General features: G+C 36.2%; 6 protein-coding genes and 1 non-coding gene across 12 annotated transcripts; 3 read left to right on the top strand and 4 right to left on the bottom strand.

Moving 5' to 3' along the window:
* Window positions 1-17451: 17451 nt before the first annotated feature.
* Window positions 17452-27069, top strand: LOC107766928 (mitochondrial fission 1 protein A). The gene is made up of 5 exons (XM_075237383.1): window positions 17452-17656; window positions 25785-25923; window positions 26204-26325; window positions 26573-26636; window positions 26732-27069. Exons 1-5 carry the CDS (start codon window positions 17564-17566, stop codon window positions 26824-26826), a joined length of 513 nt encoding a protein of 170 aa, XP_075093484.1. The 5' UTR covers window positions 17452-17563; the 3' UTR covers window positions 26827-27069.
* A 1269-nt stretch (window positions 27070-28338) lies between these two features.
* On the top strand, window positions 28339-28411 carry TRNAR-ACG (transfer RNA arginine (anticodon ACG)). The gene has a single exon. It is a non-coding gene; the product is annotated as a tRNA-Arg (tRNA).
* Window positions 28412-30633: 2222 nt separating this feature from the next.
* Window positions 30634-36121, bottom strand: LOC107766929 (putative magnesium transporter NIPA7). Its single transcript, XM_016585829.2, has 9 exons — window positions 35810-36121; window positions 35623-35679; window positions 35056-35146; window positions 34813-34973; window positions 34600-34727; window positions 34306-34443; window positions 32087-32179; window positions 31377-31497; window positions 30634-31272 (listed from the first exon to the last, which is right to left on the bottom strand). The coding sequence occupies exons 1-9, from the start codon at window positions 35937-35939 to the stop codon at window positions 31136-31138; spliced, it is 1056 nt and encodes a 351-aa protein (XP_016441315.1). The 5' UTR covers window positions 35940-36121; the 3' UTR covers window positions 30634-31135.
* Window positions 36122-37942: 1821 nt separating this feature from the next.
* On the bottom strand, window positions 37943-42315 carry LOC107766930 (uncharacterized). Its single transcript, XM_016585830.2, has 6 exons — window positions 42152-42315; window positions 40337-40390; window positions 40180-40249; window positions 39364-39404; window positions 38289-38348; window positions 37943-38136 (listed from the first exon to the last, which is right to left on the bottom strand). The coding sequence occupies exons 1-6, from the start codon at window positions 42215-42217 to the stop codon at window positions 38086-38088; spliced, it is 342 nt and encodes a 113-aa protein (XP_016441316.1). The 5' UTR covers window positions 42218-42315; the 3' UTR covers window positions 37943-38085.
* A 9796-nt stretch (window positions 42316-52111) lies between these two features.
* On the bottom strand, window positions 52112-58268 carry LOC107766932 (hydroxymethylglutaryl-CoA lyase, mitochondrial-like). 3 transcript variants are annotated; one of them, XM_016585832.2, is made up of 9 exons: window positions 57980-58268; window positions 56152-56336; window positions 55347-55545; window positions 54937-55116; window positions 54684-54764; window positions 54431-54594; window positions 53757-53893; window positions 53313-53428; window positions 52112-52586 (listed from the first exon to the last, which is right to left on the bottom strand). In XM_016585832.2, the coding sequence occupies exons 2-9, from the start codon at window positions 56316-56318 to the stop codon at window positions 52338-52340; spliced, it is 1293 nt and encodes a 430-aa protein (XP_016441318.1). In that variant the 5' UTR covers window positions 56319-56336; window positions 57980-58268; the 3' UTR covers window positions 52112-52337. The 3 variants fall into 3 exon arrangements, with proteins under 3 accessions (XP_016441318.1, XP_016441317.1, XP_075093481.1); XM_016585831.2 differs by having other exon boundaries at window positions 57853-57991; XM_075237380.1 differs by having other exon boundaries at window positions 55440-55545; window positions 57853-57991.
* An 18844-nt stretch (window positions 58269-77112) lies between these two features.
* Window positions 77113-80678, top strand: LOC107766933 (uncharacterized). The gene is made up of 7 exons (XM_075237382.1): window positions 77113-77269; window positions 77367-77434; window positions 78492-78611; window positions 79203-79276; window positions 79354-79411; window positions 79487-79900; window positions 80223-80678. Exons 1-6 carry the CDS (start codon window positions 77199-77201, stop codon window positions 79672-79674), a joined length of 579 nt encoding a protein of 192 aa, XP_075093483.1. The 5' UTR covers window positions 77113-77198; the 3' UTR covers window positions 79675-79900; window positions 80223-80678.
* A 1049-nt stretch (window positions 80679-81727) lies between these two features.
* Window positions 81728-89015, bottom strand: LOC107766934 (GDP-mannose transporter GONST1). Of its 4 annotated transcripts, none has more exons than XM_016585837.2 (10): window positions 88757-89015; window positions 87315-87482; window positions 86046-86274; window positions 85823-85962; window positions 84985-85114; window positions 84035-84133; window positions 83054-83208; window positions 82523-82639; window positions 82324-82421; window positions 81728-81892 (listed from the first exon to the last, which is right to left on the bottom strand). In XM_016585837.2, exons 1-10 carry the CDS (start codon window positions 88765-88767, stop codon window positions 81834-81836), a joined length of 1206 nt encoding a protein of 401 aa, XP_016441323.2. In that variant the 5' UTR covers window positions 88768-89015; the 3' UTR covers window positions 81728-81833. The 4 variants fall into 4 exon arrangements, with proteins under 4 accessions (XP_016441323.2, XP_016441324.1, XP_016441322.2 ...); XM_016585838.2 differs by having other exon boundaries at window positions 88713-88812; XM_016585836.2 differs by lacking the exon at window positions 88757-89015 and adding an exon at window positions 88269-88708.
* Between the last annotated feature and the right edge of the window lie 24742 nt (window positions 89016-113757).

Below are 113757 nucleotides of genomic sequence, written 5' to 3'. Positions count from 1 at the left end.
AGTTTTTCAAATATTAGAACCAAATCAAACCAATTAAGTCAGTTTTTTCTCGATTCGGTTTATGACAGGTTTTCGGTTTTTTCTTAAATATAAGACACACTACCAAACACACATTTCGGCGACCACATTTTCAACGTAACACTATCAAATCAATTGCACTTTGAGAAATCTATTATTTACCAAGATATATTGATGATAATTGAATCAAATAGTGATGAATAATTTAAGGACTCAATTAAAAATATATTATTTTTAACATGAAATAGATTTTTACATTTAACAAAAGAAAACTACCAATTAAACTAGAATGTAAAGGTAAAGAATTGTACTAAAAGTGCAAATGATTAATATTTACTATAAGATTTTTAAAACTTTGTATAAAAGTATATATATATAGGTGTAATACTAAACTTAAAATAGTTACTCCTATATTCGGTTTGGTTCGGTTTTTTAATTAAAACCAAAACCAAACCAAAAAGTATCGATTTTTTTGGTCGGTTTGGTTCGGGTTTTCGGATTTTTATGAACACTACCGGTAGGGGTGTTCATGGTTCGTTTTGGATCGGTTTTTCCCTATAAAAAAAACCAAACCAAGTAAGTCGGTTTTTTAAATATTAGAACCAAACCAAATCAATTAAGTCGGTTTTTTCTACATTCGGTTTATGTCGGGTTTTGTCAGTTTTTCGAGTTTTCGGTTATTTGTCGGTTTTTTCTTAAATATAAGATATACGCTACCAAACACACTTCCGGGGACCACATTTTCAACGTAACACTATCAAATCAATTGCTCGTTAAAAAATCTATTATTTACCAAGATATATTGATGATAATTGAATCAAATAGTGATGAATAATTTAATGACTCAATTAAAAATATATTATTTTTAACATGAAATGGATTCTTACACTTAACAAAAGAAAACTACCAATCAAACTAGAATGTAAAGGTAAAGAACTATACTAAAAGTGCAAACTATTAACATTTACCATTAAATTTTTGAAACTTTGTATAAAAATATACATATATATAGGTGTAATAATAAATTTGAATTTGAAATAGCTACTCCTATAGTCGATTTTTCGGGTTTTTTTTCTAATTAAGACCAAAACCAAATCAAATTTGATCGGTTTTTAAAATTCAAAACCAAAACCAAACTTATTCGATACCTATAAATTGACACTTATTATTAATAAAGCTTATTGGGGTTTTTTGGTCAGTTTGGTTTGGTTTGGTTATATAACCAAGAAACAATTAAATTTATTTTTAAAAAATTACTCTCATATATGTATCCCTAAAAAGTCTTTTATTCCTCACATTAACTATGCTGCAATATTTAATTAAGGGTAGTTTAGTCATACTAACTACTTTTATCTAGAATTTAATATTTTCTTACGAGATGCGTCCAAAGTAAATTGATCACTTATTGTGAACTGGATGGAGTAATTATTAATGTATCTAGTACACAAAAAATTATATTAATGATTTTTTTAAAATAAGAATTATATGAGACTCTCTTTGGGTTCACATGGTAAATGCAAATCATACATTCATTGTATTCAGAAATTAAATACTTCAATTTTGTCACTATTCTCTTCTCTTGATTTGTCATATTGTAGGTGTCTGAAATATAAGGCAAAAGAAAGGAAATTGACTTAGCAACAACTAAAGGAAACCCATAGTTTGAAAATATGTTATTGGATTATTGTCATCGGATTATTTAATTAATTAGGTAACATTTTACCTAATTAACGATTTACAATAATTCAATAAGCTTTATTAATAATAATTTTATTCTTAGGTGTAAAAGCCACCTTAGGGCTTAGAGACCTTCGTTTTAAAATTTTCACACTTGCGGTCTCCTCACTCTTCAGACTTTAGGTAAGTTTTAGTTAGCGTTTGGCTTTAGATTCCCAAATTTATTTTGAAAATTCTGATTTAGGTCAAGTTTAGTTTGAAGATGAAATGTGTTTGGACATCAGTTTTCAAAACATGTTTCCCAAATTTATTTTAAAAAAACATGAAACATGACTTATACCCACAAGTTCTAAAAACTATCACAAATACCCAATAGTACCATTATCAATAACTTTCATAATATTATCGGAAATCATAGTCCTGAACATAAATAAATTTGGTACAAAATTATTATAATAATAATGAACTACATGATACACTATCAGATGACCGAGAAGACGAAGTAATATTGTTACAAAATAATAAATGGTGGGCTCTTTTATAAAATACAAAAGTTTGGGGCAATTTTTAAAAAACGTAATAGTGATATTTTGGCCCAAAAACTGCCATTGAGCTGGTTTTGAGATTTGGGATTTCGCCAAAATATAGGCAAAATCTATGGTCCAACATGTGTCTGCCAAATAAAACCCAAATTTATTTTGGCAAAATTTATGACCAAACGGGTCCTTAATATCAGTGCTAAAAGAATATTACATGTCTATACTCCCTCTGTTTCATATTATTTATCGTATTTTTCTTTACACGCTTATTAAGAAATATTAAATTAAAAATAAATAAACTATTTTACTCTTACGTATGTCTTAAGATAAAATCTCTATTCATTGAATATATATTCTATTTATGTATTATATTTATCTTTAAGAACAATTATTACTAATGATAAAAAAGGGGAAAAAATTGTTTTAAACTTTTAAAATGATAATTAATTTGAGATAATTATTTCTAGTAATCACGAACTAATAATATGAGATATAGGAGGTAGTATTTGTTAAAAACCAACTACATACAGAACTATTAAGTAATGCCATCCAGCAACCTCTATAGTTGATCGATTAAGACATTACTTATATCCATCTTCTAAACTCATAAAGCTCCTGATTAAAAAAATTATTAATCATCTTGTCATCTCCTTGATCACTAAGGCATTACTTCATCTTATCAGGTAAATCAATAAGTGAATTGTTATGATCAAATCGATTAACTGATATCCAATAACTGATATTTTATTAGTTCAATTATTAATTTGGCATATTTATAAACCAGATGACTGATATTGTTGAATCGCTGAATCGATAACATTTAAAAGCAAACCGAATCGACTAATTGATAGTAGACTATAATTATGTATTTTAGTCGTTTATTACTCTCTAATTTACTACACTTTAATTGAGTTTGAGATTTAATCGCTAGTGTTTTGCACTAAATGTGTGTTTTATGCCTTGTAGGAGTGATTTCGATCTATGTAGATATTATTGGATGAATTCAAGCTATTCTGGAGCTTTGAAGTCTGATTAAAAGCTCAGGGATTAAGTTGGGATCGTGTTCGGGGATCAACAGATGATAGTGCACTTTAAGGACGAAACGAAAAATCGAGCAGGCATACTGCGTATTGTCCAGTAAAATGCACATAATTTTTCGCTTATAAATTCGTTTGGGCTTCACAATATATCATTGGAAAGCTATTTAAAAGGGCTACAATTTTCATGTTTTAAACTTTTTTCAAATTCCCACAGTCGCGGCACGTGGGGCGGCGCGGCTGCCTATTTTGCTCCTGCCTCGAAATTGCAAGGTTCCTGATAAAGTCCAATACCACCCCGCATGGCGTGTCACCTCATGCGGTGCGCCTGTGCACTTTTTACAGAGTAACAATCCTATTTCGCGTAGGAGAAGGTAATTTCGGTTTGGCCTGACCCTACATGGTATAAATACATATAAAACTTTATTTTGAGGGACTTTTGACATACTTTAGACCTAGGGGACACACGGAGCATTCGGGAGAAAGGCTATATTAGATTTCTTCATCGCTTCTTAGTATTTTCAATTATTCAACATTAATGACTTTGTCTGATACTATCATGAGTGGCTAAAACCCATAGTTCTGGGGTTGTGGTTTAGCCATGAGTATTGTTGTTTGAAGTTGACTTAACCTTGATTATAATTCACTAATTGTCACGACCCCAAACCGGCCCGGTCGTGATGGCGCCTCTCGTGAAAACAAGGCCAGCCGACACAACACTCACCTTAACTCTTTAGGCATTAAGAGTCATTTTTAGGTCTTTAAATTAAACAATGTTTCATAATAGAATCCTGGAATAACAGTGCGGAATAAAATATCAGCCCGGCATCGGAGTGTCACTAGTCATGAACAACTATCAAGGTCTGAATACAACAAAAGTCTAAAAATGTACTAAATACAGTAACAACAATGAGGGGAAGGAAGCGGTGCTGTGAACATCATGCAGCCACCTTGTTAACTCTGATGACTCCGCGGCTGAGCTATCAACACCCGCTACCGGGTTCCGATATACCTGAATCTACACACGAGGTGCAGGGAGTAATGTGAGTACTCCAACCCAGTAAGTAATAAGAGTAAATAAAGGCTGAGCAGTAGGAAACAATGAATCCACATTTACGCTGGGTTCAATAAACACAACAGGCTTTCAAATCATAATACGAGTCAATCTTCCCTTTTAAAATCCAACTTTTAGTAAAAATCATCTTTGAAATACCTTCCAACAGTTTCAGTAGGGGTTCAATACCATTTAAAATAATAATAGATATTAAAGTCATAATCGGCCCCTCGGGAAAAGCATAGTTCGTAAAACAACCCCTCGGGCAAAACAGTAATCACAAACACTTCATAACTTGAAAATCTCAGTGGAAATAACCAATGTCAAATCAGTGGTTAATTTTTGAACATCTCATAAACCCCAGTTTAAATAAAAGTTATTTTAAAATATTTGTGCAACTTTCCGACAGAGACTCAATATAAAGATGAGTGAAAACAGTCAATAAATCAACATATTCGATAGAAACTCATTTTAAGAGGAGTGAAATCAATAAGTCCATAAACAAGCCTCTCAGGCAAAATACCACTCATATGCATGTATATATTTATCGCCCCTCGGGATAGCCTCTCTGTCACTCGTGACTCAACTCTTACCAATCAGTACTCGCACTCGGCATTCACGCTTAATTGGTACCATATAGTAACCGCTGCGGCGTGTAGCCCGATCCGTATATCTCTCACAATAACTGAAATCAAAGTAACTGATGCGGCATGCAGCCCGATCCATGCATCGTTGTGGCGCACAACCCGATCTATATAAATAATCGACTGCGCTCACTGGGGGTGTGCAGACTCCGGAGGGGCTCCTATAGCCCAAGCGCTATATTGTTGTGGCGCGCAGCCCGATCCATATAAGTATCGATGCGGCGTGCAACCCGATCCATAATATATACATATAATATATATATACATTGCTGCAGCGTGCAGCCCGATTCATAGATATATAATCCTCACAACTAGGCACTCGGCCTCTCTCAGTCATTAACCTCACCATCAGACTCTCAGTCTATCTCAGTCATCGATCTCACAATTAGACCCTCGGTCTATCTCAGTAAAATAGGGAACTCAGCCCAAAGCAATTTCCACATGTTAAGAATATAGTGATAAAGCCAGATTTGAGCAGTAAACAGGTAAAACATGACTGAGAATATGCTTTCAAACACATAGAGTGAGGAAAGATAGTAAAAATGCCCCTAAGGATCTCAACAAGTCGGCACATGGCCCCAAACATGGCATACAACCCAAAAATATAATAATGTCAAACAATTAACTATCAAATACGCATTAAAATATTCGTTCGCGATGGATTAGGTAACAATCCCCAGCGGTGCTCTAGCCCACGCTCGTCATCCAGCGTGCAAGTCACCTCAAAGTAACACAACGACGTATAATCCGGGGTTTCAAACCCTCAGGACAATATTTACAATCATTACTTACCTCGATCCGGTCCAAAATCTAGCCCGCGATGGCTCGCCCGCACGAATCAACCTCCGGATGCTCCAAATCTAGCCACAATCAGTACATAATCATTAAAATATGCTAAGGGAGCGAAGCCCACTCGAAAATATCCAATTTAACATCAAAATCCTGAAATTTCTCAAACCCGACCCCCGGGACCACGCTTCGGAATTCGACGAAACTCACAAAATCCGATAATCCATTCAACCACGAGTCCAACCATACCAAAATTACTAAATTCCGATAACAATTCAGCCTCCAAATCTTCAAATCTTATTTTCAAATCCCTAGGTCCAAATCCCCAATTTACACCTCAAAAACATGTAATCTAGTCGGATTATTCGATGATAATTCAATATTATGGAGTAGAAATGATCACAAGTGACTTACCTCAAGATTTCCCATGATTTCTTGCTAAAAAATCGCCCCAAGCCGTGTTCTTTCACCAAAAAAAAGATCAAAATGAGCAGAAAAACGCAACAACTTTAATAAACCTATTCTGGTCGCTAAAAGAGCCATTCCCGTCGCTAAAAGTGACAAATCTAGTCGCTAAAGGTGCGCACTAGATCCTGATGCACCAGCAATGTTTAATTTCACTAAAAAGGCTCTAACTCGATCATACGAACTCAGAATTCGATGATTCTTGTTCCTATGAGTCACAAATAATGATACGAACGTAGTCCTTCAATTGAAACTCAATTCAGAGCTCGTTTGCTCAGTGCGATATCCATTTCGCTCGTTAAACAATTAACTCATGATTTGCGTCAAAAACCCAATCGCGATTTGATGAAATTAGACCAAACTTTCCAAACCACTCCTATAATTCATTATTGAAATTTTGGAAGTCTCGAAATCAAATTTCGATCTTTAGAACTAAAAACGGACCTTTAGATCATTACATGCTTATGCTCAAAACGGCAAAAATCTTCCAAAAACTCTTCCAAAACTTATCCTCGCCTCATGGGACCCCGACCAAACTTGCCAACATAATTCATAACATCATTAAAACCTGTTCCAATCATCAAAATACCTCAAACAACATCAGAATACCCAAAACTCATCGAATCCAAGCCTAAGTTTCCAAAAACTTCCGAAATACACTTTCGATCAAAAACCCAACCAAACGATGTCCGAATAACCTAAAATTTTGCACACACATCACAAATGACATAACGAAGCTACAGTAACTCTCGGAATTCCATTCCGACCCTCGGATCAAAATCTCACCTATCAACCGGAATTCGCCAAAATACTAACTTTGCCAATTCGAGCCAAATCCTTCCACGGACTTTCAAAATGCATCCCGATCGCGCTCCTAATTCATAAATCATCTAACGGAGCTAACCAAATCATAAAAATTCCGATCCGAGATCATATAGAAGCAAGTCAACTCTTGGTCAAACCTTTCAAATTTAAAGCTTTCATCTAAGACTGTTCTTTCAAATTCCTTCTGATTTTCCTGAAAACCAAAACCATCGATCTACATCAGTCATAATATATCATACGAGGCAAGTCATGCCCGAGAACTGGCGATCAAAGTACAAAAGCTCAAAACGACCGATCGGGTCGTTACACTAATATATGGTTGTTTCTTCACTCTGTGATTAATTGTTTAATTGTCTGACCATTAGTTAGGTTCTATTTACTATCTATGCTCTGTTTGGGAAAGACATGTTTAGATTAGAGAAGAACTGAAGAGAGCGTGATCTTAACTCGGGGGGGGGGGTGGGGGGGAGGGGAGGGGGATTTGTGGTTAGGATAGGAATATACGTAGTCACCGTACTTATTTAAACATCATAGTCTTAATGGTACTTAATAGATTGATTTCATAGGAGTATGTACGTTAATCTATTTTGAATAGGCGAGTAGTACTTTGGAAGAAGGCTACGAGAGCAATTGTTCGAGTAATTAGCAACCATGAGTGAATTGTATGAAAGGGAGAGTTAACTAGGACAAAATAGGATTGGTGAATCGATAACTACCCTGGAATATTTATTTTTATTGAATACACAACAATCATTTTACTGCTTGATAATTTAGTTGTAACTTAGAACTAGTATACTTACCCGCGTGATGCGTGAATCAGTTAAATAAAAAAAGTGGAGAGAGATATTGGAAACAGATGTATATTGCAGACTAAATTTGTCGACTGTATTAAAAAGAATTAAACCAAAAAGAAAAAGATGAATTTAATTGAATTGTCTGTCTAAAATTTTTTTGCTAGGGACCACCAATCCCCAAGATATGTTTCAACATTACTTTTTATTAAGATCTATAACATATTCCAAATTTGTTATTTAACATTCTTGCATTTAATATAGATCTTTTACGCCATCGACTTCATTGTGCAAAACATGATTTTAATAAACAATTCAGAATTGCATAAATTCAAATAACTCTATCTCTAACTCTTTCGGAACACAGAAACTTTTTAACATCATTAGAATGTACACAAATAATATGCAAGAGCTTTGAAAGTACACATAGGAAGTAATATCATCCAAATCACACATGAAATATGACTCAAATGTGCACAATCTATTATTTTATAAGGCATACATATATAAGATATTAAAAGTGAAAACTCATCCAAAAGAAAAAAAAATATTTTGGATTACCCTTGTAAAGGAACACTAATCATGACATAATAGAAAAAAAACACGATTGATGTAAGAAATCCTATCTATTTGAAACATAGTCACAAATGTATTTATGAATGAACACTAATAAAGGCAATAATAATAAAAATATGATTGATGTAAGAGAAGGTATCTATGATAATAAGTTATTTCTAAAAATGAGATTGCATAAACGCACAGTAAAATACTATACAATAAGTTAATTGCGAATAATTCAAAAACACTAACTAAATCAAGGAACCAAAGAAACAACTTCCATAATATTTGATACTATATACTGGGATTTCGACTTAACAATAAAAAAACATATAACTATATATCCATCTGTTGAATATCAATACCTAGCCATCTCACGTGACTGTACAATTACTTCAAATTGTCAATGAGGAATGATGGTTGAAGTATAAGTTAATTCAAATTTTCACCTTTATTATAGTCTATAGCAATTGTTAAAGTAAATTTGTACAAGACACTCATATCACTTGTATCACTAATCAATACATCATTAACAAAAACATAATCGATGTAAGAGAACTTATCTACGATAGTAAATTATTTTTAAAATGAGCTTGCATCAACACATCAAACTAAGTGAAATATAGTACAATAAATTTATAATGAATAATTCAAAAACATGTACTAAATTTAGGAAACAAATATAAAACTTTCATAATATTTGATACAATATACTGGAAGTTCCCTTAAAACTAACAAAGCATACAACTATACACCTAGCCATTTTACATGACTGTACAATTACTTCAACTGACAATGAGGAAGGATGGTTAAAGTATAAGTTAATTTAATTTTTCACCTTTGTTATAGTCTATAGCAATTGTTATCAAATTTGCATCAAATATTTGTATCATAGAAGAAGAACAACAATAATGCTTACCATATCCATTAGTATTCCAAATAACAGCCATTACAAAGGCTTTGAACCATTTTTTTAGTCAATGACATTTCGATGTCTTAAATGTATGACATTTCAACTTAAATTATATTCAAAAAATACATAACTACTTAGTAGTAAGGTGGGCTGAGGAAAACAAATCTGGAAAAAATAGTATTGATTAGCATAACAAAATCACAAGAAAAGCTCAAAAGGAACCATTTGTGAGCACGTGATTTTTGCCCTATATGAATTACTCCCACAAATTCAAGAAAAATAAATTTTCTCATTATTTACAATTTCGTAGATTTTTGTAGCATTTTGTTAATTGTTGACATTTGTTTGTGCATGTTTAATTTTGCTTGATTCATGAAAATACAAAATACATTGCATTTGCATTTAGGACTTAATTTTACATTTTGAATTAATTAGTAAATTAATTTGTTTGACAAAAATAGAGAAAAATCACAAAAATAACTCATTTTGCATTTTTAACTTTTAATTTTGAATTTTATAGCTTTTCTTCTAATTTATGACTTAATTAATTATTGAAAATATTGTGTTGAGTAATTAGCTTAATTTGATAAATTAATTTAGTTTAAGAGTTAAATTAGGATTTAAGTTAATTTGAGAAGAAAAGAAAGAAAAGAAAACAATTGAAAATTGAAAAAGAAGAAGAAAGGAAATTAAAATAAAAAAAGGCTGCCTTGATTTTGGGCTAATATGCCTAAGCCCAATCCCATTTCCCCTCCCAAAACCCTTGAATCCGCCCAGGCCCAAGTCGTTCCCCATTAACCCGTCTCGATCTGGCCCAAAACCCGCCCCATTACCCGGTCCTCATCCCTCACCTCCCAAACGACGTCGTTTAGTGCAAATGTGATCCTAACCATCGAGGTTAATTGATCTAACGGTTGGGAAGTTGGGGGTCGTTTGATATAAGATTGTCTGAACCCTGTACCCCCCCCCCCCCCCCCCCGTCTCATTTCCCAGACCCCATCGTCCCCAACCGAAACCCTAGCGATGCCGCTCTAATTTTCACCGCTTGTCGCCGACGGCGTTGTTCCCAAACCGCCCCAAACTAACACCCTACAACCCCCATGATCCCCTCATACCAAATCCACAACTATTTTTCTTCAAATCTGCCCGGAGCTCCGCGAATCTTAAATCCGAGTTCAAACCCTAAAAAAGTTCAAAGTCATTTTTCATCGAGCCTGATAGCATGCACGATCGGGGAGCACTATTCTTTAAAACTCTGAGGTTTGGACTCGGTGAAACTGATGTCGTTCAGTTGTTCTTGACAAAGAACAAGGGATCGACATAAGTTCGGCTAAGTTTTTTGTCCCCGTCCAGTTTCGAGGTTCAATTTGGTGAGTCTCTTTCCCTCTCCGGTTTCCTTTCTGTCATCCTCATCTTTCCCTTTCTTAAAACTAGTTTTCTTATAATAATTTGGTCGAAAATCAATTCATCTTCTGAGTTCAAGTTTGTTCTTCCGTTCGTTATTTTTCTCTTTTCTCTCCTTTTCTTCGTGAATTCCATTTTTTGACATTTTTAGTTTGTTAAACATGTTAAGTTTCTGGTTCGTTAAATCACTTAATTAGGTCTTAATTTAGTCAATTTCTTATTAATTAGCTCATTCATCTTTGTCTTTGCTTGATTGTATCTTAAAGAAGGGGTTTCGGATTTTCTTGTAGGGAAATTTTGGTCAGTCTTTCGAGTTTGGAATCCCTGATGGATTTTAATTGGACTCCGAAAATCAGAAAGCCCAAGTGGGGATTTAATTTGGGTTTGCAGACCCCTACCAATTTGAGTCGGGTCAGTGTGACCTATACTTGGGTTAAAGGGGTAGTTTTCAGAGGTTTAAAGGGTATTTTGGGGAATCTTATGCAAATAACTGCCTAAGGAAGCTTCTAAGAAGCTGGGGTAGGGATTAATCTGCAATTCTGAATTTTACACTAAGGAGGTCTAAGCAAAAAGGAGAATTTCAAAAGGGGTAAGGTGCAAAAAACTGAATATTTTAGGCTGCCCTAATGCCTTGCCTTTAAAGGCACCTCTAACTTGGCATTCAAGGCAGAGGGGAAGGAAATAAAAAACCTGAAAGCTGAGACGGTTGGAATTTTTTTTAGGTTAAAAAATTCCTGCATTCCATGGTGGAAGAACTATCAAATTTTGCTCATTTGGATTTCTGACCCCTCTTGTGCTAGTTAAAATTCTCCAAAATTCCATAGTTATAATCTGATTTGAGAAATGAATTGAGGATGGTTTGAAGATTAAGTTCTGGTTTACTGCTTTCTACTTTTCTATTGGTTGTTTGCTGGGTTTAGTGTTGCTGGTTGTCTTTCTGTTGCTGGGCTCTATTCTGTTGTTGGCTACTGATTCTTCATCTCTTTGTTTTTCTCTTTCGATATCCAGATACACACTCTTGAGTCTCAGTGTTTGTGAAGTTGATTTGAAGAATGAAATGAAAGACATAATTTAAAACTTAGCATTCGTTTGTTCTGTTAATTCAATAGTGTTATTTTGATTTCGTTTTCTTGACTTGATGTGTTATATTGGTTAATTGAGTTCTAGCTTGAACAAGTGAGCTTTTACTATTGTGTTTAATTTAGGACTATCATGAAACTGGAAGAATGATTTGTTTGGTCGAATCATGTAGTATAGATTCTGCATATTAAACCCTGTAATTGCATGAGATATTTTTTACTATGTAATTTCATTCACATTGTTGTCAAGTATTACTGGTTTTGGATGCTGCCACACTCATGAAATTGGGGTGACTGAAGGTTTCTCTTAAGTGTAGGGCACGCAGAATCCTATTAGTAGAAAGGGAAATGGTTCAGGTTGTTTAAAAGGGGTAAAAACATGCATTGATTTATTTTGGATGGCATGTTGAATACGTTTAAACTTAGAATTGAATCTCAAAATGCTTGGTTAGACTATTTAGGATTCAATTAGTTTTAAAATGCAAAAGCAAAATGTCGATCCAGTAGCATGTTTCGTATTTTCTGATTGGGTTTGCATTCTAAGTGGTCGAGTATCATTGTTTGGGTTTTAACGTTGGGCCTAGTGCTGGCCTAAGTGTTAAAAGCCCCACTTCAGGCGCATATGCCATGCCATGAGCCCTTTGGCTTCTATCAAATTTGGGCTCATTTGAGCCTAAGCCTGAATGTGTTTGTAAATAGATTGTTTTACCCTTCGAATTTGTTTCGTTTCATGCAAATGCAGTTGTTTCACTCATTTAGGCTTTGGCGTAAGTGCAAATTTCAGGTGATATGCAAATTTCAGGTAATTGATTATTCGATACAGCTCCTCTGTTAATTTCTACGTAGTTGCAAACAATCAATTAGGGTCCCTTCATTTCTTTTTAATTAACTAGTTTGTCTTAAAATGAATTTGAGGTGAACCATATTAGACGAGTTATAATTTATGGCCATCACGTGCTAATTTAGAAACCTTTGGTTAGAACAAATCGAGGTGTGCCGTACCGAACAAAAACCTTAAATTGCATGGCTCTCGTTTAATTAATATTTTAAATCCTTAGAACTCATGGCGTGCCATTTAGCAAATTTTTCATGGCCCTCGCAAACTTAAAAATGCGTAGTTGCTTTAGGCGCGCTATTTTAAAAATTTACCTTTCTAAACTCGGGTGTGCATTTCATGTGACCTATATCCAAATCCTTATAACGTTGGATAAAATGTATTTCGGATTGCGGGTGCATTTCATGTGGCGCGATCCAAAGACATATTTTACACGACGTTAAATCTTCTTTAAATAAATAAAAGCGGTTTTAAAGTTAAAAATGCACATAGGTTTTAAAAGAGTTTTAAAATCAGATAATTATGCCAATTATAGCAGTGGAGCGACCATGCTAGAACCACAGAATTCGGGAATGGCTAACACCTTCTCCCGGATTAACAGAATTCCTTACCCGAATTTCTGATTTGCGGACTATAATACAGAGTCAATCTTTTCCTCGATTCGGGATTTGAACCGGACTTGGGACACCATAAAATTATCCCAAGTGACGACTCTGAATTTTTAATAAAATGATCCCGTTTCGATTGTCACTTTGAGTTGGAAAAAACTCCCTTATATACCATTCCGGGGGTGTAGTAAAAAAGGAGGTGTGACACCATTATTTGCACCATAGGTTTTTTCCCATTTCACGTTTGGTCAAATCACACGTAACTTATGATAACTCCACTAAAATATAACAAAGAAATTTGAAAGTTTTAACTTTAAAAAAACTTAAAGTTCTTTTTCTTTCCAATCTTTTAAGCTTAATAGGTATAAGTATTTAACTTTATAACCTCATTACCTATATGGAGAGACTGTACAACACAGAAAGTTTGATATCCTCAAATTTTACTAATAAGTTATAATAATATGCAATTAGTATTTATGAACTATTCATATTATAGAAATAAAGTTAAGTCAAATAAATACCTTGTAATAGTAGTAGCTCATTTAAATCTGGTAGAAGAAGATCTGTATGCACATTTGAAGTTGCCAAACCACATCGCAAATCTTGTTCTTGCATTGAATTTGGATATTGTGCCTGAGACTGAGACGATGAAATGTGTCAACAACTCTTTATGGGTGTACTACGTAATCGAGTAGGATTTTGCCGATTTATTATGTCTGTTAATGGTTGTTTCGTTTTTTCTTTTTCAAAAAGCATTCCTTCTGATAGTAGTAGGATCAACAAATTCTGTAAACCATAAAACAGAAGAATTAGCTAATTGTTATAAGATGAAAAACTTAGGAAAATATCAAACCAATAAAGGATATCGTGTCAGAATGTGTTTTATTTATAAATTTATTCCTATGTTTACGGACCAAAGTGTGTTTGAATTATCAAAAAAGAAGGTTTTACTTCATTGATCCTAAATTTATTCAAGAAAATTTAAGAACAATAAAAAATAGTTCCTACAGAGTAATATATACAATATAATCAACTAATATAAACTATGTTTAAAGCCAACACCACTTTTAAAGGTAAAAATATAAGTAATGAAGGGCTTATTTGTTTTGTGAGTTTTCTCTAATTGCAACAGACTAAAGGATGTAGAAAAGCGACTAATACATACGATAGACGTACACAACTAATTTTGTCAAAAGAACTTTAAAAAATGCTATTAAATTCAATAACTTCACAAGAAGGATGAGATGGTCAAACAGAGCAGAGATGATAACAAATTATATAGCCTCGTGCCAGCATGAAAAGATCACCCTCTGAATTCTATAGGAAGCTACGGACGATAATGACATGAATTTAAAACTCTATAAATAAATTTCTGAATGTTCACTTTTTTTTAATCCAAGAAGAGCTTGAACGTGAAAATAATTTAGAGAAACAATTTTTGTCAAGTCCATGATAGTTCTTGTTAGGAGCTCTAACATAATTCAAGTTAAAATTCTTTCTATTGATTTAAACATCAAATTGCAGAACCCTGTATATTATTAATTTATTTTAAAGTAAAGTATATGAGGAATCGACAAAGATAATTTGGACTTCAAGCAATTAATTTATATGTATTTGTTTTGTCTTAATCGTGTATTACTTTTATTAAGATTTATAAATTTTGTCCAAATTTAATTTTTGACATTCTCGCATATAATATAGATCTTTTACGTCATCGCTTCATAATGAAATACATGATTTCAATGAACAATCTAGAACCGTGTAAACTCAAATAAATCTAATTTCACTATTTTTTCCAACATAGATAATCATTAGAATGTACACATATAATATGCAAGAGCTTTAAACAATTAAAGAAAATTAAGGACATCACCAACATTTTTGGGCAAGTTATTTCTGGTCAATTAGAAAAAGCGAATGAGGTAAAAAGAAGGAAAAACTAATTTAAGCAAAACAAAAGAACATGAGACAACTGTATTGGAACAAAGGTACATAATTTTCTCTTCATCATTAGAGTGTACACAGATAATATGCTACAATTTGAATAGTTAAAGAAACTTAAGGAGTTGATCGATAGTTTAGGGCAAAATAAAAAGCTAGGGAGAAAGACGAATCAAGTTAGAAGAAGGAGAATCTAATTAACGACAAAGAAAGAAAGAGTACAACTGTATTGTAACAAAAGGACCGCATAAAATTATATTTTTCTATTTTCATATGTCACAATCAGTTTTTAGTGTTCGTAACTTTAAGTACAATATTATATGATTTTATATAAAAATTTGTAAATAGTGATGTTAACAGTTCATACTTTTGTTATCCGAGGAATATTTAGGCCATTTTTGGTTCCGTATGCATATTCTATTTTTCTTGCGAGTTTCCTCTGTTATTCAATGTCAAAGTGCCGTAGAAATAAATTTTGGTGTGAGAAGTTGTAGAGTCCTTTGGAAAAGCAAAGCCGAATTTAGTGGGGCTAGTTGCCAACCCTCGGTGTGATGAAGCTGATGTACAACAACTCTATTTTCTGGTGATCTCATCTGATTCTTTCAACGATTTCTGAAGCAACCACAAGACTTGAAAACAATACTAATTTCTAAGAGAAAGTATCGACAAACCTAAAAGCATGAGAGCCTTGGACGCATATCACACAAATTAACAGCCGTTGACATTGGCAAGTTAGTCGGAATATGCTACCTATCCAAATTTGAACAGTTACATATGGTTACAGATCGTGGGTAGGTTTGCATAGCGTAAGTTTAAATAAAATCTAAAATATAGGGTAAGTGAGATATAAACGTGTGTATTCACGTTCACATGTAACATCAGTTAGTACTTGTTGAAAATAAAATAACCTGAAACTTTTAGTTCACGAAAATGGAATACCGATTTTTGCTGGAGATTTTCTCAAAATATAGGTCTAAAAAATGTGCCCCTCCTAAACGTGCACATAAGCTTTAGGATGCTTTTGATATTTTGCTTCTTAAAAAATAAAAATAACTGATATTATGAGATTTTTTGTCCAAATTATTTTTTAATTCCTATTTTATTGGAGCTATGTTCTAAAGTGCCAAATGACTTATTGTGATGATGTCACTTGTCAAAAAATAGTGGCTTTTGCCTCTCCTTTTATTAATAGATAGATTATAGTTTAGTATAGTTAACTCTTGAACTCGAATTGGCTCAACTAAATAACAATCTTGGTGAACTTAGTAGGTAGTTGATACAAGTCTCTGTGAGTTCGACACTCGACTTATCATTTTATTATTTGTACGACCACATATATTTGCGTGTGCATTAGGGAGCAACCCTAATACCCACCCACCAACAACCATTTTGAGGTCCACTTAAAGACCAAAGTGAAAATTTGAGGATCATTTGGGAACAAACTAAAAATCGAAAACCAGCATGGCATACATTTATACTCCATTCTTTCCAAATTTATTGTCATATTTTGTTTCTCGAAATTTAAACTATGTGAGCTTTGATCAATATTTTAAAAATGTAACTTTTTAATGAGTTGACACGAGAAGAATCGTAGTTTGTAGTACTTTTTGTATAAATTTTAAATTTTTAAATTTAAAATATTAAATTGATCCATAAAATATTATTTAAATTGACTATTGAAAAGGAAACCATGACAACTAAAAAGGAACGAAGTGACTATTTAAGAACAATGGAAAGTTTAGACTCTAAGGGGTCGTTTGGTAGGAGGTATTAGAAAAAATAATACAAGCATTAGCTCTATGCATTACTAATACCTTGTTTGGTACATTTTTTTAACCTGTGTATAACTACATCATACTTGGTATTATCCTATGTATAATTAATGCATAGAAAATATGGCATTAGTAATACCAAGGACATTAATGCTTGTATTAGTATGGTTAAAGACAAGATTGTACTTAAAAGTCCTTTAAAGCTAGAGAATATCGAGGACATTTTTGTAAACAACTATTTTTCTTTAAAATTATGCAATGCATTTATAATTTTAATACACCACACCAAACAATAGATAAAAAATAATATATGACATAACTAATGCTTGCATTACTAAGTACTAACCCATGCATTAATAATACATGTATTACTAATACGCCTTATTCTGCATTATTCTTATACACCCTACCAAACGACCCCTAAGTGCAATTGTTAAAACTCTATGGGCGCAGACGCTAATTTTCAACCATCAAAGTGAGTCAAAAAGCAAATCACTTTATACTCCCAAGTTTGTATTTCTTTACTTCAAAAAAGTCCCTCTTTGCTTACCCACACTCTCCTTAAACCCCCACTACGTACAATACCAGCAGCATAACGTACAAGCTAGAGAAACATGGAAGCGAAGATTGGAAAATTCATCGAATCGGTCGGAAATTTCTTCAGCGGCGGAGATCAGATTCCTTGGTGCGATTCCGATATTGTCACTGTAAGTACCATATTTATCAATAATTTTGCAATTTGATTTATAAAGCTTTAGTGAGTTTATCAGTAAATTGCAATTTTATCTATACATATGTTTTTTTATTTGAAATTTTGTATATTTGGTGTTTATCCTACAATCTCTAGGTATTCGTGCAGACATAGTGAAAGATTGAGCATAGCGATACCTATTAGTTGAGAATATGTTTGAGATGTTTGCACTTTTACTGTAGGTCCTTGCTATTAAGGAAATGATTTAGCCTTTCATAGATTTATAAGTTCGGAAATATAGAGAATTTATAATAATTTTTATGTCTAGTTACATAATATTGGGATGAGATGAGTTTAAATGGTGTAACATGGTCGGTGAGGATTCATATAGTTGACTCTAAATTTGGTTGGGACTGAGGCGTAGTTGTAGTTTGTTTGTTTGTTTGTTTGTTTGTCGTATCTTTATTTTGAAGTTGAGAAGGAAAGAGCTAACTCAGATGGGTTGTGCGGCAAATTATGGAGTAACCTGTTTAGGTGCACGCTGAGGGATTACTTTAGCTAAAGGTCGGGTGTGTGTGCGTGTGGTTTTTTTGGGGGTGGGTTGGGGTGGGGTGGGTGGGAGTGGGGGGAATAAAAATGTTTAGGGATGGTTTGAGCAAAGAAATGTGGATAAAGAGGAGATTTCAAAATTATAAGTTTTCGTTTAAGATTTTGCAAGGCACGTTTTCAAGTGGTTTTCAAATCAATCCAAAATAAGAGCTCAAAATGAACTTTGCTTTTTATGTTTTTTATTTTTTCCGAGCAGTATGAATATGTTTGCAATGGGTTTGATTTATATAGAGCAACAGCCTGGAGAACATTCACATTATAAGTGCAATATAATTGGCCTTAGCAAGTGATTTACCAATTTTAGCTTCCCCAGTCCTTCTTTGTTTTACTTTCAATAGTTGTCTCTCGAGGTCTTGATTCATTTCCAGAAGGTAACATAAATAAGTAGCTTTAAGCAAGAAAGAAATATATGTTAGAGAAACACAACCACCCGAGAGATGAAATATTCCATGAGTCAGGGCTAAAATGAGTAAGCTGTCGTGGCAACTTTACTACAAACTATTTATATGATGTATATCAGACTGGTGCTGCTTACTTCGTTGAAAGACAATACCATTTTTAACTAGGGAAAATGCACAAGTACCCCCCTAACCTATACCCGTAATCCCAACTACACACTTTTTCTTTGCGGGAATCCTATTACCCCCTAAACTTATTTTAAATGGAATTATTTGCACCCTTAACGCTGCCGTGACAGAGTGTGTATTTCACTCTCCTTAAGCAAGAAAAAATGATTTTCGGATTATTTTTTATTCTTTTTTACCATTTTTTTCTTACTTTTTTTTTTCCTTTTCCTTTTCCTTTTTCTTTGTCTTTTTTCTTTTACTTTTTTTTTCGTTTCTTCTCTAATTCCGACGGATATTCATTCACCGTCGATTTTGTCTAACCGTTTTTCTTCCATTTTTTCTTTTCATACACAAATTAAACTCTCAAAAAGATCTATTCATAAGCAAAGCAAAATACACTCAGATTTGGGGAAAAAAATTCATCATCGGAAAACCTTCCCACGCCGGAAAAAAATGATGTATTGAAATTTTAATTGAAAAAAGTTTTCTCAGCTTATATTCGTTTTTATTTCTTTTGCTCTTCCTCCCATACATAAATTACACTTTCAAGAAAAATTTATATATATATATATATATATAAAAAAAACACTTAGATCGGGATAAAAATCTGTCGCCGGAAAAAATGGTGTTTGTGAAATTCCGACGACCACCATTTTATACCGCCGGTGACCAAAACAAAAAGAAAGAGAATGAAATAACCAAAAAAAATGAGAATAATAAGAAATAAGAAAAAAGGATAAGAAAAGAAAAAAAGAATAAAAAAAGTACTAAAAATACATGTGGGGGCGCGTGTAGCTCACCACTTGCCAAGAGTTTGGTTGTTAGCGTTAAGGGTGCAAATAATTCCATTTAAAATAAGTTTAGGGGGGTAATAGGATTCCCGCAAAGAAAAAGTGTGTAGTTGGAAATCCGAATATAGGTCAGGGGGTACTTATGCATTTTCCCTTTTTAACTACTATTGGAGTTCAGATATGAGATATGACTCTCAAGTAATTTCTGAACTCAAATCAGAGGCACTTAAAGCATATCTGATGCCCACAAACCATTCCACTCGAGACAACAGAACAAAAAAGTTTAGGTCGGTCTGCTCACTTGGCTCTTTGGATTCTGGATGATCGTGTGTCAATTTTGGGTGTTTTCATTGAATAATCATTACACATTCGAAGCAGAAATTCGTTGTGGGTGTGCCAACCATCTCTAGGAGTTCATGGTGTTGATAATTACAACAGGGACTAAAGGGGAGAGTATAGTTGAAGGATAGCAGAATATTTCTTTTGCTGTTCTTAATAATTTAGCTCCAATCTACTCATCTCTATGATTGATTGGAGTCTTATGTCAGTACATTACAATTCAACTGTTGCGCCTCAATGTATTTCGAGAAGAACCAGGTAGTTCTTGGTTCGAATGGTATTTCATCCCTAACCACAACCCATCCCCTAATTCTTCAACATCAGTGGGTTCGAACCTCCACTTAGTTTCACCCAAGCTTCATTCTTGTCATAGATAGATCACCTAGTTTCGGGTACATAAACCGTGACAATTACTCTATAAAGACACGCTTTCGCTATGGCTCCGGTAGATTCCCTTAACCAAGCTACTGCCAACGAAATTGCAGAGGGATCCATTGTGAAAAAAGCTGATACATCAAAGATTTTCTGGTACTGACATTGCCACTTGCCTCAACAAAGATGCAGAGTGACCCTTCATTGCTTAGTGCAGCGCAATCCTATCATTAATTAGTAATCTGATAAAAAAAGATAATGTGGATAAAAATGGTTGGGGATGGTTTGAGCAAAGAAATGTGGATAACGAGGAGATTTCAAAATTATAAGTTTTGGTTTATGATTTTGGAAGGCACGTTTTCAAGTGGTTTTCAAATCAATCCAAAATAAGAGCTCAAAATGAACTTTGCTTTTTATGTTTTTTATTTTTTCCGAGCAGTATGAATATGTTTGCAATGGGTTTGATTTATATAGAGCAACAGCCTGGAGAACATTCACATTATAAGTGCAATATAATTGGCCTTAGCAAGTGATTTACCAATTTTAGCTTCCCCAGTCCTTCTTTGTTTTACTTTCAATAGTTGTCTCTCGAGGTCTTGATTCATTTCCAGAAGGTAACATAAATAAGTAGCTTTAAGCAAGAAAGAAATATATGTTAGAGAAACACAACCACCCGAGAGATGAAATATTCCATGAGTCAGGGCTAAAATGAGTAAGCTGTCGTGGCAACTTTACTACAAACTATTTATATGATGTATATCAGACTGGTGCTGCTTACTTCGTTGAAAGACAATACCATTTTTAACTAGGGAAAATGCACAAGTACCCCCCTAACCTATACCCGTAATCCCAACTACACACTTTTTCTTTGCGGGAATCCTATTACCCCCTAAACTTATTTTAAATGGAATTATTTGCACCCTTAACGCTGCCGTGGCAGAGTGTATTTCACTCTCCTTATGATTTTCGAATTATTTTTTATTCTTTTTTACCATTTTTTTCTTACTTTTTTTTTTTCCTTTTCCTTTTCCTTTTTCTTTGTCTTTTTTCTTTTACTTTTTTTTTTCGTTTCTTCTCTAATTCCGGCAGATATTCATTCACCGTCGACTTTGTCTAACCATTTTTCTTCCATTTTTTCTTTTCACACACAAATTAAACTCTCAAAAAGATCTATTCATAAGCAAAGCAAAATACACTCAGATTTGGAGAAAAAAATTCATCATCGGAAAACCTTCCTACGCCGGAAAAAAAAGGATGTATTGAAATTTTAATTGAAAAAAGTTTTCTCAGCTTATATTTGTTTTTATTTCTTTTGCTCTTCCTCCCATACATAAATTACACTTTCAAGAAAAATTTATATATATGTAAAACAAAACACACTTAGATCGGGATAAAAATCTGTCGCCAGAAAAAAAAATTCGCCGGAAAAAATGGTGTTTGTGAAATTCCGACGACCGCCATTTTGTGCCGCCGGTGACCAAAACAAAAAGAAAGAGAATGAAATAACCAAAAAAATGAGAATAATAAGAAATAAGAAAAAAGGATAAGAAAAGGAAAAAAGAATAAAAAAAGTACTAAAAATACATGTGGGGGCGCGTGTAGCTCACCACTTGCCAAGAGTTTGGTTGTCAGCGTTAAGGGTGCAAATAATTCCATTTAAAATAAGTTTAGGGGGGTAATAGGATTCCCACAAAGAAAAAGTGTGTAGTTGGAAATTCGGGTATAGGTCAGGGGGTACTTATGCATTTTCCCTTTTTAACTACTATTGGAGTTCAGATATGAGATATGACTCTCAAGTAATTTCTGAACTCAAATCAGAGGCACTTAAAGCATATCTGATGCCCACAAACCATTCCACTCAAGACAACAGAACAAAAAAGTTTAGGTCGGTCTGCTCACTTGGCTCTCTGGATTCTGGATGATCGTGTGTCAATTTTGGGTGTTTTCATTGAATAATCATTACACATTCGAAGCAGAAATTCGTTGTGGGGGTGCCAACCATCTCTAGGAGTTCATGGTGTTGATAATTACAACAGGGACTAAAGGGGAGAGTATAGTTGAAGGATAGCAGAGTTGATAGCATCTTACGCAATCATTTGCCAACAATTATTTGGAAGGTGTTGGTTAGCGCTTCTTCCAGAAAGTTTGAAAACTCTCTGTCTATCTTGTTGAAAGAGACGTGCTTGGTTTAAGAGAATAATGTGAGTTTATAATTGATCTGCATTTGCATGTGCATTTACCGTCTTGTCACGACCCGGATTTTCCACCTCTCGGGAATCGTGATGGCGCCTACTAATGAGAGCTAGGCAAGCCAATCATTAACTACTTACTTCATTATCAAATTACTTCCTTTTAACAAATATAAGTCGATAACATGAAAACAACGAACTTTAAATAACTAAGCGGAAGATAACAATTAAATGTCTGAAATCTGCATCTATTACAAATTTAACCACCCAAAACCTGGTGTCACAGTATCACAGACGGTCTAACATTTACTACATACAAAGTCTGAAGAAATAATAATACACTGTTTCTGAATGTAAGGAAAATGAAACAGGAAAGTAGGGATAGAGGGAGACGTCAGGGCCTGCGGACGCCTGCAGGTCTACCTTGGATCTCCGCGTGGACTGAAGGTGGCCGCCACGCTATGGTCCAAAAGCTGCTCTGGGATCTGTACATAGTGCAGAGTGTAGTATCAGCACAACCGACCCCATGTGCTGGTAAATGTCTAGCCTAACCTCGGCGAAGTAGTGACGAGGCTAGGACCAGACTACCAAATAAACCTGTGCAGTTCAAATATATATATACAGCGGAAAAGAAATACAGAAATAACTCGTCAAAGTGGGAGGGGGGAACATGCTGTAGGGGAGATAACAGTTCCGAATAGAAAGACATCAAGTAAGGAAAGAAATAACATAACTCGAACATCAACAAAGAATCAGAAATCAACGATTGCACGACACCACCCCTCGTGCTTTTACTCTCGTCCTTACCAAAGCAATTATATAATAAAAGTGGGCACGGCATCACCCTTCGTGCTTTTACTCTCGTCCTGACCAAAACAATCATATAATCAAGATGTGCACGGCATCACCCTTCGTGCTTTTGCTCTCTTTCCTCACCATATAATCAATAAAATCGGCACGGAATGGTACATCGTGCGGCACGACATCACCCTTCGTACTTTACACTCTTTCCTCACAATAACAAACAATGCACGGCATCACCCTTCGTGCTTTACACTCTTTCCTCACAATAACAAACAATGCACGGCATCACCTTCGTGCTTTAACACTCTTCCTCACCCGAACAACAATCACAAACAAGGGGGGGGGGGGGCAAGGGAATAAACAAGATCATAATAGGAATTCCGGCAAGAGAACAACAATTAAACAATTAAATTCCGGCAAGGGAACAACATCAATAATATCAACATCCCGACAAGGGAGATAACCAATAAAGCAACAATATCCCGGCAAAGAAACAATTTAATAACTCTTTCTCTTTCTTTCACTTTTACTTCGCAACTCACTTTACCACTTGAGCCAATGCTCCAAAGGGTTCAATCAACTCATTTACTTTCGCAATTCGTAATATAGCTTGAGCCAATGCTCCTCGATGTTCAAAGTTCACAATTCCTTCCACAAACTTTTCACAACAAATAGAAATCACCTCTAAAGCATGGATAATACAACGAAGTCATGAAAATCACAATATAAGACTCACGAGCATACTTGACACCAACGTATAGATACTCGTCACTATGCCTATACGCCGTACTCAATAAGAAGCATATAGCAAATAGGACACAACTCCTTCCCTCAAGCTAAGGTTAGACCAAACACTTATCTCGATGCCTCGAACACAATTCACGATTCAATTATAGCTTTACCCCTTGATTCCACCACCAATTCGCTCGAATTTAGCCACAAGTTACTTAATTACATCAATAAATGCTAGATGAATCAACTCCGATGCATGAAAGTGAGTTTTCTAAAGTTTTACCCAAAAGTCAAAAATCGCCCCCGGTCCCACATGGTCAAAACCCGAGGTTCGAACCAAAACCCGATTACCCATTCCCCCACAAACCCAAATATATAATTTGTTTTGAAATCGGATCTCAAATCGAGGTCCAAATCCCCAATTTTTTAAAAAACCGAGGCTCTACCCAAAACACCCAATTTCCCCATGAAAATCATTGATTTTAAGTTGAAATCATGTTAAAAGATGTTAATGATCGAAGAAAACTAGTTAAAAACGACTTACAATTGATTTGGAAGAAAAGTTCTTGGAAAATCGCCCAAAGGAGTTTGTGTTTTGAAAAAATGTGAAAAATGGGTTTAAAATCGTCTAAGTATAAAGTTGCAGGTCGCAGGTATGGGAATTGCGAACAGTTGCGAACCCCGACCTCTGCCAAGTTGGGAAATGCGAAACAGGGTTCGCATTTGCGAACCCTTCAGGAAAACTGAACCTTTGCATTTGCGAACAGAATGTCGCATTTGCGACTTGGGAATTGCGAAGAATGGGTCGCATTTGCGACCCAAGACTGGACAGGTATTTTCGCATTCGCGAAGGAATACTCGCATTTGCGAGCAAGGCAGGCCTGGGATGTTTTTCGCATTTGCGATCCAACCTTCGCATTTGCTAGCCATGCGAAGCCTGCAGGCCTGATCATACCAGCAAAATTTCTGTAACTTCCTAAGTCAAAAAATCCACCCCGTGGCCTATCCAAAACTCACCCGAACCCTCGGGGCTCCAAACCAAATACACACACAACCTCAAACATATCCTACAGACTTATTCATGTACTCAAATCACCAAAATAACCACAATAACAACAAATTAAACCTCAAATTCAAAGAATTTTCTCAAACTTCTTAAAACATCATTTTTTTTGTAATTTAGGTTCGAATCACGTCAAATGACATCCGTTTCTCACCAAATTTCACAGGATCGTCTCAAGTCATATATAAGACCTGTATCGGGCGCCGAAACCAAAATACGGGCCCGATACCATCATGTTCTAATCAAATTTCATTTCGAAAACCTTTAAACAATTTCAAAAAATAATTTTCTTTAACAATTCATTTCTCGGGCTTGGGACCTCGGAATTCGATTCCGGGCATACGCCCAAGTCCCATATTTTCCTACGGACCCTCCGGGACCGTCAAAACACGGGTCCGGGTTCGTTTACCCAAAACGTTGACCGAAGTCAAATTAACTCCTTTTATAGTCAAAATTTATCATTTTTCGCAGATTTTCACATTTAGGCTTTCTGGCTACGCGCCCGGACTATGCACGTAAATCGAGGTGATGCTAAATGAGGTTTTTATGGCCTCGGAACGTAGAATTTTATTTTAAAACAAATGATGACCTTTTGGGTCATCACACGTCTAGACCAGATCAAGGTAATATTGAGAATATCTGAGTCTCTCACGATGGCAAATCTGTGTACACTGTACAGGGTTGTGAACGTGAAGTTGCTGAGGCGGAAAAAGGTTCGTCTGATGAACTCAAAAGTGAATGCATCATGCGTCTGTCATGGGCTCTTGTTCACTCAAAACGGCCAGAAGATGTACAACGTGGAATCGCAATGCTTGAAGGTGAGATCTTTGGAATCCATGCCCCCTTTTCATTCCCCGACTCTGGCATGTTCTTGCTTGGGGATTTTGGAATTTCATGAAGATAAATGCTTTTGACTTATAATTTGTCTTTTCCTTAACTCTTTAACATTTTAGCTTTTTACTCCTCTCCCTCCTCCTACCTTCTCCTCTTGCCTTGGAATTTATTGCTGAAAGTCTTCTTTTAACTAGTTTCCTTCCTTGGTGATATAGTTCTAATCTGGCTATTTGGAAGAGCTCTGACTTATTTTGTCATTTGCAGCTTCTCTGGGTGGCAATAACAGTCCCCTGCAAATGAGGGAAAAGATTTATCTACTGGCCGTTGGCTACTACAGAAGTGGGGACTATGCAAGAAGCAGGCAGCTTGTTGAGCGTTGTTTGGAGGTTTGATCTTTGTTTTCAATCTTTGCTGGGATATTATCTCGTTGACATTAAAAACTTGAGATTTTTATTTCCAGGCTATGAAGTTTTCTCTATAAGTATGTTTTGGACAATGAAGTTTTTGGCAGCTTGATTTATGAAATTCAGGAATTGCATACTTGAACTAAGCTTGAACTAGTTCTATTAGTCTTTCAGTTCTTTCAACGTCTGTTTTTCAACAGTCTTACTTTGTAGCTGTTTGAATCTGTAGATTGCACCGGATTGGAGACAGGCTTTGACACTCAAACAAACTATTGAAGACAAAATCACAAAAGGTAGCAAACGGAATATGTCTTTAAGTTATTTATCAGAACCTGTTTCTGGTTAAAGAAAGAGTTTAGGGGTTACTCATTTTGCTTTGTCCTAGCAGATGGAGTTATTGGCATCGGCATTGCTGCTACCGCTGTTACTGCAGTTGGTATCCTGGCTGGTGGAATTGTAGCTGCTTTGTCCCGCAAGAAATGACCCATCGGTAACCACTAACGTGCATAACGGACTCCCCCGCTCTGGTCTATGTATACATATGAGGTTTTGAAACTTCTCTTTCTTTATAGAAACACTGACAGCTGCAACTGAAGCAAGGATGTAGGTAGTTTTGTTTGATGGTCTAGTTTATTTGTAATAATGATGACTTGTCTATGTTCGTCTAAATTCTAGCAGAAATGATCTATGTTGCTATTTCTATACAACAAGAGTTGGTTTCCTTTCTCCCTCTGATATTCTGGTTTCTTTGTGTTTTCAAATCGTGAAGGTTTCGCCGAACTCTTAACTTGTTCATAACTGGCTAGGACATGCTATTTACATACAGTAGCGGATTCAGAAATTTAGACGCCATGGATTCCAGGTTTAGAGAATGAGAGTCTCAAATGTATATCTAACTCTATCTACATTTGTTTTTTACACACATATGTAAGGACTTCAAAGGACTGGGTTTCTTGAGTTAATAAACGCATGGTTGGATCTGCCATTTTCTACATAGAGAAAAGTATCATTATTTCTTGTACAATGGAATATTGTACAAGAACAATATATCTTCACCTCTATATTCTCTCTTTCGAAGGGAGCCTTGGTGTAACCAGTAAAGTTGTTGCCATGTAACCAGGAGGTCATGGGTTCGAGCAGTGGAAATAGCCTCTTGCAGAAATGTAGGGTAAGGTTGTGGACGATAGACCCTTGTGGTCCGGCTCTTCCCCAGGCTCTGTGCATAGCAGGAGCTTAGTGCACCGGGTTGCCTTCCGTACTCTCTCTTTTTAACTCATTTTTCGTCCCTGCGTTCGTTGGTCTACTTCTCCTTCACCTTAATAACTTAATCAACTTTCTCTTTTCTAATCAAATGTACATTTGAAAACCTTTTTTGGTTCTCCAAATTCTTAGAAAAATTCACACTTTAGCAGAAATTCATGAAAATTTACAGTTCTGCCTCCAGCATTACAACAACCCTGTTAAACACTGAAATTTTAACATAATTCTCATTCCAGAAGTCATTGAAAGAATTGTGTTATTTTGCTATAATTTCTGGTAGTTGCTATGTTGCTTTTGAAGTGTATTACTAGTCCATTCTGTCCCTTTAAATGAATAAGGAGCAAAATAAAACGTAGTGATACAATTGGTAGCAAATTAGAAAAAAGTCGAAAGACTAAGTAAAATCAAGAAATGTTGCTTACGTTAGGGAGAACATTGTAAAACAAAAGGATGCAAGTTAAAACATGATACGTATAAGGTGCAAAACGTTCGTTTCTATCTTTTTTGAGGGAAAAACGAGAAGGGATCAGTAGGGACCGCTTCCATGATAGACTTTGAAACTTTGCTTTCGTTTTTGATGTGCGATCTCGGATATCATGACTTGCCTTCAAACGTGTTTTACCTTCAAAGGAGAGTAATTGATTTGCGGATAGCAAGGCCAGTGAAGATTAAACTTATTGGGAATGTCATGTCTCGTGTATAAATTATAATTAAGTCAAGTAACAAAACGTACAAGACTCTGTGGCCCAATGGATAAGGCGCTGGTCTACGAAACCAGAGATTCTGGGTTCGATCCCCAGCAGAGTCGTTAGGTCTTTTTCCTTTTTTTTTTAAAACTCTTTCCGTTGCCTGCTTTTAATATTTTCCCTCTTGTTTGGAAATGCCATAAATAAATAAATTTTGCATGAAGATTTTTGTTGTGAGTTTCATGAAGATTTTACAAAAATTAATTAATTCAGAAAAATCATGGTTAACTGCGCAAAGTGAAATAATTGAAGACAAAAATGTGGTTTTGTTTGCCAAAATATAAACATGACAGTTGACCTGAGCCAGACCAATTGAGCCAAAATCAGATCATGTAATAGTTTTAAATTAATAGAGCAAATTTTAATCTTGTAACAGATTTTAAAGCAACTAATTAATAGTAATTCTTTAACACAGGAAAACCATTTCACTCGACAAATCTCTATGCAAGAGGAATGCATCCTATTAACCTCTGCAATATGTGATACCTATATTCACACATCTATTTCATACAACTATGTGAATTTTGGTGATCCAACCAATTTGTCCAGTAGAAGGAAAAATGTTTCTGTGCAAGTCTTCAAAGATATCCCGTTAAATACAACTTATTTATACAATATGTCTTTTGTATCTGATTTATACATAGTAAAAATAAATTTCATACAATTAATTATATATTATACAATTTATCTACAACTTTCACACATTATTTCTACCCAGTTAAATACAACTATAATAACATACAACTTAAATACAAATTTTATACAAAATTTATACAATATGTCTTTTGTATATTTGGTATTTGATTTATACATATTAAAAATAAATTTCATACAACTAATTATATATATACAATTTTTCTACAACTTATCTACAATTTTCATACATTATTTCTACTCAATATCATACAACTTAAATATAATTTTTATACAATGTTGCTCAACTTTCATACAATAGTTAAATAAATAAAAGAAAAATATATAAACAACAGAATAGAATTTTTCTACAATTTCATAAATATAATGTATATCATGTCTTCTTCTTCTTCTTCGAGTTTCAATCTGAAATTCAGCCAAAACCAAGTCTAATCTTCACCAAAACCCCTCAAAATTGAGATAAAAACTCCAAACCATATTCCAAATTGTTTGCAACAACACCCAATCCAAACAAATAATGATTTTTGAAAACCCAAATTCGAATTCAAAGTTTCAAAGCTTTTTAATGGCTGTCAATGGTGGAATTGCTGCTCTCTTTTCCTTTGCTTTACATTACTGAAATTAGGGATTGAGAGATAGAGAGAGACGTAGAGACAATTCCCAATTCTTTGCAACAACATCCAATTCAAACAAATAATGTTTTTGAAAATCCAAATTCGAATTCAAAGCTTCAAAGCTTTTTAATGGTTGTCAATGGTGGAATTGTTGCTCTCTTGTGCAAGATACGTGGGGGAGAGGGGGGTGGGATGTGGAGAGAGAAACGAAGGGGGGAGGGTAGTGGAAGATACGTTAGAGTGATTTTAGGACACTAATTATTATCATTAATTCCCTTAAAATGTACATAAATGGTAATTGAGTATATAAAATGTAATTATAGTAAAACTTGAGTAGGGAGGGTAATATAATTTGATATAGTGTATAAGAATGTAAAAATTTCTTTAATAAAAATGATCTTAACCTTTTTTGAGTGGTTGGGAAAAAGTAAGATAAAAAATTAGAATTTAAATAGAGATCAAGATGATAAATGAAAGTCAAGGCTGAGTTACTGAATAGTGCTAAAAGATGAGAATCTATTAGTCAAAGAGGTAAAGAATCTCTACCTCTTATTAGTCTATGGATTTTAAACTTATATACACTGATAGCGTAAACAACAACATACCCAATATAATCCTATAAGTGGGAATTGGGAGAGTAGAGCATACGCAGACCTTATAACTACTTGGTGAGGTAAAAAGACTATTTCCGATAGATCCTCGGTTCAAGACAAGGCGAAAAAGGAAGAAAAAGGAAGAAGAAGAGGAGGAGGAGGAAGAAAGAAAGAAAAAGACAAAGGACAAAAAGGAAAAAGGGAAGAAAAGGAGAAGCCGGAAAAAGAAAAAGTAGCATCAACTAGTAACAACAGGGAAATAAGATAAACAAAGCGAACGAAATAACAGGCAAATGATAGAGATCAAAGAATATGAAAATACAAGAGTTCTACTGATACTACAGGTAATGAAAGGGGAACTCTCGATTACCTACTAGTCTTCTACCCTAATACGCTTATAGTGTAAAGTAAGTGAAAAATTGCTTGAAAAGAAAGGCAGTGTTATTGAAGTCAATCAAACATCATCTGATCTCAAGTTCATTAAAGAATGAAACATAAACAAAGACTCTACCCAATACTTCAAAACAAATGCTATACATACCAGATAAATTCCAGCAAAAATAGGGACAGAGAAAAGAGCAAGAGCAAAAAAGAATTAAATCACTCCTAATATTCAACCTTTCATCATTCAGCTATGCTATTATAGATATTTCGCAATTCGCGGCGACTACAACTGTGATGCTTAAGGATGTACACTAAACCAATATTTGAAACTGCTATAACTATAAACAAATTCTTTAGTTTTCGTTCTGCAACGAAAGCACAGCGAAAGCTTCCATGTGATGATCTCTTTCTTTAAGATCCTGCAAAATCCTTACCTTGCTGCTAATAAATCAGATGCAATAGAAGAGGAAATTGACGTGATGCAGCTTTCGACGTTTGCTATGGGTTGCATGCTTCACCTTCTAAAAGAATATCAGTCATATTAAACCTGAAGTTCCTGTCTTCTAGAATCAACTTCCTCAGAAGACGATCCACCTTCTTCTTCATGCTTAAGTGATTCCCCATTTGTATTATATAGTCGGGTTGATAATGTCGGGGATAAAGGTGTGTAACTAGTACCTGCATTTTGATATTACTTTTAGAGCTAGAGCATTTATGGTAACAAGTATTTGGGAAGAATATCAGTTGTTTCATAAAAAAATATAGTATAAAGAATAATGAACCTCGGAAAGATGAACTTCTCTCCATATCTTTGGTAACATGCAACAAGATGGTTCCGGAGAGCACAACGATAAAACCACATATTCCTGATATAATGCTCCCAACATTCTGGCCATCCCAGTCCTACATAATTTAGTGTAAATAGGTCGATAAGTATGACATCAAAGTTTCGGACAACTAATCATGTTCCACATTGTCAATGTGCAGAAATGTTTTTGACAACCCTAACATCATAGAATTTTTTGGCAGTTGATATTTCCAAGTCATGTATAATATTGGATTGAGATGAGCTTATATGGAGCGATATGGTCAATTATGATTCAAAAGAAAGTTGATTGGGATTGAGGCATAATCGTTGTAGTTGTTGGTGTTATTTCCAACCAGGGGCGGAGTTACCTTAGCAAAGGGTGGTCAGTTGAACACCTTTTGCTACGACAACAACCCGGTATAATCCCACTAGTGGGGACCTTTTGCTAGAACATTGTAAACTGTGTATATAAAAAAAAATTACATAATATATTTATTCTTGAACGCCATTACCGAAATTTCTAGCTTCGTTCCAAGGTCATGCTATTTTGTGACTGTCCGTGATTCTAAGACATACTCTTTGGGATAAATTCCCAAGAAGCAGATTAACTCTAATTGTACTCATCATTCTCCAGTAACAAGCTCAAAGCAAAGCAACAAAAGAGAAAAAGCTAGATGCTAATACCTTAAACATGATAACACTGGCAACAATTGTCAGTGTTGTGAACATAACATAGTATATAGGAGATACAACGGCAGTGTTGAAGGTATCAAGGGCCTGAAACATGGAAAGCAAAAAAAAAAGATGTTAAAGCAGAGATATATCACTGTACCCTAGAAACCAGGAATCAGAACTAATAAAAGGAAGATGCTATCACACCATTTAAGATTGATACCATAAAAAAGTTCAAGAATAACTGCTATATTTTCAGGAAAAGGCTGCATAAAGTACCAACAAAGAAAAATGAAGCAACCTCTGAAGATTGACAAAGAAAAAAAAAATGTTTAATATGACTTCTACAACGAGAACGGCCTTCATAAAACCAATAGCATCTGCATGCTAATTCAAGACTCTTCAATTAGCATGTCAAGAGAAGGAAAAAGAAAAATCTCTAATCTGACCTGCTAAACTTGCAAAAATTCATAAACTACAAATATTATCCACGACCTAGAGTCCTAGACATATAGGAAATAAAAAATATTCCAGTCAGCAGTTTAGTGATTCTGAAGTTAACATTTTAGATACACTTTAAAGTTAAGGCTATTAAGAAACGAAAAACTCTTGATACTTCCACAAACATGCACTCCTTACACCCCCCAGCATTTCAGTAACTCGTATAAAAGCTTTTTAAACTACTGCAATATATGCCGTAGAGAAGGAAATTAGACGTTTTAGAGTCTTTATCTAGAAACTATTTTTTTCAAGAGATATATGATACCGCTTTTTCAACCTTCCTCAAATTCTTCTGTCACTTCTTCATTGCTTCATTGTTAATATACTTTGTCAATATCACTTAATATACTATTATTCTAGAAAATCAACTACAACGACTGAATGAAAATTATCAAACTAGACACATAAAGTTACTGTCATGATGAAATGATTTCATTTTAATGAAAATCAACCCATCAAGCAGTTTCAGATTTTTGCACCTTTCATAAAGTTTTTGAGTTGCAATGAAATGGTTTTGGCATTGTTTGAGGGAAATTCTAAAGTTGACAATATTGGTATTTGAAAGTAAGGAATAAGAAAAAGCTCAAAATTATGATTTTTCCGGATCAAAATTACAATATTTTTCTATTCAATAATCTGAAAGCATAAACTTCATGACAAAGCCTATCTCTCATGACTTGCAATATACAGAATTAGAGGCTGTCGTGTACTTCTCTGATGCAATAAATAGTCCACTGATAAATGACAGCACAATAACCGAGAGCTTTTGAAGGATATAATACGGCTGTGTAAAGATTAGAGCATGTCTTCTAATTTATAATGTTTAGAGCACCCGTGAGGTTCCTGTTAGTATAAAAGAATCATATTTTCGTGTAGTTCTCTACTATTTGATATACTTCTTGTATATGGTGTTTCCCCCACAACATCAACAAGCTATTACTTTATTGATAAAAGGAAAAGCACAACAAAGGGAGAAAAAAAGGCAAAAGAAATGAACGGATTAGAAATATCGTCTATCTTTCCTTGGGCATAATATCTGACAGTAAGCCTTGAATTATTAGCAAAGAAGCAGCAAAGGATTTGCATTAACTAAAAAATATCACCCAGATAGAAACGAATGCACAAGATGTTCAAAAGAAAAGCAAGACGATACTAATATACAAGGAAATGAAGCGTCAAATCAGGATAAAGCGAAGGCCATGATTTTCCTTCGTCATCATCTACATGAAGGGTTAAAAGCTGAATATTTAACCGTAAAATCTGGCAAACAGAAATATTCTCAAGAGACTAAAAAATCTAATACCAGGTAAATGTAGATATGATAATTTGTACCAAAACTTGATGAACCAGGCTTCACGCACATATCATATAGAAAGACAGATATTTCTTACTTTTATTATTATTTTCATTAGTTAAATAGCAGTAAGAGAAGTACTAACAGGGTAATTTGCTAAAAATGTTTACCTAAATCTATGTAGTATCATAGTTTCTACTCTGTCTCCTAGTTCTTACTGTTATAAATGAATAAACAGGAGTACAAAGGAATATGTCAAGGAAGAGAGGGCAAAACAAGGAAACAGGGAATTCTAAGAAAGAGAACAAGGCGAGCAGAAAAAATTCAGGGCACACTTAGAATCTCGAAAGATGAATTAGCAGTTTAATTTGAAGATCAAGTTTGCGGACAAAAAATGAGTTACATCACAAAAATAGTTAAAATAGTAGCTGCTCACCTTATTGAGATAGTTCATTTGTGTAACGACACAAACTGCCACAACAAACATAAAAAACCAGGTTTCCGGATACATCAACTGGTTCTTTCCCTCAACAGTTAACTTTAGTGAAGTACCAAGGGCTTTAACACTCATAACCTGCATATTCAACAGAATAGAGGACATAAATTCTAGTGCACCTATGCAAACAATTACGGAGATTTTAGTTATTCACTTGACACAAATAAGATTTTACAGAAATTGCGCATTTAGAAGATAAACCAAAAGGCAAGAGCATCCAATTTAAAGTTTTACCGAGAGAGAACCCATCAATGAGCATATTCCAGTGAAAACAAGGACATTTGAGTGTCCACATTGAGGAGCAAAGTAGAAGACAAGAATAAAAACCAAGACAAGGACTGATCCCACGTAAAGCAGAAATGCTGGAAAGAAAAAGGAAATGAAGTTAGAAAAGTCTAGATGGTCGCAAAGGAACTAGACGATTTGGTCAAGATAGAAGCATCTCACCTTTCTGAGTTGCCATGTACCATATTTCTTTGACAGAAGAGATAGCATGCTCTTGTGGTGCGTGGATAACTATCACGATAGAACCAGCAATGCACATCACACAACCCAAAATTCCAAGAGGATGCAACTTTTCCTTCAAAACAATCTGAGCTAGTACAGCACTGCAAGAGTTTTTGGCCATAAAAAACAGTTAAACAACCAAAATTATATCTTCAGTCTTACCGAATTACCAAGATTACACACCTGACAATGATACTCAATGCACCAAGAGGGGTAACAAGAACCGCCGGAGCAAATGCATATGCCACAAAATTCGCAATCTCTCCGACAATCACTATGAGAAGCAAAACAACAAGAATATCCTACGGACAGTCAGCCAATGGCCAAGAAAGAAAAAACTAGACATAGGCCACACCTTACTTCTGTTAGGACAAATTCAGGAAACATATCAATAACATCAATGGGCTAGATGGTTTATTGACAGATAACTTCAATAACAACTACTACTATGCCTCAATCACAAGCAAATTAAGGTCGGTTATATGAATCCGCACTGACCATATCGCTTCATTAAAGCTCATCTAAGACCAATATTAGTACGAAATTATAAAAGAAAAAAGAAGAAGAAAGAAGCACACTAACCAATTAGTAATCTTACTTCCAAAAAAATTTCAATAAATTACATTCATATACACACTTCTACCAGTCCTTTCTAGCAGTCACTGTATCAAACATTCTAAGAACACACACACACACAAATGATGTAATTAAGAATATTAGGACTGCAGAAAACAGAAAAAAAAAACTTACTTGTAACCATTCCAATCCACCAGAGGGGCTCCAAAAGATATGAATACCCACCAACACCTACAAAAAAAAAAAAACCAAGAAAACTCAAACAAGATTCATACTACAGAACAAGCAACAAAAAGTCAAAAAGATTAAAACTTTACACACTTCCATAATAGAACAAACAGAAATTAGAGACCCGACATACCAGCTCTAACACCAGAGACTACAGCAGCTCTTCTAAGGCCTTTTTTCTTGATAATAAAACTTGCCCCTATAAACACACTTGAAAGCAAAGCCAAAATAATTCCAGTCATATTATCTTTAGAAAAAACCATGTCTAAAAAACCTCTCTTTCTTTTTTCTTTCTTCTTCTTTTTTTCTTCATGGAAATGTGAAAATCATCAACTTTTCTTTATTGGGTCATCAAATCTTGAACTCAATCACAGAAAAGTTCCTTTCTTTTTTACACTTGTTTTTTTAATAGGATTGTATTGGCATATTGTATGTGCTGCAATTTGTCAGATCCAGCTCATTCTTGAAGATAGGAGAAATGGGTCCTATGATGTCTTGACAATGGAGGGAATACCAGCCTTAGATCATAGTCATCTAAGGTATATACTCATTCTTGATTCTTGTTTCATGTGCATATCCTCACATGTGATTTTTATGTTCAAGAAAATATGTACCATATTCTTTTATCTTTTCTTATTTTACTCTCACTTTTCCAAATTGACACAATTTTAATTCTTTTTGTCAAAAATATTTTATTTCTTTGGCCAAAAATATTTTTTTCAAGTTAATGTAGCTGGCCAAACTTTTAAAAGAGGAAAAAAGTATTTACGAATAGAAGCAGAAATAGTTTTTGAAAAACAAGAAAAAATAGCTCCTCTTCAAATTATTTTTTCGAAAAGTATTTTTGAGAAAAATACAATTAAAAATATTTTTTAAAAACTTGACCAAATATTAATTATTACAGGGGCAGAGCTATCGAGGGTTCGGTCGAACCCAGTAGCTTTGGTCCAAACTCTGTATTTGTCTTAATAATTCTATTAAATATGTATAAATTGTTAATTTAGAACTCAGTAACTTAAAAAAACTACAATTTCAAACCCGTAAACTTTAAATCCTGGCTCCGACTCTGTTCAAAAGTGATTTTAAAATTAATTAGCAAACTCAAACGGTTCTTCACTAAAAGTACTTTTGAGAAAAATATTTTTCAAAATAAGCCACTTTTAAAAGTTTTGTCAAATAGGCTATAAGCCAGCTAACAACTTTTATACTAAATATATTAATTTACCATAATAAATAATTGTACTTTGTATAAATTAAAATAAAATTTTGCTACATAATGTTGTATGACTTTTTAAATATTAATTGTGCCACATAATAAATTTTCTTAAGGAATGTTTTACTGCTCCCTTTGTCCAAATTCTTGTTGGGTGTGAAAGTTAAAGTTATATATATATATACCAAAAAAGAAAAAGAATCTAATGAGTGGTCCTAAATTGACTTTTATGCTCATTTGACCAACTTTCAGAGTAACAGAAATTAGAAAATGAGAGTCGTCATTTCTTAAAATAGGATACAAATACTGTGAAATTGTTAAATTGTGGTTGTGAAACACTGCGCAAATATTGAGTACTTTGATAGTCAAACATCAAAAGTTGTATTTGCTTGATTTTGATCAGACGGTTCGGATTATTTTGAATGGCAACCATTTTAAATGATACTTTTCTTTAAATGTAAGAATTTTACTGGTTATCGTGGTAAATTATCATCTACAATCTTGATCACCATTAGTGAGATGAAGAATATTTCTTTTGTTTTTCTTAATAATTTAGCTCCAATCTACTCATCTCTATGATTGATTGGAGTCTTATGTCAGTATATTACAATTCAACTGTTGCGCCTCAACATATTTCGAGGAGAACCAAGTAGTTCTAGGTTCGAATGGTATTTCATCCCTAACCACAACCCATCCCCTAATTCTTCAACATCAGTGGGTTCAAACCTCCACTTAGTTTCACCCAAGCTTCATTCTTGTCATAGATAGATCACCCAGTTTCGGGTCCATAAACCGTGACAATTACTCTATAAAGACACGCTTTCGCTATGGCTCCGGTAGATTCCCTTAACCAAGCTACTGCCAACGAAATTGCAGAGGGATCCATTGTGAAAAAAGCTGATACATCAAAGATTTTCTGGTACTGACATTGCCACTTGCCTCAACAAAGATGCAGAGTGACCCTTCATTGCTTAGTGCAGCGCAATCCTATCATTAATTAGTAATCTGATAAAAAAAGATAATGTGGATAAAAATGGTTGGGGATGGTTTGAGCAGAGTAAACATAATTTCACTAACAGAAAGAAGATATAACTCAATGTAATAATACATTAACAAAAGAGAAAATATGAGTTACACAATAGCTATATCCAGAGCATCAAGTGATTAAAAGTAACAACAGTTCAGGAAAAAAATCCTCATGAGTTCAGCAAGCTCCGAGCAGCTTCCAAACTCAGCTCTTCATTCACCTGAAAGTCATAAAGGTTTCCAAAGTCAACTTACAGCAGAACTTTTTGGGCGATTGGCTAAAACGAAATGAAGATACACATTTTGAGCGAATCATACGTAGAGAAAACAGGAAAATTTTCTGCTTGGGTTACTTCAGAAAGTATATACTTACAAGTTTCCTGTAAACTTGTTGAAACGCCTTGCAAAAAGTTTCCGCTTCCGCTGGACCCATCTGTAGAAAGCCAGACCAACCCCTTGTTAGTCGTTATCACAGATGATGTATTTTTCTTTTTTATCACTGAGAAATTCCTGAGAGGCACCTGGTGTACGGTTCATAGTTCCGTGGATAATATGCCAGCCCTCTCTTAAATACCAGGCTTTTAGCCTTCGGTAGGGATCGAACTCGTGATATGCACCTAATCTACACATCATGCGTTGTGGTCTTACCTCAGAGCCAAAGCCTCGGGGCTAGTAAGATGAAGTATTGCACATGAACCATCTGATGAAGTTCTGTTTAAGACATTCTCAATCGTCTAACTAGGATTACAATTTTTGAGTTCGACTCTCAACAAGAGCAATACTGCTTCCTGGGTCATTTAGCAGCTCCTTTAGTTGCTGTTCCTACCTAATCCTCCCTTCTAACATAGCACAAAGCATAAATGACTTTTGAATTAAATGTGTTGTAGTTTTAGCTATATTGTTTCGGTCTTCTAAGTCAGAAAAAATTCCAGGGTGGTGATCATTTGAACTTTTGAGATTTCTAATTCGCCTTCTAATACCTCTAACTAAAGCAGTAACCTAAACGTTTCCACCAAATTCAACTACTTCCAGAAGCCCACGCTAATCGAAAATGGGCATGTTGGCACCTCATGCTGCTGCTGGTTAAACTTGCATTAGTACTTCACCAACAAGGCAACAAAGCGCTCAACTTTCTCCTCAATCTAAAGGTATCAATTTAGGAGTTCGTTTATATATCCCTTTATATATCCTCTTTGATCATGATGGAATAGAACTATTTATCACTATTTTGATGATTTATCCCCAGGAAACATCATTAAACCAGCCCAATGAGGGAATTGTATTATGATGTACAGACCTAAGGAAACACTAAAGTAGTGGACTCAATCCAAAGCAACGTTTTGAAATCTACTCGGCATAGCTGGACAATGTCTGATAGTACAGAATAGGGAAATTCTTCATGATGACTCTACGCAAAACTAAATAAAAAATGATCTAACAGGACATACCTTTTTCTCAGCAGCTGCTTTCAGTTTGCCCCAAAATGCTTCTGTAACATGAAAGTGATTCAGTTGTGAGATCTTTCCATAAAGGTGTAAGAGATACAAATTGAGCAATCTCAATATTGCCAAATAACTTCATTACCATTAAAAATAATTTCAACTCTGAAAAGAATCAAAATAAGTAGAGTTTTTGAATTTTATTTTCAATATTAAGAAATTTAGATAGGTTTTTGGACTTCAAATTTTCAAACAAGAAGATTGCTGCAGAAACTTTAAGAGGGGACCTCCGAAAAGAGAAGAAAATGACAACGAAAGACAGTACAAAGTAACTTAAGATGGATATTAAATGACTGTAACAATCTATAAGAATATACACCGTAGAGAAACAAGCGCACCCTTAAGAAATACAGTTGAGTAGCTTGTTTAGTTTTTATGATCTAAAGACAACACTATTCTCATGCAGGTTGAATAATTTTAAAGTAATTACTACTCCCTCTTATTTCAATTTAAATGACACACTTTCCTTATTAGTCTATTCCAAAAAAAATGACACATTTTTATATTTGGAAACAATTTAACTTTAAACTTTTCATTTACCCACTTTACCCTTAATGAAAAGTTTTTATAGCCACGAAAATGTCATGGTCCCACAAAACTTTTATCCTTTAATCTTTTAGGACCACATATTTCAAAAGTCTTCTTTTTTTTTTCCTTAAACTTTGTGCCAAGTCAAACTACATCATCCAAATTGAAACGGAGGGATAAAGAATAGTTTTTGGCCATTTTCACCCGAGCAAAGCAACTGATAACGTCATAACATACCACCATGATCCATTGCTCGAGTACTGGACTCTACACTTCCCTTACTATGCCCGTCTTGCAATTGCTTCACCTGATGAAGCTTTTGGTGTTAGGAGAAATAATCACAACCTGAAAGCAAAGCTTCAGACGATTACATATGGAAAAATTTCTGCCATACCTCCTCTTTCTGCTTGTATTGGGATGTTGATTGCCTTGATGTATCCAACTCAAGCTGATGGGAACAAACACAACACAAAGGAGAGTCAGCAGGTAAGACGATAAAAAAGAAAGCACTAGGAAACTGAAGAAGAAAAAGAACCAGCTGGAAAATAAATGAAACTAGCACTAGATGAGATCAATATGATCTGGATGGGAGCATGACAGGTATTGGGATATACTTGTCTAGAATTCACACTTTCACATCTCAGATATTTGGAGTCTCATATTTGGGCAACGAATCCTATTTCAGTAATCCCACATTCATTGAAGCAAAAGAGTTTACAGGTCCCACATGCTGAGCAGTTGGACATCCCTCCATTTCACGTCTTCCTCATTTACATCCAAAAAAAGTTGAGTTAAATCCCACCATACCGCAGAGTTTACATCACTCTTTCCTATTTTTGGACCCTAACAAAAAGGCTAAGGTATTCTACTTTTCCGAAGCATGTAAGAACATATGACAAAGATGGCAAGCCATGAAATCAGCTCAGATGATTCTTCTGTATTGCGTGACATAACTATTGAATATCCCAATTGCATCAACGAAGAGATAATACTAGTCCAAAGGGAATAGAAGACAAACAACCTAATAGAGCCTTTAGGCTGGTATGGACTATGGAGTGGACTTCTGTTGAGATTTGAATGCTTATGAGTGTATAACTGTAGATTCAGGACAGAAAGAAGCTGAAAGAGGACAATTGCTTTTTATTGTTTAGACCATATCAGTTAATTCTGTGAAGTAATAGACCCACAAGGGGATATTGATATTAATTTACAGTGATGAATTTAAATCACATTACCTACAAAATCAATTCAGTTTGACGACGTTTCTTCCAGTAAACGGAAAAGTCAGTTTTTTTATAAACGTCTCTTGCTTTATCGAAGGTTGATATAGAGAATAAATTCCTATATTTCTAATCTAAGCCCACCTACTGGCTTCTTTCCGAAGAAACACAACGTCTTTTTAAATAGATGCATGTAAAGACAATGTTGGCCTGTTAACTAGTTCGTGCTTCAAGGGGGGAAAAAGGAACAATCAAGGTAATGGCTTCAAAAGCTCCTTTTATACTTCACCACTGGATTCAAACTTCACATAAACTTCACAGGCTGTTTGAGTTGCTAAAACCACAAGGCCTACGACTAAAAATTCAGCACCCCAATTTGGTCCAAGATTCCATAAAGCAAGTTGGATCAACCAAAAAAATGAGAACTTTAGCACGATAATTCTATGAGAAGTTACACATTTGTCCGTTCGGCCAAAAATATTTACAGCCCATAATTAATATACATATATTATACACTAATTATGTATAATATATACTTTTTTGGGCGGGCGGCTATTTAAGTTAATTTCTCATAACTTTTTTTAAAATTGTGATTTGTAAATCCTGATTAGCAAAAGTAAACACAAAAACTGCAAATCTTTAAAAAACCTAGCAGCAAATTGATGATAATGGGGAAACTCAGATTGCTTAATAAGCTCCAAGTTTTAAAAAAAAACTACAGCAAGAAAACACCCAAAACATCAACTTGGACCTTAATAACCTTCAATCAAGTTCAAAATCAACTTAATCAAGTCAGCATATAATAACCTTAATCACACTACTTGAAAATTTGATAAGAACAACCCCCAAAAAACCCAGAAAAATCAAAAAAGATAATCAAGTGGGTATTAAGTGAAAAAGGATACAAAATTAGAACCAATGTTTCAATTTCATTGAATGATCTATTAAAGATTGCTCATTTATAGAGAGGAAAAAGGAGAGAGCTTTACGTAATAATCGGGAGAGCGAACTGCTGGGAAAAGCTCAAGAAGACGTCTAAATTCTTGCTCGTCCATTCTCTGCTTCTGCAAAAACTGCTGGATAAAGTGTTCTGTTAAATTTGTTTAGGATGGGCTCAAGGAAAAGGAAAATTAACGAAAAAGGGATTTATAAGTTTTACCAATGAGATTTATAGGTACAAGTCGCAGACCTAATGCGATTTTTAAGTCGCATCCCTCTAATGCAATTTATAAGATTAAACTAATGCTATTTATATGTCCCATTATAGCCATATAAAAAAATTTCCGAAAAAGTTTATCTTTATTTATATTTATTCGATGGAACATCTTATAAAAAAGTTTCTCCTCTAATGATAAACCCTTAATCACTTATATATAATTAATGATTATCAATTTCATTGATAAATGTGGGAATTCACTAAAGCATATGTTTACTCAATAATGTTCTATTAGCTAAATTTGTGTAGTCATAAGTAAATACACAAAATATGTGTTAGGATACATTGAAGAATAAATTATTACTCTGTATATGGCAAATGTCTTCTTTTTTTAAAAAGAAAAAGCCATTCTCTATCGGAGAATTATAAATAAAGACCTGAAATTTTGAAAAGAAAATTTATTTGAATAAAATTTAGGATCTAAACTGGGATCGAGAACGCGAAACAATTGAGGTGTGTCCATTAACGAGCATAAATTGCATTCAATAAATGTGATTTATAAATCTCATTCAATATATGTAATTTAAAATCTCATTCAGAAAATGTGACTTATAAATCAGTCGATAACTCGAGGACAGAACAAAAAAGATTGTCTTCTTTCTTGTTAATCTTGTTAAGAAATAAGCTCAAAGTGGCAATATGAAACATAAAATAGATAATAGATATAGAGAGGACGAGAGAATTTTCTTCTTATTTCAAGTATATAATCCATGAGCCAAAAGTGCTCTTTTTATAGTTATAAAGGTTCATCCTCAAAAACAAAGAATGAAGTTACTGTTATGAAATATAACTCAAAGTAGCAACATGGAACAAGGAAATAAAAGCAATTTAGTAAAACATGAACAAGAAATGGAGATAGAGAGAAGGAAGAGATTTTCTTCTTCAATTGTGTGTATTTTCCTATCTATTACGAGGCTTTTATATAGGCATGAAAAGTGAAGAAAATATGTCATGGAATATGTCATTGAACATAGAAAATATGTCATTGAATATGTCATTAAGCATTTGACATAAAGATCATGGAGGAAGAGTAGAGATCCACCATAATATGATATTTATCATAACACTCCCCTTAGATGTCCATAAATAATGTGCCTCGTTAAAACCTTATTAAGAAAAAACCCTATGGGAAAAAAATCCTAATGAAGGAAAAAGAGTACACATATTTAGAAATACGCCTTTTAGTTGCCTCGTTAAAAACCTTGCAAGGAACTCAGTGGGACAAAACCTTGTAAGGGAAAAAGAGTACACCGCGTATTAACTCCCCCTGATGAGAGTATCAGTTCACATCCTTCAGCCTTCGCATCCCAATCTTGTACACCAGTTTCTTGAAGGTTGACGTCAGTAGAGATTTGGTGAACAAATCAACCATATTATCACTTGAACGAATCTGTTGCACATTGATATCACCATTCTTTTGAAGATCATGTGTGAAAAATAACTTTGGTGAAATGTGCTTTGTCTTATCTCCTTTTATGAATCATCCCTTCAATTGGGCTATGCATGCTGCATTGTCTTCATACAAAATTATGGGTAGTTTGTCACACTTCAAACCACATTTGTCTCGGATAAGATATATTATAGACCTCAACCAAATACATTCTCGACTTGGTTCATGAATAGAAATTATCTCAGCATAATTAGAAGAAGTAGCCACGATTGATTGTTTAGTCGATCGCCAAGATATGACAGTGCCTCTACATGTAAACACATAGCATGTTTGAGATCAAGCCTTGTGTGTGTCAGATAAATACTCTACATCGGCATAACCAACAAGATCGGGATTGCAATCATTGCCATAAAATAAGCCCATATTGGTAGTCCCTTTTAGATAACAGAATATGTGTTTGATTTCACGTCAATGTCTCCTTGTAGGAGAAGAGCTATATCTTGTTAAGACATTAACTGAAAATGATATGTCACGCCTTTTAATGTTAGCAAGATACATTAGTGCATCAATTGCACTAAGATATGGTACTTTAGGACCAACAAGTTCTTCATTATTTTCATGAGGTCGGAATGGATCTTTATTTATATCGAGTGATCTCACAACCATCGGTGTACTAAATGGATGTGCTTTATCCATATAAAATTGCTTTAAAATCTTTTCAGTGTATGCTGATTGATTAATAAAATTTTTATCTTTCATATACTCAATTTGTAGACCAAGACAAAATTTTGTCTTTCCAAGATCTTTCATTTCAAATTCTTTCTTTAAACAGTTTACTGCTTTAGGAAGTTGCCTGGGAGTTGTAATGATATTTGAATCAACAACATACACAAAGATTATAACAAATTCAAATCCAGATCTTTTTATAAAGATACAAGGACAAATTGAATCATTCTTGTACCCTTCTTTCAATAGGTACTCACACAAGCGATTGTACCACATGTGCCTTGATTGTTTCAATCCGTATAAGGATTTTTAAAGCTTTATTTAATAAATTTCTTGGAAACATTAATATGCTTCAGAACAATTTTAATCATTCAATGATTTCCATTATACGCATATCAAGTTTTCATGCATTGCCAGATTAAAACCTGAAATAATTATATCCATCATAAGAGAACATGTCTCCATATAATCAATGTGAGGATATTTACTAATTTTCTTGTGTCACAAGTCGTCTTTATGTCTATCGACATGAACTTTTTGCACAAGAACACATTTATACCTCCATTGGCTTTATATTTTCAGGTGTTGGGACTATCCATTTTCATTGCGTATTTTTCACTTGGCCAATTATTTATCTGTTCAAATTTCATGACAGATTTGAGCTCAAGATCCTTGTCAATATTAATAATATTGAGCGCTACATTATGTTAACAATATCGCCGACGATCATTTTATATCGGTTCAATTATTACACAATAAATACATAACTTATTGAGATCTCTTTATCTTATTATTTTCAGGTACCTGAGCCTCTCACATAAGGTCTTACGAAGTGTTATGTCGTGGTGGTCTTCTAGAGCACTTGCCTCCTTATTATGACCATCTTGAACATTTGCCCCTCTCCTTCTTCAAGGAGTTTTATCTTTGGAACCGATTGGTCTGTTACGCTTCATGCGTGCCATAGACTCTCTCCCTCATGGATTTTATTCTATTTGGAGCATTAACAGCTGAAATATGACATTTAGCTTTGGGTCAGCAAATGCGTATGGCAATAATTTATAAATTAATTAACACTTGAACTTCAAGTTCATATTTTCTTGTACGAGGATCTATATGTATTCATAATAATTCATTTCACGTATCACTTTCTCAGCTATCCATTTTTTTCCCCTAATGTTGGGATCACCAACACATTTCCCAACCTTCTTTGGGAACCCATCTTTGTGCATTGTGGTGGCATACTTAAATCATATAGCACATTCATATTTCTATATAGAAATTATTTGGTTCCTGACCCTTAACCGATTGTGATAGGGAGAAATTTTCATAGCTTGGCTAGATGCGTACAAGTGTTGGTGTATATTAAATAATACATCTCATACCAAATTTCATTTTTGGGAGTTTTGTTCTCATAACCAACGATTTAGCTATAATTGGAGGCATACAATTTCCGCTAAACCAACTTGGATTTAAACCAATATTATCAAGATAAATCATCATAATTTATATTCTGGAATTGTGCTTTAATAGTTTGAGCAAACAATCTTGCAAAAGTCAAATTGCAAGTTGATAACAAATGCACATGTGACCATAGAATAGATGCAGCTATTAAAATCATATAATAGTAAACGATCCACATGGCAGGTGAATGGGCCCATATATTTATCACCTTTTATTCGTTCCAGAAATCAAGGGATTCAATCCCAACCTTAACTGGTATATCATGAGAATAAGCAGCACAAGAGAATTCTTGAAGAATCTTCTATTCTTCAATAAATGACAATGTAATTCTTAATTAATTTTTTGCATCATAATTGAACCGGGATGGTCAACCAGTCATGCCAACTAATATTTATTTTAGTAAACCTCTAGTTTACTTGTGGCATATAATTCCAGCATCATGCTTATATTTGTGTAGTACAAATAGAAAGAAAATCGGGTAATCTTTCATATTTACCCGGTATGATTATAGAAATATGAAGATATTCAATCTTTCTTTCATTTATAGTCTCAATATGCCAATCACTTTGACTTATACATTTGAAATTCAAAAAGTTTCTTTTGAGACTTTACAATATCAATGTCATGAATAATTTTATTCATCCAGATAGTAACAAATTAGTTTTTTCGGAGCTCTTAACAACTTTTGTACTGCAAGATCTTTTATCATACCATTCATATGGTAAATGTCTCCTTCACTGAGAAAATTATATCATAATAAATTGTCATAGTCAAAATTATCATAAGCAAAATCATTTCTTGCTTTAATTTTGCCTTTAATAATTTTTTATAAGGCATGCCAAAATATTTTGGCGTATCACATGTACGAGACCAATGACATATTCATGTAACCATACAATAATATTTATTCTCTTTATTTTACTCAAACTTCCCTTAAAGGTGAGTTGTGTGCTATTCATCCAATCATGCCTTGCATGTCTTTATTCATTACTTTTATCACATATTATCACATTCACCTTTAGGAATGGGTCAGCATTCTCAATGCTTATCACACGTCACATTCTCTTCAAGGAATGAATCATAATGAGTGATGTGCTTCATACCAATTTGATAGTAAACATTGCCTTCACATTTTGAAGGACTATTTTGAGAACCCTTATTGTTCTCCTTTTATAATTATTGTGATGATTATTATTATTTGGAACGCTCACGTTCATTGTTCAACCACTTGTCTTCATTTAGACTTATTATGTACTGCTACCACATTCACTTCAAGAATAGAGCTAATCAAGTGGGACAATCTTAATGCTTTTTCATGAAAAATATATTATTTTTCTTTAGTCATCATTATATCATCAATATGGTACATTGGGACTCAAACCCAATATCTTACCAATATAAAGGCATGTTAGGCCATAACAAATTGGGACTCAAACCCAACTCTTATCATTATGGAGCATCAGGACTTGATCTCGATGGCTTACCCTCAATCAATGGCATAATAGGATAAACAATATTGAGATTCATTCTCAAGCCTTAATTTCAATCACATGCCAATAAAATTGTACACAACTAATTTGCAACTTAATAAATCAAATTTGTTTTCTTAAATAAGTGTACAAATCTCAAATCAGCGCAAAGCTTTATCAATTATTTGTAGCATCTATATGAAATACAACCGTTTGTAGTCAAAATATTTCTTCTAAATTCTATTAGAGTTTAATTGGATTATAAAATCATTGTCATAATATTTATTGAGCCTCTCTCGAAAATATTGTTGTTTTCGGGGTATACTCTACCTATTGGATTTGATTTAACGCCATAACTTTCCTTCACTCAATTCAACCAAGCAATTAGTGAATAAATTTATCAAAAGTACAACATATAGGTAACAACACATATATAGTACTAATATATAAATTCAACATTTATATTACCTGAAAAGTGACATTATAGGTAATAACTTACCAGTTGTAGCTTATGAATCATTCATATAAAATACTTGAAAATGGTAAGTCAGTAGCAAGCATCAAGTAGATCATGGATACTCGAAAATACCTCTTCTAGTAGTCATACTAATCATTGTTTGCTTTCAAATGATACGACCATAAATTATGAAGTATACTTTCTCAGTAGCTGATTTGTTTTCCAAATTTCAAAGAAATAATTAATTAACCTAGACAAAGATGTGAAGTATTTCTTGTTTTCTTCAAGATGATTTATGCTTCTAATCAGTATGACATTTTTTTATTCTCCCTTTTTTTTGGTACTATATGCAAGTGCAAAAATCCAAAAGGAAAAAATATTCATCCAAGTAAAAGAAAATATTAAAAGCGGTAGGACAGATTTAAGATAGTTAACACACAAATATGCATAAGACAACTTATATAACATATCCTTGGTTACCATGACATGCCTTATATCAACAATTAACTGCTACTATGATTTTTACATATAGAATTTCGAAAATTTTATTCCATTCATGTGATATGAAAGATGTAATATTAATATGTGCTTATGTAATACATGTATGGTATGAAGTTGTGTGCATACGAGATATTAGAGGAATGACAAGTATAAGATAATTATACATTCTTATGTTTCATTACTTACCGTATGTAGTTTCTCTTTACTTTCAACCATGAAATGATATGTATGGCTTCTGATTGCAATCTTTCCGGATGTAAGACAAGTTTGTAGATATATATACAATTGGTTAGAGACTAGTGTTGATAACGTGTTATGAAATATAACTCAAAGTAGCAATATGGAACAAGGAAATAAAAGCAATTTAGTAAAACATGAACAAGAAATGGAGATAGAGAGAAGGAAGAGATTTTCTTCTTCAATTGTATGTATTTTTCTATCTATTACAAGGCCTTTATATAGGCATGAAAAGTGAAAAAAATATGTCATGGAATATGTCATTGAACATAGAAAATATGTCATTGAATATGTCATTAAGCATTTGACATGAAGATCATGGAGGAAGAGTAGACATCCACCATAATATGATATTTATCATAACAGTTACATATTAAATAGATACATATGAATACAAGTGATTCACATATGTGATGTAAGAATTAAATGGACAACCACTTTATTTCATTGTATTCATAACATTTCTTTCTTTTTCTTCCGTTGCTTGAGAAAAAGGAAAATAAACAAATATACTCGAAATAAACAATAAATCATGTTCGTTTGTAATTTTTTTTTGTCCAACTTTCATTTGAAAGTATATCATGGAGTTTGTTTGAAGTTTTGAAGTTTTTGATTTTGCAAAATTAGTTTTTAAGTTTTACTAAAGAATGGTTGTTTGAGCTAAATCTCGAATTTTTTAAATGTATATGTATATACACACACTGTATAATGTGTGCATATACACACATAGAGAAGGTTCTTTGTGTATCTCGATGATCATGGAATGTGTGACCAGCACATTGTCACGCCCCAAACCTGGGCCTGGACATAACACGATATTCGGTGCCTGACTACATGTGACCGAGCGAACCAACTAGCTGGCTGAATCAACATGTAATATCATAACATACTGAATGCGGAAGATAAACTAACACATGTTGATATACTGAAAGTCTGAATGATATAAATCAAAGTGCGGAAATACTAATACAATTCTAAAATATATTTGTAGTCCACATGGCTTCATCTGAAAAGCATGCGACTTTGTCTAGCTGTTACTCTAGTCTATGAAGTCTTTAATGAAGTACTGAAAACACTAACTGTCTGAAAATACTGAAGACGGTAAGGTAATGAAAATGCCCCGAAAGAACCGGGGAACACCAAATAGCTGGTACGAGAATCCTAGCGTTCTGAACTGTCAACCTGTAAATCATTACCTGCATCGTGAAATGCAGGCCCGGGGCAAAAGGGACGTTAGTACATTTGAATTGCACTAGTATGTAAAGCAACTGAAAGAAAGAATTATAAATGTTGAAACTGAGCTAATAGCTGAGAATTGATAATTGATAACTGAAATGATAACTATTGAAACTGAAACTGAAATAATAACTGATAGCTGAAATGATAACTGATAACTGAATTGAACAAAGGAAGTAAGGGTATGAATACTCCCTCTTCTGAATGATGAGCAACCTGTTTATCTGAATAAGATACGGCCTCGGGCCCAATATATATGTGCACAAGCTACGGCCTCATGCCCAAGTATACGTATACATAGCTACGACCTCAGGCCCAAAAATGCATAAAACATAAACTACGGCCTCAGGCCCAAGTATGCATAAAGCATATAAACTACGGCCTCAGGCCCAAATACAGGTGTTCAACATTCAGGAATTTAAAATCAGAAACTGAGAATCATACTGCATTACATGATAGTGAAATACTGAATCACATTGAGTTACATGATACTGGAATATTGGATCATACTGGGTTACATAATATTCCAATGGGACTAGACTGAGACATGTATTCTTGAACTGATTATGAATACTGAAATTTCAATTGTATACTGAGTAATCTATACTAAGACTCGGGGGAATCAAACCCAAGTCTATATTGAATACGCATTGAGCTCACAACGTTCAGAATGAAAGCCATGAGCAAGTTATGACGCTAGAGAATAGAAGTTCTACAACTATTCAAGGAACTAGGCTTAACTATATTTCTGAGGCAATTAGTAACGTCATAAAAGAACGTAGTGTAGGGAGAATCATTAACATTCCCAAACATGGAGAGTTAACCTCACATACCTCAATTTCGCCCCTTAGTGATACTACAATGATCCACAATAATAAGAACCTTCAATCTGCAATAGCAACATCCAATGGAACCCAATATTAGTAATAAATTCCATAACTTAAGCCATTTAGGCATATTATCAAACACCTTGTAGGCATAAATCTCTACATCTCATCACCATATAATTAGTTCATCTAATTACCACCATTCATCAACAATTTATCCCACCATCATGATTAACCAATTTATAACTTCCAAAATCACATATATGATCATCCATCCACACCCAAACAACAAAGTTCCATTAAATAAACATCTTTCAATCTCTATAATAGTTGTGTAATCAAATTGGGAACTTATGGTTTCCAATCACCATACCAAGAGTTCCAATACTTATTCATACTCATATTCCATTAATAAATTCATACATGTAAGTCTAAGAGTGTAAGATTACCTTTTTGGAAGAAATCTTGCAAAACCCTCCTTTGAGTTCTTGAAGAAATCCCTTGAAGATCTAAGTATTTTATGTGTAGATTTCATCAATACTAGTGTATAAATGATGGAATTCACACCAAGATAGTGGAGATTACTTACCTTGAAGATGGGAGGGGTTAGAGGTCTTGAGAGGGTGGAGGAAAACCCTAAAATTCGTCCAAATGAAGTGGGAAAAATAACCCCCGAAGGTTTTATATCAAAATAGGGTCGGGTTGGAAAAAACGAAGATTTGCACAGCCGCGGCACATGGGGTGGCGTGGTAATGAAAAATGTGTCTAGAAACAAAATTTGGAAGTGCTCTGTTAATCTACACAGTCGCGCCGCATGGGGCTATGCATGGGGCGGCGCGGTAGTATAAAATTCTGCGAGCTTTTGGTAATTTGGTCATAACTTCTGGTAGGAGTGTCCAAATGACGAACGGTTTGAAACTTTAGAAACTAGACTCAAAGATCTTTCATTTGATAGGTCGTGGATCATATAACACCTTATATAAATATAGATATGTTCGTACAAAGTTTGGTCTTATGTGTGCTCATTTGGAATTTTAGTCTATCATGAAATTTTCAAACTTGACTTAGACTTAGGCCTCTCCTTGGACCCCAAATCACTTATGATATGCCTCGTACACTTATTATCATATCCAATTGATAATCATCACATGAATACTCATTTAATGCATGAATACTCATTTAATGCATCCACAGCTGATTCAAATTTACAGGGTGTTACATATATTCAATCCATGGAAACAATTTCCTACCGAAGTGCAAGGTAAGACTCAATATGGTCTGACCGTTCCCCGAACTTGACACATAGCGAGAGCTTTGTGCACTGCAACTTTTCTTTTTTCCTTTTTTACGAAGTTCAAAATGACGTCTATGCCAAAGAAAGCCTGGTGAGAAGTTGATAACAAGTTGAACAAATATGAAGAAGAAAAAGGGAAGCATAAATCAATACTCTTTGTATTAGATATGCTGCAATGAGCAGCCTGATGTAGTCATAGTAATGGCATCTTCATTTTGCCAACACAGTCTCAAATACATTATTTTTCATCAAATTTTGATGAGTATACTCTATAAAGTGGCATATCTTATACTCTATCTTCTTGTTTTTGCAACTTAAAAGAGACCATTTGATCACATCTGAGCGCGACTGGTTTACTTTCCTATATCTTGGATGCATCTGCTGTGACTCTGCTCAAAGCAATGGCTGCTTTAGATCCGGATGGACGGTCCAAATACTTGCTGATGAACTCTCCGGCTAGCAAGAGCTTTTGTATATCGACGTTGGTTTTTATCCCTAGACCGTTAAGCATATAGACAACATCTTCTGTTGAAACATTGCCAGTTGCTCCTTTGGCGTATGGACAGCCTCCGAGTCCAGCAACAGACGAGTCTACTGTGCTAATACCCATCTGTGGACAATACAACAGACAGTAGTAACGTGAGTTGAACATTCCTGAAATCTTTTACACATTTGAAAACAATGCAACAATGTTCAGACTAAGAGGGGAATCTTAGAACCTCAGTTGGTTGGCTACCTAAACTTTCATCTTGTTGGAGAGGGTTCGTTTCCCCACCTTGTAATCCCCTCCCCCATTTTGCCTTTCCCTACCCCCAATTTTTAAAAAATTTAATAGAAAAAAAGAGACTGAATTCCTGCTTTTGTCGAACGTGGCAAAGAAGTACATACTTGATTTCAACTCTCAATTCATCGACTAGCGTGCATCATGGAATTTGTTAGAAAAGTCTTCCTTGTAGGGTACTTCCAAGTTCCTAGTTTGTGCAGACATGGACCTCGTTCCACTCTAATTTATGTTAGAGAGGTCAGTCTTCACATCTACACCTCCAACTTTGTACTTTTGATCAGTTATTCATAAATTCTCGAGTAGGTTGGGAAAAAAAGGTCGCGCAGAAGGCAAATTGAAGTTATGGGGAGGTTAGTAATACTTATTTAACTAGAGGCAGGTTTTGTAATTACGACCAACCAACATTTACTGGTATTTGACTTTCTAGCTAGTGTTCAGCGGCTTAACTCACACGAAATGCAATTATTTGCAGTATTAGATTTAAAAATTTGCAAAGCTAGCAAGTAAGAAATGTATACGTGCTTGTAGTTGAATTCCAAGAGAAGAACTTACTTGGAGGGAAACTAAAATATTAGAAAGAGACTGTCCATAGGTATCGTGGAAATGCACAGCAAGCTTTTCAACAGGAACCACAGCCATAACAGCTTCAAGCATAGGAACAACCGATCCTGGAACGAAAAGCAAAATGACATGGAAATGAAGTCAAGTCATTTCACATAATAGTCGAAATTCTGTTTTTCCTTTCCTGTCTACTCTAACCACCATTCAATTTAAAACCAGTTTAGATCCCCCACTAAAGCAAGATAGAAATTGAAGCTATAGTTCATATACGTTATATTTTTACCCCCAAAAAAGAAAAGAGAAAAAAAAAAGAACTTTAGCTTTGGAACCTACATAGAAATATTCAGCGACATAAATAGCACTTCAATTGAACTCGTAAACAAAAAACTTAAGGCATTCTTCACTTGACAAGAAATACATCATTTAAAACATTACCTGGAGTAGCGACACCTATTGTGTCTCCAAGGGAGATTTCAAAGCATCCCATGTCATGAAGTTCCTTTGCTACATATGCCACTTTTGAAGGGGAAATTGCTCCTTCGGTTGGACACCCAATAGCACATGATACATATCTGTCACGCATTGAAAGACCTGATTTAAGTTTGAACCACATATGATGGTAAGGCATAAAATGCATCATGCTACAACATCCAAGCTGCAGAAAACTAATAAGATTTTGTCTTCTCTTTCCCTATAGAAATATTAAGGTCCTCATTCTGTCATTAGGGAGAAAAAAAAAAGGCAGTCGGGTACACTAAGCTCTCACTATGTGCGAGGTCCGAGGAAGGGCCGCACCACAAGAGTCTATCGTACGCAGCGTTATACTACATTTCTGCAAGAGATTGTTTCCACGGCTCGAACTCGTGACCTCCTGGTCACATGGTGTGACCACAACTTTACAGGTTACTCCAAGGCTCTCCTTCCCTCATCCTGTCATTAGTCTACTAACGAAATTAAAGTTTGGGAAGTGAGGTAATTTAGACGACTCGCTTCAAAATTAAGGCAATTCAAATGATCAGTAGAGGTCAATGAATTCGAACTCATGGGAAAAATAGAAAACGAAAGAGTATTTCATTTAATATAAAGATATGCTGGCACGAAGTGCATACCCACGAACGGGTATTGACAGTTTTCTGGCAGCAGAAGTAACAGCTCGATATCGGACAAGGCTCTCCTCAATACTGCAATTAATGTTTGACTTTGAGAAAGACTCAGAAGCTGAAGCAAAGACTGCTACTTCTTTCGCCCCAGCTGCAACAGCTGCTTCAAAGCCCTAATAGAAATTCAAATAACACCAATAAATTATCAAACGAAGAAAGTGGTAGCTAGAGCATGAATTTTTTTCCAATAAGAGCAACATACTTTCATATTAGGTGTCAATACAGGCAATCTGGCACTTTCCAGATCCTTCACTGCCTCCATTACATCCTTGGCATCCGATAGCTATCAAAAAGAAGCAGGAGAATGAGAATAGTAAGGAAAAGTTTCACAGACTAAACGCGTAAAAATCAAGCTATTTAATCACAGAGTCTGAAGCAAGCTTCTATATAGGCTATAGCCAATGTTTAAGTTCAGCAAAAGAGGTTTCCTTATATATAAAAGGAGGAAGAATTACCTGAGGTACCCATTTTGGAGAAACAAAGCCCGTCACTTCAACAACAGGTAGCCCGCAAGAGACAAGTTTTTGAACTAATTCAACCTTCACTGATGTAGGAACAATATTCTTTTCATTTTGTAACCCATCCCTTGGACCAACTTCCACTATCTTCACATACTTTGGCATGCCATCGAACAACTGTTACCAGACAAAGAAACAATCAGGAAATTAAAATGATTAAGAAGAAGGATACCAGAAATCTGTGCGCGTAATAAAGAAACACTAGTCTTGAAATAAAACATTATCATTGTGCTGGATCTCCAACTGATCTACGATAAACCAAAAACATTCAGGAAACCAGAATCACTGTTCATTCCAAGTTTTCTAGACGAGCTAACAGAGGGACAAAAAAGACTTCGACGAATTACCTTGAACGGTTTACTCACTGTACTTCTATTGTTTCTGTAAGATTTAGATTGATGATCTGTCAAGTACTGTGAATGAGACAAAGTTCCACATACTCTATAATTAGTGCTAAAACTCTTGGACCTTCGACTTGAGATGCCATTACGTGATCCATGTCTTCTCCATTTGAAGTTCTCTCTCCCGTATTCGTCATCATCTTCACTGTAGACAAAACATATTAGGAAATTCATACATCAAATTCAGTCAAGCACATCAAGGCAAAAATTCTAAAAAGAAAAAATAAATCCACGTTGAGATGCCAAGTGGCAAGAAACTTCAGGGGTTATCAGATAATAGTGCCTCTCAAGACTAGAGGGGGGTGGGGGGGGGGGGACACCAAATGATAGAAACTCACATTGCTCAAGACCTCGATAGAAAATTAATAATCCAAAACAACAGAAACCATTATAATAGCAATACAAACAGATCTAGATTATGAATAATTTTCCCTAACACCGATATTTATGTTCATGCAGGCTTCAATTTTACCCAAAATATTGGCCTATTTGAACCTTTGTTACTCAAGAACAAATTAGTGGAAGGAGCAGGCACCTTGAAGTTCAAATATAATAAGAATAAGCAAGAAGAACAACTTACAAAAAAAAAAAGGATATAAGCATCTAACCCCGAGCAAAGACATAGACAATACAAGAAATGGCTCCGCAATCACTATTTGTCACTCTAAGTTGTGCAAAGAGAAACACCGAAAAGCACAACCTGCGTCATGATATATACTAGCTTAGTAAGAGTAAAGCTTTATCTACTTACACACAGCTGTTGGATGAGCTGCAACTTCTCCCATCAGTCCAGGAGTCCCCTATCGCCATATCTTCTCCTATAGGCCTGCAGGCACCAGATGAGAACCTCTCTAGCCAATCAATGTTGCTCAAACTTGGCAACCTGTCCAGGTTAAGAGGCTCTTCCAAGCTTGACATTGTGGAGGGAAAGAAAAACTGGAAATAAAGCAAGCCAAAAGGTAAGTGCTTTGCCTTAAAAATTCGCCAACAGACTTTCTAGCAAGAATCAGATCCAAAACACTTCACGGTTCGACCATCTCATACTGTTGAAAGCAATATTAAGAACTCAAATAAGTGTTGCTGGTGAGAGAGAAAAATCAATTGTAGAAGAGTCTATTGGAAATGCACATTTCAGTATGCTCATCAGGATCGTTTACTCGTTTTGTCAAAGCACATAGCTTTGTAGGTGTAGAGCAGAGGCGGACCTATGCTATAAAGAGAGGGATCAATGGCACCGGTAAAGTTTGGCAAAATTTTCATGTATACATGTCTATGTCTTTAGAAAATAGTGATATATTAGTAGTCGGCACCCTATACACAAAGCAGATTTTGGTTGAATTCAAAAGTACACCCCGACCTTCAAATCCTAGGTCCGCCTCTGGTGTAGAGAAGGAGTATCATAAATTTATAGCAACAAATACCACTCAGAATTGATCACAACAGCATTCATTATCTTTTGTCAAAGCAGATAGCTTTGTTTGAGCAATCCTCCTATTCTTAGCTTAAACCCCAAAATTAAGCATTATAAAAAAGGAGATTCAAAAACAATAACATTAACTTATTAATCTCCTACATTGTGCAATGCCGAACTATCGACCTGCAATGAGAAACTTCTACATCATTCTCCCTCAGATGAGCCTCAAGACTTTTTCAAAGGGAATCCAACGACCTGTATGTTGATCATACAGCAAATGATCAACATAAAAAGGACAGCCCGGTGCACAAGGCATCTCACGTTCACGCAGGGTCCGGAGAAGAGCCGCACCCCAAGGGGTGTGATGTAGACAGCCTACCTTAATGCAAGTATTAGTGGCTACTTCCACGGCTCAAACCCGTGACCTATAGGTTTAGGTCACACGGAAACAATTTTAGTGCTGCTCCAAGACCAAAGTTTAAACACTCTCGCTCCCTAAAACGAAATGCACCATATCAATTTCCCCCTAAATGACAATAACTATGTAAATTGTATATGAACACATCCTGAGCTAGCTATGCACCAAAGTTCATTGTTCTTTATCAACAATTTCAACAAATAAAGGATTTCACTTAACAGCTGCACTCCACAGGAATTATGCACCCTTTAACATCAGAATCACAATTCACATCCTTCTTCCAAAAAAAGAAGATAAATTCCTACTTAGTCCCTTTCCATATCATCAAGATCACAACTTTCTTCCAAAAAACAAAATTTCCTACTTCGTCCTTTCATAATATCAAGATCACAACCTTCTTTCAATAAATACAAATTCTTACTTAAGTCCTTCCCATAAATCAAGCTGATAACCAAGATAACTAAAAAAAATCCAAGCTTTCACATGTATTCTTCTAAAATTCAGCTCAATTTCAAAATTTCAACCAAAATTAACTATCCATTATAACCCAATTTCCAATCTTTAACACCTTTCAACAAGAAATACAAAGGTGGGGTTTAGCAGAAAAACAAGAAACTCACCTGAAAAAATCAAGAAAAAGGTCAATACAAGAATCAAAGCTCTAAACTTTTTTTCTGGGTATTTCTGAAAACAGTGAAAATTAACAATAAATTAAAGAGGAAGTGAAGGACAGAAAAAGAAAAGTACCCCACAAAGGAAACGTGAAGGAGAGTTCTTTGTTGTTTGGGGAGAGTCTTTGTCTGTGTTTGGTAATCAGTAGCTAATTTATATGGTGTGTATATAAAGTTAATACACTATTAGAAACTTCTTTCTTGTTACTATTTGTACTTTGTTTTTATTGTTTTTTCTTGTGATGTGAATTGAAACGCCAACAATTTGGAGGGAGTAGAGGTAGAGGTAGAGGTAGAGGTGGAGGTGGTGGTGGGGTTTATTATTAGGACAACAACAAGGTGGTAGGTAGTTGTTATTGGTAGGCAGTTGGTCAAATTCTTTGCACTAAAATTTATTGGTTATAACTCCTATTCCCTTTAGGTTCTGGCAATTGCAATTATTTCCCATTTTGTAAAATTCAAGAAATTACTTTGTCATTAACCATTATGGGGTAGCCTATTGGAAAATATGGGGAAATATCATAATTTGCCTAATTTACAATTGGTGAATGAAAAATAACCACAATTTTAAAAGTAGACGAATTTTAATCATTTTTTCATGTAAAAATAAAATTTGAATAAAAATAACCTTAAAAATCCGAAAATATTCTAATTAACAGTGGCGGAGCCACATTGAAGCAAGGGGGTATCAAGCAACACCTCGTCGCCGGGAAATTACACTATTTTTCTAGATAATTTTTTTTGTTCTATGTATATTTAAGTACGTTGACACCCCTTGAATTTTCGATGTGTCTAATTATTTATATTTTGACACCCCTTGATGAAAATTCTTGATCTGCCACTGCAATATAATATGCTGGAGCTTGAGTTTTTTCATAAGAGATTCCAGCATATTATACTAGAATTTCATAATGTTTTGGAGTTCTAACACAATATACTGAAAATGCTATATTTTATAGATTACCAGTTCGAAAATTAGCTAGTCATGCTATTTTTTAATTACCAGTCCGAAAATTGGCTAGTCATGCTATTTTCACGAAAATATTGTGTTAATTTCTAGATCGTGTAAAATAATTTTACAGGAGTTTAGTTATATATACTAACAGTGCAATCATTTTTTATAGATTGTCAGTGAATTTTAATATGTACTACTAGGATAATTATCAATTTAACTAGGTTACAAATTGATGATTATCAAAAAAAAATTATAATTAACTAATAAGTAAATGATTTGTGCGACATTGCATAAAATTTAAACTCCTTATAGGATTATCTAAAAGCCTATTACGATTAAGTGTCCACAATATAAATTGATAACTTGAGAAATAAATAATTTGCTACAGCATATTAAATTATAATAGTGGGATAAAATTTTCTTTATATTGTTTGGTTATATAAGTTAATTATTTAAATAATCATTTGTAATAGGAAAATTCTGAAATTAGAAATTGGAGAAATGGGTCTAATATTTAAGACCATCAGAGATATGTTAAATATGTCGAACCTTGTGAAAGATACGTTTAATTCTCCCCATTAGCTAAATCGAAGTGTATTATGTTACCTTAATTGAATTTGGTAGCTATTAATCTAGTGCGTTACACACACACAAAAACAAAAAAAAACAAAAAAAAAAAAAAAATCCAATGCAAGTATTTATACAATTATACTTTATTTTTAAGTGAGTATTTTCTTCCTCTAATTTTGTGTTGGAAAAAATAATTCTCATCCAACTTTAAGCTATAAATACTTACTTCCCCTTTTTATCTTAAAATATTTTTTTTAACGGTGATTTCAAGAAGACAATGTCTATTTAATATCAACCTATCATTTATTATTTATTTTTTTTCAAAGTATCTACTTCTCTTTTAAATTAGTAAATATTGTTTCTAAAGCTTTAAAATTCTCTTAAATCAGCCTAAGGTGTTTTTTTTTTTTTTTTTTTTGCTTTTAAGTAATTTTATAATCTGTTTATCTTCTTTTTTTTTTCGTTAATCTGGGACCCAATGGGTCAACGACGACAAGGAGATCGCGGAATTGAAACTTATACGTTGTGCATAAGATATTGTTCTTTTAAAAATTGAACACTTTTCACGGAATATAATTTGTTATTATATTAAAAATAAATGGTGATGTTGAATAGAAATCACTGGCAACGGAATTTATTATCTCCTTGTTTCTTATATTTTAATTTCGTCTATTTATTTTGTTTGTTTATTAATTTTTGTGACAATGTTTGAAGTGGTAGAAAATGACTATTTTTATTTCCATTAAAATTAAATGTAGCTGTCCATATTTCTTGCCATCTATGGATGTCAAAGTAACAATTGGCTGCGTAATTTATTGAGTCTTTTAAAAAAAATGGAGTCAATTTTGTTGAAATTTATGGATACTAGACTAGAAGCACCAATGCTTATAAATAAATGAAAAAATAAACAATATACATGCCAATTGCGTATATAATCTTTATTCTAAATATAAAAAGTTTTAGTCCTCTTTGTTAAAATTTTATGAATCCATTAACCAAAATAAATAAATAAAAAATGAATTCCCAGATTCAAATAATTATTTCCAACCATTTTACCCGTGGCACACTAGAGTTCACACAATAATTTTTTTCCATTTTTGTCTCTCTTTTATTTTTTACACAATTTTTTTATTTTTCTTCTTTTGTCTTTTCTATTGGCCCTAGGGGTGTACAGAGGTCGGGTTGGTTCGGATTTTACAATTACCAAACCAAACCAATTGTGTCGGGTTATTAAATTTAAAGACCAAACCAAACCAATAAAACTCGGGTTTTTCAATCTCGGATTTTCTCAGGTTATTCGGGTTTTTTCGGAATTTTTTTCGGTAAAATCTTCGTAGAACAAAACATATAACTTGTGCTCAAAATATTTCTTTAATCCTAGTAAGATACAACTATATAAAGTATTTTCCAAGAAAGTAATACAAAATATGAGATGTGTCATGGTATTATCCTAAAATATTCAACAATAAAGACAATAAAATTATGTAATATAAATATTGCTAATTAAAAAGTCATAATAAAAATACACATAATCTAAAAGTACTAAGTCATGCTAAAATAAGTAGAGTAATAAGAGAATATTAATAACATGACTAAACGCTAAAAAAAAAAATATAGGTTACGCATTTTTATCTAAATTATTGCAAAACTAAAAATAGATATTCCATACATTTCCGTTCGTAGTATTAAATTGAATGTCTTTTGTTAGCATTAGTATTGATTTGATTTTAGTTTGGGCTTTTGTTAGCATTATTTAATTTACTAATATTAATGGCTATAAAACGCATTGGAACATTCAAAAGTTCTAAATCCAACCTTGAAATAATATCTTAGACGATAAAATTATGAAAAAATTTAAGAAATATTTATAAATTACATCACAATAAATATATTTATATATTAAATATATCTAAAATTTCTATATATATAATGTCGGGTTGGTTTAGTTTCGGTTTGACTTTCTTTAGTTAAAACCAAACCAAACCAATTATGGTCGGTTTTTTTTTTCCAATACCAAACCATAGTCGAAGTTTTTTTTTCTCGGTTTGACTCGGATTATTGGGTTGATATGGTTTATCGTTTTCCTTTGTACACCCCTAATTGTCCCAATGTTAATTAAGGGTCAATCTAGCTCACAACTCCACAGATATGTTTGTAGCCAGTTTTCTTTTTTTTTTTGTGGCATTTCATTCGATATTCGATATTCGCTTTGATGCCGTCTAATTATTGCGCCGAAAAGTTCCAATTATGAGTAAGCACTTTCTATAGAACTTGTTTGGATGGTTGTTACATATCGTTTTATAATGTATTGTATTGTGCTGTATTGTTTGATGAATACAATGTTTGGATAGATTGTATCATTTGTCGTCGTTTCATAATATCACGCATCAGTAATATGAAGAATAAACTTGCTATATTCTAAAGAAAAATTATGATATGGGGTAGGATTATTATATAAAAAGGTAGGGTAAAGGATAAAATAAAATTATTTAATAATAATGATGGGCGAGATGAGAGAAAAAGATAAGGTAACGATACGACCACACCAAATTATCGTTACATAAAGCGATACATTTCGTCGTTATACGTAACGATGGATTTAACGATACAATACAATAAAATTTAAGTAACAATCAAAACATTCAAAATAAACATCGTATTTAAAGAAACAATACAATATAATAGGTAACAACCATCCAAACAATATGTAAAAGGCAATTACATATCTAAAGCTTGAACTTGAAAATTTTAATTATTAATGAAAGAAATATTTATTACTCTGGTATGATTTTTTGTAGCATATCATTGTAGCATGTAGGACAACCCCTTTAGCATAAATCCAAGTCGTAGTTTCTAGAAGAAATAGGACATGAACGGACCTTAATATTGTCACAATCCAAGTTCGCCATCCGTGAACTGTCATGACGGTACCTAATCTCTACGATTAGGTAAGCCTAACAATTGTGGAAAAGAAAATAACAGAATAAAACTAACCAAAATTGTAGAAAAATATCAAAATGAAGCGTTTAAGATGCCGCTCGGCATATACAATACAACTCTCAAACTGAAACTACATTTTTCAAAACCCAGAATCTCATGAAATCACAAGCTAGTGAATAACTACAAGTGTCTAACTTCAGAATATCTAAACAAAAGTAAATACAGAAGGGCTGATATTATAAGGAAGAATAGAAAGGGACTCCTCGGTCTACGGACGTGACAAATATACCTCGAAGTCTCTAGAGAATCGCCTCGCCTCAAGGGTAGTAGGGCTGAGCCGAAGTACCTGGATCTGCACATGAAAAACATGCACAGAAAGGGCATGAGTACCGCAATCCAAGTCGTAGTTTCTGGAAGAAATAGGACATGAACGGACCTTAATATTGTTCTCATCTATTTTCAATTAGTATCTATATCTATATATTTATTAAAATAAGAAACTTACCATATATAATTGACATTATGGTTAAGCCAAGTGGCAAACTAATAAATGTCATTAGTATATGGTAACTTTATTCTATACTTGACTATTTTAGCTAAATACAAATAATATATATATATATATATATATATATATATATATATATATATATATATATATATACGGAATTTGAATTAAAAGATAATTTTGAATTTATTGATAAAGTTCTAAAATTCGAATTTAAATTTAAAATAAAATTTATCCTTTTTTATCATGTTATCATACTTAATTCAGTTAGTGATCATATGCGATCATGTTAGGAACTTTTGTTATTTCTTTTAATTATTTAAATACTACTTCGCCTCTAGCAAAAAAAAAAAACTACTCCATATAACTATAAAACTCTTTCACATTTAAAATCCTATAAGTATAGTTCTTTGAAACACTGTAGCTAGATTTGAATATTTTTTTTAATTTACATTATAATAATAATAAACTAAATTGAGATTTAATGATTCAAAGAACAAAATTTTTGTATATATAGGGTATTAAAAATTCAAATTTTGGGGCTAGAGATATCGATAAACTTAAAGTGGAGTCATACCGAAATAAATCCGGCCAAAGAATCATTTAAATTTCTGGATAGCCGATTAAAGTGAATTTTAAATTAAGGATAATATTTTCACTTGCATCATTATAAAGATAATTATTATTATAATATATACAAAGTTTTAAAAATTAAAATTTCAAAATAGAAATATTTTTTGAAAGATAAAATCATACCAAATAAGAGTTCAAGCCGTAGTATAAGAGTCACGTCGTAATCAAAGAATCGCGTATATCGTGTCAACCTTTGTGCTTTGCCATAAATATGAGTTATTATTTCACTTTGTGACTATTTTTAGGTTCCAATGACACCTATGAGAATAGTGCAAAAATAAAATTATCACATCGATAATTGAGAAAATGTTAGTCTTTTTTCATGTAGTGTTTCTTAATTAATATCTGACGATTATCTATAATTATTTAGAAGGTTTAAATGTTAAGGTTATTTACATATAATTCAAATAACTCAAATATTTAACATGGTTAATGTCAGATATCAAAATGGAGTAAAAACATTCACTAGCTAAAGAATTTTTTATATTTTTAGATAGCCAATTAAAATGAGTTTTGAACTAAGAATAATATCTTCAATTAAATTATTATAAAAATAATTATTATTGAAAAATAATGTTTTAGAAACTGAAATTTTAAGAAAGAAATATTTTTTAAGAGATATCAACACACCAAATAAGAGTTCAAGTAGTAGTAAAAGAGTTAAGTCTTATCGAAAGAGTCATTCATTGTCTCAATATTTGATTGTTTTGCCATAAATATGAGTTATTATTTTGCTTCCTGACTATTTTTAGGATCCAATTAGACCGGCAAGAATGGTATCAAAAAAAAAAAATAGAAGAAATGGTTAATTTTTTTCATGTAGTTAATATCCAATGATTTTCTATATTTATCGAGAAAGTATAAATTTTAAGATTATTTGCATACAATCTAAATAACTTAAATATTTGACATAATTAGTGTCCGCGCATCCGCGTGGGTACTAATACTAGTTTAATATTTGAAAATTGGATAGGGCATTCTTATTTCTAAGAGTAATTAAAATTATTATTATTTGTCGGTGAGCTAATAAATGAGCAATGATCAAATAGAGACGGTGAACCGTGGATATAAGTTAAAAGGAAATAGGTAGAAAATATTGTTTTTGCATGATCAATAATGCAGAAATTATAATATTCAAACTGATTTTTTTTTTACCGAGTATTTGGTTGATTTCATAAAAAAAATTGAGATATATTAAAAAAATATAAAGTTGTTATTATAGTCTTTTTAGCCTTTTAGGTACTTTATCCAAGAAAAATTAATCTGCATATTTCATATAAAATTCAGTAAAATATAATATTAAAATTGACAAGTAAAAGTGAACTTAACATAAAATAATCATAAATTATATATATATATATATATATATATATATATATATATATATATATATATATATATATATATATATGCTAGGGAGCAAATTGGCCACAGAGGCTAGGGGTAAATGACAAATCCTCCATCCCACGGTGAAAGTCCGGGCCAATGGACTCATTATATTAAAAAAAATTGGGTTATTTTCTTTCATTTTAGTAAAATAGTGAAAAGTATCCGATTATTAATGGGAAAAAAAAGATGGAGGTATCGGTATATTTTATTCGGGTTAAGTAATAAGTACTTGAATAACTAGAAGTGTAGACCAGCATGCAAAGCTTACAATAAAAATCTTATAAATTATAATATATATAACAAATTTACAATAACAAGATGATTATGCCCCAACGGAAATACATAGCTACTTGTTAAATTCTTTTTCCTGTCGTTGAATTTATCCATGTTTAACTTATGTTTAAAAATAAAATTTAGGTCGACTATAGAAAAGTAAAAAAAAGCAATTAGTAATAATTTAGGAATGAAGAAATAATGGCGAAAATAGTACGGGCTAGCCAGTTTTCGGACAAGTAATTGAATAATAGCCAGTGTTTGTAAAGTCATTGAAAATAGTCACTATTTTGCTGCAACACGGAAAGTTCCAGCATAATATAATGGAGATTGGTGCACCTGTGTATGAACTTCCAACATATTATACTGGAACTCTACAAGTAAAAAAATTAAACTCCAATATTATGCTAGAATATTTTCCGAATTTTGAACAGTGTTTTCGTTCAGATTTATCTTTACACGAAAGTGGCTAAATTTTGATTACTTTTGAAACTGTGACTATTTTTCAATTATCACTTATAAATCTGGTTAATTTTTAATTCCACCCAAAATAATGTGATTATTCCCAAAGGTTATGGTGGGGTGAAAAAAATCATTTCATTGTGTAAAACTGCAATGTAATTATTTGAAGTATCATTAAATTAAAAAGGAAATCAGTGATAAAAATATTTCAAAAATTTTGGAATTTACGAAGTGATAAGTATAGAATTTTCTTGTTTAATAAATTTTGGAAGACCGTTGGTGAGCTAAAATATTTACTAGTATTTGGCAAACAATTATATCATGTTTTGTTCACCTAACCACCAAAACCTTTGTCTTGTTTATTACACAGCATGTTAATTTCAAAAAAAATAACTAGGCAGAAAAAGTGTGACTATTTTTGTAAATTAGCCCATAATTTTCCTATATATACAAAATTAGGACAATATTTACCCGATTTACCTAGATATTCCTATTTACAAAAATTAACAATTTTTTTAATAAAAAATATATAAAATCGGTCAAAAACTATAATTTATATACTAATTGTATATTACTTTTGCTGTACAAAATTCGGTCAAAAGCAATAATTTATGTATAACTTATATACAACTTGTATATATTGTTATTAACATCCAGTCAAACACATACAATTTATTTTATTGTATGTATTTTGTATTCCACTCATACGCCCAACTTCCCTATTTTGCTTTTTAATGTACAAGCTATGGATCCATTGGATCTACAGGGTGTCCTTCTTTGCACTAATTGCCTACAACAGTTTTCACAAGGCAACCTTATTCCATAAATGAATATCCAGAACATTTAGTCCACCTGCCAAGAATGGCATACAAACTGTGTCCCATACAATTAAGGCTCTCTTGGATAGTTCACTATTTCCTGTCCACAGAAAGGTTCTACATGTTGTAACTATCGGCTTGATAATCTTCTTTGGCAATAGAAACACCTACGCCCAGTATGTCTGCATTTCAAATATCATACTCTTAAGTAGTTGAAGCCTTCCACTATATTAGAGAAACTTGGCAGTCCAACAGTTAATCCTAGCAGTGATCTTCTCAATCAATGGCTTACATTGTTGAACAATCAATTTCTTTGAAGACAATGGTACTCCAAGATATTTAAATGGTAGCTCCCCTAGTGTGAATTGCATCTCTTGTAAAACCATTTCTTTGAATTCCCTTGTGACACCAGCAATATATAGAGCATTATTTTCCATATTAGCCTTGAGACGTGAGCCTCGTAAACAATCCTATTTTACTGTGTCTGTTTCAACTTGATATAATACTTGCAGATCAATTTTTTTTAATAATTTATTTATTATTTTGCTTCACATAAACCTCATTTTTTAAGCTTCAAAGCTCCAAAATGCTCCCAACCAAAGGTGAATCTAGAATTTAAGTTTTATGGGTTCAAAATTTAAGATTTTTAGCATTGAACTCATCGTATTTTTAAAGTTATGGGTTCATATTGCTAAACATTGCAATATTAATAAACTTTTACATATAAATTTATGCTTCGCGCCGAAAGCACTGAGTTCAGTTGAATCCGGTGTCGATACATTGTATCCACCTCTGTTGCTTCCAACTTCTTTGGCGAATAGCAACTCATTTGTCATTCTGATGAAAGATTGGAGTCTAATACATTATGTTGTATATATTTGATAATTATGTATATAAAAATGTAAGTAACCAAGAGACCACCAACATGTCCCCTCCCACGAATTGTAAAGCAATATGTCACGTCCTTAGTTATTAACTAAGTACATGTGCGACACTTGACAACTCGCTCACGGTCTTGCACAACTTACTCATGTTCTTGCTATGTCAAGTCAGCCTTACTACACTCAAGATCGCTAAGAGATTGGAAGAAAGAACACAAGAGAATTATTAAATGAAGCTTTGTATTAGATAGAACTTGAATTGTTTGCTTGGTGAATTACAAATGAGTGGCCCCCTTTATATACTAGTCTCCTAGGGGCTAACGTGTAAATATTAATTATTATACAAGTCCTTGATATTTACAAGATAAGAGCTTTCTCTAGAATTCTCTACAAGCCTAGAAGATTCCAAGGACTTTCTTAGCAAATCCATAAGGATCTAGTTTTTTCCTAAGGAAATATCCATACCTCTCTAGAATCTTCTCACAAATGCTAGCCTTCTTCTTATGTAAGCTTCCACATGGCATTGATATATGTCAAATGGCGCTTATGTGGCATGATGATATGGCAGGTCATCACACTCTCCCCCACCCAATATTGCGACGACCGCAGCGCAATGCTGCTGCATAAACTCTCGGATATTATCTTTGAATTGCCACAAGTCTTCATATCGTTCCCATGTGGCCTCTTCCGGTGATTGCCCTTTCTAATGGACGAGGAACATAGCGGTGGCTTTTTGCCCTTGTTTTCTCCTGGCCTGGTAATCTATGATAGCCTCAATCTCCCGATCATGCGAGGCGGTGATAGTCATTGGCACTCGACTTGATTGGCCCCTACTCGGATCATCCTTATCTCCATGATATGGCTTAAGTATGCTGGCATGGAAGACATGGTAGATCTTAATATATGATGACATGTTAAGCTTGTATGAGATCTTGCCTACCTTGGCGACGATCTTAAATGGCCCCTCATACTTGCGAATCAGATTTTGATGCATGCCTCGTAGTGCCTTGAACTGTCTTGGGTTAAACTTTACCATGACCATGTCCCCAACTCTATAGTATGTGGGACGCCGCTTACGGTCCGCAAACTTCTTCATCTTCTTAGCTGCCTTATCCAAGTAGGACTTAGCAGTGTCGAGCTGCTCCTCCCATCCTTTGGCCATATGATAAGCCCCCAAACTCTTTCCCTCGAACGTGACTGGTAATGAATGTGGAGTTTGTAGTTGCTGGCCTGTGGCTAGCTCAAATGGTGTCCGCCCAGTGGACTCACTCCGCTACAAGTTATAAGAGAACTGGGCGATGTCTAGGAGCTTTGCCCAATCTTTATTATGCACGCTTACATAATGCCTCAAGTAGCATTCTAGTAAGGCATTGACCCGTTCCGTTTGTCTATCCGTCTGTGGATGGAAACTAGTAGAAAAATGCAGTTCCGTGCCAGTATGTCGAACAACTCTCTCCAAAAGTTCCTAGTGAAGCGGGGGTCTCGATCACTGATGATATGCCTTGGTAATCCCCAATACTTTACCACGTTCTTAAAGAATAGCTTGGCGGCTTCCTTAGCTGTGCAACCCGGTGAGGCAGGCATGAAGGTAGCATATTTGGAAAATCTATCCACGACCACTATAATAGTACCATAACCATCAGACTTCGTTAGGCAAGTGATAAAGTCCATAGTCTCGCTCTCCCATGGACGCTCTGCAACTGGTAGTGGCTCCAAAAGTCCTCTGGGTTGTTGTTCAACCTTGTCCTGTTGACAGACAAGACAAGTCTGCACATGGCACTCTATGTCATCTCGCATGCGTGGCCAATAGTAGACTGACTCAACCAAGGCCCTAGTGTGACATTGACCTGGATGACCAGCCCACATTGTGTCATGACTCTCCCTTATGATCCGTCGTCTAATGTCTCCAAACTTAGGAACGTAGGCCCGCTGACCTGTGGTAAGTAGTAGGCCGTCTTCTATCCAAAAATGTCTCGTATTGCCTTTGTTAGCTAACTCGATAAGTTGTCTGGCTATTGGATCATACTGCATGCCTTCTTTTATAGCCTCCCAAATGTCCCATCTCGCTGAAGTGATTGTAGCAAGCTCGGCTTTCTGGCTCAAGGCATCGGCTACAACATTACCTTTTCCTGGCTTATACTCCAGTCTAGACCACGAACCTCGACCCGAGTAGCCTGCTTTGGTGTGATCTTCTTCTGTGTCTAAAAGTAGCTAGTAGCCACATTATCAGTCTAGACCACGAACCTCGACCCGAGTAGATAATATCTCCATGTACGAAGGCAATGCACAATGGCAGTCATTTCCTTCTCTTGCACCGTGTAACTCCACTCCGTCTCATTTAACTTGCGGCTCTCAAATGCTATGGGATGCTTATCCTGCATTAGAACACCCCCAATAGCGAAGTCTGAGGCAACTGTGTGCACCTCAAATGTCTTGGCAAAGTCAGGTAATGCCACTCTGTTACAGCTGCCTTAAGGCATTCAAACGCCTTTTGACAATGCTCCGTCCAAACCTATGGCTTGTTCTTTTTTAGCAACTCAGTCAGTGGTGCGGCCTTTGCTGAGTATCCATTGATGAACCGACGATAGTAGTTAACAAGGCCAAGGAAGGATCTTAACTCAGTTACCTTTATGGGTGCCTCCCACTCCTGGATAGCATGTACCTTAGCCTCGTCCATGTGTAGCTCGCCATTGCTAATGACATGGCCCAAGAAGTGCACCTTTGATTGTGCAAACTCGCACTTCTCTCTCTTGATATATAGCTCGTTCTCTCGCAAGACTTGGAAAACCTTCCTTAAGTGCTCCATGTGTTCCTCCAATGTGTTGCTGTAGATGACTATGTCATCTCGGTAGACTACCATGAACTAATCAAGGTAGGGATGAAAAATCTTGTTCATAAGGGTGCAAAATGTGGCCGGTGCATTGGTTAAGCCGAAGGGCATCACCAACAACTCAAAGGCTCCATATCTCGTCACACATGCTGTCTTTGGCTTATCCCTTATTGCAATGCAAACCTAGTAGTAGCTCTTTCAAAGATCCACCTTGATAAAGGACTTGGCTTGCCCAAGTCTATCAAACAAATCAGCAATGAGCGGGATCAGGTACTTATTCTTCACTGTAACCTTATTAGGTGCTCGGTAGTCTATGCACAAGTGCAACGATCCATCTTTCTTCTTCTGGAACAATATTGGTGCGCCGAAAGGTGCCTTTGATAGGCGAATGTGACTAGCATCCAGCAACTCTTTTAATTGTTTTTGAGCTCCTCCAGCTCGGGCGGTGCCATACGATATGGGGAAAATGTGGGTGGCTTAGCCCCTAGCTCCAACTCAATCTTGTGATCCACCTCTCGCCTAGGTGGCAAGTGCTTAGGTAACTCCTCGGGCATGACATCTTTGTTATCCTCAAGCAACTTCTCTATGCAAGGCGACACTGCCTCTTGAAAATTCTTGTCTTCCTCTAGACTTGCAATGGTTGCCACGAACGTCGGCTCCCCCTTCTTGATTACCTTGACAACCTGCATAGCTGAGAGTTGTGCTTGGATCTGTCCGTGTGGCACAGTCACTGTAGGTACCATGCAAACTCCTTCTTGCTCCATAACCAAGAGACGTTAGAGGTAAGGGTCAATTAAAGTATGACAATGTCTAAAGAACTCTTGCCCCAGTATGATGTCAAAGATATCCATAGCGGTTACGGTAAAGTTTGTAATACCTTTCCAAGTTCCCAATTTGACACCAACTCCATTAGCCACCCCATGAGCATTCTGTATCTCAGCATTCACGGCTTTGACGCGAGAGTTGGTTGGAGCAAGCTTCAATTCTAGTCTCTTTGCGGCAGCCTCAGTCACGAAATTATGAGTTGCTCTAGTATCCACCATTGCACGAGCGGGCTTGTTGTTGATGGTGAGATCCACGTACTGATTGCCATTCTCGGTAGGTTGGATAGCTTGCTTCGTGACAGCACCACATAATCCAATCATACCCAAATGTGCGGTTCCCGGACTCTCTCCTTGTGGCTGCTCCTTCCGCTCACGTACCATAGCACTGAGGCTCTTGAGGTCAGGACAATTCCTGAAGCCATGTGGCCCTCCACATATATAACATCCCTTCTTCTCAACCTATGCCTTCTTCTCGGCGTAGCCTTGACGGCCGCTCGACTTTTTGAAATCTTGAGTCTTGGAGTATTGTTGTTATATCTCCTTGCCTTTGCCACGGTCTCCCCCACCTTTGACTTTGTTAACCTTTGATTCCTTGCCATTGCCTTTGTCGTGCTTGTCATGCCTGAAATCCATCAATGATTCGGTCTCTACTATGGCTTGGTCTATATCAGTGACTTGTCGGCATTGCAACTCCTACTTAGCCCAATTTTGCAACCCATACATGAAGTGTAACAACAAGTCATCATTGGTCAGGTTGGGGATTTGAAGCATAAGGGTAGTAAACTCGTTGACATAGTTACATATGCTCCTTGTTTGCTTCAATTCCCTAAGCTTGCGCCTTGCCTTGTACAAGACATTGTTTGGAAAGAATTGTCGCTTGAACTCCGCTTTGAACTGATCCTATGTGCTAATAGTACATAAAACTTTATCCACATCGGCCATCTTCCTTCTCCACTATAGCATGGCAGTCTTTGAGAGGTACAATACCGTAGTGTTGATCTTGGCCTCGTCGTCCCTCACTTTGTCGTGCCTGAAGTAGTTCTCCAAGTGCCAAAGGAAGTTTTCCACTTCTTGTACATCACGAATACCTTTTAATACTGGGGGTTTAGGAGCCTCGATCTTGGCCTCCCTCGTCACCACAACATTGATGGCTACCTCGATCATGCCAGCATTGACATGCTCCTCGAGTGACTCTATCTTTGCCTTCATAGCATCGATAGTACTCAAAGACTCCATGAGTCTTCACTCTAAGGCAGTGATGGTTTGCCTTAGTTCCATCTCAGTCTGTGTTCATCCCTCCAAGTCATTTCGGATACTCTCAATCTCTTCAAGAGTGTGCCCCTTAAGAGCGTTAAGGGTGCCTTCCACCTTCCCCAAGCATTGGCCAAAGATCTCCATAGCATCCATCCCCGCGTTCATCTTCATCACCCACTTTTTACCGAGCGAGACGTCCTCTAGAAAGACCTCTACTTCATCCTCGCTCGCCTTAGTGGCAGATGGTTCTTGGGATGTAAGCCCTTCGTTTGACACAACCTCAAGTGGCACCTCCTAGCTCTTGTTGGTGGCATTCCTCTTTTTGCTATAGCCACTCTTTCCAGCAGTATCCTAGATGACGTTGGCTTGGGTGTATGCAACGTTAATTTCTTCGTCGTTCACCATTCCCTTAGTTAAAACCTTTGCTCTGTTACCATGGTATCACGTTCTTAGTTGTTAACTAAGTACACGTGCGGCACTTGACAAATCACTCACGATCTTGCACAACTTGCTCACGTTCTTGGTATGTCAAGTCAGCCTTACTACACTCAAGATCACTAAGAGAATGGAAGAAAGAACACAAGAGAATTATTAAAGGAAGCTTTGTATTAGAGAGAACTTGAATTGTTTGCTTGGTGAATTACAAATGAGTGACCCCCTTTATATACTAGTCTCCTAGGGGCTAGAGTGTAAATATTAATTATTATACAAGTCCTTGATATTTACAAGATAATAGCTTTCTCTAGAATTTTCTACAAGCCTAGAAGATTCCAAGGACTTTCTTAGCAAATCCATAAAGATCTAGGTTTTTCCTAAGGAAATATCCATACCTCTCTAGAATCTTCTCACAAATGCTAGCCTTCTTCTTATGTAAGCTTCCACATGGCATTGATATATGTCAAATGGCGCCTATGTGGCACGATGACATGGCGGGTCATCACAAATAACTCTAGTGCCAAAAGTCAAAAATCCTTCCTCTATCAAAGAATACAGACCTATCTCTTGTTGTACCACACTATACAAAATTATATCCAAAATACTAACCAAACGATTACAGGGATTTTATGGACAAGTGAGTTGATAATAGTCAGTCTGCTTTTGTTCCAAGCAGGGTAATAACAGACAATATCATTTTGAGTCATGAACTGGTAAAGGTTTATGGGAGAAAAGGTATGTCACCAAGATGTATGATGAAACTTGACATGCAAAAGGCCTATGACTCGTTAGAGTGGATATTCCTAGAACAAATTTTGGTTGGTTTGGCATTCCCTGATAAATATGTTAAATGGATTATGAAATACATACAAAGTTTCACTTACTCCATACTTATCAATGACAGTCCAACAAAACCTTTTGAAGCCAAGAGAGGATTGAGACAAGGGGACCCCTATCCCCATTTTTGTTTGTACTAGCAATGGAATATTTTACAACAAGCCTGAAAAAACTGCAGCAAATCCCTGATTTTAACTATCATCCGAGGTGTGAAAAAATGCATACTGTGCAATTAAGTTTTGCAGATGATCTTCTCTTATTCTGTAGAGGAGATTCAACTTCAATCATATATAAAAGCTTCTTGCAGTTCTGTTTTCTTTGGTGGAGTTCAAGAAAAGGTACAAAGTGAGATTCTTGAAAACTTGGGATCTGCAAAGGGCGAGCTGCCTGTCAAGTATCTAGGAGTCCCACTCAGCACTAAAAATTTTGATAGCTACACAATATCAACCATTACCTATAGTAAATGAGTAATCGAAAGGTGTATTGGGGAAAAGAGGGGGGGGGGGATAGAGGATAGTAGACATGCATGATGATGTAAAAGTTGGTGTCCTGTCCAACTTGTGGGGTTCTGTTATAATGTAAATATTTTCTTGGTAGATATAAAATCTATAATTACCCTAAAAAATATAAGTAAGTAATAACATCTATAAGAAGGGTAAGTAAGTTTATAATATAGCATAAATAGGTAAAAATCACTTACATATATGAGGAAAAAGTCACAATTTTAGTCTTGTAGTTGATATTAGCCATTGTCCTTAAATTTACAAATTTCATCAGTAAAACTCCAAGATAATATCACTTCGAAACTCCAGTATAATGGCTATCTTTCAAAGAGGGAATTGAAATGTGATTAGTGGACATTAATTCTAGGATAAAAAATAAAAATTCACATGTAACTACTATTATGAGGTTTCAAATTTCACTAATGAAACTCCAACTTTATTATTATTCCCTCCGTCTCAAATTATTTGTCGTATTTTTCTTTTACACGATCCTTAAGAAGCATTAATTAGAAGGGGGTTTTAACTATTTTATCCTTAATATGTCTTAAGATGTAATCTCTTTTTATTGAATATTTATTTATTTATATATTTATTTATTTATGTACCATCTCCATCTTCAAAAACAATTACTACTAGGGGTAAAATACGGAAAAATTATTAATGTTATCTTAACCTTCTAAAATGACAAATAATTCGAGACAACTATTTTTAAAAACCACAACAAATAATTTGAGATGGAGGGACTAGTTTAATACCTAAAGTCTATGGTGAAGTGCAACAGTAGCCACTTTTAAGCCCCCTATTTAAGATATATCTATAATTTACAATGTATTTAAAGATTAGCCAGTTCACCCAAACTTCAGGACTAAGTATCCTGAATTCGAAAATTCAGGACTTAGGGTGTGTTTGGTATAACGGAAAATATTTTCCAAAATAATATTTTCTTGGAAAACAAGTAATAATCTTATTCATTTTCCAGTGTTTGGTACGCAAATTAAGGAAAATGACTTCTCAAGAGTATTCATAAATAATTTAGATATAATAAACATGAATCCATAAACTTTCAAACCAACAACCTTCCGGACCCACAAATTTCATAAACTTTCTAACCGCTAAACTTTCAAAACCGCAAAATTTCGAACCCGTAAACTTTATAATTTCTGAACCCGTAAACTTCCAAACACATAAACCTCCGAACTCATAATTTTGGAACTTGTAAAATTTTGAGCCTTTAAACCGATAAATAATAAAATTAAAACTGAAAAATATATTTTAATTTTTTTTTTGTGCGGGGATAGAGGGGTAGTTGGGTGAGTGGTAACGGAAAAACTGAAATTTGAAAAAAAGAAAAACAAATTACAAAAAAAAAGTAAAAAAAAATTATGGGGGTGGGAGGGGTGAAGGGGTAGTAGGGTGGTGGTAGGGGGGGGGGAGGACAACAAAATGAAAAAAATAGAAATTTAAGTTACAAAAAAAAAGTAATTTTTTTTGCTGGGGAGGGGGGCAGGTGGGGGGGATTGGGGTGGGTAGTGGGTGGTGCAGAAAAATGAAAAACAAATATTTGAAATTGCAAAAAAAAAAAAATATTTGCAGGGGGAGGGAATGGAGGGGTAGTAGGGTGGGTGGTAACGAAAAAACTGAAATTTGAAAAAAAAAAACCTTTTTTTGGAGAGGGGGTGGGGTGGGTTGGTGAGGGTGGGGTGGGTTGGTGAGGGTGGAGAAGGTTGAGAAGGAGCTTTGGAAAATATTTTCCCTTCTCTTGATAAAGAAAACATTTTCCTCCAATTGGAGGAAAATGAATTGATAACGAAAATGTTTCCAATACATTTAAACCAACCAAACATGGGAAAATTAGAAAATATTTTCCTTCATACCAAACATACCCTTAGTGTCCTGGATTTTTGAGCTGCTAATTTGAAATTCAGGACTAAGTATCCTGAATTTCTGAACTACTAATTTAAAATTCACATTCGAACTTCTGGAAACAATTTTCGAACTTTAGGATACGATGTCCTGAAGTTTGAACTTTAAGACTTAAACTCTAGGACGTCGTGTTCTGAAGTTTGAGCAAAATTGGCTAATCTTTAAATACATTGTAAACTATGAATATATTCTAAACAAAATACTTAAAAGTGGCTACCTGGTGTCATTTTCACTAAAGTCTATGTATAATATGAAAGAAAGTTTTACTTCCTATAACAAAGGTATACACCCTATTTATTATAAATCAAAATTATTTTAAAATATTATTTTCTATAGCTACCTTTTATATTTTATAGCAAAATAAGTATTTATGGTATATACTACGAGTGAGGCATGAAATAAGGCACGAAATACGCTATTTATGTTTTTCCTCTCTCCAAGAAAACTGGATATGCTATTTTTAATGTATTTGTCATTACTGTATTCATGAATACATGGCGTGAATATATGTGAATACATGCATACAACTGAACTATCTTGATTTTAGGCGCCTTTTACTGTTGTATTCATGAATACAATAGCGCGAATACATGTGAATACATGCGCTTACAACTGGACTGCATGATTTTAGGCTTTTTTTGCTGTTGTATTCATGAATACATGACGCGAATACATGTGAATACATGCGTGTGTAGTTGGACTGCTTGCTTTTGGGCGCTTTTACTGTTATATTCATGAATACAATTGCGAATACATGTGAATACATGCGTGTACAGTTGGACTGCCTTTATTTTAGGCGCTTTTTGTTGCTGTATTCATAAATATATGACACAAATACATGTGAATACATGCGCGTACAACTGGATTGCCCTAATTTTTAGATATTTTTTGCTACTGTATTCATGAATATAGCAACACGAATACCGCAAATACACTACCATAACAGCTTAATAGTAGTTATAGGAAGTAATTTTGTATATGGTAATACAGCAGCACGAATACACTACTGTAACAACTGAATAGTAATTATAGGAAGTAATTATATATATGGTAGCTATTGGAAAGTTAACAACCACTAAACAATAGTGGTTTCTGAAAGTTTCTATTTACAACTTGTTAAACTTAAAGCCCAAGCCCATAAAATTAAAAATTAATAGTAGAAGGCCCAAAGGCCCACAAGAAAGAAAGTGAAGTGAAAGGAGCGTCTTAAGAGTTGGCAACGAGCTGTGAGCAAAGGAGAAAACAGAAACCACCATTAACATGAGTAGAAAAGAAGAAGAAGAAGATGACGATATAGTGTGTTTGGACGAATCTTTCTTCATTGATGATAAGTGGGTATCTCTCTTTTTTTTTTGGGTGCAGATATGTACATATAACTTTATGCTTTGTGTATAATGAAAATGAGTTTACTTTTCACTCTTTTTGCAGCTACCAAATTACAGATTTTACATTTGGGTCTCATGTTCTTCAGCTTTACTGCCTCCAATCTGCTTCAAGTTAGTAAACCTATTTTACTTTCTGTAGTTTCTTGAAAACAATAATTGGTGGTGTTCCTTTTTTTTTGGGGGGGGGGGAGGGAATTTGTTGTTGACATCACACTCTTGTACACTTATACTGTTGACTTGTGATATCAATCTTGCACAGTTGGAATAAAAAATAGCTCCTTTTTAAAAGAAAAAAAGGGTTCTTTAATGCAATGTCTACTGAAAAAAAGGGTTCTTTAACAGAGGCAGACCTAGGATTTAAGCTCTAAAGATTCAATATTTAAAGTTCTTAGCATCAAATCCATTGTATTTTTAAAATTATGAGTACCTATCTACCATTTGTTGCAATTTTAATGGATTTTTGCACATAAGTTTATGCTTTGCGTAGGAAGTATGGGGTCGCAAGCTGCATCCGCCTCTGTTCTTTAGTGCAATGTCAAGTAGACCAGTGATCATTGGCTCATTTGTGACAAAATTGTTTGTTGGGCAACAAAAACCATCCTCAGTCTTCTTTCTCTTTACGTGGACTACCGAACATCCTCCAACAAATTAAGCCATAATAGATCTTAGAATGGAGAAAAAGGGAGGCAAAGAAATGTTCAAGTTTTCTATCTTAGATAGGGGTCGCGTCCACATTGGGGACCTTTACTTATCTAAAGCAGTTATAAGGACTAATGGTACTACTTTTGTGAAGTACAACATAATAATAATAATTCTTATTGGAGAGGCTTTATAACGAGCAATCGACGGGCTCATTAAATTTAAAAACTTGAGAAGTAAGAAAATGAGGTGGGGATGGGGGATATCCTAAGAAGATTAAGATTCACAGATATAAACCTGTCTGAATATATCAACGACAATGTGTAGTGATGAACACAGCAAATAGTTTGTTAGCTCTCTCTCGTTCCATTACTTGTAGAATTTTTCCTAGCAGTGCAGAACAAACTTCACTAAAATCTTCTCCCATTTTGATATGTTTAGTTTTTGTTCCTTGGATTGTTTTCGATCGCCCCATGCTTGCATTAGTATTACCCATTATAATGACTGCGGCTGACTATTTTTGGAACAGCTGATTTTGATTTGACAGGACAGTTGGTGTGGCCCGGGGCGGTACTGTTGAATGATTATCTTACAAAGAATGCTAACATGCTCCAAGGATGTTCTGTCATCGAACTAGGCTCTGGTGTTGGTTAGTATCATCCCCAAAACCTCAATAAATTAATATATGATGTGTATTTTCTTTGTCCCAGTTTATGTGTCTTTTTTTTTGGCCATCACTATTTAGATGAAAATTAAATATTTTTTGTTTTAAACTTAAAAAGGAATTGGGTCTGAAATTAGAGTTGGAGTTTATTTTATGAGGAGTAAGAGTTTATTTTTATGAAGATAGGAGCTTTTTGACGTAACTTAAAGGCCACTTTTGACGGAAGACGTGAATTTGAGTTCCTAAACTATTCACAACCTTAACTGCTAATAACATTACGTACTTCCTCCCCCAAGGCAAAAGAAAGACCTTGTCTTTGCACTTCTTTTTATTTTACTTTCCATATCATTTCTCCTTCTCTATTTGTATTTAAAAAAAAGGGCAGCCCGGTGCACTAAGCTACCGCTATGTGCAGTGTCCGGGGAAGGGCCGGACCACGAGGGTCTATTATACGAAGCCTTACCCCGCATTTGTGCTAGAGGCTGTTTCCACGGCTTGAACCCGTGACCTTGTGGTCACATGACATCAACTCTATTTTAGTTAAGATTGAATTAGTTCTTTGCATCGTATATACAGGTATAACCGGAGTACTCTGCAGTAGATTCTGTCGCGAAGTAGTGATGACAGACCATAATGAGGAAGTTCTCAAGGCAAGGTTGAGCAATTGAATTTTGCCGCAGGAGTGTGTTGAAAGTTCAGCCTCTAATCTTTTTTTATCTCATTCCAGATTCTGAATAAAAACATAAAGCTGCAGGAATCTTTAGACGATACTATATGTTGTGCAGGTTTGTGAACAATTGAGGACTGTAATTGTCATTTTATAAGGTCATGTCATCATTTAACCTTTATCTTCAATGCAGAATTAAAAGCGGAGAAGCTGGAATGGGGCAACTCCGCTCAGCTGAATCACATATTACAGCAGCGCTCAGAAGGATTTGATTTAGTTCTCGGGGCTGACATCTATATCCTACTTGATTTATCTCCTAATGCTTTAATTGGTACTAATGTTAAATCAACTGATCTACATTTGAAACTCAACAGCAACTAGATTGTCTTTAACTGAATAATTGAATTATAAACTTAACTTTTTAGTTACATTTTTCTTCATTTAGATGATATCATAGTCGAGAAAGAATAGAGTGTATCCCTTGACAAGCTTTAAGTTTTCAGCAGGCAAATGTTCCTTTGCTTTTTGATACTGTTGAACAGCTATTCAGAGACCGTGATCCAAGCAAATGCAAATTTATTTTGGGCTATGTTTCACGAACAAAAGTGTAAGTGCCCTGTCTTGTTTATTGTAATCATGGCTATTGAATGGCTGCAAAATTTTGGAGGGCTTTGCTGAATGTACAGAAAATCCATGTAGAAATGATCTTCAAGAAATTATTGTGATCATGAAACGATGCAAGTTTCGCTTTTGCGTTGTTTACAAAGATTACATACTAGTATATACCCCATCTTCTTCAACATAACTTAAACTAACATCGTGTGGAAGAAAATGAAAAAAAGCCTGTTGACATGATTTTAGCGACTTAACTCATTTTCGTTCTTGATGCATTATTGGTCTTTACGCCTAACCGATCATTCTATATGCAGCATGGATGCTATGGTCATCAATGAAGCAATTCGGCATGGTCTGCAGATAAACGAAGTTTCTGGGACTCGACGTAATATCAAGAATCACGAAGGAGTTATATTTGAGATTACGACTAATCATTAGAGTTGCCAATCTATAATTGAGTTCTTTAGCACCAGTTGAATGAGAAAGTACACAATTCCAAGGAGCACAGAAAAGCTATTACGCATAAAAACAAGACAAAAAGGCTCTAATTGCCACCAAAACCTGGTTTTCCATGTGTAATTTTGACATTCCAGGAAACAGAAAGTTACATTAAGTCCTCAAGTAATCTTGTAATGTGTATCATTTTTTTCTCCAGAATTATCTTAATCTTCCGGTGCAATCTATATTATGCAGATGATAGTGAACTAATTTTATCTCTCCTTTTGATTTCCTTCCAAATTTTGTAGTAGAATAGAAGTCACTTTTGGTATTTTGAGCTTTTGTTTGGTATACTGTGAGATATTTGCGCGGATATTTTTTTGGGCTATTATCAATTTTAGTCTGCACCAGAAACTATTTTACATTCGGTAGCCAAAAATGTGTAAAAATTTGTATAATTTTTATATATAACATATTGAGTGTATATATATAAAAAAAAAATAAAAAAATTCGGCTATTATTTTGAGAGCGGCTATACAGTGTCATTTTCCCTATATTTTTTTTTTAATCTCTGCAGCTTCAACCAGCTAGTCTTTGGCCTAAGGCAACGATTGCAGGGCTCAATAATTTATACGTATCTGTTAGATACTTAGATATATAAGCATCTTAATGATCCTTTTACTCTAATATCAAGCTGCAGTCTAGGTAAAATGTTCTATCCTTGTGGTGACTCTTCCCTTTTCTAAAGGCACTCCTAGAGTTTAGGACTTATTTAGTTTGGCTTATTAACAACAACAAACAACAAAAAACCAGTGGAATTTCACAAGTAGGATGTGGAGGGTAAAGTGTACGCACACCTTACTTCTTGGTGGAGAGACTGTTTCCGATAGACCCTCGACTCAAGGACAATCTTTTATTTTTTAAATAACCATTATTTTATAATTGGATGAATTGATCAGTTATCTTGACAGCTTATTCTTACTTATAAGAATTGGTGTTCTTTTTAAGGTTGTGTGATGATTTTCCTGAGTCAAGAGCCTACCGGAAAGAGCTTCTTTGCCTTCTTAAATGCGGGGGTAAGGTCTGTGTATGTACTACCCTCCCCAAACCTCATTTGTGGGATTATACTGAGTTTTTGTTGTTGTTTTGTGTGATGATTTATTTTCATGTAACTAGTACAAAATCACTCATTTAAGGGGTTTGAAATGAAGAGACATTAGGCTTCTTTATCTGAAACTCCTTTTAGGGGTTTGAAAAGAGGTGATATAGGTGGTTTTAGCTTGAAAAAATGTTGGAAAAAATACAAGCTCATAAAATTTGAATCAAGAATCAGCAGCCACAGTAAAGAGGTTTATATCAGAATAGGCAGGTCCATTGATGAATGAAAATCTTGATCTATCTCTTGAATTGATTGATCATGTCACATTTTTGCTTTACAATCAAGGAAAAAGCTAATATACAATTGAAAGGGTGTTAGTTTCCACTGTTCAAGATCGAGATTTCTCCTGCATCTTTGCTCGGGCGAAAAATACTCCAGCCAAGAGGCCTGCAAAATGCAACAGACATTTTCCTTAACATTGTTCTAGCACATCTTCACTTAGAAAGGTATTAGATCAAAGCAGTGGCGGAAACACCTTCACGAAGTGGTGTCATGTGACACTGCTTCACACACGTGTATAATATTTTTCTAAAAGGATATGCAAGCCAAAAAGCTTAAAATAATGCAAAGTAAACATCAATTTGAGAGAGGACGTAAAGTCCTAGAACTCAGTTGCCCCAGACCCAAACACGCGTACAAGCTGAATTGCGACAATAAATCAATACAACAACAACAACATAGCCAGTATAATCCCACAAGTGGGGTCTGGGGAGGTAGTGTGTATGCAGCCTTAGCCCTACCTTGTGCGACAATGAATCAAATATTCGTGCAAAATCTTGTGTACGCTGCTGGAGTAAAGAGAAAGAGTAAACACTCACCAAAGAATATACTGGCAGAGTTCTCCAGACTTGTTGGGACATGGAAGAGGAAAATACCAGCAACAGAGAGTGGTATCTTATTTAGTGATCCCACAAGACTGCAGAATCCGAAATCAAAGAAAAATCAAATAGGGAAAGATTTAATGTCAAATTAATCAAAGAAAAATGAAATAGCCGAGTCATATGAAAAGAACCATACCTATAAGTGGTGGCACTTGTTTGGTGAAGAAACCACATAGATGTGAAGCTAATTGCTAAGCCCAAAAATCCACTAAAGGTTGTTACCAACCAGAATGTTGGCAATTGTAATAGTGGCCTGCACAAAAAAACATGTCGCAAAATTATCAATGTGCAATATAACAGTCTTCACCTTCAGTAAAGTAGCAATATAGTATTAGAAATTATCACAGGTTCTAACAATAGGCAGAAAGCATGTGCATACATGTGAATGCGTGTGCCTCAGAGACAGAGGCGGACATATGTTACACCGAGAGGGGTCACCGGCACCCATAGAGTTCGGCAAAAAAATCATGTATACATGTATATGTCTTTAGAATTTAGTGATAGTGGGCACCCTATATACAATGTAGATTTTGGTTGAATCCAAAAGTGCACCCCGACCTTCAAACCTTAGGTCCGCCTCTGCTCAGAGAATGGTCACTACTTAAGGATGAGATAGATCAAAAACGTTGAGGAAAACAAATTGCTACTTTGAGAAACCAAAACTCACGTTCTAGAAAGGTAGTCCACCTCGTTGAATACTAATATAAGAAAAATGCCTAAAGGCAGTGAAAGCGTGTTATTTAGCAGAACCATTGAGAACTCGTCCAGGTTCCCGGATTTAGTCACTTGCTTGGCAGTGTCCATGACCCTGCGTAGAGTCAACTTCACAAGAAGATCAAAACATTATTTTAAATTTAAGCATTAGCATTGGAAATAATTCAACATAGGAAAAAGATGCTAGATGCACAAAAAGTTTTAAGAATTTTCAAGCGATTAATTAGAACATCAAATTAAATGTAACCTCAAGAAAAACGACTGAGATGAGACGCTCACAAATCAATTGGGGAAAAACTGCTGCTTGTTCCCATTATTGTTGGCAAACAGAAACCAAGCCGAGTCAAGTTCTGGATGTTTTGAGCTTGACTGAAACATTGAATAGCTGAGTTCTAGCTTAGAGTATGGGACAAGCTTCAAATTGAACACAAGCTAACTAGGCTCAAGTTCGAGTTTCAATTCGAGCTCAAATTATATATTTACTAAAACACTGTATATATTCAAATAATTGAGTTTTTAAGAATTAAATCGGGAAGTATTATATCTCTTTACCTGGACAGACAGCAACATTAATACCATGATTAACATTACTCGAATCAAACTGTATCATCATTTTCGTTTCACATTGAGAGCGCATAAAGAGGTATATGGCAATTCGGTTACATCCTAAGACACTTTCAGAGTTCAGAGTTTACAAGGGGATATGTTACTATCACATCTCTTCAATAGGAAATATCTGTGTGTAATCCAAAATATTGCAGCTCCACTTCATTAGAAGCTTGAGTTGTTACAAAGGACATCAAGTACAGCGATGTTCTATTCAATAATGTTGTCACATGTGGGCATCATTCTTTTTATAGACGAAGCACAGTTATTGAGCCCATATATATATATTGATCATAAAGGAAACACAAGAAGAAAAAGATGTACTTACAGAATATGACGCTGTCAAGAAACAATTAATAATCTGCCATGTATAACCAATGGCATGAAAAGAAAGATCTGTAATTCCTCCAGAAATTGCTGAAATAATCTGCACAATACAAGTGAAGAGTTATATCTCTAATGCTTTCATCTCACAAGTACATCATATTTCAAAGTTTAGTTTCAGTATATGCATCTCTAGTGAAATCACGTCAAGGCTGACGGTTTAGGGTTGAAGACGGACATTCCAAATACTAAAGAGCTCGATATGATACTCCTGAAAACTACTGATAGCACTAGTTACCAGAAAGAACCACTGGTACCAGAAGTAATGCTCGAAAAAAAAAGATGGCACACAATTCATTAAAGTACGTGCCATTTGTTCTAAATACAGCACATACCACTTGGTCCCGCCATGAGATTCATTCTATTAGCTCTACGCATCACTTAATATGCCTTTGACTGAGGACTAGGGTTCTAGCAAATACTGTGAGTACTGAGTAGTGCCTACCGAAAAATCTGTACGCTCTAAAAACTCTTATTGTGACAGGAAAGGGAGAAAAGAATACTAATGCCAATTCTGGATATACAAAGGCGTTGAGAAATATCCTTAACAAATTACTTTATAGAGTAGCATTTGGTTGGCCAGTAACACTTCGTATTTACATACTTCACTTGAACTTTATGATGCACTAACACATGAATCAGTAACAGGTATGCTGCAGATTTTTAAAAAAGATTAGTAGACATAAGAGGAAAAGTTAACACGAAACAACAGCAGAGTTCCTCTTATGTGCAAGTGACAAGAAGAAAATGTAAAGCCTAGAGTAACAACTGATTTTGATCAACCGCAGACAATTTGGTGCATGTTATCTTGCTCTCACTTACACACAGCCAACATACCAGGATAGTAGCTATGATGCTACCGAAGCAAAAATTCTATTTAAGCGAATATCATACCATCAGGAAAAGAGCAGTCCAAACTCTGTTATCGTGGGTTTTGTTGAATAAATACATCTCACCAACAGCAGTTATCACATTAGTGACATTCTTCAGGACAGTGACCATAGCAACATTGATGTACTTTAGACTGCAGGAAATAAGACAATTACAAGTAAGCTATTCAGCCAAGATTCACTGAAACACAACTTTAATTGGTAAACACTAAAGCAGCTATGCTAAGGCATCTTTCAATGCTGCAGCATAATATGGAGATAATATGCCAGAGTACTGAAACAGGTGATGAAAATGTTGGAGCAGAAGAACATAAATAGCTCCACTTGAAACCTTTTTTTTTTTTTTTGAATTTTAATGTTTTTAACCCTTTTCTGCTTTTTGACATGCCGTGTAATGAGAATTTGAGTGTTCATGACCTACATCTTAAGCATCTTTTCATCTAAAGAGAAATTGACATACATAAGAGATCAAATTGAAGATACATCAATCAGAGAATCCTCAACACATAGTGTGTGTGTGTGTGGGGGGGGGGGGGGGTACTAGAATTAGAGCTGCGTAAGATACGAGTCTTGCATGAAGCTACTGGAATTATAATAAGACCTTCTAAGATATCATGCATTGTAGGTAGAAAACAATGAATTCCCAGGAAATATAATATTGCATAAAGGCCCATCTGACTTGATCACACCGACAAACTGTTCCCAGAGAACTGTGCATCATAGATGCGCTTCCAACATAACAGGGCGCAATGAATGACTTGTGCAACCAGCAGCAAATAAAACAATATGCATATTCAAATAATGAAATGGTACGACAAATGTGACGAGGGATTATCTTGTACCTGAACATACTTGTTATAAGCATCCCAACAAATATAACATTAACAGGCAACCAGACTTTGACTAGCTTCCAAGTGAGTGGCTCTGTAGAAATTACCCCAAAAAGTCTCAAGATAGAAACCACCACCACCGAGACAAAATTCTGCATTAAAGATCAAAGATTATTGTCACTACCCAACCTGTATACCTCGATAACTCAAAAATGTAACAAAGCTTGGGAAGTACCTGATAGAGCATCAATGAAATCCCTGCATTAAAGTCATAGCTGGAGAGTACATACTTGTTCACTAATATCATGCTACAGGACGAAATACAATAAGCGACTCCGGATAGCAAGGCCTTATTGTGTACGGTGACAACTTTATTGCTGCGTACTGACTTCTCTGCATCTTTCTCCAACATCCCATTTTCCAAATCTTCATCATTTTTATTTACAGCTTTCATGGAAAAGGATCTGAAGACAATTAAAAAATAGCAACATCAATTACAGTGTATTTAAAATTATTCTAATCAAAATTAGTAGCATGGCCATGAAAAATAAACAAACCAAGGCTTAATAGAGTCCCTAATATTGCAAAAAGGAAAATAATGTTAAGGAGAAAACACAGCCATCATCCGGCTGTAATTTAGAATCACAACATATAATATTAGCACATCAATGAAGGGAGCGCTTAAGAATCTGCAAATTAGGTGAGAGCTAAAAACAACATGAAAATATTTTTTCCTAACACCCTCTTTCCACCAAAAGAAAAAAGAGAGCAAAGACAGATGATTGAACTTTCATTGCCTCTTTAATCCCTGCAAAAGTATTCTATTTCTCACTGGCCATGCAGTAGCAGATCAAAAGGACTTTCACAAGGCAAAATATATAATACAAAATTACGTTCTGAACCACAGAAGAACATACTGCAATGTATCATTCTGCAGAAACACACATAAAACCCAATGTGGTCCGACCTTTCCCCCGAGCCTGCACAGAGCGGGAGTTTAGTACACAGGGTTGCCCTTAAGATATTAGGAAATATATTGGTGATATTGTCCGCTCCAAGTCTGCCAGTATTTCATAAATACAATGCAATATGAATACTTGTATCCAAATAGAAACACAGTGTTTGTAGAAACCAATACAAGGAAGAAAGAAAAGATGCACGATGTTTGCAAGGTAAGCGCTATGTACAAGGATTATAGTCTTGAAACCTATGCATATCAACATACCAAAAATATAAATCTTCATATAATAGATATGTTCACAGTTGTAAAACTGGGTGAATCTCCAAGAGACCTAGAGCAAGTAGCAGCGGTAGTATCTATTAAAATACCGCCACGTTGAAATGAAATGCATTAGCAGTATTAACAAGTCCACCAACAAGAAGCAAACATGTCACCAAGGAATAAGCTCCACCAACCAGAAATGAACCAATGTAAGTAACGATAAAGAAAGACAACAAAAATATAATGACAAAGGAAGACGATAATGGCATCAATTAAGTGCACCTGTTAACTACTTCTCTTCTGAAAGAACTGGAGACGTGATCCAGCAAAATTGATTGATGATCTAAGATGTTTCTTTCCCCACCTTGGCTACTGTTATTATTATCCTCTATAAGGCTCCTTTCCGAAAGTGGATCAGGAGAATCCAGAGAGGAAGCCACGGATAAACCTCTTCAATTAGAAAAAAAAATTATTTAAGGCTATAAGCATCAATAAAGTGTCAAATAGAGCTGTAACTTAACACCAACCATAAGAATTCATCATACAAGAAGCATATAATATTGGATTTCAGAAATGTAGAGCATGAACATCATAATGCAACTTAAACTCAAACTCAGAAAGATTTTTTCGGTTTCCCACCCGGTGTCCAGTACTCACATTTAGGCTCGACTAAATCTGGATTCGCGCCAAGAAGTCCCACATTGGGGGGGGGGGGGTAAAAGTGCTCCCTAACAAAGCCGATTCCATACCCTGGGCTGAACCCGAAGTCTCTGGTTAAGGCAGAAAGATTTAACATGAAGGAAACTAAGATTGAAACTTTTCTTGTTTCTGAATTTATTGAGCAGAACCCGAGGTGCACTAATCCAGACAATAGCGTTCATCAAATCAGCCAAAACAATTAAAGAAGGCCAAAATGCTAGACTTTGAAAAGTGAAATGGTTAACTTAGGCCCACCATTTGTACCATTTCAGCTTACTAACCTCATAAAGATTAAGCCAGCATGAAGTATAGGACAATCTAATTTCTATCCATTTTCAAAGAGACTTATACATTACCACGCAGTGATGCAGGCGAAAAAAAACAAAAAAAAATGAGCTTCATTGCAACCCAAACTTTATCAGCCAACTTATTAAGAAAAATGAAGCAAAAATCTTCTTTTGACATATTTCCTGCTTCACAAATTAAACTAAAACTAAAAACTTACTAAATTTTTTCTCAATAGCAAGTTAACAGTACCTTATCTTCATCATTCAAACAAGTAAAACTATACTCCCTCTCCCCTACCCCCTTCTTTTTATGACAGCTCAATATGATGCAACACAGACAGTATACAATCACACTTTGGCAGTTCCTTTTCCTTCTCAAAATTTGTCCTTTTTCTTTTCATTGTTTCAAAAAATCTTGAAACTGATATGATGTATATCGATCAGCTCAAATATACAGCTAGACCAAGAAAGCAGCAAAGGCTGAAATTCAATTCTTTGGAAAAATAAATATATAAACAGAGGCAGGAAAGATACAAACGTTATTGCAAAATTTGTTACACCCAAATGATAAGAGAAAACTAGAACAAAGGTCTCTCCATTTACCAATCAAGAACTCAAGAAAAAACCATAAAGTTTATATCTTTAGGTAAATAAAAGAAAATAAAACTGACCCATAATGAAATTATATACATACATGATATATTTGATCACACAGAGATATAAGAGTCACCAAATTACCTTGAATTCATTCAACCAAACGGTTTGTCAACTCCTCAATTTGTATGGAAAAACAACCCAAAAATATACACTTTAAAATAATGAAAAAAGAAATACAACAAGTAATTCTTTATTTGGTATATTATGTGGAAAGAAGAGATGTAAGGAGAGTGCTAGCTAATATTTTTCTATTTTTGTTTGAATTTCAATAGGGCACTAAAATTTTGGCTTAGAGTGGAATTAGAATGTATGTGTTGACTCTCAAGGAAGTGTCACTTCTAGTTCAGTTACTAAACGGTGTCGGTTTATATAAGGTCAGTTTTATTTAGGTATAATACCAATGAAAGAGTGAATAGTGGGCTTGGCAAGAAAGCATGTTTGACAAAATCAAAGGACTCCAATTTGGAAAGTCAACTTTTTGTGGATTTTTTTGGGACGGTGATGTTCGGGCAAGCTTGATTTTTGATAGGACAGTCCGATACAATAAACACATAAGTAAAAAATTTGAGTAATAGTATTCATCGAAAATAGATGAGCTTACATTTAGGGTGATAAATGAAATTCTAATATGAGTTCCCTGTGTTGTTACTCGTGGAAGTGATAACAAGTAGCTACTTTTGCGCATGCTTTTTAAAATATATTTACAGTTTAATTATAATGTATTTATAGATTAATCAATTCGCCCAATCAGGATCGAGGCTGAATGAGTGGTTTAGAGGGTAAATGGTTAGGCTGTTTAAAATGGCGCCACGCGTGCTTATGAATGGGTCCGTAATATAGGGCTACAAGTATTAAAATGCATAACAAATAGAGTAGATAGTAACGAATAGTATAACAGGATACCTATAACAAATTTTCGATAGTACAGGAGTATATTCAGCCCTTTTCTGTATATTTTAAATAGAAGGCTTAAAAGTGGCTACTAGTGTACTTCGCCCTTGTTACTCTTATACCTTTAACTATCCAAATCTGAATCATTCCTTTGGAGACTTAGGCCTCATTTGTTTGTACTTAATGGAGGTCTGAATCTTAATCATTCAGATCTCAAACATTAAATGCGTTTGTTTTTAAAGTCTGAATCTTAATTATTCAGATCATAATCATTAAGTTTTTTATTTATTTATTTTACAACCACTTAATGGGTTTGAATAGGTCTGTATGTTTAAGATCTATGACAGTGACTTAATTTCATTAAGATGCTATCACATATTCATTATTAACTGCCGCCACCGCCTATCATTATCAACTACCACCATGCCACCACCACCACCACCTCCATCATCCTCGATCATAGCCGTTGTGAGCATGTGATTTTTGCCTCACATGAATTACTCCAAAAAGAATTTCCAAAATTAGATTTTTTTTATTAGGAATTACTGTGCAATTTGCTTGAGTGTTTGCATATTTTGTGCATATTTAATTTTATTAATGCATTGAAAATACAAAATATAGCATCTGCATTTAGAATTTAGTTTTACATTTTTAGATTAATTAAGTAAATTGTTGTTTTACAAAAATAAAAATTCACAAAAATAACATATTTTTGTATTTTTAGTCAAATTGTGTGATTTTTCTTTTAATTTAGTATTTAATTATTTATGATAATTATTATTTAAAGTTAATTAATATTATTTTAGCTAATTGGGTATTAATATCAAGCTTTTAATGTTTTCTTACTTTTCATAAAATTGAAAATATAAAAATAGTCTTTGCATTTTAATTTCCAAAAAGATTAAAAGAAGGATTTCAAATATATATATATATATATACTTAGTTTAGTTTAAAATTGAAAGCCTTTAATAAGTATTTAAAATTGAAAGCCTTTAATAAGTATTGAGTAGTTTTTAAAATTCTTTATGGCTATTTTATTTTCATTTTTAATTATTTCTTACTATTTAAATAATTAGTATGTTGGTCTATCTTTAACCAAAAAATAAATAAAATAAAAAAAGAGACGAAACAAAATAAGAAAAACAATGAAAATTGAAAAAAGAGTAACGAAGCACAAAGCAGAAATGCTAGGAAATGAAATTTCAAAGTGTTCCTTTCCAAGTTATCTTCGTGTGTTTGTGGAAATATTCCAACAACAATCTAGAGGGGTCCACACATTCCAAACATACATATTTAATTAAAAATACAATGCACGGACAATAGTACAAGCACATGTGGTTCACACAATTCTTCCTATCTTTTGCTTTTTGTGCAAGATATATACACACACGATATAGATACGGGAAAAAAAAAGAATAGAAAAAGAGAAAGTGGGGAACAACACTTTGAGAGATAAGGAGGATTTTCGGGGAAAAAGGAGGGGACCAAAATATTTTGAGTTTTTCTTATTTGATTTGGGTTTAAAATATGGAGAATATAAGTTGTAGTGGAAAATGGACTAATTAAATGCCCATTTAAGGGGGCTGAAAATCATAGAAGGAGGACATTCGGAGAGACACATACACTGAGTTCAAAAACAAGAGAGATTTTGAAAATACTGGAAAAGAAGAACATTTTCTGAAAAATACTAAAAAAAAATACTGAAGAGATTTTGAGAGAGTTAAAAATTCCCAGAAAATGCAGTATACTACAAAGGAACTACTATTCCATTGATCTTCCTTTGAATCTGGAGATTTTTTGACATTTTGAAACAGTTTCTGATTTCTCTTTGTTAAAACTGGGTTGTTTTTCTTGTTTCTGCTGACTGCTGAGCCTTCATTTTCTTTGGTATTTTCTGTGCTATCATCATGTACACATTCTTGAACCTTAGTTGGTTTATGTAATGGATTTGCAGAATAAAAATGAGAAGCTGTCTTAAAGCATAAACTCAGTTTAGGATGATTTGTGTAATATCGTTTCAATTTTGTTTGTTAAATGTGACGTACTGTATTAGTTAGTCAGGTTTAGCTCGAAATGTATAAGTTTCTATTAGTGCGTTTAATTTAGGATTGTGATAGATTGGGAATTGTTCGCTCGAACTCTGTAATTTAAATTATGCATAAGAAACTTGGATGTATGGATTGTTTAGCAGAACTTTACCATGCGGTTTCGTCTTGATCATTATCATTACTGAAGGCTGTGGATGTTCATTAAAGTTATAGTAATTGGGAGTTTTTCCTTAAAAGTGCAGTGTATATGAAATTTTGTTAGTAAAGATGGAATCTTGGATTTTTTTTAAATACAAAGGGGGGGGGGGGAAAGAACAGATGGCCTGTTGAGTACATTTGGATCTCAAGGCATTTGTTTGGTTTGTTTGTGATGTATTAAGTAAAATCCATAGGTGAAATGTCCAGTTGGCAATATGTGTCTTGAATAATTTACTAAGAACTGAGTGCTTCTTTATTCTTATAGCCTTGGTAGATCAAATGTTTATTAAGTAGTAATGCGTCATATGTCATCGGAAATTGTAATTAATTAAAAGCCTACTATTTTTAAGTGTGCTTATGCATAAAGTATCCATGGGAAGATTCAAGTTATTTGAGTTTATTAGTTTAAAAGAAAGGAGCTCATTGTGTAGTTCAAGAATGGGAAAGTACTACAGCACCTCTTGTTTTATTTGAAATTTATAGTAATAACCATGATTTGGTATTTGCATTAAGCTACTTGACTGCCCTTCCCATGTATCTAAATGAGAATTTGTTGTTATTTGTTTAATTGAGATTAGCCCTTAATCATTTAGCTTATTCATCTTCATTAGTCAACTATTAGTTTTTTTTTAGCTCATATTTGTATGCTCGCAACAAACAATCTCAAATTAGCTTTAGGACGAAACGAGTTGTGGGATATGAAATTGGTCTAAGTTTATTAAAGATGATACATGTCTACTTTTATTCCACGTCAAATGCATCTTAATTTTATCACTAGTTGATGAAGGTTGAAGGTTTTTTTTTTTTTTGCGAAAGTATTTTGGTTGAAACATATGGTTTGATATTTTTGATTTGAATGGTCTACTTGGTATTGTTTTGTATTTTCATCAACAAGAATTCCAGGTTTATTCACAAACTCAGTGGATCTTCCTTTATATGTCAAATATTGAAGATTTTCATGGTAGCAAGTGATTTTTTTTTTAAAAATAAAATATATATATATAAAAGGAATCTAGGGATTGCTGGTTCGGGTATGAAATAAATATAGAAATTCAGCTAATGGAGTTACTAATACTAAAAGAAACCTAAAAAAATATACCATCAACTTCGATAAGGAAAAGAATTACATCCTTAGTAATGTTCCATCCGCTTCTGATATTATTATATGATTTTTTTTCCGCCCCTTTTATTTCACATTGTCAGAAATTTAGAAGGAGAATTAGAATATTCGTAGTTTGCTTTAGGCTCGATCTAGATTAGTATTGTGATTATGTATACGTTCGTGTAACATAATTGCAAATTTAACTATAAAAAGACTCGAGGGATGCGTTTGCGCAACCTCAATCAAATTTTTCTTAAATAAATGAACAAAACGTTATTAATTGTGGACACGTTCGCGTGACATGATTTTTGACACGCCAAAGGGAAAGAGTATACGTACGCGTAACTCAATTTTTTATTTATGAATAAATTAAGCGATTTAAAAAGCGGTTTAATAGTTGAAGAATGCACACATGTTTGAAAAATGTTTGAAAATCAGATAATTAGGCCAATAATAATAGTTGAGCGACCGTGCTAGAACCACGGAACTCGGTGTCACACCTCCTTTTTCCGCACCAGAGAGGGTGGGGGAGTTTTTCCAATTAAAGGACAATCGAAACGGGATTGGTTTATTTATTTCAGAGTCGCCACTTGGGAGATTTAGGGTGTCCCAAGTCACCAATTTTAATCCCGAATCGAGGAAAATAATGACTCCATATTACAGTCTGTGCACCAGAAATCCGGATAAGGAATTCTGTTAACCCGGGAGAAGGTGTTAGGCATTCCCGAGTTCCGTGGTTCTAGCACGGTCGCTCAATTGTTATATTCGGCTTGATTATCTGATTTTTATACAAGTATGAACTTATGTGCCAATTTTGTCTTTTAACCGCTTTTATCATTCACTGTTATTTTTATAGGACTTGCAACGTCATGAAAACATATCTCGAACCACGTTACATCAATGCACCCGTGGTTATTGATATATTTCGACTTGGTTGAGATTTGGATTTGGATCACATAAATGTGCACCCGCATTTATGAAAAATAAATTATTTAAGACGCGCCTAAAGCAACTAGCGTATTTATTTTGGGTAAGACCGTGGAATTTTACTAAACGGTCCATCCCGAAGTCCAAATAATTTTTAAAGCAAATATTTGCTGAGGGCCCCGCAGTTTGTATATTTATTGGGCGAGGCTCGTCTCGTTCTTATTTTTAATGAATTTGCAACGTCATGGACATGCATCTCGAACCACGTCACAATCAATGTACCCGTGATTAGAAACACCTTTCGACTCCGTTGAGAATTGGATTTGGGTCGCATAAATGCGCACCCGAGTTTAAGAAGGTAAGATTTATTAAGGCGCGTCCTAAAGAGTCTAACGTATTATTATTTTAGGAGGGTTGTGAAATTTGCTAAACAATCCGTCCTGGAACCTAAATGCTTCGATAATATACATTTAAACAAGGGCCCCGCATCTGCGCGTTTTGTTTATTTTCATCGAGGCTCATCTCGTTCTTATTTTTAAAAGGATATCCTATAACAACTACGTTTCTTGTCGTGTTTGTCTTTATCAATTGAAAATAGTAGATAATCCTAATTAATTAGGTGCTTGCAAGTTGTTTGTAATGACATTCAGAAAAGCAAAAAAATCAGAAATGAGGCTGCACATACAGCCAGCCGAACAAATAATCCCGGGCCCAAATCCAGCCCATGCGTGATAGGCCAGACCTGGGCCTCTGCTTGTTCGATATGGGCCTACTGGGTTTGCTTCGGTTTGGGCTAGACCTTCATGAGATTTATGTTACAAATTTTATGTTTTTGTCTTAACAGATGGTTTGTTAGTTATATAGGACCATTGATCAGAAAAGACGAACTTAACCCCTTGTGTACAGTTTCATGTTTGGCATACGTTACAGCATCTATGGCAAAGTAAACTAAATCTGAGATGCAAACTAATTCATTGAGACCACTTTTATCTAACAGCATACATATACGATTATCATTCGATACCCTACATTGACATCAACTAGGCTTGCAAACTACTTCCAGCATCCAAACAAGAATAACATTTTTCTACACTACATGATATTTAATGCAACAATCTATGTATAAAAAGACATTCTTCAAGTTTCTCATTTTGTATTCATCCTCAATTTTCCGATTACATCTGACAGTGTATTAGGTGTGTACCTGGTATGGAGAACAACAGAAGAAAGGAATAGTCAGTCGGGCAGTATGCCACAAACACAGCAACAACAGATACACAGCAACAACACAGCAACAAAATCAACCAACAAAAATAAAGCTCCCGAGTAGTCGAGCAACAAACAACAATCCCAGAAACAGAGTATGAACCAGCAGAACAGCAAAGTATTCAATGTAAACACCCCAGCAATTCAACAACCACAAGCAGCTCAAACAGGCAACTAACAGTGATTGGCCAAGACAGCTAAACCAACATAAACTCTTATGTAATTTTCAGACAGTGTTTGATTACAATATTCTGAGACTTTATGTTTCTTGTTTTTCTTTTCTGAAGACTAAGAAAATGTCCAGCCTCGTTTAAGTTATCAAATGGCCTATTTATAAGCCACATGACCAAGGGCAGCTAAGCTGCCTCCCTCCTACTTGCAGACTGCCCATACCCCTTAACTCCCCATGCCTAAAGGCATCTTTCTTGGAATCCTTAAACAACCCCCATGCCCTGTCTATATTACTCTAATCAAGGGTTATGGGTTTAGTTAAGTATTCAATTAATTCCCATACTCTTAGGTCTGGTCCCCCATTAGCATTAATTTAATCCTATTTTAATTACCACTTGACACATTCTGAAATTATCCCCTAATCAGACCCTGCCTTATGCCAAGATTACCCTTACACTTTGCATATTACTGTATTACCCTAACTCTTAATAGTTAGTATATAGACCTCACTAATTTCAGCCAATACCTGACTACTAGCTAATTAAACTCAAACTGTTTTCAGGCTGATTTGTTAGATTTCTGAAGCTAATTGCCAATTCTCTGCCCAAATTCAGGCAATGATTCAAACTTTAAGCAAACAGGGTGTCAATTAAAGGGTACAAGTTGGTCATGCCGATACAAGTAGAGCCAACAAGAAACAGGCATAGTAATCAATACTGAAATGTAGACTCATTTAGATGACTACACAAGCTATAACATCTTTCAAGTGAATTCAGTTGACGACGCTTATTTAGATGACTATACAAGCTATAATACACAGCAAGCAACCAATAAACCAACAACCAACTCATTATTAACTTAAAACGTACACACATGGACAGATGAGTCGCGGAACAAACAAACCAGAACACGAACGACAGATAGATTTTAGGAGGGCAAAAGAAAAAGGAAAAATACCTCAGAAAAATGAAACTAAGATCGATTCAAATTCGAACTCGGGCCAGGTAATTTTGGGGTCTAATGGACTTTAACCGAAGTGTTCTCAACTGAGAACACTTTGGTAAAAGTCTGCTAGACCCTGATCCTGCCACTGATTCGAACAAAACCCATAGATCTGAATCCTAGGGCTCTTGAGGTTCGATTTGGGAACCGTTCAATTCTAGTCAGATTTGAACGAAACCAAAGCCACTCAGGGGGTGAGGGAGGTCAGGAGGGGCTGTGGTGTGAGTTTGGGGTCAATCGGTGTAGATCTAGTTTTTGCTCGAATCTTCGTTTGAAGATTCGAGAGGCTACGGGTTGATTCGAGGTGAGCGGTTAACGGATTCGTGTTCAGGGTGGCTGGGTGCATCGGGGATGTTATTTTGGTGGTCATCGGAATCCGAGTGGCCGGGGTTACAGAGGAGGAACCTAAGGTTTCTTAGGTTTTGAGAGGAGGGGGGTTCGGGGACGAAGGTGAACAGTGGGGCTAGGGGGGTTTGGTTTGGGGCGTGGGGGTAATGGGTCAGGCTTATATACGATCTAGGGGCTTAGATCCTGGCCGTTGGATCAAACGAGACCTATGGCCAGGATCTATTCACTTAGGGAAAACGGTGTCGTTTGGGTTTTGGTAGTGGGTGAGACCGGGTAAGGTTGGATCGGGTCAAAACTAGGCGGGTTTAGGGGAATGGCCTAGGTCCGTTGGATCAAGTGGTTGGACGGCTCAGATCACCTTCCTTAGACGACGTCGTTTGGGGTCGAACGAGTGGCCTGATCGGGACCGTTCATTTGAGTCAGATCAATGGTTCTAATCAGGGGTACTGATGCGACGTCGTTTGGGGGTCCTGTTGGGGCAGCCTGATTTGGACTGGGTTTTGGTGCTGGTTTGGGCCTGCTTTGTTTCATTTCTTCTTTGGCCCAAACCGGTTTTCTTTCACTCTTTTGCTTTCTTTTTTTTTTTCATTTTTCTTTTAAAACAAAAAATAAAAATAATAGATAATAAAACAACGAAATTAAAACTAAACAACAATGTAACATTTTAACACCATTATCACAAAAATATTTAAGTAAGTTAACTAAAAGCCTAGAACGAACGATGCACACATATATATATATATTTTTTGAATTTTCTTTTACCGACACATAGTTTTGTATTTTGTTTGATAGTGACTGGATGCAAAATGGGCAGACACACAAATGACCAACAACACATGTTACGGAAAGATCGAAAATTGTACAGCGAAACCATTTGTCACTATTTTTATTTTCTTTTGGAGAGATCGTCCGTGAGGCAAAAATCACGTGCTTACAGCTGCCCCTCTTTGCACGAAGACACGAAGGGTTTTCGCGCAAAGATAAGCGAGCGATTTTTTGCCCGTCCGCATACTCTGTGTGAAGCATTTTTTGAAAAAGATTTGACCGAACCTTTGCCTCAGAGGTTTCCTACATATCCTGGGCCGAACAGGAATCAGGTCAATGTAGTTCGGGAAATTTTGGTTGCTGGGACTACCGTGTGACTGTATTGCTTGCTGCTGTGGTGCGCTGTTGCATGCTGCTGTAGGATGCTACTGCTCAACCGATCTCCCTGTTACATTGCTCTAAAAGGAAAACAAGAAGCTAAGCTAGACTGAGGATCATGAGATCTTATCCATCTTCCACTTGTTCTTGTTGCCTTGCTTTCTTGTCGGCTAACGCTTTCCTCTAACGCCTTTATTTTGTGCATTTGGAGATGATGCTGGTCCTTCACCTTTTCTGAATGTCAGTTCTCATCACTTTGCTTGATTTGCTGGGAACATGACTTTCTTCCTTAAATCTTTCAATGGTTTCTTCAGCGGTATGGTTTTTCATCGGAATTGTTATGTTGGGCAGGCCATAATGTTTCTGAACTGCTTCTTCTGAGACGCGCTTTTCCTTCCTTTTGAATGTGCGCTTGCTTTGGCAGACTTCTGCTTCTTGGCGCTGGGGATTTTATTATTTTTCCTGCTTGGGGCTCTCTGTTGTAACCTTCCGTCTTCAGGTGGGGCTACTGATTCCAAACTCTAGAGCTAAAGTATTCCCGCATTATACTGGTGGGCGACCTAGAACTTAAATGTATTCCCGCATTATACTGGTGGGCGACCTAGAACTTAAATGTATTCCCGCATTATACTGGTGGGCGACCTAGAACTTAAATGTAATCCCGCATTATACTGGTGGGCGACCTAGAACTTAAATGTATTCCCGCATTATACTGGTGGGCGACCTAGAACTTAAATGTATTCCCGCATTATACTGGTGGGCGACCTAGAACTTAAATGTATTCCCGCATTATACTGGTGGGCAACCTAGAACTTAAATGTATTCCCGCATTATACTGGTGGGCGACCTAGAACTTAAATGTATTCCCGCATTATACTGGTGGGCGACCTAGAACTTAAATGTATTCCCGCATTATACTGGTGGGCGACCTAGAACTTAAATGTATTCCCGCATTATACTGGTGGGCGACCTAGAACTTAAATGTATTCCCGCATTATACTGGTGGGCGACCTAGAACTTAAATTTATTCCCGCATTATACTGGTGGGCGACCTAGAACTTAAATGTATTCCCGCATTATACTGGTGGGCGACCTAGAACTTAAATGTATTCCCGCATTATACTGGTGGGCGACCTAGAACTTAAATGTATTCCCGCATTATACTGGTGGGCGACCTAGAACTTAAATGTATTCCCGCATTATACTGGTGGGCGACCTAGAACTTAAATGTATTCCCGCATTATACTGGTGGGCGACCTAGAACTTAAATGTATTCCCGCATTATACTGGTGGGCGACCTAGAACTTAAATGTATTCCCGCATTATACTGGTGGGCGACCTAGAACTTAAATGTATTCCCGCATTATACTGGTGGGCGACCTAGAACTTAAATGTATTCCCGCATTATACTGGTGGGCGACCTAGAACTTAAATGTATTCCCGCATTATACTGGTGGGCGACCTAGAACTTAAATGTATTCCCGCATTATACTGGTGGGCGACCTAGAACTTAAATGTATTCCCGCATTATACTGGTGGGCGACCTAGAACTTAAATGTATTCCCGCATTATACTGGTGGGCGACCTAGAACTTAAATGTATTCCCGCATTATACTGTTGGGCGACCTAGAACTTAAATGTATTGAAATTGTTTCCCCGTTTTTCCGAGGAAATTTTCGACAATCGGCAGAAAATTTTCTGCCCCGGTTTTTGGTGACTTCCATGGCGTCATCAATTCTTTGCTCTCCTGCAACAGACAAAAGGATTTAGTCAGTTTTAATCGTGGTGGTAGAGGGTGCCTTTCTGGCGGATGATTTTTCCTTTCTTCTCTTTTCTTGCTCCATGTCCCAATTGATTAGTAGGCAAAGTTGCCTGTTGGGGGCCTCTAGCCTGCTGTGGATTGGCTCTCAATTAATCCCCTTTTCTGCTTTCTCTTTAAGCATATTTTGTGGGAGTCTGCTTTTAACTCCCGAAACCACTCCCTTTAGGAGCTCACTTCCTCCAAAATTGCCGGGCACGATCCCTGCATTGGGTGAATTCCCCCCCGGTTCCTGGTAGTAAGCTTTGAATCATTCTTTTCAAGACAAATTTTAGGAAGAGGAAATAAAAAGCTAGAGGAAAAAAGAAAAAAAAATCTTTCTGGACCCATATTTGGTGGGGAGAAGAAACTCAAAAGGACTTATCTGGAGGGCATGACTGGTCCCCGTGATCATGACGTGCACCATAGATTCCCGACCCAGTCTATTTATATCAATCGATTTTCCGATGGTCTGACTTGCTGGGGATGATAAATGGCCGTTCATCTTGTTGCGAATGTGGTAGCTTTTGCTGCTCTATCTTGTCGCCTCATAGTGCCCTTCGAGGGGTTTTCACTAATGAGACTCTCTCTTTTCTCTCATCTCCCGGCGCCTTATGGTGCCTGTGAAGGTTTTCACCAATAAGACTCTCTCATTTCATATCCCTCATCTTACATCGCCTCTCGGTGCCTGCGAAGGTTTTCACCGATGAGACTCTCTCATTTTATTTCTTTTGATGAATCGGGGCGTTGTAGATACGACCCTCTCTTCTGGAGATTCCTTTGACTATCAATTCATTCTCAGTCTCACGATCCTCTTCTTTGCTGGGGATCGGTGTATTATTCTCGGTCTTATTTGCCGGATTTGGCCTCTCTCAAACGTTGATCGGGAGGTCTTTTGGATGTTGATGTTGGTTTTGTTGTGGGATTGAAGAAGGGCTATAAAAAAACGAAAACAACTTGAAGGGTGATGTGCTACAACTTTTGGAATCAGATCTTTGTTGGAATTTAAAACATAACCTCTGCCCCGGTTTTCTTGCTTGGGGAATTTATCTTTTATGCTTATGTTGAGCTATGTGCGTTGCGCACATTGTGCCTATTACGCACACTATGTACATTATGCATCCTATATTTGCTATGATGCATACTATGACCGAGCCGTGAGGCGCCTACGTATCCTCTTTGAGGAATCAGGTCAAACGTAGTTCCCACGGTTTTATATTCCTTGATTTTTCTTTTCTTTCTTTTCATTTTCTTTTCCTTTTCTTTTTCTTTTTCTTTTCTTTTCCTTTCTTTTCTTTTCCTTTTTTTTTCGTATCTTTCCCATTAGTGGTTCCAAAAGAGGGGTATTGAAAGAATTTGCTCAAGGCTCAAAGGGGGAAGCGAGGGTTAAAAGTGTTTGGATAGAAGAAAGAATTGCCTCCGTCATCTCATTATTCAACAAATGCCAAATACAAACAAATAAACCAAAATTGCCATAATTTAAAGAAATTACGCATAATATCTCTTGACTGCATCTGAATTGATAGCCATGTCGACACATCTACCTTCGACATCTGTCAAACACAAAGCACCATTGGCCAAGACTCTGGTCACGATATAAGGCCCTTGCCAATTTGGGGCGAATTTGCCTTTCGCCTCGACCTGATGTGGGAGGATCTTCTTCAATACCTGCTGCCCTACTTCAAACTTCCTGGGGCGCACCTTTTTATTATACGCTCTTGCCATTCTCTTCTTGTACAGCTGACCATGGCACACTGCTGCCAATCTTTTCTCATCTATCAGGCTCAACTGTTCCAATCGAGCTTTGACCCATTCATCATCATCAATCCCGGCTTCAGCGACAATTCGGAGGGACGGAATTTCGACCTCCGCTGGTATCACGGCCTCAGTTCCATACACCAACAAATAAGGAGTTGTGCCTATGGAAGTCCGGACGGTAGTGCGGTAACCCAACAAGGCAAAGGGTAATTTCTCGTGCCATTGTCTGGATCCTTCCACCATCTTCCGCAGTATCTTCTTGATATTCTTGTTGGCTGCTTCGACTGCTCCATTTGCCTTAGGACGATATGGGGTGGAATTACGGTGTGTAATCTTGAATTGTTGGCATACCTCTCTCATCAAGCTGCTATTAAGATTCGCACCGTTATCCGTGATGATCACTTTCGGGATCCCAAATCTGCAGATGATATGAGAGTGAACAAAGTCCACCACTGCCTTCTTGGTTACTGATTTGAATGTTTTAGCCTCAACCCATTTGGTGAAGTAATCAATGGTCACTAGAATGAACCTATGACCGTTGGATGCTGCCGGCTCGATGGGCCCAATGATATCCATGCCCCATGCCACAAACGGCCAGGGTGCTGACATCGTATGTAACTCTGTTGGCGGAGAATGAATCAAATCTCCATGTATCTGGCACTGATGGCATTTCCTTACGAAAGTGATACAGTCGTGTTCCATGGTTAGCCAATAACACCCTGTTCGAAGGATCTTTCTTGCCAATATATATCCGCTCATGTGTGGCCCACAAACTCCGGCATGTACTTCCGCCATAACCGTCGTTGCCTGCCCGGCATCTATGCATCTCAACAATCCCAAATCCGGGGTTCTTTTGTACAATACTCCTCCACTGAGGAAGAAACCATTCGACAAACGCCGAAGGGCTCTTTTTTGGTCCCCAGAGGCATGTTCCGGATATATCCCCATCCTGAGGTATTCCTTGATATCATGAAACCAGGGTTCGCCATCCGCTTCTTCTTCTATGGCATTGCAGTAGGCGTGCTGATCACGGACTTGGATGTGTAGAGGGTCAACATACATTTTGTCAGGGTGGTGCAGCATTGATGCTAAGGTGGCTAAGGCATCCGCAACCTCATTGTGAACTCTCGGGATGTGTTTGAACTTTACCGATTGAAATTGCTTGCTCAGATCATGCAAGCATTGTCGGTATGGTATGAGCTTTAGATCTCGTGTTTCCCATTCACCCTGAATTTGATGTACCAAGAGGTCCGAGTCTCCCAAGACCAAGACGTCTTGGACATCCATGTCAGCAGTCAAACGCAGACCCAGAATGCAAGCCTCATATTCGGCCATATTGTTGGTGCAATAGAAGCGCAGTTGAGCCGTAACAGGATAATGCCGTCCTGTTTCAGAAATGAGTACTGCTCCTATTCCAACCCCTTTTGCGTTTGCAGCTCCATCGAAGAAAAGCTTCCAACCCGGTTCCTCAGGTAATTCCAACTCATTCGTATGCATCACCTCTTCGTCAGGAAAATACGTTCTTAAGGGCTCGTATTTTTTATCAACGGGATTCTCTGCCAAATGGTCTGCCAGTGCCTGGGCTTTCATGGCCGTCCTCGTCACATAGATGATATCAAATTCTGTGAGCAGAATTTGCCATTTTGCCAACCTTCCCGTGAGCATAGGTTTCTGAAAGATATACTTTAACGGGTCCAAACGGGATATGAGATAAGTAGTATATGAAGACAGGTAGTGCTTCAACTTCTGAGCTACCCAAGTTAGGGCGCAACATGTTTTCTCGAGTTGAGTGTACTTGACCTCATGCACTGTGAATTTCTTGCTAAGATAGTAGATGGCCTGCTCCTTCCTCCCTGTGTCATCATGTTGCCCCAGTACACAACCAAATGAATTTTCCAAGACCGTCAGGTAAAGGATTAGGGGTTTCCCGGGCTTAGGCGGGACCAATACGGGTGGATTAGACAGATACCCTTTGATTTGGTCGAAAGCCTCCTGACACTCTGCCGTCCAACCTACTGCAGCATCCTTTCTCAGTAGCCGAAATATGGGCTCACAAGTTGCTGTGAGCTGAGCGATGAACCTGCTGATGTAATTGAGTCTACCCAGCAAACTCATTACCTCTGTTTTGTTCCTTGGCGGTGGCAAGTCTCGGATGGATTCAATTTTGGATGGGTCTAACTCAATCCCCCGTCGACTGACGATGAATCCTAGCAACTTTCCTGATGGAACCCCGAATGCGCATTTGGCCGGGTTAAGCTTGATATCATACCTCCGGAGTCTTTGGAAAAATCTCCTTAGGTCTGCCACATGGTCCTCCTGACGCCAAGATTTGATGATCACATCATCGACGTACACCTCTATTTCTTTGTGTATCATGTCATGAAACACAGCAGTCATTGCTCGCATGTACGTTGCCCCGGCGTTCTTTAACCCGAACGGCATTACCCGATAGCAGTAGGTTCCCCATGGCGTAATAAACGCTGTCTTCTCAGCATCCTCTTCGTCCATTAGGATCTGATGATAACCCGCATAGCAATCCACAAAGGATCCGATCTCGCGCCCAGCGCAATTATCGATCAGGATATGAATGTTGGGTAACGAGAAATTGTCCTTGGGACTTGCTTTGTTGAGGTTGCGGTAGTCGACGCACACCCTGATTTTTCCATCCTTCTTTGGGACTGGTACCACATTGGCCAGCCACTCGGGATATCGAGTGACCCGAATGACCTTCGATTGCAACTGCTTGATCACTTCTTCTTTGATTTTTACACTCATTTCTGTTTTAAATTTCCTTAGTTTTTGCTTGACCGGAGGGTATGCCGGGTCAGTGGGTAGTTTGTGAACCACTAAATTGGTGTTCAATCCAGGCATATCATCATATGACCATGCAAAAATATCTTTGAATTCCCTGAGAGTTTCGATCAATTCTGCTTTGACATTCGGCTCAATGTGGATGCTAATTTTGGTCTCCTGGATGTTAACAGCGTCTCCTAGGTTCACAGCCTCAGTGTCATTTAGGTTAGGCTTGGGTTTCTCTTCAAATTGGCACAGTTCTCGGTTCATTTCTTCGAAGGCTTCCCCTTCGTCACATTCGGATTCATTATCACAAACGACCTCTTGCATCATTGAGTCAGATTCAGATTGATTTATTAGACTAGGTCGAAGATCCGCTGTGCATGCCATGTCATTAGGACCAGTAAAAAGAGAACTGTTCAGAAAGAAAAAGAACAAAACAAGAAATTAAAACGGGACAAAAGAAAATAACTTTATTAAATTTGTAGGATAAAAAGGGTTCACACTTTTACAAAACGAAAGTAAAATTGGGATTACACCCTTGAATAATCCGATCAAACAAACAAACAAACAAACAAAACATTAATTAAAGCCTACTACCAAGACTCCCCTCGGACAGGAAGAGGAGTAACCGTCCAATTGTTGGTCTTGGCCTCAGGCCCCACAAATTGTATCTCTGCTCTGCTGGAACCCTCTCCAGCTTCCACCATACTGACATCCGCGAATAGTCTCTCAAAACTCTGATTCAGGTCTTCACTTATGCCGATCAAAGGTCCTCGAATCTTTGGGATCGCTGACCCCTTGGAACTAGCTTTAACAAAAGACCTTGAGAGGCGTGGCACTGGTTTAGGCAGAAACCAGACTCTCTTCTTCATTTTTCGCGCTTGCTTCCTGTCTGCTGCGGTTGGTTTGAACCCCAACCCGAAAGTTTCCAGATTCTTAGGAAGGGATACAGGTTGGACTATCCCTTGAAGTTCAACTCCCAGGCCTTTTCCCGGCACAAACCCATTACCCAGCATTTCTGATACCATCATGACTGTTGCGGCAGTCACCCTAGGGTGCGGGATGATTTCTCCTTCAGAAATTTTGTTGGCCGACCCTGTATCGAGAATCTGGTAGACCCAGGGACCCTTGTCATCAGTGGTCTCTATGAAAGGCACAATGGTTCCGCCCATGGTGCATGTTGTATCCTCGCCGTGCAACACGACCTCTTGTCTTTCCCACTCGAACTTCACTGTCTGATGTAGGGTGGAAGGCACCGCTTTAGCTGCATGAATCCAGGGTCGTCCTAACAGCAACTTGTAAGATACCTTGGCGTCCAATACCTGGAATTCCATGGTAAACAGGACCGGGCCAATGGTCAGTTCAAGTACGACATCCCCCATAGTGGCTGTTCCGTTTCCGTCAAACCCCCGGACACAGATGCTATTCTCCCGGATTCTTCCACGGTCAATCTTTAACTGGTCCAGGGTGGACAATGGACAAATGTTGGCGCTTGAGCCGTTATCCACCAATACTCGAGTTACCACCGAGTCTTCACATTTGACAACTAGGTATAGAGCTTTGTTATGCTCCGTACCTTCCACTGGCAGGTCATCATCTGAGAATGTTACCCTGTTCACCTCGAAAATCTTGCTGGCAATGGTTTCCAGGTGGTTTACAGAAATCTCACTGGGTACATGGGCCTCGTTCAATATCTTTAACAGGGCCCGACGATGTTCCTCGGAATGGAGGAGTAATGACAATAGTGAGATCTGGGCAGGTGTTTTTCTCAGCTGCTCAACCTCAGAATAGTCTTGTACTTTCATCTTCCTCAGGAAGTCTTCAGCCTCTTCTTCTGACACTGGCTTCTTGGTTGCCACTGGGTTGGTTTTTCTTAACTCCATCGGAGCAAAACATCGACCTGATCGAGTCAGCCCTTGCGCTTCACAACTGACTTCTTCCACCTGTTTTCCTTGGTACGTCACCACTGCTTTTTCATATTTCCAGGGCACAGCCCTGCTGTCAAGCATTGGCAGTTGGACCACCGGCTTTATGGTCACCCGTTCTCCACATACCCCTTTCAACATGACTGCCGGTGTGGGTAGGATTCCTGGTATTACCAACTTGCTTGGCTCGGGTTTGCTTGCTATGACGGACGGGCTCTTCCCCCATATTACTACCGGCTTGACGCCTTCTCCCTGTGACTGTACATTTGTTCCTCCACTGGTTAAGACTTCTTTTGGGGCAACTTGGATTATCATCACTGTTTGTGAGGGTTTTCTTAATTCTCCTCCCTCACACACCAACTCAATCATGTGAGCTTCGTGGTGTGCTGGCAGTGGGTTTTGGTTGATGTTAGGGGCCTCCGGTGTCTGGACCTCGATCTTATTGGTGTCAATAAGATCCTGTATGGCATGCCTTAACTTCCAGTACTTCTCGGTATCGTGCCCGAGCATCCCTGAACAGTATTCACAACTGATTGAACGATCCAAATTCTGAGGCGGGGGATTTGGTTCCCGAGTATGGACAGGACTAACCAAACCCAATTGCCGCAGCTTGTGGAACACAGCGGTGTAGGTTTCTCCCAGTTCGGTGAAGGTTCTTTGCTTCCGCAACCTGTCATTTCTGGCATCTGGATTTCCCCGGAAACCTGCCCCTGAAGGATTTATATATGCCCTTGGTGGAAGGTAAGTGTTTTGTGGTGGTGCATATATGTTCTGGGGAGCCGGTGCGCGCCATTGTGGGCGAACCGGAGGCTGAGTGTATACCTGGGCTTGGTGTACGGAACAATGTGGTTCTCGAGGTGGATAGAAATTTTGTGGTGGGTTGTATGGGTAGTTTGACCTGTGAGGCCTGGGTTGGTTGTAGTGTGGCCTGCCAGCCCTGGGCCAACTGCCTGCCTCGATCGTGGCAACCTCTTCTTTCTTTCTTCTTAGCGCACCTCCCGTGCCGCTTTGAATAGCCTGGGTTGTGGCCTTAAGTGCCGAATAGTTTAAGATCTTGTCCGACCTCAAACCTTCTTCTATCATGACCCCTATTTTGACCACCTCGTTGAAAGATTTTCCAACCGTTGTCACCAAGTGACCAAAGTAGGTTGGATCCAATGTCTGCAAAAAGTAGTCTACCATCTCTCCCTCTCTCATGGGAGGATCGACCCTAGCTGGTTGTTCTCTCCAGCGGAACCCGAACTCGCGAAAACTTTCCCCGGGTTTCTTCCCAGTTCTCAATAACGTGAGACGGTCAGGGACTATCTCCAGATTGTATTGGAAATGACCTGCAAAAGCCTGCACCAGGTCATCCCACGTGTACCACCTGCTGAAATCCTGCCTGGTATGCCATTCCAGTGCAGATCCGCTCAGACTTTGGCCGAAATAAGCTATCAAAAGCTCATCCTTGCCTCCTGCCCCTCTCATTTTGCTACAGAATCCCCGCAAATGTGCCATGGGATCACCGTGCCCTTCATATAAATCAAACTTGGGCATCTTGAACCCAGCCGGGAGTTGGACATCTGGGAAAGGGCACATATCTTTGTATGCCACGCTGACTTGATTGCCCAGCCCGTGTAAGTTCCTGAAGGATTGCTCCAGGCTTTTGAACTTTCTCAACACTTCATCCTGTTCAGGGGCCTTAACCGGCTTCTCATCTTCTGCCGGTACTTCCAGATGGGGATTGTAAGCCTGTGGTTCCGGTGCATGGAATGTAGGCTCAGGGGGATAGTATTGTGTATCGTGAGCCTGAAACAATGGCTCACTGGTCGTTCGCTGGCAAAGGGGCTGATGCAGGTCCCACAAAAATGGGAATATTGGGTGTTGGGAGAGGTTGATGGGGTGGTGGAGCTTGGGAATCATGAGGGCTTCTTTCTTGATGATAGAGGGGATTTGGGCAGCTTGTGGAAGGGCCAGAGTGAGGGTACTCCGGCACGTGTCCCAGTGTCTCAGGGCTCTTTTGCGTTTTGGCCAGGGCTAGCTGCATTGCATGCATCTCTAGTCCCATCCTTTCAATCTTTTCCATTGCCTCTTTTAGCAACTGGCTCATCGGCCTTTCTTCCTCATTACTATTCTCTGAAGTAGTCATGCTTGTTGCTACCGGTCCTTTGGATCTGGTTTTGGTATGAATGTGTTGCCAGAATTCTTTAACAACTAACTGTCTGGATATCAGACAACAACAAACTTTGTTAGTGTTAGAGCTTAACAGATTTGATCGTAACGCATAGAGGATGCAATGCACCTAGGCAGTTAACCGTTTCTACATGCTTTGCTTCAAACCACATGCGTCATCCCGGTTTGTTCATTCGTCTCTTTTTAAAGTATTTTGCGAAAATCTGCGTTTTATTTTATTTACATTTTCTTTTCTTTATTTATTAAAAGCGGTCGAATCTTATGGGTATTGCCTACGTATCACGTCCCCGCGTGAATCAGACCAGGCGTAGTTCTGCCTTAAAGTAAAGACACATAGAAATTCTTCCGGAGTCACTTAATTTCATTATCAAAATTTGCTATTACACATTACTTCAAACAAAATAGCAATAGTACAGACTCTAGGGTTTTAAACTTGGTTTGAGGAAAAGAAAACAACATTGGGGAAACAACAAACAAAACAACCAGGACTCGATCAACAACTAATTTTCCAACTTAGGGACCCACGAGGCATCTTTCGGCCCTTTCGCGGCCCTAGGTGTAAGGTCTCTTTGCAAGCCCTTCAACTCGTTCATAATCCGATGGACGCAGCCCATGATGGAAGCAATGAGGTTTTCCCGAGGTGTCTGCTCGCATGCCAAACATTTTAGGTAGATGTAATGCCCGACTTCGTCAATTCTTGCCCGAATGTTGTCCCTTTCTGCGAACAATTGCCTTATCTGTCGGCTCTTTAACCCTAGCGTTTGTGCATTGGCGGCGAGTTGATCCTGGAATATATCCATTTGCCTTTCCATCCTTGTCATTGCATTGTAATAGCGTCTCCGGTCGGCCTGGGCATCTTGCGTTTGCTTGAAGATCCGCTCTTGCAAAGCGGAATTTGTTTCCTTTGCTGCTTTGACGCTCAGTTCACAATTCCTCATGACTTGCTGTAGGCGCTTTCTCCGGGCCATTGTACCTTCTGCCCATTTGGCCCTCATCCTTGCTATGCAAGCCTCTGATAGGTCTAATTCTACCTGGCTCTGGATGACCTGATTTCTCAAACTGGCTATCAATCTTTCGTCGGAGCAACGCCTCTGTCGGTCGATGTTATTCTTACTGGCTTGGCGAAGCCGGGCCTTCAGGGTTTGGTTTTCTTGGGCTAACTTGTCTTTTTCAGCCTGCTCTTGGGCGACTTGTACGTTGTTTTCGAATACCATCCTTTCCATTTGTCGCTTCAGCTTCCTAATTTCAACCAGGTAACCTTCCTCTTTTGCGAGCCAGTCCCATTGTTCTTGCGATGACTCAACAAAATTTCGGAGGTGAGGCCGTTTGGTTGGCCGTTTTACGATGTTCTTCTTGTTCTGCCAAGTGATATAGGCCGGCGAGACTTCACCCCTAGACAAATCATTTACTCGGGTATTCGCCGTTAAGTACTGGCATTCACTCCATATGCAACGAACTGTCTTTTCAGGAAATTGGCCGTCACTGCTGACCTCGACTGCATAAGTGTTGAGATCTTCGTCCGGGTGTAGTACTTGACATCTTCCCAACTGCCTCATTACCCTGTAAGGGGCATAAGGTTGAATACCCCTGAGTCCCATCAAGAGGAAGTGAGGACCAGTGGCGGGCATGTATATGATTTCTTCCACAGAAAGCCAACCCAAAGTCCAGTTTATTTGGTCTGCGGTGATGATCCGGAGATAGGATATCCATTCTTCAAACCCTCCCGGTGATCGGAAACCTGAAACCCTTAGGCTATAACCCTCGATGCAGCCCCCATTTGTAGACATGTAGCGCATATACTGAGGGTGGTGACACAAGTGTTCGATCATCCACATCTGTAACAACAAGTTGCACCCTTCGAAGAAGTCTGCTCCAGCCTTACAAGCCGTGAGGGCTTGGTATATTTCTGACATTATCATGGGAGCAAGGATGCTTTTATCGTTGGTAATCAGGATTCTGACGATTCCAGCCACCTTTAGGTCGATGTTTCTATCTTTTCGGGGAAACACCACAAGGCCCAAAAATGCCACCATAAAAGCAAACCGCCTATGCTCATTCCATTTTACCAGATTTCCCCTGCTCCAAACACCACTTTCTGGATCATTGAATCCTTCTATGCTCCCGTACCTCTGGTATATGAATTGTAGGGTAGAAAAACCTTTATCCAGTTCAGCGTGTGGGACTCCTTTGCTTATCTTCAACAGATCCATGAATTTGTGTGAATTCACAGCCCTTGGAGCGATCAGGTATTTGTGTCTCAAACCTTCAGTGACGTCCATGTAACACGCCATTTCCTCTAAGGTTGGGGTGAGTTCAAAATCTGAGAAACGGAACACGTTGTGGGCCGGATCCCAGAATGTAACCAAAGCCTTTATGATGTCGCACCGAGGCCTGACTTTCAACAAATCAACCAAACCCCCCAGGTGCAGTTTGACCTTGTCTTGCTCTGGCCTTTCCAAATCCTCCCACCATAATCGCACCTCCAGGGGAATTTTGCTTCTAACTGTCATCGGCAAACTTGGACTCATGCTCATTCTGCATGTTTATTGGGGTGATTAAGCGAAGATCCAGACTCATTAGACTCAAATACACAAATCGACACACTATTTTCTAGAAAAACGAAATTTTGGTTGTTTCTGAAAAGTACGATGTTACCTTAAAACTTTCGTTATTTGGTTTGTACCTCTATTTTGAAAGAACAAGTTGAGCCCGATGGGGGTTGCCTACGTATCCCGCACCATGCGAGAATCAAACTGACGTAGTTCGGGCATAAATCGAATTTTGGGGACACCCTATCTTTCTCTTAAAAATGAATCAAAGACTCCTTTTTTCTTTTTTTTTTAAAACAAATTAATAAGACACACATTTTTTTTTTCAAAATTCTGGCAGAGCTTTGACCATTTTTGTGACTTTTCAAGAATAAATAAGTAACCCCTTAACCGTTATTCCTATTCCCTTTCCAAACATTCCCGATATTCAGAAACCGGTCAGCATGCAAGCCTTGAAACAAGTAAATGCATAAGGCAAACAGGATGTAGCAGGATGGCCTTTATTCTCAGGTTGCCTGTCCTAGACGGACCCAGCTCCTGTGCTGAGTCCCCTAAGTCAAATGCACATGATGCAAATAAGCGTTCCTACTAGGGATCCGGCATGAAGCTATGTTATGCTAAGCTGTAAAGCCTAGGTGTTTGTTCTAGACCTGGCTTACCCGAGCGGACAACTCGAGCCGAGGATGGGAGCTGTGTACCGGTAACCAAAAGGCCATCCGATTTTGCAACTCCTCCGAATCCTCGTTCTATTTTGGCATATGACACTAACAGAAAGAAGCCACGACCAGCGTGCGCTCCTCAAGAGAGAAGAGAAGGGTTTCGGCACAGTTTATATATACAGTCCAAATAATATCAAAGCAGTAAAAGCAGCATTTAGCACATTAGGCTCAAACACGTAAAAAAAACCCCGATAATAAATAAAGCCAAATAATAACAATTATTTCAAGCTCGAATTCTTAACCCTGAACCAGTGGTTCCGGGTTACAGGTCCCCAGCAGAGTCGCCAGAGCTGTCACACCTCTTTTTTCCGCACCAGAGAGGGTGAGGGAGTTTTTCCAATTAAAGGACAATCGAAACGGGATTGGTTTATTTATTTCAGAGTCGCCACTTGGGAGATTTAGGGTGTCCCAAGTCACCAATTTTAATCCCGAATCGAGGAAAATAATGACTCCATATTACAGTCTGCGCACCAGAAATCCGGATAAGGAATTCTGTTAACCCGGGAGAAGGTGTTAGGCATTCCCGAGTTCCGTGGTTCTAGCACGGTCGCTCAATTGTTATATTCGGCTTGATTATCTGATTTTTATACAAGTATGAACTTATGTGCCAATTTTGTCTTTTAACCGCTTTTATCATTCAATGTTATTTTTATAGGACTTGCAACGTCATGAAAACATATCTCGAACCACGTTACATCAATGCACCCGTGGTTATTGATATATTTCGACTTGGTTGAGATTTGGATTTGGATCACATAAATGTGCACCCGCATTTATGAAAAATAAATTATTTAAGACGCGCCTAAAGCAACTAGCGTATTTATTTTGGGTAAGACCGTGGAATTTTACTAAACGGTCCATCCCGAAGTCCAAATAATTTTTAAAGCAAATATTTGCTGAGGGCCCCGCAGTTTGTATATTTATTGGGCGAGGCTCGTCTCGTTCTTATTTTTAATGAATTTGCAACGTCATGGACATGCATCTCGAACCACGTCACAATCAATGTACCCGTGATTAGAAACACCTTTCGACTCCGTTGAGAATTGGATTTGGGTCGCATAAATGCGCACCCGAGTTTAAGAAGGTAAGATTTATTAAGGCGCGTCCTAAAGAGTCTAACGTATTATTATTTTAGGAGGGTTGTGAAATTTGCTAAACAATCCGTCCTGGAACCTAAATGCTTCGATAATATACATTTAAACAAGGGCCCCGCATCTGCGCGTTTTGTTTATTTTCATCGAGGCTCATCTCGTTCTTATTTTTAAAAGGATATCCTATAACAACTACGTTTCTTGTCGTGTTTGTCTTTATCAATTGAAAATAGTAGATAATCCTAATTAATTAGGTGCTTGCAAGTTGTTTGTAATGACATTCAGAAAAGCAAAAAAATCAGAAATGAGGCTGCACATACAGCCAGCCGAACAAATAATCCCGGGCCCAAATCCAGCCCATGCGTGATAGGCCAGACCTGGGCCTCTGCTTGTTCGATATGGGCCTACTGGGTTTGCTTCGGTTTGGGCTAGACCTTCATGAGATTTATGTTACAAATTTTATGTTTTTGTCTTAACAGATGGTTTGTTAGTTATATAGGACCATTGATCAGAAAAGACGAACTTAACCCCTTGTGTACAGTTTCATGTTTGGCATACGTTACAGCATCTATGGCAAAGTAAACTAAATCTGAGATGCAAACTAATTCATTGAGACCACTTTTATCTAACAGCATACATATACGATTATCATTCGATACCCTACATTGACATCAACTAGGCTTGCAAACTACTTCCAGCATCCAAACAAGAATAACATTTTTCTACACTACATGATATTTAATGCAACAATCTATGTATAAAAAGACATTCTTCAAGTTTCTCATTTTGTATTCATCCTCAATTTTCCGATTACATCTGACAGTGTATTAGGTGTGTACCTGGTATGGAGAACAACAGAAGAAAGGAATAGTCAGTCGGGCAGTATGCCACAAACACAGCAACAGCAGATACACAGCAACAACACAACAACAAAATCAACCAACAAAAATGAAGCTCCCGAGTAGTCGAGCAACAAACAACAATCCCAGAAACAGAGTATGAACCAGCAGAGACAGCAGAGTATTCAATGTAAACACCCCAGCAATTCAACAACCACAAGCAGCTCAAACAGGCAACTAACAGTGATTGGCCAAGACAGCTAAACCAACATAAACTCTTATGTAATTTTCAGACAGTGTTTGATTACAATATTCTGAGACTTTATGTTTCTTGTTTTT

The sequence above is a fragment of the Nicotiana tabacum genome, chromosome 18, assembly GCF_000715075.1.
Source record: "Nicotiana tabacum cultivar K326 chromosome 18, ASM71507v2, whole genome shotgun sequence".
NCBI classification, from domain to species: Eukaryota; Viridiplantae; Streptophyta; class Magnoliopsida; order Solanales; family Solanaceae; genus Nicotiana; species Nicotiana tabacum.
This window is presented reverse-complemented; position numbering and strand designations above follow the sequence as displayed.

Excerpts from the sequence above, each read along its gene's own strand:
- LOC107766928 (XM_075237383.1), top strand. The coding sequence starts at position 17,564 with ATGGAAGCGAAGATTGGAAAATTCATCGAATCGGTCGGAAATTTCTTC. Across the intron at positions 25,924-26,203 it reads TGGAATCGCAATGCTTGAAG|CTTCTCTGGGTGGCAATAAC; the intron begins GTGAGATCTTTG and ends TGTCATTTGCAG. Across the intron at positions 26,326-26,572 it reads TTGTTGAGCGTTGTTTGGAG|ATTGCACCGGATTGGAGACA; the intron begins GTTTGATCTTTG and ends TTGAATCTGTAG.
- LOC107766929 (XM_016585829.2), bottom strand. The coding sequence starts at position 35,939 with ATGGTTTTTTCTAAAGATAATATGACTGGAATTATTTTGGCTTTGCTT. Across the intron at positions 35,147-35,622 it reads GTGGATTGGAATGGTTACAA|TGATTGTCGGAGAGATTGCG; the intron begins GTAAGTTTTTTT and ends TGCTTCTCATAG. Across the intron at positions 34,974-35,055 it reads GCATTGAGTATCATTGTCAG|TGCTGTACTAGCTCAGATTG; the intron begins GTGTGTAATCTT and ends AAACTCTTGCAG.
- LOC107766930 (XM_016585830.2), bottom strand. The coding sequence starts at position 42,217 with ATGGACGAGCAAGAATTTAGACGTCTTCTTGAGCTTTTCCCAGCAGTT. Across the intron at positions 38,349-39,363 it reads AAGCAGCTGCTGAGAAAAAG|ATGGGTCCAGCGGAAGCGGA; the intron begins GTATGTCCTGTT and ends GGCTTTCTACAG. Across the intron at positions 38,137-38,288 it reads AACAAGTTTACAGGAAACTT|GTGAATGAAGAGCTGAGTTT; the intron begins GTAAGTATATAC and ends TATGACTTTCAG.
- LOC107766932 (XM_016585832.2), bottom strand. The coding sequence starts at position 56,318 with ATGTCAAGCTTGGAAGAGCCTCTTAACCTGGACAGGTTGCCAAGTTTG. Across the intron at positions 54,765-54,936 it reads CTCCAAAATGGGTACCTCAG|CTATCGGATGCCAAGGATGT; the intron begins GTAATTCTTCCT and ends TCTTTTTGATAG. Across the intron at positions 54,595-54,683 it reads TATTGACACCTAATATGAAA|GGCTTTGAAGCAGCTGTTGC; the intron begins GTATGTTGCTCT and ends AATTTCTATTAG.
- LOC107766933 (XM_075237382.1), top strand. The coding sequence starts at position 77,199 with ATGAGTAGAAAAGAAGAAGAAGAAGATGACGATATAGTGTGTTTGGAC. Across the intron at positions 77,270-77,366 it reads TCTTTCTTCATTGATGATAA|CTACCAAATTACAGATTTTA; the intron begins GTGGGTATCTCT and ends CTCTTTTTGCAG. Across the intron at positions 77,435-78,491 it reads CTGCCTCCAATCTGCTTCAA|CTGATTTTGATTTGACAGGA; the intron begins GTTAGTAAACCT and ends TTTTTGGAACAG.
- LOC107766934 (XM_016585836.2), bottom strand. Across the intron at positions 86,275-87,314 it reads AGAAGAGAAGTAGTTAACAG|ATCCTTTTCCATGAAAGCTG; the intron begins GTGCACTTAATT and ends AATTGTCTTCAG. Across the intron at positions 82,640-83,053 it reads GTGGACTACCTTTCTAGAAC|GCCACTATTACAATTGCCAA; the intron begins GTGAGTTTTGGT and ends TTTTTTGTGCAG.